This window comes from Anopheles coluzzii, chromosome 3, assembly GCF_943734685.1.
Source record: "Anopheles coluzzii chromosome 3, AcolN3, whole genome shotgun sequence".
Lineage (NCBI taxonomy): Eukaryota > Metazoa > Arthropoda > Insecta > Diptera > Culicidae > Anopheles > Anopheles coluzzii.
This window is the reverse complement of record NC_064671.1, coordinates 13,080,227-13,222,907: the sequence shown is the minus strand read 5'-3', so window position 1 is coordinate 13,222,907 and position 142,681 is coordinate 13,080,227. Positions and strand designations below refer to the sequence as shown.

Genomic DNA, 142,681 nt, shown 5'->3' with positions numbered 1-142,681 from the left:
GCTGGCTTCTTCGTCTTCCCACCGCAGAGCCCGCAGACAAAAGCCCTTCCCGGGGCATGTATATTGCGTTTCTGCCCCAAAACCATTGAAGCAACAGCAAAATCCCAGCCCGAAAACGCTTCCCAGCCACAATCATCATCGGGAAGGCGCACGGAAATGCCGCAACGGCGTCTGTCGATTGTCCGGCCCCGCACGAATTACATTTCCGGCCGCCTGCCGTCGTTGTGATTGTAAGCTGTGCTGTTTTTTTCTTCCTTTTCTGTCTCTCGCGTCCAGTGGTCCATGGCCACCGCAAAAACCATAATATGATGTGCAATTTATTGCGCTTTTGGTGAAATATAATCTTATTTTGGACCTCGCCCAGGTCGTCGGCCCCCGCGGCTCGTGTCCCCGCGCTGGTTGGTGCTGCGTGTAGCAGTCAGTGTAGTAGCGTTTTATTCCTTCCCTTCGTTGGTTTGATTTTCTTTTTACAGTTTCTTTTGTTACGTTACGCATCTTCCGTTTGCTGCCACGGTTGCATGCATTGGTAGAGATGGTATGAACCGCCCCGCGTTGACGACGCGGTGAACATGCTTTCCTGCGGTTTCGGTGTGGCGCAATCATTTTGGAGGTTGATTTTTGACCGGCATTTTGTGCCGTTGTGGCATATTTTCGTTACTTATTTATGATGCCGCTCCTTGGTTTGGATCTTTGGTTTGGGTTTGGTTTCGGTGCCGCTCCTCCCGACCGGGTAAGATGATGATGATGATGAAAAAGGCGATTCATTGCTCGGGGAATCAGTTCGTGTGTGATTCGTTCGTGCTCAGCGGTGGTGAGCGCGCAAAACTGGGAGGTGTTTGATAATATGCGTTTAATAATAACTTCTCACTGGTCACAGCATAATACGAAGGTGTGATTAGTATTCTAGTTCTTAGCACGTGTTTACGCACAAAGCTTTTAATTTACACACAGTAATTGTAAAATTATTAGAGGACCAGCATTTGGCATTGTGTTTCATTGGGCTATGGAGATTGCCTAAAGTGCTTAATTTTTAATTAATCAGGTTGTGCCTTTTACTTAAGCATCCTATAAAGAAATATTCAAATTGGTTTTGATCATTTAAATGACGATTTTAATGAAAATATTGTCTAAACTGATAACATATTGCTTGTTTGTAATATCTAATTCTAAAAAGAAAGTGATTGATATCGTAACGTATCACCTATCGAACTCAAAAGCAATGAAAGTCTGTCCAAAAAAATACAAAATGCACTAAACATTGCTTTCAAACAATAAATTTAAAGTGATTCAAACAAAACCGAAGGATATCTATGACGAATTGTATCATTTTCACCGTTCAAAATCTGGTCTAAAAAATCATAAAAATTCGACCTGAATGTATCTGAAGAATGCAAAAAAAGGATTGTATGACCAAGAGATCGGAGTTCAAAGATCGTAACACAGTTTGTCTTATTTGTTTTTTTTTATCTTTTTATTATATATCTTTTTGAGATAGAATATTTATGTGTTTATTTATTTATTGTACAACATTTTTGGTAAAGACCTGTCGTACCAAGAAAAATAGAATAAAACATACTTTTCACCTTCATTTAGATATCTATATAGATATCTTTTAATGAAGCCAGAATGATAGGATAACGAACGAGTTGGATTGCCAACAACATTGCTATAATGAAAATCTAATTTGAAACCTCAAATATCTTGCAAGTTTACTATTTACTACAACTAGCTTCACACTTATACGCCTAGTTGAGCTCTTTTTCGTCAGACAACACAGACGATATCAGTAATTCTTTCGTTTGGTTAATAAATATTCTGCCCGAGATTACTTTCCGCAAAACATTTCCATCTAACCCAGCGCACACACGCGAGCGCACGCGGGCAGCCGCATAACAAAGCACGCCGACATCATAAGCTACACCTCTTTGAAGTGTGCTTACCAAATTCCCGGAACTGAGATACTGATACACTCCCCGTACTCCTTCCTTGCGCTTCGCGGTCACCCAGCGCTACAACACTGGCACACCAGCAGCAGCAGCAGCAGCATCCGGGACCGGGCCACGGATCTATGATTTATTGCGTCCCGGGGTTGGCCAGGGCACGAGCACGAAAAGGGATATAAATTACATCTGGCAGTTGTGGTGAGGTCCTGTGTTGTAGCACCCCGGCATGCATGCACCGGACCGAGCATGATGATCATAAAGCTTCATCATCAGTCACGGCGGGCTTACGGGGCAGTAACCATCAACCGGTGCGAGCGCTTTCACACACACGCATACATACGCTCAACGGCTCGGCCAACCATTTGGGAGTTGCGTTACGGTTCAGTTCACGCGGGGCGTCTGGTATCAATTACATACTTTTTTTTGCCTCCCGCCAAACACGCCCCTTCCCCCATATCCCATCGACGAACCCCTTCGATGAAACTTGAAGCCAACTTCAATGAGTCTCCCCGTCCCGGTCACACACACACACGTGCGAAGGAAGCAGCATGTCTCCGAGCTAATCCCAGAACGGATTTTGGGCTGCTGAGTGCTAGGCTGGTGCCACCGGTCCGTTGATGAACCGGTGCCAAAATGACCGCTGGGAGATACGGACCTGCTGCTGCTGCTGCTATTGAAACGAAGGTAGCAAACGCTCACGGCACATCCACCGACGACGACAGCAGAGAGACGACGATCTGGTCCAGCTTCATGCAAAACTCATTAATCTCCGCCATCCGGACTGGAGCGTCCGGGCCGCTTCCTGTCTGTGTGCCGTTCGTTCTTCCTTCCACCGAAAACCACACCACGCCCGTGAAGAAATGTGGACTTTAGGAGCTCATATAATTTGATTACATCCCCGGGGTTGCAACCAGCCCTAGTAGTCCATGTGCTAAGGCTACTAACACACACACACACACACGGATCACAGCCCGAGGCGTACCCATCGTTCATCGGTTGGCCTTGGCACTGGTGATGAATGTGTTTAATGACGTGTTGCATCCTACCGTCTGCCACCGCTGGGCTGTTCTGCGCTGCCAGGACGAAGAACGCGCTCCACCTACACACGTGTGGCCGTGGGATTATCTGCCCTTTCGTTCCACCAGACACACGTCACGAAATTCGAGGTAAAGCATTGGGAGCAGCAGCAGGACAGAACCACGACTGACTGTTCACTACGACTCGGTGGAGAGGAGGACCGTTTACCGATCAGCTACGCTGAGTGCCAACCTTCACAGTCATTTGCTCGAATATTAATTATCCATTTGAGTGCGGCCGAGATTAAGTGGGATCGGGAAGAAGGTTCCTGGTAGCACTGGAGTGGCTGGAGTTTTTCGTCCCGTCCCGAGTGGCCCCGATGGCGGTGTCCTTTTGGTCAGTTTTATTGCTACTAAAAGCTAATAGGGATCATCGGGGGCTAATTTGAAACAGATCCATTCGCTCGATTAGTTGTTGTGTATTTTTTGTGATATTTTTGTACAAATTGAAAAGGAATCAAGAAGCTTCTAACTTCAAAAAGAGTAGGATGTCATTCGTTTACATAAGCAGTGGTACAGTTTCCAAAATGGCATACACAAATTTAAGTTTACATCGATTCCTGCGGGACTAAAGTTTGATTGCAAAAATTCTGGTCACTCGGGCCGTCTCCAAAGGGCGCATGTGTAAAGACTAGCGGCTGAAACAAAGAAGCATCAACGGGGATGTGTTTTGGTGGAACATCCTAATGACCCAAGGAAAAAGTTTTCCACTTTCATAAAAGTCTAATGCCATCGATGAATTTCAATACCTGGGTGGGGAAGATGAGAGGGTTTGGAAAGATGAATTTTGGATTAAAATGCTCGGAAAACTTTTCGTTCGATTGGGTTTTATATTTTCAATACAAAAATCATTTAAATTGGTGCTTTTGATGTTACAATATGTCTTTCTAATGATATAAATGCTGATTAAAATGTGATAAGTATTTCAGTTCTCAGCCATTCCCAATCATTTTTACTTGGGTGGCCTTAAATCAATTTCATATATTTCATAATATGAAACAGACGTTTTCAGGCTGTCACTTCAGTGAATCTTGTGTGACGGGATGTGAATGATATGACCAATTGGATTGTATGACCAATAATATTCTAACTAGAAATGTGGTTGGAAATGTAAGGATGCCATAGTATCCATATTCCTACAAACAAAATTTGGAAAGATGACAGTTTTATCACCAACGTACCAGAAGTTACTATCAGAACTCCTGAAAAAACCCTGTGTTCGACATTGTTTGGCACCAAAGCACCTTAAAAAAACAATCGCTTTTTACGACTAACACTTACCAAACCCTTTAAAAGCTGCATCTCACTCACCATTTGACATAGCATATCTTACACAAAACCAAACAAACCGAAACATTGATTCGATACAAAATACAACGTTCATATAACTATACAAAAAACTCCAACCAACATCGCGCGCACTCTCCATGTAGCCCGCGAAGGTACATGAAGCTGCGTCGATTGCAAAAAGTGCCAATTTGCTCCCGTTTGTCCTGCGCCACCGATGAATGGATGGAAGTCCTTCGCTCTGTTTCTGTTTGTACAGACAAGCTGCCATTGCCACTGGCAGCTGGGGTTTTCCGATGTCCATTTTCGAGGGTTTTTATTTGATTTGTGTCAGTCGCTCGGTGCATGTTTTTGTACATTTAAACATATTTTGCACCCACCGGGCGCAGGAGATGCCTGCCAACGACGCAACACCGACGCATGTAACTGAATCGATTGGTTTATATTTTTTTACGCCCCCCTTCCGCTGAGATAAACGGAAGTGTGTGCGTGATGCTGCTGTTGTTTACGTGTGGTGTTTTATGTGTTTTTTTTTGCTTTTGCTGTTTTAATGACACGTGCAAAATCGATGCTTTCGCACAATGCAATCGCTGTCGCTGTCCGGTACCGATGGATGCAGTTGGCGTTCGCAACAAAGTTTGACACGGCTGTTTGTTTTCACGTTCTCAGCTATGTACACGTGTTTCGTAGTTGTGATAAAGGAGGAGGTGATAATTGCAATGCTTTCGTTATTTTCCTGCTGAAATGGAGTTGTTTTATTTAAGAAATAGTTGTGAAGTTGATAAAAAAATGAGATATTATTGAAGAATTTAGTAGAATTACTGGGATGCAATCACTGAATCGCGAATATTTCTACAATAAGTATCGTTACTTCAAGAATATTGCAATAATATATGGCTTTGTTTTATAGTAGCAGATGATTTTTATACAAAGATGTGTTTAAAAACGACATTTTTAAAGCTGTTTTATGCTGCTAAGCCCCTAAAATTGATTGATATGAAGTTCAATAATGTTTATAAACACGTTTAAAAACAGGATTTAAGACCGGGTGTAGACGTATTTCAACTTATTCTTCACTACATCTAAAAGCTTCGTCTAAAAGCTCTGTGACCTAGTGCCTAAACTAGTAAGTGATATCATTACTTTCTACAACAGTAAGAATGTCAATAAAGCACCGACATTTATATTAAATATTAACGATATTCATATAAGTTTAATGAAGATCGTATGTACTAATCTCCCTTAAATCAGCTTTAAATTTCTCCAATTTAACAAACAAATATATATTGATCATAAATTAAAATTCTTCACGAACTATTCCCATTATTAGAGTTATCTCTGATTGCCTTTATGTCATAGATATTTTCCAATAAACGACTGCTGCGTGCTGATCGAAATCATTGACTTTAACTTGTCGGGCTATTAAAATTCTATTCAAGTGCTTCTATTTCATTCACGCCAAAGCTAATACAAACACACTTTCACTCACACATAAACACATACACATTTGAACATTGCCAAGAATAATCTCGCCCAAGTATGGATAGCACTTTTCCAATTGTTTACTCCCGAGTCGTGTACCTTCCTGGTGCCTTTTTGGTGACCCTTGGGTTCTCTGTATGTGTGTGTGTATATGTGCGATTTTTGTGTGGAATTTAAAATTAGATTAGTTTGACTCCTGATCCCGAACCACGAGGCACGAGGTGCTCGATTTATTTGTATGGTGGCTTTTCCTTTCTCTCTGTCTCTTTCACGCACACACACACACACCAAACGGCAAAACAAACGGTGGCCAATTTCCTTACGCCACGCGTAGGGTCACGAGAACGACCGAACGTACCGTGACCGTGTCCCTTCGCCTACCGCGTACCTTGGTTTCGGTTCGACCTCCGACACCAAAATGGATGATTCCCGTTTTTCCGGTGCACGTGATCGAATTAAACATTCGGGTGGCGTACTGTCGTTTGTGTTTTCTTGCGCCGGCAAAAGAAAGTTAGAACCGAATGGGCTGCCGGAATGGGCAGCAGTGCCCCGGGGGTTTCGGAAGCGCCTTCATCATAGGCACACATACACACACCCACACACACACACTGGTGATGTCAAACAATGTTCGAACGAGTGCCGTACCCGTATTTTCGTCCTTCCGAGTCATTGCTTCAACCTATCCTCGGGGGAAATACTCCAATGGCGATCCCAAGTCTAGGCGAACGGCGTCTAGTTTGCTTATGTCACCGCTGGAAGGCGGTCAGTAGTCTACCCGCTGGCCACCACCATCCCCACCAGCACCACACGAAAGCGAATGTACGAGTGGGTTGTCTAAGGATGTGTATGTGTATGCGCTAGTGAAGATTCATCGTCCTCACGGTAGGATCGATTTCATCACGCCTCGGGAATGAATCATTCATGCGGCTTGGTAAACAAGCTATCTTTGCAGAAGACAACAGTAAATGATGCCGGTGCCGAAATTGGGATGGTGCGAAGGAGTGGGTGGGAGGTGGGAGGGTGAAAATTTGAATATGTTTCTATGGTTTTTTTTGTTTGCCTTATTCTCTATGATGCGAAAAGGAAAAATTTGCCCCCGAGCGATAAGGGAGCGCCCAAAACTCGCCAACTACCCGGAGACGGAGGATTAGATAACAAGTGACAGGGACCCTTGTCGGTCGCTGTACGGCAAGGAAAGGACATCTAGCGTGTCATTGTGTGTGTGAGTTGGAACGGGCTGTCCCATTGGGAATAGTTATGTACAGAATAGCTGTTGAAAAGGAAAACAAATAAGAGTCACCGTCACCGTATCGGGAGATCTCTTGCACATTGAGAAGCAGCAGTAGCATACTGGGACACATTCCATCATAGGGATAGTGGGTAAAGGTGAACCCTAACTAGCGTGAAAATCTGTTTTTGTGACTTACTGCAATTGTGACAAAACGTTAGTGATCTTGGAGCACAAATGTTGTTTAGTTTGTTTGGTACTTTTTACACAACATATTTCCCCAACATATGAACTCAATACGATGTACTAATAGCATCACTTCATGCTCACTTCGTAGTGCGTCTGACACGCTATCAGACGTGTTTATTAAAATGGTGTTTTTCTTTCTCTCTTTCTCTCTCTCTCTTTCTTCCAACTCGCTTTGATTCATTTCGTCACGTATCTTCAATCGGATATTTGTTTTGTATGTGTCTGTGGCGTCACAAAACAAACATACAAACACCGTCTAACTGCAACGCCGCGTGATTTTGGTGCAATTGTCCAATCGGAATTCCATTGTATCAAATACCGTCCACTATTTCGTGCGGTGGACAAATAATTGACCCGGCTCAAACAACAACACGCCCCAAAACCCCAACACCCAACATCTCAACTGTAAACAAACTTCGGCAAACTCTCGAAATTCGACGCCAATCCCATACCGAATCGATATTAATGCGCAAAAACAAAACTGAAACAAAAACCAATCGAACCCAAAAATTATAACACTGCTACGATTCTTTCTGTTCATCTATTTTGTTCAAAAAACAAAACAAAAAACAAAAACGTATATGTATCTAACACAAAAACCAACTCACTCAGGAATGGAATGATATGAATTTAAGGTGGAACACATCGGAATATGGTGGTGTGCGAGATCTGCGGATACCACCGCATCGGATATGGAAACCAGATGTTTTGATGTACAACAGGTTGTTATTCACTCTTTAAATTCCTGCACCTTCTGAAAATGAAATCAAAACAACTAAATCAGAAAAAACGAGAAAATAAATCCATTACGATTTGCATAAAACTCAATCCAAACCTCCCACATTTCAGTTTTCAATTTATTTGTTTTTATGGTTTGATTTCCACAACACGTTTGCATGTTATGATTTAAGCTAGGTACAATAGTTGCTTCTAACAACTGCATTAATAATCAAATTGGATTAGAGCAAAAGAAATCTTACTTTTTTGTGTTATAGTTCAAAAGCATTTGTAAAACAATAATTCCTTAAACATTTTTAGTATTTTTTTTCTATTGCTTATTCATTTTGGCTGCTTTATTTTTCACATTTTTGTCATTCTTCTTTGATTCCAGTGAAATCATAGGTTTTATAAATTTTAAAAGCTAATATTAATTCAATTTTGTTTGGACTTTTATATGTTTTTTTTTTGCTTGCATTTATTGCGATCACTATATTATTAAAGTTTCCATAATTATTTATTAATTATTTGTTATTTTTCATTTCAATCGCATTTAGGTATATATCATTTCAATCATCCTTCCCTTCTCTAAACATAAAAAATGCACTAAATCTTTATTAATTAAATACATTTCTAACCAATTGTTGCGATTTCTATAAACAAATCCCACAACTTTAAACTAAACTTCTTTCATCTTCTTTCCCTTAAACAAAAAAAAAACAAACGAGAACAACCGTGCTGGCAGTGGCAATGTACTCATCATTACCGTATATTTATATTTTAGTGCTGATGAAGGCTTTGATGGCACATACCCGACAAACGTAGTCGTACGCAATAATGGTTCATGTTTGTATGTGCCACCAGGAATCTTCAAATCAACATGTAAAATAGATATAACGTGGTTTCCATTTGACGATCAAAGATGTGAAATGAAATTTGGTAGTTGGACATATGATGGTTTCCAGGTAAAGTTAAATGCTTTCAAACAACAATTTCGAAAAAAACAAAACCAAACAAACAAAACTATGTACAGAATTTCTTTAACATACATACACACACACACGCGCCACCCTTGCAGTGGCATAGCTCAAAACCAAACCTGTAACAAGCGTAACTGCTAGACTTAACTTACAATTAGGTTATGGTGTTAGAGCCAATAATACTATCGCGTTCTTGAGGAACAGTTTGGTAGCCCAGCTAGTAGAATGGTATCGGATGGTGGGAAAATCCAACTTACTGGTGCCGCTTTATTCCGATGAAATAGGAATATCTGCGTAAGTTGAATTTTCCGCTACTCTGAGCGATTCTGTTATTTTCATTTCTAGAAAGTCATTCAGTGTATTGGCTGTTATTTTTAGTTTGCAGTTTACGTTGGTAAAACACACGCGGGCAGGGTTTAGCTTACCGGCAACTGTAATCTATCAGCTGCCGAATGCTTCTAGATATTTCTTATAGATATTTTTTATAGATAAGATGTTTGATGGATTAGATAATTATTTATTTTTGCTTTTTGTTTAGCTGTTTATTGCACCCAACCTCTTCTAATCGAATAGATTATTTGCGACATTAGTGCAAACAAATTCAAACACTCACCCTGTAAAATCTTCAATTAACTTTAGATCAAATCTCCGGGCATGAAATTGCCTCATTGAAGACATTAGTCTGGTGCACTAGTTTTTATTTCCACCTTTACATTCCAGCCACTCACATGAGCTGCTTTTCTTCTGATCAATCCTCTCTCCTAACTTGTGCTCTTCTAGTGATTGTGTGTGTGCAATTCTAGCAGTCATTTCCTCGCTTTATCAAAATACCAAGACTTCCCGTTGTTGCAAACCGTAGTGGCAGCTTGATTAGCGTAACCATCTTCTATTGCTAAAGCTTTACTTCCCCTTTATTTTTGTGCCACTCCTCCCATACAGTTGTCCATCATTTGGGAGACTAGTTTTCCACCCATTTCTGTGGTTGTAATGTTAGAATATGTGTGTTTGTGTTTTACCGAGTGTTTAATTTTTTAAAGAATTGATTTCGTGTTAACAGATAAGCTGTCGGCTTACCTTATGTTTTACCTTATTTTATTAAATTTTGAAACATGGTTTGTTGCTTTGGAAAAGCGACATAAAGTAAAACAAGTTTCTGCTTTCTAAGTTCATGTCGTGAGATGGTAACATTAATTTTGTGTAAAAAGGAAACAAAAAGCATCAATTCCTAACTGCAAAAAATGTTCCATTTTATACCAAAAAATCCTCATTTAAAAATAGTCATCATGGCATGAACTTATGAGCTGTAACGCCCTCACAGGTAGGAACTAGCAGGAAAAACATAAATAAAAACATACACGCAACATTCCGGCCCACCGAGCGCCAGTGACCGTCGAAGACTTTTTTGAATATTGTTCCCGTGTTGGCGAATGGCCACCCGCAGCGTGGACAGCAATGGCTCTCCGTGCCAGTCCGTTGCGGGGGAGGGATGTAGTGTTGAGTGGGCTTCGCTATGTTGTTGATGCACCGTAGCACAGCCGTACCATCGTAATCAATGATCGTTGGCGTCATTTGACAAGCATCGGGAACAGCTTCAAAAAACTCTTCGTCGATACGGTTTCTTCAAGGGAGGAACAACACAAGAAGCAGAATTGAAGAACCAAACCAAACCATCATACGAACTATCGAATGATAATCATACCATTCCCATTCAGTAGCACTGAGATCCTGAGTTGCTTTTAATAACATATTCATAAGTAATTATGAAAAGCAGAAACAGAAGAAGAAAAACATAGCCCTTAAAAATCACATACGCATGAAGCAAAAGCTAATACAAAAATGACTCTCGGTGATGCTTTACGGTGGTAGTATAAAGGTTTAGTCGTCGAACATCAGTAAACCAACAAACAGACAACAAAGCAAAACGACAAAGATCGAGCAAAACAGGAGCAAAACACATGTGTTGTGCGTGTTGTAGTACATTAATGCCTTTCTTCTACAGCAAATCTATTAAGCTGGAAAGCTTCCGTGAGCCGATTTTAGTTCATAAACAATCAGTCGGGCACAAAGCAAAGTGCTGCGATAACAAAGTGCAACAAATCATTTAACAGTGAGCCTATACATTACAAGACGGCGATCCAGGAGAAGCCAACACAAAGCAGCGTTTCTGAAACCGTTTTCAGATTATTACCTTATTCTAAATAATAGTGTTTTACTTGCTACTGTTAAATTACACTTTTTATTTTTACTGAGCATTAGGTATAAGTTGTGTGATTGGATTGATTATAGTGACGCTTTCAGTTTTTATCAGTCTCAGTACCGCTGCATGTCACTGCTGATTTGGGCAAAAAAAACATTTAAACTAATTTTGTTAAATTTAATCATTTGAAAACTAAATTCATTTAAATATAATTCTATTTTAAATTTCCTAAAAAAACAACATTTTATGATTTCGTGTGAATTTATGTATTTACATTAGTGTTCTTTGAATTTAGTTGTTGATTAATACTCGAATTTAGTTTAATGCGCTAGAATTTTTTTTTTCCAATTTTTTCTGAGTTGTATTTTAGTTACCAGAATCTAGCGCATTATGTTTAATGATTAGAAAAGCTTTTAACTCGTTTAATGTGTGTTTTATTTTTCAAGTGAATGTTAGCTAGTACACGTGCGTGAGTGTAACCGTAGGCTTTTGTGCGTATCGGGCTTCCAACACAGATCTAGCGCTATACAATGCCTACCATGACTACCAACCACACACAGGAACAGCAAGCGTTCGACTGGCACAGCTGGCCAGCCGTGTGTGCCTCCACACAGCAGAAACACTCTTCTCTCCATTAATTAACCCCCCCCCCCCCCCCAAACCCGTCCGTAACTAATGCCAACAAACGTTGTTTTCTTTCATGACATTACAGTTAGACTTGCAGTTGCAAGATGAAGCAGGTGGAGATGTCAGTAGTTTCGTGACGAATGGTGAATGGGATCTTCTAGGTAAGGCACCGTTACTAAAACGTAGCTTAAATCGATAACAAAATTGCGAATCACTGGAATCTGGAATGTGGACTAAGGAATGTGGAATTGTACGGAATTCGGAATCGTGGAACTTGTAAACAAACATGTAAACATCCAACCACACGCTCATGCAATTTGGTTCAAACGCAAAATTGTACTTATCATTCCATCCGATCTATTTGGCCGGGTTTTGCTAAACCATTTGGACAATTCCAACAAAAAAAAAAAAACAAAAATCTTTCGACCGTTGAATGCTAATGTAGCGAATTGAATTGGTTCAATCAAAATCAGAAGAAGAAACGAAATAACAAAAAGCCAAACCCGAAAGGAAGTTCGTATCATCCATCCGTAAAAGCTCAAATGGCTTCACATCACATCATGCTTTCGCAGTACATTAGCTTGCAAGAATCTCATTAGCATTTTGGACATATCATGCCATACTATTGCACATTGATTAAACCAGTATCCATTAAAATAGTCGTACATTTGATCTTATATTTTTTTCTTAAGTCACTTATGTTTTCTGATTTGTTTTTGCTGCTGTAATCCGTTAGAAGTAACGAGAGAGAGAGATAGAAAGAGAGCATGTGATGAAGTATTTGTTGAAGATTAAACAATTTTGACACATTTTCCAACATATTTTTGGGAACTGACACTTTGGGACATTTTTGTCATCTCTCCAATATAGTCTACAACATTTCCTAACCATTGCGATTGGTATCGGCAGTCCCCTGTTATGCTCGTTGAATTGTAACGGGACCGCTCTAGCTTGTCTCTAGCAACATGCAAAGATCTGTTTTTGACAGTACAGTAAGCTCGTCCCACCCTTGCATAGACCCATCGGTGGAGATGACCAAACGAATTCTTGAGCTTATTCCGTTTCGTTTCCTGGCCGCTGTTCTGCTGATGACAGATTTCGATTTGCATCAAACTCAGAACGTTCCTTTGGGTGGGCACACTCGGGATGAACGAAACAAATAGACTTTTCCCTGTTCGATAAGGACGAGCAAGGCAGATTGTTTGGAGCATTTTTTCTTCTTGTTTTATCATTGCTAAAAGCATTTACAATTGACCTGATACTCACATCAAAGCCATAGCCTGTAAGGTGTCGTTCCGGCAAACTGTACGATACTAAGATTGGAAATTGATTTCAAAATATTAAACTAACTTAAATTCATTACACATTGAAAGCTCTTACAAGCTCAAATCAACCTTTTCTAAAACAGAAATATCTATCCATCGTCGGCACTTCACGATGGAAGAAGAAAATTTCAGTTTTCTTTTTATTGTTTGTCCTATTTTTGGAAAATCTAATATTGTCACAAAATTGGTTCAAATTAGCCAAAAAAATACAACTGCACTTTACAAACAGCGACTAAACACTGAACGAAGCATTGGAACGGATGTGATGAACGAGTACAGAAATCCCGGAAATGATAATGTAACCGCACCACGATCTAATCAGAGCCAACGTAAAAATTGCCCTAATCAGAAAACCGCATTAGAGGATCTCTTTCGTTTTGCCTATTTTTTTTTTGGAAGCCATATTAAGTTAGCCGATTCTGTTTCCAAAAAAAAAGCAACAAAACTAAACTCAAAATCGCTAAACACCCGATAACTGCACCCGCTAAAAATGCATAACGCAAATGAAACGAACAAATCAACAACAAACAAAAAAATCAGCCCTACGCATTAAAACTACGCTTATGCACAAATAGTTCGAACACCTTCGTGTACTACCCCCCTACCGAACGGGTTGAGCCACGGGCGCCGGGGCTTTCCCTCTCCTGGGGGGAAAGTATCGAAAGCGAAACCGAAAGGCCAACAATGCACGTTTTACATCGAAACTGCCCTCACCCCCTTATGCGCACGCCTCAACCCAATGTCGCGTCGCGTGCAGTTTGGTGCTGAAACGTTGCGTCCCCTCTACCCCAAAATGTTGTCGGGCGGGGCCTTGCAAGAAGGACATCGCAGTGGTGTCCTCCGGATGGGGGAAACCCCTCTGGCGGTGCTTTCCGCACACCTAGCCGAACGTGCGCGCCGGCGAACGTGATTCAACTCCGGCAGGGCTAGTCGCGACACACGAAGATTGCGCCATTCGTTTACGCGCGTTATCAATCGTCACGAAACCACTGTTGTCTTCGGAAACCCCACTCTCCTCCAAGCAAATCCTCACTGCGCCCAGAAAAGTCGTCACGGTCAGCGACTACGCAAAAGAAGATGCGGGGCGCACGGCGCTCGTTTATAGCAGAAGACTGACGGTTCGGAGACTGTCGGTAAGTAGTACTCCCAACACATACACACGAAACAGAGCAATCGTAGTAGGTCAGCTATATCGAGCTCGACCCGTACACCTCTTCCCCTCGAAACGCAAGCGAATGTCCCGGTAACAAAGCTCTGGACACGCGCGCACCAGCAGTAGTAGGTCAAGCGAAACAGTGCAGTTACGGAGGACGACGCCGGTTTGGAGGAATTTGCCCTCGATCTGTTGATAATCAGTTTAGCATATGTTCTTGTTTTCATTTCAGAATCCAATTCACATAAGTAACCCTTTGTCCCCCTTCCCACAACAAAAGCCCCGTATAGAAAGAAAAAGCTCTGAGAAACAGCTCTCCATACTCAAAATTACTATCCGCCGGTGGTTTTTTTGTGTGGTGACGGTGGTGGTAGCTCATCTGATGAAATGTTTCGTTCTCACACCATGCAAAGTGCAACTACGCTTAACATGTTATAAGTTATTTGAGATTAATAAGATAGGAAAATATTGTTTGAAGAAAGAAATTGTACTCAATTCGTTGTTTTGTAGGAACTAGAAGACTGGGAGAAATTAAGCTACCATAAAGCTTCACAAGGGTTTTTTTGACATGTCAACTACTTGCTATTAGTAGTCATAGTATGACAGTTTCCATAAATGCACTCAATTTTTAAAAAAGCTCTCTTTTGATCCACAAAATTAGCGCATTGACAGCGGTGGGATTCGAACCCACGCCATTTCTGACTGGTGCCTAAAACCAGCGCCTTAGACCGCTCGGCCACGCTGCCTCCATATCACATCAAACGTATAAACACCGTTTGGTTTGCTTTGATTTTTCTTCCAACATAAATTCCTTTCTCCCGTGCGCAAAATCCATCCAGACTTCCGCCCTGGGAGTTTCAACGATTCATTTAACAATTTGCTAACTAATTGCCATAATCGTTTAAGACAAGATAGAGGGCCTTCGCTTTTATCGATTGCCGTTAGCCTTCGCTTCGGCGAGCGCTCCCGGACGCCCCCGGACACGGACATCCATCCCGGATATCGGTGCTTTTGCTTTGCCAGACACAAGTTAGCCAGGCACTCGCTTTTGCATAACCTCAGCCAAGATGCCATTAACTATTAACCGCGCCCGAGAGTCTCGTTTCCTTCCTACCTTCTTTCCTTCTCCTGCCCGCACCGTCTCTTGGGTGGAGGGAAAGAATGCGAGATACTGTTGCTTTGGCCGGCGTGATTCGCCCGGCCATGGCTCTCCCTTTGTTTATTACGGCCCATCAGGATGGGGAATAAATTGAACCTTTGTGCAGGACATTCCACAACAAATCCTAACCTCACTTTGGTTCACAGGCGGTTATTGATCGAGGAGCCCGGCCGGATTTGTCCGGAACCAGTGGGAAAGGGCCCACCCAACGGCGAAGAGCTAATGAAGTGGCTCAAACACACACACCTAGCAGAATATGCAGCCGGATCAAGCTTTTGTGTTAGGGGATGTGTCTGTATGTGTTCCAGGGATTGTATCTGTACGGAACTGAGACGCCCTACCATCCCACCCCTTTCCCTGGTCTCAGCCCCGGTTATGAATCGTTAAAACATGCAAAGTGATTAAATTTATTACGAGAACCCTTTATCACAAATCCCACACCGGGCGCTCTTGGGCAAAGGGACAGGAAGTATGTTGTTGAATGGAAAACTTTGTCCCATAACCGTCCCCCGTGGTGGCTGGAAAGGGGGAGGAGGGCGGTCAGGGCGCGAAGGTAAGCACGCTAAGTCGGTGGTAAAGAAAACATTCAGCGCACGAAAGGACATTAAACTTAATTCCTCCAAAAGGATGCAGAGTGTGGTGGTGTACGCCGTCCCGAAGGGTTTTGCGGGTTCGTTGTCTGAAGTGCCGGGGTGCCGACGGGCACGTGCCAACCACTGAGCCACCGAGCCCAGTGGGTAGGTGTAGCACTGTGCGCTCGTATGTGAGGTGTGAGTTTTGCAGCAGCACAGGTCGGATGTGTGCGCGTCGACTCCAACCAGGACGGGCAAGATTAAATATTCAATAACCACGCCGGAAAAGGATCACAACTAATTCAATTAATAGCTGTCCAAAGGTGTAACTGTCCCATAAATGGATGAGAAAAACGGTTGCAAACATTAGCTTTTAAGATGGATGGGCTTTGCGGGGCAGATTTTGGTTTCGTTGCGAGGCGAACGAGCTAATGAGCAAAACTTATAATGGAAGCGTTACTTTTGGAAGCCAAAGCCATTACAGGATTGTGAGTTTGGCAGTGAAGATAAATGAGAGAGAGAGAGAGAGAGAGAGAGAGAGAGAGAAATAACGTACGAAAGTAGGAGAGTTTTTATTGGAGTAGCGGGTTAGGTTGTATTCTTTTATTTTCCATTTGTGTAATTAATAATCACTTAGAGATTGGTGCATCAGTAAGAAGTTGATATCATTTAAAAGTAATAGTTTACTCATTAATTTGCTTACAATTTATGAGCAGCAAAAACTGCTACAGATGAAAAACAGCTACTAAGATACTAAGACATCTGTAGCATCATTTTATAGCAAAAGAGCTTTGAGAGTAATTCTACCATTTATTTGTTGAAATGTTAGTACATTTTTCTTTCTTTTGGTCATCCATTTCATCCCTCAGTCTTCATTCCATAATCAATCATAATTCCATTAATTGACCCGTGCTACCGAAACGAAGAAAAAAAAACAACCAACATTCCAGTGGAACGGAATATGTTTTTACCAAAGGTAGTCACATGACCTGGTTTTGCCATAAAAAATAACCATAAAAAAACCACGCACACGCTTCTACCATAACTTGTCGAATGGTAATGAAATGGAATTACTTTAATGCCGTTTTTCGCTGGAAGCAGTGCGTTACATTCGCGTTTTGCTCCAATCAATCGACGATCATGTTCGTGTTGATTATCATAACCGGAATGGAAACAAATTCGAATACCTTTTGCCCTATAAATGCTGTTTAAATGAGAGAAATGCAGTGCAATTAATTTTACCATCAAATTTCAAAATCTTACCATAACCTAACAAACAAACAAAAAACCACATCATTCATCCCCTCCTTCGTGTCGATCTTCAAATTCGTCTGTGTTTGATGGGATGGGATTTTGCGCCCACGCATTTGTGCAGGCGTTCCCGGCAAGCGTAACGAAATCTACTACAACTGCTGTCCAGAGCCTTACATCGACATCACCTTCGCCATCATCATCCGAAGGCGAACGCTGTACTATTTTTTTAATTTGATCGTACCGTGTGTGCTGATTGCGTCGATGGCACTGCTAGGATTCACCCTGCCACCGGACTCCGGCGAAAAGTTATCATTAGGTAAGTGCGAGAAAGAGAGAGGGGCGCGGTATTGGATGCGATTTGGTAAGCTGGTTTGGTTGAATATCGTTTACATTACTAATACTTATACCAATCTTCTACTGACTGTTAGACAGGTAATGAAATTTTTTATGTTTAAAACTACATCTTTACATTCCAGGCGTAACAATTTTATTATCACTGACTGTATTTTTAAATATGGTTGCTGAAACAATGCCAGCCACATCGGATGCTGTTCCACTTTTAGGTATAATCTCAATGTTTAATGTTCGCTTTGCTAATGGTTTGCTTATTTTATCCCATTGCTTATCTTAGTTTTATCAAATGTGTCAAATGTTCGGTGCTAATAGCTCACTTCACTTCTTCACTTTCAGGCACATATTTTAACTGCATCATGTTTATGGTTGCATCATCCGTTGTTTCGACAATTCTAATTTTAAATTATCACCATAGAAATGCGGACACACACGAAATGTCTGATTGGGTAAGTATTGGCTACACGCCTTACCTCTATGTAGAATCGCTAGTGCCACACTCTCCTTATATGCTATGCACAGGCCAAAAAGTGTGGGTGGGTGGAAGTGCAAAATCGGAATGCCGCAAATCATACGGAGCAAAAGTCATTCTAAATGAAGTGGCATGCCGTGCATTGTCGGAATGACCCCGAACACGTTCAACGGTGCTTGCTTCCCCATTCCTGTAGAGAGGTCTGCGATGGCCAGAAAAGCACCATTTTCGGCACCTGCAAAGGGTAGTACACGGCACGGTTTAATGAGAAACGTTGTATGAGTTTTGCGAGTTCTTAACCTCCAGTGAGCGCCGTTGCGAATATCGCTTCGAGTGCAGTTTGCAAACGCAAGTAGCGGCTGAGCGGTGGTGGGGTCCTTTTTAAACCCCTTTGCGATATTCCATCCCCATTCGGTGTGCATTGTTGGGCTGACCGCATTCGAAAGCACTTGACAGCGTGATGGATTCTGTGCAAACCGTACTCACCGGTGTATGGGAACATGTGAATCGACACACTGCCTCCCCCCCGCAGAAACCGGGCGACACAATCTCTACCGACGTTGGGCCGAGATTGCGCACACTATCGTTTGGGTAAAACCGTGGGGAAACAATTGCTACGAAACGGTACCTTACGATCTGACTTCTGGCTGCAGCACTGGGACGTGTCTATCGGTACGCGTACCTGACATTGGCAGCCTTCACCGTGCGTGCGAACCGTCTCCGTAACGAACTGTCGGCTTTGAAATGAACTGCAAATTAACAACCGGCATCTTTCCGGTTCAATAAGTCACGATTGGATGAACATTCTGCCTGGGTGAAGCTGAAGGTTCAGCGAGCTTGGGTTTTAGCTTTTGAATGGTGGTTTCGATAACTGAGTTGTTATGCCAAATGTTTATGAAGTGTGTAATTAATGACTGTCGCTAACTCGCCACAAGAAATGTAATTTAAATTTTGGCTTGAAATCTTCTTTTCAGTAAGTTTCTGTCATAGCTCCTAGGGTTTATTTTCGATAACATTTTTGTAATTTTCATTGTTTTGGATTTTGACGATTGTGTACAGGTGATCTCTGAGATACGCTATTGATGTCAGGACACTCGTGATTGTTGGAATTTTTGTACGTTTGTAGAATATTGCAGTTTTCAGTCAAACTCCTATATCCTATAATTTTTAGCTTGGTGGTTAATTAATTAAATTTGGCCACTAAATTATTTGATGTGACAGCGTCTGAAGACAACTACTGGTATTCCCCAAAACATGCCATGAGACCACCTGGACTACATACACTTTGATTCTGGATTCCATCACCAGATCTCTTTAATTCACGTTAGGATAAATGTAAACAACACCGTGTTTTCGAGCAGGTACTCGAATTTAATTTAATAAATAATCTAGACTGAAAATTGCAGACTAGTTTTATGTGTGGCTTTGTATGGAGTGTTTACATGATTTCAGCCTCCAACTGTCAAACTGCATACAAAAAACTGACTAGAATCGTGAAGGGACCCATTATTAGAAATCTACTTAGTTCTTCCGGCCAAGATTGCCATTAAGTATAGATTTCAATGAGTAGAGAACATAATTTCGTACCCATTATCGCGTAAGATTTCACACTAATGTAAACAATTATGAAATTTAAGTATGGAAATATAAGAACTAACTAACTAGTAAGGTAAATCAAGGGCAAGTTTGTGTTATTAACTGAAGCATCAAGGCAGTAAAATCATAGACCATATCTTTTGCACGCTTTTGAACTTTAAAGTAAACATGAGACAGCTTGACATTGGTAACTTCATAAAATTAGAACCATTTTCGAGCAAAATTAAATGAAAAAAACTTCTCAACGCTTTATATTTGCCTATTGAAGATATATTGAGTAGTTAACGTAGTTTATTAGAATGTGATTGTGGTTGGTTGAAACGATTGACGATTGACCAAGATGAACTAGATCTTTGGAGGTTAGATGTTCATACTTATTTTGCGATGCTAGGCGCTTTGATTCTACTAATTGGCCATCGGGTGAATGGCCATTGGTAAGATACTGTGATGCAACATTCTACAAAACACTTCTTTATAGGAATGGTGTATAAAATTTTTGTTTTCCATACACAAAAGATAAACTCACAACAACTCATCTTTATATCCGTTTCATTGTAAAACAAACAAACTTTTGCCTCTAGACTCTACGCCGCAAGCCTTGAGAAAGCTTCAAGACTCTTTAAGAGACAAACATTGGAACGAGTCTATTTCACTGTTTCATTCCTGCCAACACACACACATACTCTCTTGGTGTTAGCAGATGATTTTTTAATGCCTCTCTAGCATATTATACGATCCTTCATTGCATTTACTTTCTATCTCTTAACGCTTCGCGACAATATATCCTTTGCGCCCTTTCATGTTTCATGCACCACATTTCTCGCTAACCGAACTGTTTTTATGTGCGGCTTTCGTTGTTGTTATTGTTACCAAAAGAAAGATGAGAGATTTATTTATCACTGTATACAATGTTTTTTTTTGTTTAACAGCTGCTAGGTACTGGCTATATTTTCCTTCACGAAAAAGGGAATCTTCACTCCCTATTCGCTCAGCCCGCGCAAGCCAGTCGGGACCGTCACTTCTTCGCTGCTCGTAAAAGTCAAAAATTATACCTTCCCGTGACGATACCGTCGAAAAAAAGGGATGACAACGGACAAGGGCTGCTAAAATATGCCCTTCCCCCCTTCCCAGCCTGTCCGTTGATGAAAGCAAGGATGATAACGCGATCCGTGTCATCCAGTCCGTCGCTTTCTCTCTTTTGGGCGTTTGTTTTGTTCTTCGCTGCCTTTCACCAGCAACGCACAAGCATCCGCTCGCATCCCGCAGCCCACCTAGTAAATGGGGTTTTGAAAGACAGTTTTCGTCATGGCGATCGGTTTTCCCCTTCACATCGAGCCCTTTTTTCACGTCGTCGTGTCAGTATGATAGATAAGGTACGAGATAGCTGTCAACGGTAACGTGCGATGAGTCGCTCCCGCCATCGCGCCACTTTCTCGGCAGTTTTCGGTTTCGCCCTTTCGTCACCTTTCAACCTTGCCAGGGCCAGCCCGGGCCCGGGAAGTAGATCTCATCAAGAATCGCTCTCGTTGTAGTACCGAAGGAGCAACAACAAAACGACACCAAAAAAGTTGGGGGCAAATCATAAGCAGCAGCAAACGCTACGCTGCCATCCGCCGCCTCTTCGTGCACCGAACGCAACGCATGCTTGGATTATTTAAAATCATATTAGATACACAAACAAACCGCGCGGCTTGAGCGATTATTTATTCAAAGCACATCCCCCACGTGAAGGATGATGATTTCCTCGTCCTGCTCCTCCTGCCCTGCTGCCCCAGATCCCCTTTGCACGGGCGCGGGCTAAACCGGAAGTGGAATGTGCAAAATTCCACGAGCACGTTATCTTGAGCGTGGAAAATCCTTGCCCAGAGGGAAGGATGCCCCCCCTGTCGCCGATCACCAGGCCGGGCCGTGTCGATGATGCGCCCGGCACGGGTGGAAGGCAAACGGATGGATGATTTTCGGGAAAATTCTTAAACAAACTGTCGGTGGTGAAGTTAAGGCGTTAGGCGTCGTGTGTCGGCGTGTTGTCCGGGACAACGAGCGCTTTAAGCTACGATATTGAAGCTGAAAGCTTTTGCGCAACCAAACACACGCACACACGCATGCCGTGCTTGACGCGTGTGACGAAATATTCAATCGCCTCAAACGAGATCTCGCCGTAATCTGAGTGGTGAGCGAAACTTGTCGAGTCCTTCCATTTCTTTGTACATCTTAGTTCTAGTTAGAAGAAGCAAAAACCTACAAAATTCATCTCGTTCCACGTGTTTCCACGCGGTGCAGCTTTCGCGCAATTCTTAACGTCCAATTTCTGGGGCGCGTTGCGAAGCAGCCACCGAGTGCTTCCCCATTTTCGTTTATGAGAATTTTATGAGAAAGTTTATTAAATTCATTACGCTTCCTGCTAGAGCACATTGCCGCGACATAGGCAGGTCACGTCGGGCGTGTGTTACTTGTGAAAGAAGCAACAAAAAAAAACTTGGAACCCCAACCGGGAGGCACCCATATGTTGGGAAAATCATTACGCGTACTTTTTGTACGCTCCCTTTGCTCCGTTTGTTGGCTTCCCCATCAGTCGCTTAATTTAATTTATCTGCGCCAACGAGCGATGCCAGATGCCTGTAAGTGGGTGGAAATTGGGTGGTGGGAGTGGTAGTTTTGATGCTGATGAAGAAAACACTTGCCGGAAGGTGGAGCGCACGGTTGCAACAGATCGGTTCTGGTGCGAGATACTATATTAAGTACGTTGGCAATTGGGTGGCGAACAAAGCCAGGTTGACTTTAAAGCTAGGAGGGCACACAAGTGACAATTTCGTAATTTAAAGTAATGTTGTCTACTATACTAAAATCTCCTTCATTTCCACATTTCACTTGCAGGTTAGAGTCATATTTTTATACTGGTTGCCATGTATTTTAAGAATGAGTCGACCCGGTAGAGACTTATCGATGGAATATCCACCAACGCCAACGTCGGACAGTTCCGAGCGGAAAGCGCACATACAGGACGTCGAGCTGAAGGAGCGGTAAGTGCAACCCTTCTGTGACGTTGGTCAATTTATTTCCTGCTCTAATTCTTCACTCCACTTCGTCGCCAACCAGATCATCGAAGTCCTTACTAGCGAACGTATTAGATATAGACGATGACTTTCGTCACAACTGTAGACCATTGACCCCTGGAGGTACACTGCCACATAATCCAACATATTTCAGGACTGTTTACAGGTAAGCTTTACTAACACAAAAGCAGGACGTCAACAAAAGCCTGTTCTCACTCAATTATTGCCTCTCTGGCTTTGTTTCAAGCAGCAGTGATGATGGAAGCATCGGACCGATCGGAACTAATCGAATGCCGGATGCGATAGCGCCACCACACACGTGTTTCACATCCTCTGCTGATTACGAACTAGCTTTAATATTGAAAGAGATACGTTTTATCACCGACCAGGTAGGCATGCAACCACATCCCCATCGCATCGTTCGTTCATCTGCTGTTGCTCTCCCCGTATGTTTCACCCGCAAACCCCAAATCCCCAAAAGTGAGGGGTAGAATGGAACGCACAAAAGCTGCCCTGAAACTTCAATGTCATCCTTGCGGCTGCTACAATTAAAGCAGCTCATTGTCACTTTCACCACTTTTGGTCACCGTTTTTTTGTTGTTGTTGTGCACACACACAATCCGTTTCGCTTTTCTCCTCCGTCGAACGTTTGATCATCAATAATGCCACACTTGGCTGTACCTTGCGCCCTCTCTCTCTCTCGTTATTTGGCACGAAGGTGCCTGACAAACGAGGGTCCTGTGTTGGGGTTGGAGTTCGCTTACTTGCGCCGCGCATCTTCCTGCCTTTGGCGCGCCTGATAAATGGAAGGTTGTCGGTTAAGGTTAGGAAGATTGATGTTGTTTAAAGAACTGTCCTTTGCTTCCCTTTCCCGGGGAGGAAGTGGCTCAGGCACCCCGAGTGGGTGCTTCCGGTTTTCGGTGGTTTAAAGGCGACAAAACCCGTGACCGTGGCGATGTTTGCTGCCGGGTGGGCAAACCGGTACCGATAACCATCTATCATTAATTGGTCAATCGATCAACCGGAACCTGGTCGTTCGTGCTGGTTGGTTGGTCGCCTTCGATATCGTTCGCCTGTGAGAGCGAAAGTAGAAGTTCGCCCTCGCATGATGCATCATGTGAAACGAGCTTTAAGCTTAGTTTAAAAGACGGAACGGGGAAAAAATACTTGTAATTTAAGTAGTATAACTAAAGCGGCTCGGGACAGTCCCATGATACACGTTGTCAACTCGAACGACTCAATTACATGCCCGCCATGGGTTCAAGCCTAGAGCAAACTGTCCCCCCGTAGCAAGGATTTGACTTATCCGGAAACGTGGTAAAGAATTACGTCTCGAAAGCTTGTATAGGCCTCGGGCTTGTCCTCGTAGGATAATATCCCAAATAGAACTAAAGCGGGCACATTCTGTTTTCACGCGTACCAGTAAATTAAAGAAGGAGTCTAGAATTGATAAAACATAAAACAAATATTTTTCGTTTGGTAGTTTTGCATTTTCAACCCATCCTTAGAACGTTCTAGACTTTTTTTTTTATTTGAGGTTTCTGTTCAAAATATAAATTTGACTTGGGTTGACTGACATTCCCGACAGCTTATAATAATGAAGGTATTTCTGGATGGGAGTCATTACAGGATCAGATCTCTAAGTAGTCACATTTTTGCACTATAACATTTTTACTGCACCCGTAAGACAAATCCCAACCACTTTAGCTTTCCGAGTGCGTACATCGCCGTATAAAAGTCTTGAGTCTCAATTCAAAACATTAAAAAAACCCTGAAATTTAAAAGTAAATAATGAGAAAATGGAGAAGTTGTGTTCTCAGGCCGTACTTCAGTAAATACATACTTTTTGTCACTATATCTAATACTTTTTTGTGCACTTTCCCGACACTAGGAGACATTTGTGTCGCACTTGCATGTGATGTGTATCTTCCAAGTAATGCCGTAATTCTGTACAGATTTTTTTGAAAAAATTATCAAGTGATGTAGTAAACTTATTACTAGGATATCATTCTTGTGAAAAGAATACTGTAGAACAAAAAATAAATAATAAATTGGCCTTACAAGACATACATAGCTGCTACACACTAACAGAACAGTCTCTTTTTACCTTTTTCTCCTCTTCCAGAGCTAGTTTTTCATTGTTGAACTTGTTTTTTACTACAAACTCCGACAAATTCTATCTACAATATTGCATTTGGAAAGAATCTGAAAGATTTTAAAACTAACAACGATTTAAAAACATCAGAAATCTTTATAATTTCATCATTCTCAAAATAAAAGCTTCAGTCTAGATTTTTCATTCTTTCTACCATTTTAGCATTTTTGCATTAACAATAGTGAACAAATTCTCAAAAATTATGTAGATTTTTGGCTCTTTCTTCCTCTCTGTCTTGACGATCTACCATTAGATATTTTTGAAAACTTATCTTATTTCTGATAGCGGTGTACTGCCTGCTAAATTTGTTTATCTATATGTTTTCTCTCTTACGTAGATATACTTTTTTCATAGCATTTTTTGTACTCTAGCAAAGTATGACATTATAAGCTGCTAAAAAATCCATCTCCTTTTACATGCGTTTTCTTTCCTCTCTCTTTCTCTCTTTACTTCCCAGATACGAAAAGAAGACGAAGAAAGCGATATTGCGAAGGATTGGAAGTTTGCAGCAATGGTAGTTGATAGATTGTGCCTTATAATTTTCACATTTTTCACAATAGTGGCAACCATAGCTGTCCTATTTTCGGCTCCGCACATCATCGTTTCGTAGCCATATGATAAGGGCTATTGTTATTGGTTTTTCCATAAAATCAATTTGTTACTAATTAAATTATTGTCAAGAATTTTTAAATGAATTCTTCGTTGCGCCATTGCGTCGCGCCAAAACGGTCGGGCGAAAAAACCAGCAGCGGTCAGCAGCGGTTGTGCACGTGTGAATCGCAAAACGGCAAAGCAAAGTAAAAGAAATGAAAAATCAACAAAAAAAAACAAACAAAACAAATTAAACAAAAACATTAAAATGCCAACATCACTCCATGTGAAACACGTCCGGGGAGTGCAAGAGGGATGAAAAAACGGCAATGCAACAGTAGCAGCAATCTCGGACACCGAATCCTTGCACCATCCTTGACGAAGAACGGACCGGTTGTGGCAGACAACGATGATCGCGACAGAGAGAGGGAGAAAGAGCAAGAGTGTGAATGGTGGACAAAAAACAAAAACGAGCACACAGATGATAGCTTTACCTAAATGGGGCAAACGATTCGACCAGCAATCATTTTCGACCAAACAAACAAACAAAAAAGCAACCTAGAGAGCAAAGTTAGGCAAATAGTGTAGCGTGTACTTGCCAAACGGACGAACGGGGGAGGGTCACGGAATGGCACGGCAGTAAGGTCGTAGGAAGTTGCAATAGATAAATGTTTCCACCGAGTCAGTCAGTCAGTCAGCCGACCACCATTAGCGGGCAGCGTGTTCGAGCTACGGGGGGGTTTTTGGTTGTCGAACCTTAGTTTCGGGAGTTTGTCTCCTTAGAGCAGACGAAAGCGGGGCACTCGTTTAGGTGGACGCGTGTTTGTGTGCGTGTATGCATGTATGTGTTGAAATGGAAGGGAGAGATTTTCCACGAGCGCGAAACAGCGAATTGTACACGGTGTAGCAAAATGTAAGTAAGAACGAACGTATTGCCATTGCACAATTTAGTAGGTAGGTGAGATGAGCGAGCGATGAAGGGGCAAGTTGATACATATACATAGCTGATACATAGCTGATAAAGGTCCCACGACAGAGCTGTTCGAGCAGCGTTCGAGTGGAATTCGAGTGGAATTCGAGTAAAGTTCGAGACGAGTTCGAGTAAGGTCGAGTAATACTGGTTCGGATGTGATCCGATCCTGGCGATCGAATCGATCATCCACCAGCATCCATCAAGCAACCAATCAACTGGTTGCATCCGGTTCGGTGAGGCACATACAAGGCATTAAATACAAAAGGACAAAGTCAAACCAAAAACCAGCGGAAGGACGAGCGAAGCTGTTCTCAATTGTTTTAGCCGATAAAAGAAATGAACGAACGATAGTTAAGTGGGGAAAAAAACATTTTCTCGCCATAGTTGCATCGTCAACGGTATCGTTCGCGGCAGGCCGGTTGTCCGGACGAGCTGTCCGGATGCCTGCCAATCCATCTACTACTGTTCCACCACCTTTCCCGTTTACCCATAGTATTCCAATAATGAACCGAAAGCAATAAGAACATTTAAGAAGACGAAGAATAATAGGAAGAAATCGATCGCCACCAGTCTCAACCAAGTAGATAAGCGCAAGATTAAAAAATTAAAGGTGGGAGGGCGTGCCAGTAAGAAAAAAGGGGAAAATTGTACATTTCTCATATACTCTAGAATATACTCCACACGCTCTCTATCTCACTCTCTTTCTCTCTCTCTCTCTCTCTCTCCCTCTCTGTTTATCTTTTTTTCTCTTTCTCTGTCTCTTTTACACAGTACTGTGGGGGAAGCTGTAAGCTCCACGATTTTATGCAATACTTCTTTACTTCTTTCGAGTCGCGATCGAGCAATTTGTTGCATTGAAAGTATAGTTTTTGCTAGTACAAAATTGATGAAAACAATTTCTACTATTTGTTTGGATTAAATTCCTATATTAAACTGCTTGCGCACAAGCGATCTTTGTTCGTGCGTTAAGAGTAGATCAGCGAATGTCTTCGTTGCATTGGGTTTGATCCTTTAGACACATAGAAGCACATCGACCATGCTGCCATCAGTCAGAAATACCGAGATGAGATGATGAGGAAGACAGAGAAGGAGAGAGAAAAAGAAAGAGAAAGAAAGAGAAGAATGGGAGGAAGAAAGGGGTTTGGACACAGCATAACAATCCACACCATCAAATGTGTTCTGCACATGTGTCTGCAATCCTCTGGTGGACAAGATTGTGTGCTGAAAATGTCATTTGAAAGAAGCCCACAAACAATGCTGCGTGTTGTATCTTGTCAACACTGAGAATCCTAACTCGTGATGGGCACACATACAGGGAAAGGCGTACAGACGGGCGCGAGTAGAGAGTCAAAAAAAACCCATTTTGCTTCGAGCCGCTATTTCACCGCCGCATGTCGCAAACTTGTCGGGGGAACGGATGGGTGGTGGTAGAACATTTTGAGTTGATCGTAATTAGAAGAGTAAGAACCACACCATCCCAAAGAGCCAAGCATACACACACACACTCAAACACACGCTAACGTGTAGTAGTTCGAGTGAGTGGTGTGTCCTTCTCCGCACGGGAGAAGGGAGGGATGGATGGATTTCTTTTTGCGTTTGTCGTTCATTAGTGTTGCCAGTTTGCTTCGCCCTGCAAAACCGGTGGGAAACCGATCGTTCGTGCCGTACAACCATGGTGGTACGAACGATCGGTGGCGATCGGTGTGCGGTGGGGAGAAACTTTGCGCGACCAAAACAGTAAAGTGAAATTTCTAAATTACTAATCAAAGCCGGCGGGAAAATAATAGGGGCTTGCCAGCACGCGAGATAGCGATGCACAACGATGGATGGTGTGTGGTCGTGGTTTGTAGGGTGAACATTTTCACCTTCGCAGCGCTATGGCTCAATCAGACGGGGAAAACATGGTTCGATGAGGATGCGCACCGTGTAAGAAGAAGAGTTTTAACGATTGTTTCACTCGTTTTGTTTATCTTGGTTCCGAGTTTTGGCAACATGTCATGTTTTACATGTTTATGCTTAGTTAATATTGATTTGAATGTTCTCGTTCTTTTCTCTAGTAAAGTTTTCTGTTTTTCTCATTGTTTTTCTTATTTTCTTATGCTTTTTCATGAAGTTACTGTTTTAAGTCATTTTTTAACTACTTGTTTTTGATTTTGTGTGAAAGTCTTTTTCTTCACCTCTTGCATGGTGTCATCACAGCCTCATGTATGCCACTTTTCCCATGAATATCGTGATAAAAAGGATGCATGTAGTAAAAGCCGATCGAGCAATAGCATCCTTAAACGTGTACGAGTTGTATTATCACATTATTAGCAAAGCCAAACCAAATAAGACAAACAAAACTATTAAAAAAACACACACATCCAAATCGTTCACGAGCTGGCTGCAATGGAGCCCGTTTTGTATCATATAAAGTAGAATTTAAACACACATAAGGCACAAAAATTACCTACACGAAGTTACACGAGCAGTAGAACTACACCCAAACTTCGATTTCAAACGAATTCGACTCTTCTTCCTGTGAAATCTGTGCTGGAAAATCTGAAAATCTATGAAACCATCAGATTAAATTACTTGAAAATCCTTATCAAAACTAGTAAAATGGGTGCAAAAACCGTAAAAACGAACAAAAAAACTATAAGAGCAGAACGAAATTCCCAATCTAACAACAACAACCAAAAAACTGGGGCAAAATGTGAAGCAAATGCGCATTACTATCACCAGCGGCATTGACTGTGATATATAAAGCAAAATGAAATATTATTAAAACAAAACCGTTAAACTAGCCAAAACAAATGCCACACTCTAGCATCGGGAAGCCACTCTCTGGGCTGCCAACTGAGTTCAGGAACGAATTGAAGGAAATACACAAACTCGGTTCTACCATCTGAAATGGATAAAGCTTTGCCAATAAGATCGAGAAAAATGTCAAATGAAACGACACATCAGTGAAGCAAAACTGATCATTCAAATTGTGCAAAAGTGGAATAAAATTCATTTGTGTTGGATTGAGGCATTCACTATATCTGAACCAGTTGGCACAATCAATCGAGTCGAGCACAAAAGCGTTAAAATGTCAAATAAATTGAAGAAAAGATTTTATAAAATTATTATTTGAATGGTGCTCTAGCAATCAGTAAGATTAGTTTAAATATATTGTTAATACTATAGCAAAAAATAATTCTTTCAAGTACCATTATACGTTAGTTGATCATAGAGTGTGGATAGTATAACTTGAATGTTTTTTTTTTGCATTTAATTCACTTATAAACGTTTTAAAATACATCGTTAAATAATTTCATTAAATTAATTTCTACTAATGTTCAGAATTTCAACGCGCCAGCATGATGGAAAGGAACTTAAAGTCGCATTTCTTATTAAAATGTAACGAATTCAAAGTTTGATATTCGACCGTAAGAGTAAGGAACAAACGAATGAAGGTCGGACGGCAAACGGCATACCTTTAACCCTGTTCATGCGCGAGAAGCAACTCCCGGCAGTATGTTCCAGAGCTAGGCTAAACCGTTCGCAAATTAAATGCTGAAATTAAATTGCCATCGATTTGTGCGTAACTTGCTGCATTTTATCACCGACAGGAGGAGACAAAAGATAATGTTCTAGCAGGATTGTTTAGCTTTGTTTAAATGTTCGTAGATTACAGTGACCTATAATTTCCCATACCTTCACCCATCCACGTACATACCATTCAGTCAGTAAAAGGGTGAAGTAAACTAAGGTCGAAGATTAGTTGGTTTTGTGTAACGATCACTCGATCTTGACTAGGCGTGTTTTCCACTAGTGATTTAAAGTTGTGTTACATATGCTAACCTGTTTGAGCTGAGTTCGTTTCCTATTGCCAACTCACCTATTAAGCTCATTTGATCGTTCAGAGTTTATTGTCTAGTTTGGACGTGTTAATAGTGTGGTTTTGCAGCACCGTCAACTAATTTAGTGCATTTCCCTTGTCACCTTTTACTCGTTACTCATGCCCATTTGCTACGCATTTTGTTTCGACATCACGCAAACGCAGCTCACACTTTTCCACACTGTTAATCGCACCTGTGCGCGTGCTTTCCTCCCCCACATTTCAAAGCTTCACGGAAAATAGCGCATGTAGTTCTAGCTCGTGTAAGGTAGCGTGTTTTGGGTGCAATGTGCTGCTGCGATGCTGCAGGATATCTGGACGACTAACGACTGTGCGGGACACAAGAGACACACATGACAAAACGTGATATATAGTGGAGACGCGAATGCCCCACCCCGCCCCTCATTGGGTCTCCCGTGTTAGGGCGTATATATGTTAGGGCGAATTAAATGCACGGTCGTACAGACACAAAACAAAAATAATAATAATAGTAATTATTATAATAATAACTAGGCACGCGTTCAACGATATACAAACCGCGCAATTTCCTATCCAATCCAGACCCGCCCTCGGATGCTCATATTATTTTGAGCATCGCGAGCGACAATCGGGTGTGGGCGGTGTGTACAGAGAGTAATTTCCCGAAGGCTCGTGTACGGTGTACACGAGCGGGGCCCCAAACTGGGAAGGACGGCGAAGACGCCTCCCCTTTCCCGTATATAATTTTCTGGCGGGTGCGTTTGTGTGAGTGAGAGGTAATTCCACGACACAAGAACTAGCAAACCCCCCTCGTAATGCATACACTTTCAATCAATTATGAATAAATAAGCCGATAGTTCACAGTAAATTCACAGTAAATTAAATTTACCCGGTCGAATGGGAAAGGGATGAAAGTCGGGGCAAAAGTGGAGACGTATAAAAATGGAAAAAGAAAAAGTAATAAAAGTAAATATTAAATAAAACAAGACCGAGTGGCAGAGACAAACGAGACAGCAACAGCACCTTGACTACCCGGGCAAAACAGTATAGCAAAAGAGAAGCTGGCCCGTAATAATTAATAATAAAAAAAATAAATTAATATTAAAATAAACATATAAATATACCTATAAAACTAGTTATACATTACGCATTACGCATTAACACCTAATTATAGAAAAAAAAACAATGAATTACTAAGGTATAATAAACAAAAATCGTACCATTGAGCGCTCCGTCGCACATGGTCTTACATCAACTGGCTGGTGGACGGTGGGGAATTGCGGGCGCGATCGGCAAAAGTCCTTGGTAGGTAGCTAATCCTTCAGTTTTTTTGTACGGTCCGTCGGGCAACCCCCCGTTCCAATACGAGCAAATCGAGCGTTTTTGAGCGTGAATTATAGCACCCCCCCCCCACCCCCCTCCCACTTTCGGTGGACCGACTAGGCCTCCCTCAGACCGCGCGGGCGGTGTTGGGTGCGCGTGTCCCGGAGGCAGGCCGCTTTCCGACCGCGCCAGCCCAATAATCGGCCCGCGGGTACAGGGGATACCGAAAGGTTGCTGAAATATTTAAGAAATTCTATGAATTTTTGCATAAAACAAGTAAACGTAAACGAAAATTGTAAAGTTGAGCTAGCGCGTAAGAAACATAATCAATTCTTTATAGCAGGTACGGTGGTGTGTCGGGTCGAACGATAGTAGTAAACGTTAATTGAGCAAGAAAGGAAGAGAGAGAGAGAGAAAGAGAGAGGGAGGAAGAGAGAGATAAAGATAGTTATATATATAATGCATAAGAAACCAAATCGGAATGAAAATCCTTTCACTCACTAGAATTAACTCCTAGACTAGAGAAGGAAATTGAAATACGTCAGGAAATTGAGTGCGAAACGGTGCCCTTTTTGCCAGGTGTAGCTCCCGTTGTACTATTGACAGTGAGAGAGAGAGAGAAAAAAAATGAAAACAAAAATAAATCCCAAGCAAAGAAAGTATAGCTGATAGGTGGCTGAGGTACTCTACACACACACATTTAGTAGTAGATAAGAAACGGGGTGAGATAAATGGATAAAAAACGAAGGACAACACACGATACACACAATGACGATATTGTTGAGTGAGCGAAATTTTCGAAAATTAATCGTATTACAAATTAAAAAAAACAAAACAACACTCCCCCACATAGAAGCGGTCGGCCATGATCGGTGCAAGTAAGCGATAGTTTAGTAGACCGGTAGTAGGAAAAATTCGAATGAATGACAGGGATTAAGGTCCCCCCCCAGAATGGACACAAAACAAACTGCAAGAAAACATTTCCCTTTAAAGCATAAGAGGAAGTAACCAAAAAAAAAAATAATAAAACAATTACAACAAATTCCAGGAACGAAATGATGCACGGGAATGCGAACGAAATTACACAACTTTACTGTATAAGGTTTTGCTGAGCATTGCAAGAGTTTAAAATTTAATTACCAAAACAAAAACCAAATCAACTGAGAGCATGAGAATTACCTGCGAAATTGTGTGCCAAGCTGAAAACCCGCGGCCAAACGGTACTGTTGTCTCTAGGGACCTGGGAAACAGAGAGAGAGGAGAGCTGAAGGGGGCCAAGGTTGGAATGGCATACAGTACGGTTCAGATTTGGCCAAATCGGCCCCAGCACACTGGGGCACGTGAGGGGCTTGGGATAGGCAAAATTTAAGTCAATGAATATTCAAAATTTAAAACCAGTAAGTAAACCAACTTTTCGCATCTTAAACACGTGAAAACACACACACTCACATACACACACACTTTGCATCATTTTCATAGGCAAATTTTGAAACCAAAACTTCTTCTCCCGCAATGGAAATTGCACCACAACACTGCGCCTCTTCTAATTGCAATCGTTTCATCCATTGCCAAGAATTACATTTTCCTACTTCAGCGAGTGAGTTTCGTCAACGTCACGCAGGGCAGGAGTAAGCGGTGTACAAGCAGAGATAAAGTCAAAGCAAGTTAAGTATTAAACAAAAATCCTCAAAGAAGCAAATGAAAAACAAATTGAGCAACTAAATCCCGTAATTTAATCGAATTTCTCCCTTAAGAGCCAACAAACGCACCATTTAAAAGCAAACACAAACACACAATCGGTATGCATCAACACAAACAATTCTGGAAACACACACATACATACACACACAACAGCAAATAAAACGTCTCAGTTTAAACATTTAGAGAGTCACTAACTGGCGAAAGTAACTAGTAAGACAGGATTAGAAGTGAACAGAAAGGTACTGGGGGCGGTGTAGAGATAATGTTCCTTTTCCTGAGAATTAAACACGCACCACCACAACTGCAACCCAACGGAGCGATGAATCCTTCTGCACATGATCCTTAAAAGAAACAAAAACAATGTACCATATCATTCATTGGGAATTATTACAATGTAAGTTTAATCGTGACGATTCGTACGATCGCTACCGAATGACCGATTTCTATCCCAACGAAGTGCGCGCAATGGATAGCTGTAACTGTCACCTTCCGGATAGGGCTTCCTCCGTAGGTCGGTTCACCCACAACATGCCCACCCATCTTACTAGACTAGCACAGAGCCCCTGCACCACTGAACCCACACTGCTTCCCCTTCGCGCTGATAACGCGCCAAGCAAACGATACGTTAAGACGCCGCCTTCTTTCCCCGTAGGCTAGCTTCATTTGACCACCGTTGTAAATCGTACGTAATTGAGTAACTGACTGAGGCTGAGGAATTTTCATCCCTTATCCCACCCCGCCCCAAACAGGTCGTCAAACTTTAGCACAAGGACAGAAAACAAGGCGCAGATAGTTTACCATTGCTTTTTTCCCCCACCCCAATCGGTTTGTGAGTGGCTTCCACGGTGCCAGTAAGTTTCACCGCCAGAATTGGACCGCCATTTATATGTAGTATACACCACGTTCCCCGACCTTTTTTGGGTGAGGAATCCGGTTGACGGAGAGAGAGAGAAAAAAACGGTGCGGAAATGGGAATTAGATGTCCCTCCCAACCCTGGATCAGGACAGGAGCAGATGAGGTAGGATTATGTAGAGTTTTTTAATCATTCCTTGCTGGGTGATGTTTTATTAGGTCCCAGACCATAGCCGGTAACTGGCCGAACAAATGGACGGTTTACTTTTTCATACTTCCTTTCCTTCTTTCTCTCTCTCTCTCACTGACCATTTTGGATTTAGAAGAAGTTTAGCATTTTGATTTTGTTTTCAACCGATTCCGATTTGAATAAACCACTGTCCACGTGTATACTTTGGTACAATTTTATACCATCGGTAGCATAAACCAACCCGAACATTGTCTGATTGCTCTCCCTAGCAAGCAGGCATGTTTTGAAAAACTCTTGTCAACAATCACATCTCCACTGATTAGTTCCAAACTTACAACGACTCCGGCGCACATCTTAAGACTTGCCAGCAGGAATCAGAACAGGAAGCGAACGGTACGTGAGTTAAGTGAGGGTAAATAACTTAATAAAAAAAGAAAACCAAACTCTTACTTATAAAGATATACCACATGACAAAGTTGCAACCACACACACACAAACCTACACAATACATACAAAAACGTTCACACTCGAATCCAATTTTCTATGCAGTTTACATAAATTTGATAAATGTGAATATTTTAATTAGTGAAGAAAAGAAAACCCCCATTTACCAAGAGGATAATGCAAAGAAATAAAATGTCTTACCACACTAGTAACGTACACACATGCACACATGAAAACACGTACAGAAATACAGACATCCAAACCAGCGAACCCCTTATAATGAGCGACAAAGGTAAAAACATGGAGTCTTAAAAAAATAATTAAAATCATCCAATTAAATGTAAAGAAAAGATTGCTTACCAGAGAGATAAAATGAAAAGAATGAATAGAAAAGGAAGATTCTTCTTTGTAGTATATTCGATGTTGATTTTCTTAGTTATTTAATACCATTCTGGTTTGTCTTGTATTGTCTTGTATGGTCCAATTATTGAGTTTTTTTCTTTTTAAATTATAAATTTATTATAAAATGTCTATTTTTTCTACTTACTTTGCTCAATTTGTTTGTTTATTTGTTTTATTTTATTTTACTAATATCACCTTCCTTCTTCTATTTGCATCACTCCTCTCAATTTTTCATTCTATAAAATTGATTTAATTTACTTCAAATCTTCACATTTTGCCTTATTTTAATCATTTCTCTTACACTCGACTGTAAAATGTGTACGGAAATGCATGCACACGTTCAAATGGTAACGATTTTTAAATGTTTCATCGACTCTTTGCACAACCCAATATTAGGTATGCGATTCCTGAATCACACCTCTCATTATGAATTCGGTTTCACTTCATCATGCCGTAAGATTTATCCATCTTACTAAGCAATAATTCAACGCAACAACAACAAACAAAAAGTTCTTGATAAAATTTAAACGAAGTTAAACGGTATTGGAAATATTCTCACCTATTGAATTAACGTAAACATCAGCAAACACGGAACTACTTTCCACTGGGGATGCATACGAAATAAGTAACAAAACAAAAGCACACATACATAAAACCAAGGATCATAAAGTAAGAGAATTGTGAAGAGAACTGACCATTAGGTGAACGAGCAATTGGGGGAATTTAAGTATTAAGAAAAATTGCAACAAGCAAAAAGGCAACAAAAAAAAACAAACACACACATCCACACTAGAGCGATCGTTTAATTCCTCGTTTTCGAATGCGAAGCAAGGCACCCGAAGCACGATGAGCGTACAATTTTCATCACACATTTGTAGATATGAACATTGAACAAATTAATAATCGAATTACTAATGTGACAAAACCAACGCAATTGGGACTGGATTGGGGACAAGGATAGGGGAACACAAAATCGCGATGCAAAAGAGCAAGAACGAAAACGGGAAATGGAACAAAAAAAATGCCAAAATATCATATTAGAACACAAAACTCTACTACTGGTACTGCCATTGGTGTGCAAGGGATCTGTATATCTGACACAAGGGGTAGCGCCAGACGTAAAAGGGTCGTGCGATTATATCAAGTTTTCACACACGATTCTAGCGATTTCCTTTCAGCCAAAGAACGTACGATGAAACATTGATACTTACAAGATACAGGCCACCCCAAAGGGGCAGCAGGAATACACCATCTGGCAACCAAACAAGCAGCCCAGTGAATCATGAGTGAGTCATCGGCATCTGACCCGTTCGGCGACAGTAATTGAATTGTTCTATCGTTCTGGCGGTACGTTTGAAAGAATCTCTTAGAGGCAAAGCAAACTGGGTCTCCCCCGTGAGGCGAATGTGATTTTGTACATATTAAACAAAAAATCTTAGGAACTCAGAAAAGAAATCATAAGCAGAGTATATAGTGTAGTCGTGGCAAACCAAAATTGGAAATGGAGTCGGTTCGGCCACTACGGAAACGAAGGGACAGGGGTTCGGTTAGATAAGGTGTGGCAATGGCACACATTAAAAGCAACCACCACAACAACAAAGAAAACCCCCCTTAAACAAGTACGTTACTCATACATCTACAAGATCTACAAGAAGGAGTCGCTGGGATATTTCAAAGAGGTTAAAAACTACCAATAAAATACCAGTTGAAAACGGTCGAGCGCGCATCGGATCAGGTTTGGGCATCACTCATTTCCAACCTTCGAATGTCAATCGTTTCGTACGTCAAAGAGCATTCAGGCAGCGAGTAGAAGTAAAGCAAAACAGTTTAAGCAAATTTGCAGAGTAAAGTATTTAAACTATCTTATCGACAAACAGAAAACCCGACAACAAAACAACAGGAAATATAAATATAATGCAAAAGGTTTCGTTGCAAAAAAATGAGAGAAAACGAGAAGTGAAAAATATTAATTAGGTCCCCCCGTCACACCCCACACTCCCATAAACGCCACTCGTAAACACACGGCAGATCAGCGGCATACAAAAACAGTTCCCATGCATCCGGTACATAGGCGTGTTGCGTCTCGAATAGCTAACAGAAAGTAACCGGGTTTTGTTACATTAGTGTAAAATACCAAGGAACAATATTACTTATGTAACATATGAAAACCAAACAAAAAAAAACAGACATCTGAAACTGGTTCACCATATCAGTATGAGCAGTAAGCTAAATAAAGACCACACAGGCTAGTGCAGGCCTTTTGATAGCTAATAGATATTTTTCCTACTCTCACTGTCAATAAAATAGATCACACAATCACAAGGTTGGATGCGTCAACACAACATGAAAGGAAAAGGTGGTAAACAAAACAGACAGGATAAAGAAGAAATAGTAAAAGAAGGGACAAATAGATAAAACTGGAAATATAATTATTTGCTATACAAAACACCGGTTGAGCAATAGCAAAGTACGTTAGATAATATGCAGAGAAATTAAACCGAAGTAAAAGATGATTCAAATGACAGAAGTAAAGATAAATTACAGAAACAGAGAAGAAAAAACAAACATACCTTACTTATGCAAATTAACAACCACCTGTATACAGAAAAAAAACAACAATAGTAAATAGCACCGCAGCATCAAAAACCGAACACACTAGTTAAGAGAAGTAGAACAATCCTATCAGACATCCGCAAATGATCCGGTAAAATCGTGGTGTGTTTTTCGAAAAATGAAATGAGAACAAAAACAACACTCAAACAAACAAATATAAACAACGCTGGAATTAACATACCAAAACGGACAAAATACATACAGATTATTATCAAGGATGGAGCGTCACAGTGGGAGATGACGAATGAATGGTTTGCATATTTTTGTGTAACATTACTGTAGCTTAAACATTGTGTATTCTTTACGTAAACCAGCGGGAGCATTTGCGTCAGAAACACTAGTTTTTACTGATATTTTTTACGGACTGTTACTTAAACGTTATGATATATGTAATGAATGAATTATATGGAGCGCGCGATACACGACAGTGAAGGAGTACAACCGATCTTAAATCACTAATCGCAACAGCAAGCAAATCTGAACGAGATTTATACTCGAATTCAATTCATAACTAGCCAAATTGTTACGAAAACTCCCACTCGAAGCGATTACAGTAAACACTTACTTGCGTTACGGATGCTACAGTGTAGACAGGGAATTAAGACCCTGGTGTGCAGGTAGAATGGCAATACAGAAACAGCAGTGTGTACGAACAAGAACCAATAGTAATTGCAATGTCGAAAATGGATTAAAAAAAACATTATAACAAACCACCACACGACACACGACAGGACACACCCGTTACCGCAATGGTGCAAGTTTAGTTTTGCAAATCAGTACGTTTTGTAATTCTATCAATTCACAACCAATTGAAACACATAAAGACACAGATAATGGGTTGAAATGAAAAAGAGAGTGAAAACGAATGAAAAGGCAGGAACACATACAAACAAAGGCACACAACACGGCATACATAGCATACAAACGAAAGAAGAAAAACATCTCTAGCAAGACGACGAATACGGCAGTACGTGAGAAGGCGCGAAATAGTAGTGTGTGAGACAGACAGTGGATAGTCAAATTGCGAGCGAAGGATGATTGAGCGGGTGTAAAACTCTGAAAATACGTTTCTGATAATAAATTAAAAAATTGACAAAAAATTAACCATAACTGTGTACCGTTTCTCATGCTTCTGATGTTTTGTTGCTGTTTTATGTTGCTTTGCAGTGAACGAAATGCTTCCCACTGGATAGCAACTGAGCGATCGTGCTTCGCCGTCGGTGTGCTTTGAAGTATGATTTAATGCTAGCAGCGATTTAATGAGACGATGCGACGCGCCACGACACTCATTGCTTGTTCGAATGCCCAAAGTATCAACGGGGGTATAGCTCAGTGGTAGAGCATTCGACTGCAGATCGAGAGGTCCCCGGTTCAAACCCGGGTGCCCCCTCTGAGAAGAAGGAGAATGGAAAGATTTTTATTAACGGAACTGGCGTTGTTTATGTTTACAAACATGTACTACACTCTAATATAAGACAAAAAAGCGATAAAAAACTGGAGACAAAACAGGTAAGTTAGATAATAGAGTGCTGCTGCAATGTTGAATTTGCTTTGCTGGCTGACCAAGAGGAGGGTGGCTAATCAAGAGGGGTTTGTATGAGAATGTTCTGTATGTATAAGAAATGAAATACAAATTACACACAACTTTTTCAGTGTTTAGCAATTTAGGTTTCACCTCAGCGTAAGCGAAACATCTTCCCAAAATTATCTTGAAATAACTTATTTATGAAGAAATATACAAAAAAATAATTGTAAAACAATTTTTAATTAAAAACATTTTAGTGTGACCATAAAAAGTGTCAATTTATAATGTTACGGGTTTTTTCAAGCTATTGTAGTGTTAATAAGTTATTGTATTAAACTTATCTTCAAATGATATTAGCAAAAAAAATAATTAAAAGTGCCGTTTTTAATTGAAAGTAATTTTTTAAACCACTCAGCCGCTAGCTATTGGGCACGCTTGTCTACTATCTGTTTCCGTGGTGTAGTGGTTATCACATCCGCCTAACACGCGGAAGGCCCCCGGTTCGATCCCGGGCGGAAACATGTGAAGATTTTTTTCTGTATAATTGTATTTGCTTACTGCATATTTTGTATAGAAATAAAACATTCTAATGAACCAATTTTGTTTAATAAAAAGATCAATATAAAATAATTATCAACACTTTAAAAAGATATGAAACTTTTTCGAATAACTAATTATTATTTACAATTTCATCAAAATATTCTGTATTTCCTTAAGAATTTATATTTATAAGAGAATTTTGCTTGATTAATGTGATCAATAGTTGGTCTTTTTTCATGATTCATAAATCAAACCATCAAATTTGTTGGCCAACCCTTTTGTAACCCCTTTTTTGCTTGATTCTTTCCTTTTATACTTTTGGTGCACTAATATTTGACCTTTGAATTTTTCCCTCCACAGCAATCATAGCCATAGTTCTACAACTCTACCTTCACGTCGATATCTCTAGCATCATATTCAGGTTTGTTGTGGTTTGCTTCAGTCTACAGAAGGAACGGACCAACCCACCTACAATTGCACCTTGTCTTGTTTGCCATGATTTGTAAGACCATATTTACCGCACTCGTTACGATAATCAAAAACGTACGCGTATTCACCGTAGCTACCGAAGCGTCCAGCACAACGGAGGCCCGACAGAGAGAGATAGAGAGACAGATGATTTTTCGTACAACACACGGAAATTCAGTGCAAATTTGAATGAATGTTTCTATCACTTGGTGACGGTCTGAATAGTATACGATAAACGTAACGTGAATGAAGAACTTCTTTTTCATTTCATTATGATACGAAGGTCAAACCTTAGAACATAGAATGTACATATTTAAATATCTTCGCGTTACCTTCCATGGTTCTGCGCGCTTTTGCATTCATTCGGAGGCGATTGGTTTGTTCCGTAGTCGTTGTTGTTTTGACAAAGTGTTTTCGACCGCGCTGCTCAAATATTTATCGCTCGCTTATGACAAAATAAAACAAAGTCGTTGAGAGGTGAGTTGGGGTAAAATCAACGTTACGGCCTGCTGCTGGTGATGCACACAGCCCAATCAAGCCTGGTACAAAACTTGGGTACTGTGGGTTGTACTTTTTAACAAAACGTATTTGTTTGTTAACGTTTTATTTAAATACCGTTACTAAATAGTTTCATCACTGCAATTCTGCAAAAAATATATCTTAATGATTTAATAATAATTATTTTTTTACAAGTCTCTAGCTGTGTATTTAAAGAATTTACTATATATTATTATGTCAAAACATATTGCAAATTTTTTCAATCAAAATCATTTATTTTCATTTGTTATTTATCAGCATTCGCCTCAAAAACCTTGTTATTTTCACATCCAACCAGGCTCCTAAAATATGAAGTCTTCAAGTCGATGCGTTTGCAGTTAATAAACCACAATTAAAAAATAAAACCATAAAAGCAACGCGTAGGCAATAATTGCAGCAATTAGTATGCTGCCATTGTTTCTATCTTATCTTGCAGTACAATTTAAAACCTGATCAATTCTTCATGTTTGGTGATACGTACTTGTAGTGTTCAATTTTTTTACTTCCAACAACACATGTAATAAGTATCAATAATCTTGTTGCTATTTTCTTTTGTGTTTAACTGCAAAAGTAAATAACACATTCTTCGCCCAATCTTAGGTTACTTTACGCTTTACCCTCAACACGGCTGCTACAAAGAAGATGCGCTCTATAGGTATTTCATTTTCCCACCCACTCGAAACACGGCGACACCAAAGGACTGTACGCTTGTTTTCTGGCCATCTTTCCCCTCTATTTCGTTCGCAACAAACACACCTAAACGCGCTCACTGTTCAACAGTCATCGCGGATCGTATGGAAATCATCCAACTTCCAACACATATGCACACGCAAAAGACACGTGCTCGCGAGCGCTTCCATATGTATGGGCGGTCATTTTCACACCCACCATCCGTCCCTTTTCTGTCACCCATACTGCGTGTCTGCTTTGCTATTCTTTCTGCGCGTGCTGTTTGTTTTTCTGTTTGATGATTTTCCCATTGTCTCTTCGGCTGTACTTATTTTACTACCCCTCTTCCCATTGTGTTTATTTAAACATTTTTTTCAAACGACGAAAAGGCGGGTTTACAGGATTGTTCCATTGAGCGAAAAATTTCGTATTTCGCGCAAAAAAAAAACTCTACCGGCTTATTTATCGCCTTCTCCTGTCCCACCCTTCCCCCCTAATACCAAATCAGCTGCTCGGTGCGTGCGCGAGCGAAATTGCGGGCGAAAAAAAGCATGGAGCGAAAATGGAGCGGACGCACGCTCGCGCTCCTCTCTAAGCGGTAGCCTCTAACGATTCGCGCACACACGCACACCGCCATCGTTCGCATGCGTGAACACAGGGCGCCCCCTGCACACAAACGCAGTCAACATGTAACCAGCGCACAACACACGCCTACATCAGGGTACAAACACAAACGCGTCGCCACGATGTGTCGCGCGGGCTTCCGAACTGCCGCCGGACGGCGAAAACGATACGATACACACACGGGACACCGGGGGGGCGGCCCGCGTACGAAATTACTTATCAACAACGGTTCGCACCGGTTCAGTCCACCGGAATCAGCGAAGCGAAGCGGTTCGAAGCCAAACCTCCGGCGGGCCACGGGTCGCGGATCGTTTGTCGGTTTACGTCGTTTTTTTTTTTGGTTGTTTTGTGTGATTTTTGTCGTTGTTTTGCTTTGACTGCTTTTACGTCTACTTTGTTCGTGACGGGCTCAAACGCTCAAAAAGGGGCGCGAAACTCGCGTGATTAGCACGTGCTGCTGTGGTTGTTTATTTTTACTTTTCTTTTTTTTTACAACTCGTGATTGGCTAAGATGCTGGGTGGAAGTGTTGTCTGTCCGGTGGTGCTTTCAATAATTTAAAAAAATGAACAATTCGATGAAGTTTTGTGATAAAAGTGCTTACAATCAAGTGATGTGCAAGAAATAAAGGAGCAAATTACACATACTAAATCATCGAATCAATAAAGTGAAACAAACAAAATTGTTACAGCAAAATAAGCGGGTGTATTTGGTGCCGCAGGGAGAATCTACAAAAATGTGCCATAGTCATTGCAATTATGAATAAAGAGCCCTCTCGCAACCAAATTAGTGACACAAAACAAACGCGATAACTAGCAATGTTTATGTTCATGTTTCCTGTCGTTTAATGTGTGTGAGGCGTGTGTGTGTGTGTGTGTGTGTGTGTGTGGTGTTGACCAACGTTCCAGTGGCCCAAAACTCAACGCTGTATAGTAATGTTGTTTGAAATACGATAAGCTACCTTTCATAAAACAACATTCACCAGGTCCCTAATTGATTGTCCTTACTGCTAGACTAATAAGCAGCGCTCACCGTACCAACCTTGGCATTACAATTACGTGCAATTTGAATCCATTTTAACGGAAGAAAATGTACCATAAATCATGCTACAACGTGCTGGTGCAGGCTTAAAGTACGCAGCATGCTGTAACAAAACCCGTCGCCCGTAGCTAAATGTGGATTCATATGTAGCTGTGCCCTAGATGACACAGAATGCAGCATTACTTTGCCCAGCCTAACAGCGATTAAAGTAATCCAGCAATTGCTACAAAAACAAGAAGGTAAGATGAGAATTTAAATGTATATAAAATGTAAAAATTAAATGTACAATATTGCTGGTATGATTGTTTGCGTTCTTCTTACGCACCGTGTTCCATATCTGGTTGTAACCTGCTCGGGCAATCGGGCTCCCTTATCAAGATCGTGCTGGTGGATCAAATCATTAAAAATCGATTAATTATAAGTTCATTCGGTGAGGTACTTTATTATATCAACAAGACGGAACGGTTCGTGATTTAAGCCAGGGTTGTATTTTTTTATTGTTTAGCAAATGGTAAGGAACGCGATTGTGAGTCACCCATGAAGTACCAAGCGTCTCCATCGCTGTCTTGCTTTGCGTTAGTTCCGTTTTAGTAGTTCATTCTGTCGTTATAAAATCTGGTTAATTTTGAGGGACAGTTTTATTTTTATACTCTTCATTTTCACCTTCCATCGGAACCATCCAGAAGCTACTCCCTGCTTAACAAAACCCGAAGCGTAATAAAAATATTTGCACCGTGCGAAGAGTTGTCTATTGCACGAAAGAATACAATAAAAAACACAACCCACTAACAACCCTAATACAGCGACGATAACAGAAATTGCAAGACGCAAGATTTGATGATTTCGGCAAACGGCCAGCCGGGGGTCTCGTTCGCGAGCCCTTATCGCCGACCATTAACTCCTTATCGAGCAGGTCGAGTTAAGGTGCGAGATTCTTCTAGGGTTGGGATGGGACCTTTTTTATAAGACTTCACTTTCAATTCCCGTGTATTTGTGCGTCTTCCTCGACACACACACACACACACACTTTGGAGAGGGTAATTTTTGGTGCAGCCGCCAAGGTTAGCCACGAACGAGCCAGAAACCAATTTCAAGCTGCCCGTAGATTACAACACCTCTTGTGTGTGTTTGAACGGACGAGGGCCCGTGCCTGGAAGCGATAGAAGAAAAAAACCCCGTCTGTGTGTGACCTGATTGAGCACAAAATGGGGGGAGAAGAAGTGCAAACGTTAGGCACACATCGCGCGCAGAACAAACGAAAGCATGACGTTAAGTAGCCGGTCATGCTGGTTGCGGCTGCCGCCCCACGATCATCACTTTTGTCAACAGTGGAACGCCGGCCATCCCTCCATCGCAGGAGATGATCTTTTGCGCCGTCCGCTTAAGTGGTTAATCTTGCAGCAGCAGCAGGAGAAATGAGTAGCCTCGCGCCAGAGTAGCACGTCTTGCGAAAGACTCACCACGAGAATGCATCGGAATGAGGAGGCATGAACCCGCAGCCAGGAAGTAGTCGTTATTGATATTAATGCTGTTTATTATTATCTTGCGCTTGTGTTGAAGATTTTGATGCCAGCATAGAAGGCGATCATACACACTCCCCTCTCGCAGAGTAGAGCAGCACAGCACAGCACGCGACAAGCGAACGCCGCACTCCGACAACTTCTTATTTATAGCGTCCCATTAACACAAGTACCAACAAACTAGCGAGATTAAGCTGTAGTGCCTTTCTGCAGCTACGCTTCCTTTGCGTTATGGCACGCTTCACGGGTGTGTGTGTGTGTGTGTATGTGTGTTTTTGGCGGGTGGTAAGCGCCATTACAAGATTTCATCTCGCAGCGCAGGTTAAATATAGATCAATTAATTAGTGTGCTATAAATTTGTTTCGCGGTTCGATTGAGATTTCCGAATTTTGAATCCAACATACGCCAAGAATAGCACACGGTGGCGAGTGGCGTCTTTGTGTGCGCCTCTTTCATCGCTTTCTCCGATGTCTTTAACCCAAACACCGAACAACACCGATTCCTGACCCACCTAAAGCGAGCGGGGACCGAGATGGGGTTGAAAAAATAAACATAAATTAAACGCATCTCTCTTCTACCTTGATCGTGTTTTGATGACCTTTTGCCCGCCTCCCTGCACACCTACCCTGTTTGTTAGCGTTCTGCTGGGTAGCATGAATGTAGTTTATGGCCGTTTCACCACGCCCAGCTCCGATGATCGAGCAGAGCAAGTTGTAAAACGATCGTGAATGATCAAGAACGTAATGGGGGAAGTAAAGCAATGGAAGTTAAAAACACAGTTCCACAAGCTCTGTGTTGTTGTGATGTAGAGAAAAGTGTTTGGATGCTAGATCGCTCCAATTCAGCGATCGTTGTCCGTTCGGGAACAGTCCATTTTGCGCGTGTTATTTATTTGTCTTTCCACGCCTCATTGCAAGAACCCGTTCGAGATCAATTAACAGTCTAGTCGGGAAGAATTTGGCTACTAAAATAAGCGAAGAACGGGGTTTCGTTGTATCATCTGTATCGCCCCGTTATCTGTAACTGCTTGGAGGCTGCATAAAAATACGGCTGCGGGTGTGAAGAAAATTGAACGAGATAAGCTTCCCCGTGCACGTAATGCCATTGATCTTCCTCAGATGCTGCTCTCTGGTGTGGCCGGTAGCGGAGTGTACGTGTAACCGTAGTAATCATCACACACCCACACAGTTCTATCAGGGTGGCAGCGATGGTAATGCAAACTTGCCGTTCGAATTCCAAGGCACAAAAGTCATCTCTCTACCTCACCATGGCCTTAAGACCTAGGATCGTAAAATTAACAAAAAAAATGAAAGGTCGAAGAATGTCTGGCCCGAAAGATATTGGTTTCGATGATAATGTGCAGCTGGTTTTGAAAAGTGTAAAGTTTGTTCGGGGCGGAATGTAGCCCCTCATTTCTTACGCTAGCTCCGCGGAAACATCGGCGCAAGGTGTATTGTGCACCCACACACACACACACACACACACAGCCCTTCTGTTGCTTCTTTCTAGCTCCCCTTTTGCGTCCTGCCATCGCCAGCAACACGATAAACAAAGATAAAATAAGACCGCTGCTGTAAAGAACTTCCGCGCGGAAGGTTAAGCCTGCGTGTGCATGTGTGTGCATCCGTTAGTTCCGCTAATGGCGTCGCCCGTGTTGGCAGTGCATTCCCGCCCAGAAGGTGTATCATCCGCCAACTCACGCCCGATAGTACACCTCTGTGTCAGTGGCCTTCGGTGTCTGAGGGGTACGGGAACAGTGCGTGTACTATCGGCGGCCGATAATCCGGCCGGATAATCGCGATACACCTGGAGCGTGTGTTCGGTGCCGCCCAATGTGTGTGATTTCGTGTCGAACAGCCGGTGTTCCCATAACCGATGTGTCATGTGTGAAGTAAGTGTACTGTTTCTCCATTTTTTTGTTGCTCTTAGCAAAAGAGAGGGGGGGGGAGCCGGGTTTATGATAAGCGACAGCGTATGATAAGCTTGTTGTGCGGTGGTGCGATACAGAGCTGGCCCGCGGCCGCCGCCCAGACGGGTTCGAAGTACCAATCAATCAGTATTTGAATAAGGTGCCAGTCGATACGGGCCAGCCGAGAGCCGCTTGTTCGGTAGGATTTACGTACGACCGTGGGCTGGTTTGTTGACTCTGGTAATTCCGCTAAAGGGGTTAATGCTATCGGTTTGGCTGTGAAGTACCATTTCGGGACAGATGTTGTGCTGGCTCGGTCTCATCATAAATTGAGCCGATCGGAACAGATTGTAGCGCACCGCATTGTGTTGCCTAATGTGTTTTTATCAATGTTTGGTTACAGGTTACAGATAGTGGATCATTTGAATGCAGTGGGGATCACCACACCATTTCCATAGGGTGGGGATGGGGGTAGTTTTCAAGATAGTGTTTAGTTTGTGGAGAATGGAAGTGTATGCCAACTAGTTCACAACAAGATCATTTTTATCTTCTGTGTTCGACTCTACAAAATTCCATAATTCGAAACAACATTTAGTAATGCATAAGGTCTTCTTAAGTTATAGTGTAAAACTGGCTTAACTAAGTATGTAAAACAATTCTGAACTTCCAGCCAAATGGCGTTTCATATGCTCATTTCACTTATCTTGGCCTTGATGATCAGCTGTAACTCTCTTTTGTTCAAGCATTTTTAGAAGTATTATCAATACGAGGCCGCACGGGTGGTCCCATTGTACAGTCGTCAACTCGAACGACGCTTTCATATGCCCGTCATAGGTTCAAGGCTAGAATTGACCGTCCCCCCGTAGCAAGGGTTGACTATCCGGCTGCGTGGTAATGAAATTAAGTCTTGAAAGCCTGTAAAGGCCGGTATGTCCACGTTACGCTAAATAAGAAGAATCAGTACTAATGGATCTTTTAACATTCCTAAAATAATCAGAGAAAACTGTCATATCACATCCACTGTAGTTGTCCAATGACCTTGAAGCGTCCAACGCTGTTCGTCTCAGAATGGAATGTTTAAGTCGAATTAATGCACCGGTGTGTTTGCTGGGTCTCTAATGAGTCAAAAAACAGTCAGTAATTACCTTCTTTCAGAATCAGAAGTCAAATTTGATCGAAGTTAGTCAAAATAGACACATTTCCCAATATCCAAGCGAATTAATCAAAAATTTGTAATCTATTAGGCTCATTTGAGCAGCCCAATTGATCTGGATGGATGAACTAAGAACTTGACCTACACAAACTTTTATGTTGCAACTTAAGCCTGCATTAGAGCTCCAGTAAAATTGAACCTAAAATTTGGTGTGTTTTGCTATATTTCATTAAATATTTATCAGAATCGCTTTGTTGACGGTAAAAACATAATGGCCAACATTGACTGGATTTATTTTAGCTTGTTCCGATTAAACTAAACCATTCAAATATATTATTAAACCCTTTGACAGGTTCACTATTTTTAGAAAATGCACCAACACCTAATTAAACAATGGCAATAGTTAATAAAAGAAAATAGTTTTGGTCCATTCTGCTAACCGTTGCTTTACACAAAGGATGAAGTGCAAACTGTGTCATTATTATTGTTTTATCTCACACCACCGCCTCCCAGGCGACGATTGAATCGAAACGGAGAACAAAAGCGCAGGCCGAGTCTCACCAAATATACTCTCTCTAGAAATAGTCTCACTCGGGCCAAACACTGAACGGTTTAATGATCAGTAATATTTTATAATAAACAAAAATTTCTTTATTTAGTGTTACATCATGTGGTAAGAAATTATTATGATAAGTGATAAAAAAATCATTTAAACTAGGCAATTGATCGTTCAACTTTGTTTATGCAGTGCAACGTTGTTTCATTAATATTTATTTACATATGTATACAATAACCGATTACATATTCATATCAAGGCATCCGGCCAAACGACACAATGTTGTTTTTTTATTGTATCGCCCCATCTGATCAAAATGTCACAGTGTCGCGTACGGTGTCTCGGCATTGTGTTTGCACCAAAGGGTTAATGGTACTTTAATTAGACCGGAAATATCAATCGCACGCATTGTTGATGCATCATTGCTTTTCATTCTTTTTTTTTTCTTTTTGCTCTATCGAGGTGCAACGGCACCACATGGACAATGGGCGCTGGACAATAAAACATCGTTTGATACATGCTTTGTTTGTCTCTTTTTCTGCTTGTCGCTGCCACGATTAACGCCACTATCGCTGACAATCTCATCACGTGCCAACCGTCCCAGCGTGCCAAAATACACCTAACGCTGCGAGGAAGATAACAACACATTTCTTCATATCAGTAGCTGCACATTGGCCGTGTACTAATGCTCTGGGTATAATGAATTTTTACCATACACGTCTTTATTTTTTATTTTGTTTTACTTTTGCAAGCAAATTCTCACATCCACGAATGTCAACCCATAATGGGTGGAGGGGGTTGGAACATTTTTCCTTGCCCCACCACCCTCCCTTCCACTCCCTTGCTGAGCCTTCGCAACAATGCGCCCGTAACGATCTATTTTAAGGCACTTGCCTCAAAAGTCGAAAATTAACAAATCTCGTTCCGGTGGCGTTTGTCAGGCACGACTTTCGGCGGCATCCGCTTTTGTGTTCGTTTAGCAGCTTTAATAAATTCCAGCCCCCGCTCATACATACACACCCACGGTGCACGAGGAGGCCACTCGATTTCCTCATCCACCGGCAGCGTGACTCGCTGAATGTCGCGATTTGTGGTAGAACAGACGGCGGTGGCGACGACTGCTTGCCCTTTTTCGAATGTCGACATTTACTGGTGCAAGAGTTTATGGTTGCAACCGTTTCGCTGGTGGAGGAGTTGGGAAAAAGAAACGCTAAAAAACCAGCCGCTTTGCCCAGGAACAAGGGAGTTTTATTGGGTGAATTTTGATGCTCGTTTTGCAAACCTAGAGCTACCTTTAGCATAATTTTGCTGCGGAACGAACGAACGAACCGCGTACCGATTGTCGTGGTAATAAAGTAGCATTATGTGGTTTACTAGTTCAGCTACTACTACTACAACTGCTACTACAACGACAGTCAAACTGCAACAGACCCGAAGACAGTGGAATATCAAGGTGAATAGAACTTACCTAGGGCTAGGTCATTCCTTCCTTATGGCTTGATATGGGCATTTTCTCCTTATTGTTGTTGCCGGTAGTGAGGCAGAAAAACCGGCTGTCGGAACATCCGACCAAAGAACACACAGAAACGCACGAAAAAACACATAACTCACCCAATGTTTAAGGCCAAACTAACTGTCTTCTTTTGAGCGGGTGTGTCCGTGCGTGCGTGTGTGAGTGTGTTTTCGGGTCGTAATTTTGAAAAAGTGGGACACTGATTTCGTGACCCGCTCCGTTCCTAATCGTAAGTGGAAAGAGCGGTTTTCCTCAGTGTCTGCCCCTGACGATGGCTGTGAGAAAGACTTCACCGTTCACGCTTACTCTTACGGCAGTTTGTCGATCAAGTCGAACATGCAAACATTTTACCCTAATGTTTCCTTTCCTTGTAGCTTAGCTGAAGTTTTTCTTGTGTCGCTGTATGTCCCATACATGGCATTTCGTAGCACCTCAAGCCATTTCGAGCCAAACAATGACCCACGGCAGGGACTTTCCTGTCGAATCAAGGATGCAGTTTTTTTTTGTGGAAGCTAAGAATGCTTTTTCCGCCACTTTTTGGACGGAAACAGAAACTAGAAACTGTACTTTAGAAAAGAAATTCACAACGAGAACATTACCGGCATTCTAAACCATTTCATGTCACAAGGTTGTAATGTGAAGAGAGAGCAGCTTGAAAAAAAAATGCCGACCGATTGTTTCGTGACTATTTTTAGCTACTGACGACTGACTCCGTCATTCCCGGTTCTATTCCTCCCCCCCTGCAGCTAGCTAGCTTTGTTTCATCCAGCACGTTCCGTCGTCTGACACGACGGTTTTGTCCTCGGTTGACATGTACGCGAATGTCGGTTTCATTAAGGTTATGGTTTTGAATATCAGCCAGCTCGCCGTTACTACGCGACTTTAGCGTTGGCATTGACATGGAACGGTTTAGCGTGTAGTGGGACTTCCATTCACAAATTACCTACTGCTTTCCATTTTTCACACATGTTTTTTTTTGGCAAGCGATTCAAGCTTGTTGTGATGCTCTTACTAAAATACGAAGCAAGGTGTGAATTATTTAGCTCTTTATTAACGATGACGAACAAAAACGAATTTATTAATAATTGTGTGTGTCTGTTTATTATTCTTTTGGTCCGTTTTCTGTTGCTTGTGACCTTTTTGTTCATCTTCGATTCGTTTTATAAAAAATTTGTTGAATAAATTCAAAATAGCAATCAAATAAGTAAAATAATTAAAAAGTGACAGCATATGGACGAAGCAAAACAAATTGATAACAATCATTCTGTGCTATTACATTTCGTTTCATTTAAAATGTCACCCTACCTAACCGTAGATTCTAGCTCATTCATATTAAGCGCCTGTTAGTATGCAATTTATGTTTTTAGAATTGAAAACATTGAATTAGTTGAAGTTGAACCAGGGTTAGAATATTAATGCTAGGATATAACTCACTCCAAGTAATTTAAAAACCCATTTAAGCAAGAGTGATTCAATTTGTCTTCTAAAAATAAAGGACCTCAACTAAGACAATCCTCACCAATATATTAAATGACTCTTTTATTTTATATAATTGGTTTATTTGTTATTGATGTTACTATTTAAATAATTAATTAATTACCAATGATAGGAAGCTTAACCTATTATAAAAACATCAATAGTAATAATTAGATTTGGAATCGATTAAAGATTTGGCAGTAATTACATTATTACATTATTTTAATAAATATATTTATTCTTACAATTTATCTTTATTTTTATTTTTATATTGCAAAAAGGTTTAAGGAAAATAGTACTTCAAACCAAAGTTTTTCAACTCTTATTTGTTTTTTTTTTTACAAAACATCATTCAGCTTTATTATGTTGTAAAACCAAGGATTCTTGACAAATAAAAAATTCCAGAATTTTCACGAACCCTAATCATTAATATCATATTTAATCACTATTAACTTATCTTTACCCAAAGCTGCATGTTTGACACCTTTGCCATGGTGGAGTAGCCCAAACAATTCTCTCGTTTTCGTTCCTCCCAACAAATTAGAACGTCACGAAAGTAACTGGAAGCACTGTCGTAGGACAAATAATATGAGTCACGCTGTGATTAAAGTGAACTCATTCACGACCTGCCCACGCCGAACATGCTCACTGTGATGTCAACTATAAAACAAACACACACACACAAACACAAGCTTCCTGGTGAAACCCCTGGCACTCTCTAACGTTCGGCTAATCACGGAAGCATTAGGGACTCCGAACAGACCCACGCTCAGGTTCTTTCTACGTTGCATCAAACCAAACAGTTTGGAGACGATTAAGGCACCCTCTCCACTGTCCGCTGCGATGACAAGGACACTAAGGACAAAAGTAGGGCAACTGAAATTATACTAATTTCAACGTTGTTCCTTCCACATCGTACCCCTTTCCCAAATGATTGCACGTTGTTAACGCATTTGTAGCCGGTGAGCAAACGTGCGCTTGATTAAGATACAATCACGTTAACTGGTAAACGATGTATATTAGACAAATAAATATTACTAAACCGTTACGAAAAAGCATCCACCTACGGGAAGCGTGTGTTTCGCTTAATCATCGGACGTTACATTTATTGACAAATTCATTGGGATGATTTTGGTCCGCTGTCCCCTCGCCGCGGATGGAACCCGGGGGCACTGAGCTGGGTTTTGCTTACCGTTCATTAGCACCTTGCTGATATGGCAAACGCCATAGCTGGCCAGTGCGTTGTTTACCTTTTAGCAGACGCTGCTGGCTTCCCCCCCGAGTACGCTCAGAGCGCCTACAGTTAGCGAGCCGGTTATCTGTATTAGCGTGCATGTGAATTTGAGGCGTGAATAGGTGAAGCCACCAAGACATTTGCAAACTATTCACAACAATCCGGATATCGGTGTTAGTTATTAAAGCACAACGACAACAATGATAAAAAAGCGTGCTAAGCAAACATGCTTGATATATTCGGTTTCCTCTCAGCTACTAACGACCATCTTCTAATCTTGTCATCTTTTTTTTCGGCGAGCCGGTTCTGTAATGCAAATTCTATTCTAATCTCTTGCTAACCGATGTGTCAATAGAGGAAGCTGTATCTGAAAGATGCTCGACACAACAAAAGCATTCAAAGTCATCGTCACGAAATAACCTTTTTCACTAGTTTGGCTAGTCTCGAGCGGTTACACGAGGCAACTAGAGAGATCATGCCCCCGTTCAGTGATCGTCAACACCTCCTCCAAGAAGATCAGCAAACAGCAGATACCAAACAAGACCAGACAGTATTGGTAGAATGCATTCTTTGTTGCCATTCACCTTTCTTGACCTTTCCAAGAATGACTATCCCCACCGATGCATTCATAATCGGTCTGTTTACTATTTTGCATACCTTTAATATTCCGAAGAAACCACGAACTGGGTACGCAGTCAACTATATTTCTCATATGCAGCCAGTATCACAGCGCGTGGTGAAATATGACCACCAAACAAACACTCAATTAGTCCGTTACAGGGAAATATCATTAACTCCCGCCAGTCGGAAACGGCGGTACGCTCACACCGGGATAGGTGTTTGCAGGCATGATGGTAAATATTAAATTAACGCCTCTCGATATCGCAACCACTCGCTCGAGTGCCCTGACTCACATCAACGCGGGTCCTTCAGTTTTTTTTTTGTTTTGCACAGCAGATAGTATCTCTCCCGGGAGGATACAACCGCGTCCACCGAAAGTGAAATTCCGCTCAATCATCATTTTGTACTAATTAAATATAATTTTGTAATTTCGTTTGCTTTCTGCTTTCAGGTCTCGGGTCCGAGGTTTGTTTCAAAGTGTTTGACCCACAGCGAGCGTGACCCTAACATCCAGTAACCCATTAACCCTGAGGTTGCGTCCACCTCCGCGTGCCCCTTCGCTGTTGGCACAAGGTGGGAAGGCAAGGTCGCCCGATTAAAGTAGCACAATCGGGCAGCACCGCGAAACGCAATAGGCGAGAGTAGTGGTCGTAGTAAGTTCGGCCGCGGGGTGTGATGGAAACGATTAAGAGGGAAAATATACAGCTAGGTGATAATAGAAAACTGGTGGCCACGATGGGCGGCCCACTACCACCATCAGCAATCGGCGCTACGGCCAGCAGCGGTACGGTGGTCGTCCGGTCGTCACCAACACAGCCAACACCGCCCCAGTCGGTCGCCGAAGCGAGCGTCGTCAATCCGGTCACGTCACTGTGCGAGGTGGTCGACCAGCGCCAGGCACCGGGCGAGAAATCAGTTCATCCGCAGTCGCCGACGTCGCACCGTGCGTGGTTTCGGAAGTCCAACACTTGTGGCAGCCTGTACGTACAGTGTGGCTGCACCGTAGAGCCCGGTGACGGCACGCAACCGAACGACCAGCAACGTCACAGTGATCCTGCCTGGAGTTCCAGCCCACCCCGTCCGCCAGTGCCGACGCGACCTATTTCGCTGTCCGATAAGGACATTCGAAGGATTCGCCCCCGGACCGATAAGCCCCCGTTCATACACCCGGACAGCCCGACGACGGTGTACAGCGGTGCGGCCGTTCCCCACGATGCCTCGGTGAGGAAGTCCCACCCCAACCGTGCCCTTGTCCCGACGGCACAAACCGCCAACGGGGACTACGAAATTCTGCACACGGCAACGGCACATTCCAAGCGCTACTCGACACCGACCATCGGCACCGGGTACGCCTTCCATCCGGAGTTTGTCCTGCAAAAGCTTGGCCCGATCGGTGACGAGACTGGCGGTGCGGCTCAAATCCAGTCCCCTTCGCCCCAGTCGGAACCGGTGCGTGGCGGTGCAGCGAAAGTTGTGTTCAAGCAAAGAAGCTGCACAAGCTACCCGGGACTAGCGGAAGGCAGTGAACCGTTTGGGGCGTCCTTTTCGAACGCGTCCAGCGTCGAGGAAGTTGGGTCTGGAGTAGCGCGGCGCCAGGACACTGAAATCGGTGCTCTGCCTACGCTTGGGTCGTTCGAGGATCTTGAGCGACGGCAAAGTGTGAGTTCGCCGCCACCGCCACAGCAACAGCAACACCAACCAGCCGTCACCGTGAACGACACTGGTGGTACCCTTGACACGACCGGACATTGCCGCGGCGTGCTAATTGAATCAAACAGCAACAGTGCGGGCAAAGTGAGCAGCGCGTGCGCCATCCCGGCACGGAAGGGCAGGCAGCTGTTTGTGGACAGTGGCAGCGATCAACTTAGCGTCTCGCTCGACACTGGGCGCGAGGCACACCGGCGGAGCGAGGCAGCCCACCATCAGCCCGGTGCCGTTGCGAGCTGCATCAGCGCAGAGAACAGCCCGCCGAGCCCACCGTCCCTGCTGCTCAGCCCGGTCATACCGTCAAAGTTCGACTGCTCCGCGAAGGAGTACCTGATACAGTCCGGCATACTCGGTCCGATGGGTAATGGGTCGTCGCTGCTCATGCGCAAAACCTCCAAGATTGTGCCGAACATTGATACGCCGGTGAAGGAGCGGGTAAGCAGCGTCTGGTAGCATAGCTTGTGCATCCGGCTTGTTAGTTAACGGGCTCTTGGTTGTTTGGGTAGGTGCTAACTAGCACCAACTGTTGCCGTACGCCAGAACCTGTTTGTGCGTCGTAGTTGGTCGTTTAATCCTCCACATCATCATTTCTTCCCCACAGATACGCAAAAATTCGGTAAAGTTTTGGGGCAAAGTGCTTACCGAAGATCGGCGAAAATCGCTCACCGGTCAGTGTGACAGTTTGCAGTCGTACGGCAGCTCAATGACGATCAGCGGTACCGAACCGAACAGCCTGGAGGAGGAGCTCGTTGGTCTGCGCAGGCTGCTGAGGGCGCGCGATGACGAGATCGACAAGCTGCGGCGTGAGATCGACAAGCTGAAGGTAATGAAGTACACGATCATCTTCTCCGCGATCTTATATTTAACCGTATCTTTTCACCCTGTAATTCAGAGTGTACTGCAGCAGAAGGCAATCAACAGTCTCGAGCAAACGAGCATACCATCGGGACAGCAGCGGCTAACGCTGACCAGCCCGGCGGGCACACCGTCGCACAAGGGCCAGCATGTGGCCGAGGGTGAGCTGCTGTCCAGCATACAGGCCAACTACGCGATGGCCGGTCAGCCGCTGTCCGAACTGTTCGGCATATCCGGCAACAGCTTCAAGCTGCACCAGATGAAGTCGGTCAAGGGCATCACGCTGCAGGCGATGAAGAAGCAGGGCGTGTCGGGCGAAAGCTGCGACCTGATGGGTAGCCAGTCGAGCGACATTAAGATACCAAAGTACAAGAAAGATTTCAGGTATGTGTTGGGAACCATCCGGAGGACGAGGGAATGCCTAATCTTATCTCCTTACGGTGTCGATGTTTCTCCCACTCGTCACAGTGCAAAGCAGCTGATCAAAGACGCAATCATGGAGAACGATTTCTTTAAAAATATCGACTCGCTGCAGATAAGAGAGATCGTCGATTCGATGTACAGCCGAGAGTTTCGCAAGGGTGAGTACGTCATCCACGAGGGTGAGGCCGGATCGCATCTGTACGTGTCAGCGGCCGGTGAGTTTGAAGTCATCAAGGATAGCAAGGTGCTAGGGGTGATGGGACCGGGCAGGGCATTCGGTGAGCTCGCCATACTGTACAACTGCACGCGAACGGCATCGATACGAGGTAGGTGATCTTGAAGATGTTATAGAAGTTTGGGAATTCAATTTTAATGTCCCTGTTCTTCTACTCAGTGCTATGTGATTCCCGCGTCTGGGTGCTGGACCGTCGAGTGTTCCAGCAGATAATGATGCGCACCGGAATGCAGCGGATTGAGGAGAACGTGAACTTTTTGAAGTCGGTACCGCTGCTAAAGCACCTCAGCAACGATGTCCTTACAAAAATTGCTGACGTTTTGGAGGTGGTAAGTGCGCAAAGGAATGGAATTGTCTCCAAAAGTCAAATCCAACATGTTCTTACGATATTTGTCATTTATAATTGTCTTTGTTGTTGTGGTGATAAAACCGAGAGAGCCCACTCCAAACTAATGATACGACCGTGTTTCCCCGTTCTCGGTAGGAATTCTATCCGGCTGGAGCATTCATCATACGGCAAGGTGCCGCTGGAGATACGTTCTTTTTAATTAGCCAAGGAACGGTAAAAGTAACTCAGCGGCTTCCCGGTACGTACTGTCTAAGTAGCCTTTGGCCCCTTCGCACCATAAAGTTGGAGGTTATTTTTATGTTCACACCTTCCCCTCGCAGGACGCTCGGTGGAGGAAGAGATACGCATCCTCGTCCGTGGAGAGTACTTTGGCGAGCAGGCGCTCATTAGGGAGGACAAGCGCACGGCCAACATTATTGCCATGTCGCCCGGTGTCGAGTGTCTGACGCTGGATCGCGAATCGTTCACCAAGCACATCGGCGACCTGTGCGAACTGCAGGAGAAAAACTACGGCGACGAGGAGCGAGTGCTTGCGTTCCGCAATCTCGAGAACACTCACCCATCGCTCGGATCGTGTCAACCGGGTGAGAATTTATTTTAAAAAAACCCCCCACCGCCGGTTGGTTGGTACTACAAAGTAGTGAGTGGGTTATTATAATGTTGCGACATTGCTGAATTTCTTTCCTTCATCCCGACAGAGCTAATGGATGTGAATCTATCCGACCTGGAGGTGGTGGGAACGCTCGGTGTCGGTGGGTTCGGTCGGGTCGAGCTGGTAAAGCTCGAGCGGAACGGTGATACGAAGGTGTACGCGCTGAAGTGCATGAAGAAGCGGCACATCGTGGACACGCGACAGCAGGAGCACATGTACAGCGAGCGGAAGATTATGCTGGCCTGCCAGAGCCCGTTCATCTGCCGGCTGTACCGCACGTACAAGGATGCGAAGTTCGTGTACATGCTGCTGGAGGCTTGCATGGGCGGTGAGGTGTGGACGATCCTGCGCGATCGCGTGACGTTCGAGGACTCGACGGCTAAGTTTATCGTGGCGTGCGTCCTGCAGGCGTTTGACTTTCTGCACGCCCGGGGCATCGTGTATCGGGATTTGAAGCCGGAGAATCTGCTGCTGGATGCGCGGGGATATGCAAAATTGGTAATGTTCATAGCACGCCATTCGTTGCTCTATATTAAAGAGGTCTTGTTGTTTTAGGTTGACTTTGGATTCTCCAAATTCATTGGCTATAGCAGCAAAACGTGGACATTCTGTGGTACGCCCGAGTACGTGGCGCCGGAAATAATTCTCAACAAAGGGCACGACCGATCCGTCGACTACTGGGCATTGGGCATACTGATACACGAGTTGCTGACTGGCATGTAAGAAACTGTTTGAAGTTTTAAAATCAACCTCCAAATTAACATTCCATAATTCCATTCCAGCCCACCCTTTACTGCAGCAGATCCCATGAAAACGTACAATATCATACTGAAGGGCATCGACATGGTAAACTTCCCCAAGCACATGTCCCGTGCCGCCGTCAGCCTTATCAAACGACTCTGCCGAGATGTCCCATCGGAGCGGTTGGGTTACCAGCGCGGTGGCGTACAGGACATCAAAAAGCACAAGTAAACTATCATTCTGTTGGATACAATTTATCTTCAGACCACCTTCAATTGATGGACAAATCCGCTTTCCCCTCCACAGATGGTTCCAGGGTTTCGACTGGGATGGTTTGATCGCGCTCACACTTAAATCCCCACTGCAGCCGAACCTGCTGGGACCGCTGGACATGTCCAACTTCGATATCTTCCCCAAAGACTTAGACATTCCGCCGGACGAGCTGTCCGGGTGGGATGCCGATTTCTGAGAGCTTCTTGGGCGCTAACGCCACCATATCAGCAACCGTTCGGGTAGTAGTGATACGAATAATCTGCAATAATACATGCCTAGCAATAAGTTGGTTAAACGTTGTTTTTATAGCGTTAAGATGCATTAAAGTAAAAAAAAAAACACACAGAACGCACACAACAAACACACTGATTCAACGGTATAATGCGTTTTATTTATACTACTCTAAATTAAAACGAAAGTCTTTGCACACTACTAGCTACCTATGGCTTGTACTCTAGCTGAAACACGAACGTACGGATCTCCATCGGTTTGAGCATAATTTCGAACCCATCGTCCGCCACGTTGTGGGACAGTTCGTCCATCAGCGGTGACCTTCCCGCGACTACGTTCGGTGGCGAAGGGGAAGGAAGTGGCGTCGACACGTCCCGCTTAATGGAGCTGTACATGATGTACGATGGGTCGGGTTTGAACTTCAGTCTTGTTGAATCCTCCCGCAGCTGATTAGCGGCAAGTGTCATCTCGCGCACCTCCTCAATCGAAAACTGGCGGAACACATCCTGAATGTTGAACCGTACCGGTTTGGAGTACATTGGGTCCTCACCCTTCTCCAGCAGATGCTCGAAGCGCACAAGGATGCTGTTCTCCTTCCACGGTTCGAACGTTAGCAGATGTACATTCAGGGGTAGCGAAAGCGATAGAGCAGAGTACTGGAGAAAAGGAAAATAATGTTAAAATATGACTCCTGGCAGTTGACAGAGAATATGAGACTTAAATACGTACAATATTGGTGTACTGCTTCTGCCAGTCCTCGTACTTAACCTCCCCGACGTCGCTGAAAAATAGCCAGTTCGGTAGCAGCACCCGGTTCTGCAGGAAGCGCTCCCTCGCCTCCGGTGTCGGGCTGGTCGGTTTCTTCGCCCCAAAAACGACCCAATGCTTCCCGCGGGCAACCAGTCCCTGCCCGAACGCCTTCTCGTTCAGCGCTTCCTCCACACCGAACGCATCGTCATGCAGCAGCCGCCGGTGTACCATCAGCTCGAGCGATCCATCCTCCAGGCTCGATCCACCCTGGGCACGGTCGTTCAACACCGCCAGCCGGAGGTTCTCATCTTCCAGCGCAATCTTCGCCGTCACCGGGTAATAGTTGCCGGATATCTTCTCCTCCAAATCCACATTCCACGTGTCCCGGTGGTTGCGCACACGCCGCATCATCTCGCGACCGTTTGCATCCGTCCAGAACACGCCGCTCGATTGGGCCGCGGTGTAAAAGCGTGAAACAATCTCCTTACCCATACCGTCCTCGACCGGAATGGGACCTACCATCCACTCGAACTCAACGTGGCTCTCGTCGGCGTACACCCGCACGACCTGGCTGATCCACTCGTTAAACACTTGGTGTACTTCCTGCACCGTTCCGCCCTTAACCACCTTAAGTTGCACATTTTCTGTGACCGTTTTCTCGGTTCCATTCGGCCGGAAGATGTACGCACCGGACGAACGGTTGCGGAACTCCTCATTGTTACCGAGAGCACCCTCGTAGTAGACGAACGTCTGGCGCAACCGATTCGTAACGCCATCGATCGTGATCGTGCTGAGGAAGCCGTTACTATCGAACGAAACGTTCAGATACTTGTTGCCGATGGTAACTTCCTGCGAATGCCACTGGGCTGTTTCCTGTTGCTTTACCAGCATTTGGTCTGCAGCCGGTGGGATTGCTGGTGCAGGCGCTTCATGGAGAAAATCATCCAACGAATCAATGGCACGCGTAACAAAATACGATTTAAATCCGAGCGGTGGCAGCTCGTTCGCCAAAAACACCAGCTCCGACGTTGCATTGCTGAAGCGATAGCTTAGATTAAGCACCGACTGTGGAATTGGCACGATTTGCGAGGAAACTTCTACATTGCGATAGTCCCGCACGATGTATCTACCGCCGGTGACGGGCAGCCGGACGTATTCGTGTCCCGCGTGGGCCAGCGGATTGTACAGCGTGACCGTGAAGCTATCCTTCGTCTCCGTAAGCTCACACTTGCTCACATTCAGCAGATGGCACGACTCGAACGCAAACGTGTACTGCGGATAGTCCGTGGTAGGATGCTCGAACGGCAATCCACCAGACCGTGCCGATCGTTTGTACTTCGGATCAACGATCTGGTTGAGGGCGGCTTTCGTATTCGCACCGCACGCTCTTACCGCACGGTTCAGCATTCGGGCGTAATCATTCGCGACGTGCTGCTTCTCGGTTCCAGTAATAGCATCATGATGCTGCATCACACCCATCGCTTCTCGCAGCATGTTCAGGTGCGGTTCCATGTGGGTCTGTCGGAATGGTGCCAGGGCGGTTAGCTGTTTGCACACCTGCAGGAAATGATTGCCGACGCGCTCGAACCGTTTGCTCGTGGGCCGGGAGGTGTAGTATCCGGTCCAGAAGGAGTGCGGATCGGAGGCATACGGGAAGAAATCGTCCGACTTAGTGGGCCAGGTAATGCCGACGTCGTGCAGGGCCTTCAGGTAGCAGGAGGGCGTCGAGTAGAATACGTTCACGTTCGATCCGTTCGATTGCAGTGCGTTGGTGTATCTGGGAATGAAGAGGACAGAAGAAGTTAATAAAGAGATGTTTCAATCAAATTCCTTATACACTTACTTGATCAATTTGTCCATATTTTTGAAGTACACGTTCGCATCCATGTACGTAAAGTCACCGCCCATCGTCAGCAGGATATTGTTCGTCCGATAACTCTCGGCCTGAAGATTCACGTAGTATAGGAACTTTTCAACCTACAAAGCAATGTACATTAAGAAAATAAAGATGGGTTACTCTATTGCAGAGTTATGAATCAGAATGAATCATTGAAGTGAATCAATGAACCTAAACTTTAAGATTTAAGAACTGTATAAATCATTCTTTAGAGATAGATAAGTCTTTAGAATTGCATTAATCTTTTAATATTACCAAAATCCTGAAGATGCACTTCAAGTACTATTATTTCATAAATTTTTGAAAAATCATATGATTTTTCAGAAATTTAAGAGTTCCTAGAGATTTACAAATTTATTCATAGAGGTTCGATACCTGATACAAATCACTGAAGACCCATATGAATGCAGGTTTATGAGAGATTAGTATCTTATCGTAATGAACCGAAAGAACCGCCCTGAACTCTATCTCACCTTTGCCTTCACATTGTTCTCCGCCGAGTAGGGGCTGTCCATGAACGGTTCGTCCGAGCAGAGTATGTCGAAGCAGAAGCCGGGCGGCGCTTGGTACAGGTTGTACAGCACGCCCGTAAACAGGTCCCCATCGGCCAGGTTATCGCTCGTCTTCCAGATCATTTCCGCCCGCTTGTGCGTCATCCGTTCGCGCTTGTCCTGATAGTCGAGCCGCCCAAAGAACAGCCCATCGTACCCCATCTGGGCGAACAGGGACGCCTGCTCGCGCGAATGGCCGAACGGATCGATCTGCCAACCGATGCGTGGCCGACCGCACTCCCCGAACGTATCGTTCAGCTTGGCCAAACCCCAGGTAAACTGATCCACAATGCTGTGGTAGTGTGCGGCCGCCTCATCGTTCATGCTCCAGGCGCCACCGATAAACTCCAGCCGCCCCTCGTTCACCAGCATGCGCACTTGCTGCTGCAGTTCCGCCGTCTGTTCATCGTACCACTTGAAGAAGAAGGCCGACTCGACGTAGATGAACTTGCGCTCCGGATCGCTCAGCAGCGATTGGATGACCGAGTCGAGAATGTACTGTACGCCCGCCTTCTGGATCGTGGTCTTGCCTAGCGTTGGTATACAATGAACCGCGCGCGCGCGAGCCGGGTTAAATTGTGTTGTTTTGCAGCACCGAGGAAAACACTTACTGCCATAATAGTACTGGTCGACCGTCTTTAGCCACCCGACGTCATCGTGCGTGTGGGGCACCAAATGCACATTAAGCATATTTTTCTTCGGTTTCGGGCATGACTGGAAGTAGGGAATGAGTTAGGTAGGGAAAGCAAGTAAATAAATAATGTGCCTTCGTCTACAAAGCACTGTTTATTGTTCCACAGTTCAGGAAGGAAGTGAAAAGCGGGCGAAAACTGTTCAAAAACAGCGTTACAAATCAAAGCGATTTCTCCCCCTTGGCTAACGCTCGTACGATTTGAGTCGTCAACAATTCATCGGTTAAAATGTGTTACCTTATCGTCTGAAAGCTAAACATAAACAAAACAGCGCTGAGAGAGCACTCACACAACGTGCTGTTCGCTTTTTATTACAACCATTACATTAAAATTGTATTTTACAGTTTCCTAGACATGGGCAACTTGTTGTTTGAAACAAAAATGTCGTAAAAGAGACAAAACCATACTAAACTTTATCAAATAAGATTTTGAATAATATTAAGTGTTATTAAGGTAACTGGTTTAAAACACAAAATACATAGAAAAGTTCAAAATTGGTAAAACAGTTACTAGAGTTTGAAAAACTATATTTTCAACAAATATTTCCTATATTTTTCCCACAGTCATTTTTAGTATATGAGAACTATTCAACAACATCTCAGCTATATATGAGCTTGAAAGCTTGCTTTAAATATTCATTAATATATGACCATAGAAGTGACTTTTGGCCAGTTTTGCTTTTTAACCATAAAATATCAAATAATTTTTCATTAAATGCCGTTCATCAACTCATTTGTTGTTATACATTTAAACACCTTGTTTCAATATATCCATGCGTATTTTCGCGCTTTGTTGCCCTACAAAAATCAAACTGACTGATGATGGACTGATTTGCCTGCGAAGTAATACAGAAATCCAATGTTGCTATTTTTACGAAAATTACAAACACTGATAAGAAAGTTCAACTCCGCAGCAAACACTCAACCAATTCAGTAGTTTGTAGGGAATCAAATCAGTGGTTTACATTCCCCCAACCATCAGTTCACTCACCTCATATCCGCACGATTGCTTTAGCTTGCGGCCAAATTCTAAATACTCATCACTTTCCGCCACTCGCCGGGGCAGCGCGTTACCATTCCGCCGCCAGGGGCCGGCCGACACTGGCTGCAGGTTAAACGTTACACCAACCAACACCACCAGCACGACCACGACCGACGCCAACGGTACGGACACTCGACCGACGACAAGCATAATGATCACCCGCGGATGCAACCAAACGGTGGAACAATTGTGAGCACACGCAGTCCTCAATCCGATACCGGAATTATGCAGAGCTTTGCATTGGGAAAAATCACTCGTTTGCTTGCTGTTGTGTGTGCGCCCGATTACACTTGCTACCGGATTTGGTGCACCGTGCGCCGTCTGCATACACAACAAAACCGGGAACACTCGATTTATGCCGCTGGCCCGAGATCAGGTTAGGCTGGGGAGGAAACCTGTTTTCACTCTTCACGGTTTACGATCGCGCACACTGATCGACACACCACCACACGTCCGTTCGAGGCTGTTACTCGCGGCCGAATGACCATTCGCGTCCGTGGATGCTGGCCTGGAGGTCTGGAGTGAATTGCGATAGCCGCGCCGGGCACACTCACTCACTTTTCTGTTGAGCCGAATGAACTAAAAGTCAGTGAGAGGAGAGTGGCGCAGCTCAAACGCTCAAGAGTTGGGATTTTGTTTTGAGAATGATTTAGTATGTTGTGTACATTTATTAATTAAACCTTTTATTTTAACTTTTAAAGCGCAATTATTATCAGAGTAGCAAAACACTTTTCTTAATCTCTGCGAAGTGCGTACCTTAAGCTCAGTTACGAGAAATTAGCCTGAGTTCCAACTCCATAACGAATGAACTCTCCCCATTTCTCCCGCATCTGATCACCCCAAAGGTTTCCCCCTGGGGAGGGTTGAAACGCCAACCCCTCACCCCGCACAGACTGACACTGACACTGAATCTCAATGATGACCTGCTCCGCTTCTTGATCATATGTTGAGAACCCGGGCACACACACAAAAACAACCTTCTTCCGTCTTACTTTCGACCGACTCTCCTACGATCCGCCGAATCCGCGCTGCATTTAATACGCGTACAGCATTAATCTTTTCCTTTTCGTTTGGTTTTTTGGGCCGCCCGTTGCTTTAGTTTCGTTTCATTTCCTTTTCACCCCCTCGAGGGTGGAACGGACCACCTCTGATGGCCGTAATTGCCCGAGAGCAGATGAAAGCGAAATTGATACCAAGCGTATGTGAGTGTGTGTTGTGTGCCTGCTTCCCCACCGGTACATGCTACAACGTATGCTGTTTTGTGGTTTTTCGATTTTTGCTTTCTGGGCCTTTGTACCGGGGGCCGAGAAAAGTGAAGGTGACCACCGCTGGCCAACGCATGCCGTGGTGGGAAATTTCGATCCGGCCACCAAAATTGATCCCCAAATCATCGCTTAGAGAGCAGAAGCGGCCGATCGTAGGCGATCGGAATTGGGTTTGCACCTTTCTTTTCGCTACATCAAATACATACCGCACAACAGCATAACTGTGCCACACACCAGAGCGCTCGAAAATTGTTGCAGAAAGTACAGTGTGTGTATTTTTTAATTTAAGTTCGTTTAATTTCTTTTTGCAACAATTTCACCTTTGAAACAATCAACGTGTATTAACGCTCGGCTTTCATGGAGTGATAGGGCGAGAGGGACAAGAAAATGATCCAGTAGAGAGCGATTAAATAATAGAAATTAAATAGGGCAAAAGTAGCCACTCGAAGTGAACAAGCTAAAAACATCTAACGACCACTTGTAACCTAACGCCAATGAGCGATAAGACACACCACAGAAGTAGTGGCACCTACTTTACTTACCGATTCAATTTCCCACTTAGATAACTTAAAGCCACTCTTTACAACAAAACAACCACTTGGTTTAGTTCCTTTTAAGGGCGGTTCCGTAAATTAATTACAAGGAGTAATGATACTCTTATCGATAATCTGCATCGCAACACAAACACAACTATTCACTCCATTTTGATACTTTGGTAGAAGAGGTATGGTACTTATAAAAAAAGGCTTTCTCCTTCCACAGTGGTGTGGTCCCACTGTTTCCAGTGCAGGGGGTGGGCTCGTCCGGGATTTGAACCCGGGACCTCTCGCACCCTAAGCGAAAATCATACCCCTAGACCAACGAGCCCGTTGTATGATGCCGTGATTGGTAAAAATCGTGTTCGCCATTTACTTGCGCACGGCAACAGCTTGCTGGACGCGCCTACTCAGATTTTCTTATCGCGCTCGCTTCACTTGGCACGCAATCGAAAGTGATATCTTGATGGAACTATATTTGTTTTTATTATTATTATTATTATTATTATTATTATTATTGAGTGCCCCAATTAGATCGCAAGTTCGCGGGGGATGATTTTTGAAGCGTGGGCTTAACTTGTCAACAGTGTGAAGTAATCAAACGTCATAAATACTTCTTAGATAGTACACCGTATTGCATAACAGCAGAAGTTATTAATGGAGAATATCTTCCATGGGAACTATTTTGTACTACTGACCTGAATTTAGTGACAGGTTCATGACAATAGGACGAGATTGGGTAGAACGCAGGTAGGGATTAATATGGTAATGTGTGATCGTTATCTTAAATTATTTATCATTCAGTTTGATGGAGCTTCCATTGCGCAAAGAATAACATTGAATTCGAATTTTAGAAACAGTTGATAGACGGTTAAATAGAGTTGAAATTGATATTTTTGTGCTTTGCACTGAATTTTTTACTTATCTTGTTTTTTGTATTGCGTACTGAAGTAGAAGTACATTGGGGTTAAACACATTAATCGCTTTATATGTTTAACACAAACGGACGATTTAACGACGCGATTGTTACAAGACAATAAATAATAATGAATACTAATAAACTACGTTACTACAAATGTTTAACTATTTCTATAGACTTATTATTGTGTTAACACTACTTTGCTTGTACAATAAAAAACACACATTGCATATTCTTATATATTCGACTGGTAAATCCTGATTTTTAATATTAATATTCAAAATGTAACGCACGCCTAATTTGCCCTTTTTATGGAATATATCAAACCAGACGAATACTTTTCGGATCAATTGTAGGTCATTGTTATACATTTTTTGATCACACATGACTTTTATCTATGAACTTGTTCAATAAAAAGTGGAATAAAGGATAAATCAATGATTGAATTGGTTAGCAATATTGTCTATTTCATCAATAACAGCATTCTTCTCGAAACAAGTTAAAATACTTAATGCTTTTACAAACTGATAAATAACTTAAATGTATTCTATCCTAAAGTCATCTAAAAAATATATACTCACCAATAGAACGAAATAAAATAATAATAACAGTAGTGTGAATCAATAAATATGCCTTGTTTTTAATCTTAATTTGTATCACAAAATTCATGCTCATAAAAAAAAACTAAACAATTAAATATCTTTTGGAATTTTTATTAACTCTTATATCATTTTCACAACTCTTACTCCATTTACTATCCATTTACATATCATGATTATCGTCGTTTTACTATAAATGTTCGGATCTCCATTGGCTGCAGCTCGATATCAAAGTCCGTGCTGTCCTGCGCCACTCGTTCAACCTGATCCTTCGGTGAGGCTTCATTTGCCGTCGACTCCGTGTTGAACTGCAATCGTTTCGAGTCTGCTTTCCACTGATTCGCAGCAAGCGTAGTTTCGTGAATGCTTTCAATATTCAGCGCAAACAATACGCTTCGCACGTTGATGCGCACCGCTTGAGAATAGACGGGATCTTCATTCCTTTCAAACAAGTGTTCCAAACGCACGAGCACCGTACCATCCTTCCAAGGTTCAAGCGTGAGCAAATTTACGTTCGGTGGTAGCTGCTGGGCGATAGCCGAGTAGATGTTGCGGAAGTTCGAAAGGTAATCGTCATAGGTCAGCACATTATCAACGGCACTGACGAATGGCCAGCTTGGCAGCAGCACTTTGTTCTGCAGGAATCGTTCCTTTGCCTGCAGTGTAGGGCTGACTGCTTTTTGGGACGAGCCAAAGAAGAGCCAATGCTTGCCGCGTGCCACTATTCCTGCACCGTACTGTGTTTCATTGAGGGCTTCGCCCACACCGAATGCGTCATCGCGAAGCAGTCGGCGATGAACCATCAGTTCGAGCTGACCATCTACCAGACTGGAGCCACCCTGTGCACGGTCGTTCAGCACTGCCATACGTGAATGATCATCTTCTACGGCAATCTTGGCAGTAATTGGATAGTAATTGCCAGCCACTGGTTCCACCAGATCCAGCTCCCATGTTTCACGATAGTTTCGCACACGGCGAAGCATTTCTCGTCCGTTCGAGTCCGTCCAGAACGTCCCTTCACTCTTGATGTCCGACTCAAAGCGAGAGATTATTTCCTTACCCTTGCTATCGTCGATCGGGATCGGACCCACCAGCCATTCTAGCTCCACATGTTCCTGTCCGGCATACACTCGAATCACCTGGCTGATCCACTCGTTGAATATTTGATGCACCTCCTGCACCAGATCACTCTTCACCACCTGAATCTCCACAACATCGGTCACGGCCTTCTCGGTTCCGTTCGGACGGAAGATGTACGCCCCAGAAGAGCGGTTACGGAACTCCTCGTTATTTCCATACGCTCCTTCATAATACAAGAAGTTCTGCTTCAGCGGATGAGTTTCTCCATCAATCGTGATCTGGCTCATGAAGCCGTTCTCGTCGAAATGAACCGTCAAATGATCGTTCCCTATGCTCACATTATCCTCCTGACGCATTACTGCAGCGGACGACGAGCTCTTCGACTCTTCCTTCGACACGTAGTACGACTTGTAGCCGACGGGAGCGACCTGTTCTCCTTGGAACACAAGCTCATGGGTGGCCTCGCTCTCTCGGAACGGGAGATCTATAACCGAGCCCGGAATCGGAATCAACGTCGATCGTACCGTTTGGCCACGATCGTTCCGTACCAGATAGTTGCCTTCCTTTACCGGTAGTCGCACGAAATCATTCGAGCTGTGACCCAGTGGGTTGTACAGTAGAACCACCAGGTTATCCGAGCTTTCGGTCATTGCACAAGCGCTCACGTTCGCTTGCTTACAGTATCCCCAGTCAAACTTGAAGCTATCTCGTTCACCAGTCAGTTGGTTCAGTGCAGAGCGAGTGTTGGCACTGCAGGCCTCAAAAGCTTCGTACAGCATGCGAGCATAGTCGTCCGCGACGTGTTGCTTCTCAGTGCCAGTGATCGCATCATGATGCTGCATCACTCCCATCACCTCGCGAAGTGCAGTCAGATGGGACTCGTAGAACGATTCTTTCATTGGAGCTATAGCGGAAAGTTGTTTGCAAACTTGCAGGAAATGGTTTCCTTCACGTTCGTAGCGCTTCTGGGTAGGTCGGGAGGTGAAGTAACCCGTCCAGAATGAATGATAATCAGATTCGTAGGGGAAGAAGTCATCCGACTTGGTAGGCCACTCGATATCTGCACCATGGACAGCCTTTACATAGCAAGAAGGTGTCGAGTAGAACGCATTGATCTTGGATCCCTCAGATTGCCGTTCGTTTGTGTACCTAAAAACATGACATGTTTAGACACTATACAATTAACGTCCTTCTCAAACGTCTTACTTGATGAGTTTGTCCATATTTTTAAAGTTCATTACGGCATTCATGTAGTTGAAATCATCACCCATGGTAAGGATCAAGTTGTTCGTACGATAGGATCCTGCCATCTTCTCTAGCCAAGCGATAAACGTATCAATCTGAAATGGAACAAGATAAGCATGCAATTTTCCAGCAAAGCCTCTAAAACACAATAGCATTCGATATATCTTACCCTTGCTTTCACATTGTAATCAGTACTCTCCTGATCATCAATCATCGGGTCGTCGTTACACAACACATCAAAACAGTAGCCCGGTGGAGCGGAGTAATGGTTGTACAGTACGCTGGTAAATAGCTCGTTCTCCTCCAAGCTGCTGCTAGTATGCCAGATCATTTCCGGCGTGCGCGTCTGCATGCGATTGTTCTTATCCTGGTAGTCGAGCCGAGCAAAGAACAGCCCATCGTACCCCATCTGGGCGAACAGGGACGCCTGCTCGCGCGAATGTCCGAACGGATCGATCTGCCAACCGATGCGTGGACGTCCACACTCACCGAACGTATCGTTCAAGAACCGCAAACCCCACGTAAACTGATCAACGACACTCTGATAATGAACGGCGGCTTCGTCGTTCATGCTCCACGCGCCACCGATAAACTCCAAGCGTCCCTCCTCCACAAGCATATGGACCTGCTGCTGCATCTCCGGTGTTTGCTCCAGGTACCATTTCTGGAAGAATGCCGACTCAACGTAAATGAAGCGACGGCTAGGATCTTTCAGCAGCTCATGCACAACCGAATCGAGAATGTACTGTACTCCCGCTTTCTGAATATTGTTGCGACCTGGAACACAAAAGAATATATAAAATCTTTTCTTTTCACCCGATGGTTTCACCAAAGCACGAGATACTAACTGCCATAGTAATACTGATCGACTGTCTTGAGCCAGCCAACATCGTCGTGACTGTGCGGCACCAGATGAACATTGATCATACCCTCCTTTGGTTCGGGACAAGCCTATCATAGAATGAAAGAAGTTTATTAGAACTTTAACCATTTTCAAGGCATTTCTCTTTATCACTTTATGTACCTCATAGCCACAGCCATGGTGCTTGCGATGACCACTCTTATGCCAGGCCGGGTTTGCACTGGCAGCAAAAATAACAGCAAACACAATCAACAAAGGTAACAGCAAACACCGGCTAGCCATCGTGCCGCTCTTTACTGACTCATGTGGTTAGAGAATGTAGAACTTGCTACTAACAAAGTAGAAAGCTGAAACCGATGGTTAGAACACAAACACTTGAGTGCTAAATTTCAACGGCGAGCACACCTCCTGAACGTTCACTTGCCGTTTGCGGTCGGCTTTGGTGAGGTTTTTAATTTATAAAGCTCAGCACAGGGGAGGTCCGAGTCGTTATCGCTCGCGCGTTATGGTTCTGGAATAACGTAAACAAAGCTGCCAACGAACACATACACCCAAGCATGGTACAGCAAGCATCAATTCATTTAGAATCCCAGTGATTGTTGCCGTTCGCAGTATCACGATTGGGGAGATAGTAATTGACAACGACACCCCACCGAGCGCTGTAAGCCACGGTACCGGACCCTGGGAGCGTATGTAGATAATGGGAAGCTGCCGAGTTTTACCCGCTGATTTTGGGGAGTTGTTGATTGATTGGCATTAGCATACAGCTGTCACCAGTGTTGGATATATTTTCGGACAAGAGATGATGTTTGCATCTGCATATTGAAACCAACGAAAAGGGTACAATCATTGTGTATGTTTGGATGGGAATGATTTTGCATCTATTACGCCAGATAAGTTATATCATCGTTATCAGTAGTTAGGAACTGGTAGGTATTTTTTATCATCTTTGTTTTGATGGTGAAACTTTAATAAACTGATAGATAGCACAAAATGTAATGAGCATATTGATCTCCTTTATACCATTTTAAATAGATAAGAAGCATTTTACCAGTAGCATTTGTACCATTTTAAATAGAAAAAAAACATCAATACGGTCTTTTTGGACCGTTCTTTATGAATAAAAAAATAAAATTAATAAATTTAAGCCTGAATCGAAAACTTACAATAAAAAGTCATAAAAATAGTAGCGCAATTCAATGAAGGTGTTATATTTTTGACTTTATTTAAAACAATCCATTTTCTGAACAATTTTCCGAAACTTTCTTTTTATTTTTTCTTCTCTAGCCGAATAACAAAAGTTCTAATCTCCATCGGTTTCAGTTCGACAATGAATTTGTTTTCAATAACAGTTCTATTGGTATTCTTGTTTTGCTTCTGTCCATAATCTAAACGTATTGAATCTTCCTTCCATTTGTAGCATGCACATGCACATGCTATACTGTCTATAATCAATTCACACGCAATTCTCATCACACTTAATAAACACAAATTGTCAACACCACACAACACACAAAAAAAGGATAAAATAACCACTCAAGAAATTAACACAACCCAAACCACATAAATAACCTTACGCCAGGAATTGTAAGTCAGCAGAAAAACCCTTGTCCAAAAACACTTAAAACACACAACCCGCACACAGCCCCGTAGGTGCGAAAACAGCAGAAAAACATTACCCAGCACAAAAACGTTTCAAGTGCGTAAAGCGTAAAAACAATAACATTGCATAATAGCAACCAACGGAGACACCGTACCTCGTGTGTACAAACAGAACCGTAAGCGTAGGAAACAAAACACCGCGTAAGCGTCAGAACCCAGAACTGACCTTACATAATAAGCACAACCATATGTAAACTCAAAACTTGACATTCAGCATAACTGACACAAAATAGAGAGTATAAATAAAACCAACTCCGATCATGGCAGGTCAGATTCGTTCGGACTGTCAGGATAGGACTATGCCCATCCTACATCTATCGAGTTCTCATTTAAAGAGTTTAGATATGTCCCCCTGCCCAAGGTAAGGCCTCTAAACTCCAACGTTTCCAGTAAGGGAAACCTCCTAAAGGTTTCTATGATCGCCTGGACGATCAAGTGTCGAACGTCCGCTTCGAAACAGTATCCACTTCAGTTCTACTTAATTCGGCAAACGATGACGAAGGCCACCCTGACCAACGCGAGTTCAAAACATACCACATGGCAACCGTAACAGTCATCAAACACATTACATGGCGACCGTGACTTTTAAACTGTAATCTTCGGATGTGCAAAAAAAAAGTGACGAATGAAACCTCAAACACGGACAAAAAGTGCAAAGTGGAAACGTTTTATAAAAATCGCAAGTGCTTCTGAAATGACTTGGAAAGTGATTAATTACCAACAATAGTGAACTACGAGTGAAAACCAATCATTTTCAAAATGGGAGGCAAGGCTGCAAAACCTGAAACAAATATAAAAGGAGTCCATGATCTCACAATAGTTCAAACTCAGAATATTCATACAGAATATCATCTGACTCAGGATTTAAAACTAAACATTATTTTAGGGCTGCTAATCACCCTGTGCATTGTTAAAATAGCGAAAACTTGTTACAAACACCTTCGTAACCAAGCGCAAAAACACGCTTTAAAAGTGCTTACGCTACCAAAGTAGCAACGTAAACATTGAATCGAGAACAGTGAATGAATGATATACGAAAAAGGTGATATGCTATTTGACCCACAAAAATAGGTAAAGGCTGTGGGAAAGTACCGTAAGTTCACCAATGCAGCTATGGACCGCGATTATGAAAAACAATTATGCGCGTATGAGAACCTACCTCAACGTGTAAAAACACTGTGACCAGCGGTATGGTTTGGAACAGCCGTTCCCAACGCGGAAGACGAGAAGAATAAGGCAAGAATGGACGGTTGCTCACTGTCGGACAGACAGGTGAAAGAAGAGATCCCTGGGCCAACGGACAGCAGTTCACCGAGCACCGGGAACAACGTAGCACCGTGAGCAGCAACAACAACAAATGTATTTAAAAAGGTACCGTACACATGCAATTTTTACGGACGAAGCTGCATAAATATGCAAAAGCTGTTAGAAAAAATAGAAATACTAGATAGAACGTATGATCAGGTTAGACAGCTAAACAAATGCTATAGGCTCTGCGCGTTAACCACACTAAGAAATAACACTAAGGAATTATATGACGAAATACAAGAGCTTCTACGAAAGCACGAATCATCCATTAAAGACGAAATATTAACAACCTTAGTTAAAAAAAGTAGACACCTATATTACGAAATAAATAAGTGCATTAAAATACATTTCGAAAGACATCCAGATTCGTTAAATACAACATTATCAGAAAACCAGTTCGACATAACGATAGAAACTAAATCTGAAAAAATGGCTGACATTATAGAACTAATTAAAATCACCACTTCTCTCATATCAAAGTATGATGGTAATGAGAAAGATTTAAAAGGTGTGGTGTCAAATTTAAATGTATTAAAGAAAATAGTGAAGCCGGAGAATAGGGAAACAATAATAGAGCTAGTATTAGGACGTCTGACAGGTAAAGCGCGAATTGTTGTAGGAGAAGCCCCAAAATCAATAGAAGATATAGTTAACAAACTACAAGACAGATGCAGCATAAAGGTAACACCAGAAATAGTAGTATCCAAAATGGATAATACGAAACAGACAGGAACAATAGAAGATTTCGGAAGCATTATAGAAAAACTAACGCAGCAACTTGAAGAAGCATACATAGCGGAAGAAATAACACCAGAAGTAGCCAGGAAAAAAGCAACTAAGTCTGGAATTAGCGCATTGAGTTATGGACTTAAGGATGGCGAAACCAAAATAATAATGAGATCAAGCAAATTCGAAACCCTGCATGAAGCAATAGAACAAGCAGTAAAATTGGAACTAGAAGACAGAACGAAAAAAGGAAAGAATGAACAGACAAAAATTTTATATTCAAACGCTACTAGGAACAATAGAGGGTATGGTAACAACTACCAGGGAAGGAACAATTACAATAGATTCTCAAATAATAATAATAATAGGTATCAGACACAAAACCCACCCAGGTTCCCACCCGCAAGATATGGACATAACAATAACCGAAACAATAATAACTACAGAAATAACAACTTTAACAACACTAGAAATCAGCACGCAAATCGACAAAATAATTCCAACAGAAATCAGTACGTACAATCCAATCAGAGAAATAATAGCAATTTGCAAAATAATCGAGCGCCTATTCATAACACAGTAACAGCCGAAGAACAGAATAATTTTTTAGGGCAACCTCAAGCATCGGAAAATACCCAATACTAACCATAAATCCTGATGCAGATAATTTTGTTAAAGTAAAAATAGAAATTACAAAGGAAATCTATAGCACACTCATCATAGATACCGGAGCAACCGTATCCGTACTTAAAGCTAGTAAATTAAAACCAGGTTGTAAAATCAATACATCAAAAAAATTAACCTTGATAAGCTCTAGTGATCATGAATCAGAGACTCTAGGAACTGCTATGACAACAATTCACTTTGGCGATTATTCCATTATGCACGAATTTCATATAATAGAAGATGTAGAATCCATTTTTTCCGACGGACTATTAGGAAAAGACTTTATAAAGCACAGATGTATTGTTGATTATGTTAATTGGATGATATACTTCTCATCTGAAAACGGATTGATTTCACACCCAATAGAAGACAATGTAAACGGAAATTATATTTTACCAAAACGAAGTGAAGTAGTACGAAAAATAAGTATACCAAACTTGACAGAAGATTCAATCATCTTATCACAAGAAATCCAACCAGGGGTATTTTGCGGAAACACAATAGTCTCAAAACGTAATCAGTATATCAAATTCATTAATACCACAGATAAAGATGTTTCTTTTAACATAAAATCTTATACACCAGAAGTTGAACCATTAAGAGAGTATGAGCAATTACAGAAGAAACTGGACACATCTAAGGAACGAATTCAGAAAATTCATAACAAAATCCATATAGAAAATATTCCACAAATAGCAAGAGAAGAGTTAGAAAACCTTATCACAAAATTCTCGGATATATTTTGTTTAGAAGATGAACCGGTCTCTACTAACAATTTTTATACCCAGGAAATTTCATTAAAAGATAATATTCCTTCTTATATACCAAATTATAAACAAATACATTCACAAACAGAGGAAATGCAATCACAGGTAGAAAAGATGTTGAAAAATAACATTATAGAACATTCTGTTTCATCATATAATTCACCGATACTATTAGTACCGAAGAAGTCAGGTGAAGGAAAAAAGAAATGGCGTTTAGTAGTGGATTTTCGGCAGTTAAACAAGAAAATTTTACCAGACAAATTCCCTTTACCTCGCATAGACACGATACTAGATCAGCTAGGAAGAGCCAAATATTTCAGCACATTGGATTTGATGTCAGGGTTTCATCAAATCAAACTTGATAAAAATTCGAGAAAATACACAGCTTTTTCGACACCTACAGGCCACTATCAGTTTACAAGAATGCCATTTGGACTCAACATTAGCCCAAACAGCTTCCAAAGAATGATGGCTATCGCTATGGCTGGTTTAACACCAGAGCTAGCATTTGTATATATAGATGATATTATAGTTACTGGATGCAGTGCACGGCATCATATCAGTAATTTAGGTAAAGTTTTTGATAGGCTAAGAAAATATAACCTTAAACTAAATGCAGAAAAATGTTGTTTCTTCAAAACAGAAGTAACGTACTTAGGACATAAAATAACAGATAAAGGAATTTATCCAGACGACGCGAAGTTTGACACAATTAAAAACTTCCCGATTCCTACTAATGTTGATGAAGCAAGACGTTTTGTCGCATTTTGTAATTATTATCGTAAATTTGTACAGAATTTTGCTAAGATAGCTAAACCAATTAATAATTTGATTAAGAAAAATGTTAAGTTTGCATGGACTTCAGAATGTCAAGCAGCTTTTGATACATTGAAACAAAGCTTACTCTCACCCACAATTTTACAATATCCAGATTTTAAAAAGCAATTCATAATTACGACAGACGCATCGGATATGGCATGTGGTGCAGTGTTATCACAAATAACAGATGGAAACGATTTGCCAGTCGCATTTGCGAGTAAAAGTTTTACACCAGGGGAAAAGAATAAGCCAATTATCGAGAAAGAGCTTACAGCTATACATTGGGCAATTAATTATTTTAAACCTTATGTATATGGACAAAAATTTATAGTTAGAACAGATCATAGACCACTAGCTTACTTATTTGGTATGAAAAATCCTACTTCTAAGCTTACTAGAATGAGACTAGATTTAGAAGAATTTGACTTTGAAATAGAATATTTAGCAGGTAAAGCTAATGTTGCGGCAGACGCACTATCAAGAATAATCCTTAACTCAGATGACCTAAAAGCATCAATACCAAAATCCAAAACGATTTTAATGGTTAATACAAGAGCCATGGTTAAGAAAAATAACGAGAAAACTGATATAAACAAAGACGAACCAATCGCAACAACAGGGACTGATCACCCCGCGATGTGGAAAACAGATAGACCTTTAGAAGTGAGAAAGGTACTAAAAATAGGTACGCAGAGAATTAAAAACAACGTTGAATTCATAATATACAACCATTCATATAGTAAAGCACTAGGAAAATTTCTTTTGAGAAATGATGTAAATGGAAGTCAAGCATTAGAGTTTGCTCTTCTAGAAATGTGCAAAATCGCGAAACAATATGGAAGAAATAAGCTAGCATGGTCAGAAGAAGACCACTTATTCAAAGAATATTCCCAACAAACTATTAAGGAAATCGCCAACAGAGCTATTACCAAGTTTGAAATAATCCTGTTTACTCCAACTAGATGGATAACAACAGAAAAAGATAGGCTGAGAATAATTTCAGATTATCATATGACCCCTTCGGGAGGACATATAGGCCAGTACAGACTGTACCAGAAAATAAGGGAAAAATATAAATGGAAAAATATGAAAGATGATATCAAGAAATACGTACGAAATTGTAAAGCATGCATAGTTAATAAGACGACTAGACATACTAAAGAAAAAACAGTTGTAACTACAACACCGACAAAACCATTTAACATAATTTCAATCGACACAGTAGGACCTCTAACAAAAACTAACAAAAACAACAGGTATGCAATAACCATACAATGTGACTTAACGAAATATATCGTAGTAATACCTATCCATAACAAAGAAGCAAACACTATAGCCAAGGCATTGGTAGAAAACTTCATCCTTACATTCGGAACATTTATAGAATTAAAATCAGATCAAGGACTAGAATATAACAATGAAATATTACACAAAATCTCAGAAATTTTAAAAATCAAACAAACTTTTAGCACAGCTTACCACCCACAGACAATAGGATCATTAGAGAGAAATCATAGATGTCTAAACGAATACCTAAGAAGCTATACAAACGAACATCATGATGACTGGGACGATTGGACAAAATTTTACGAATTTGTTTACAATACAACAGAACACTCAGACACAAACTACACACCATACGAACTAGTATTTGGTAGAAAAGCGAATTTACCACAAGATATATTTAAAACAAAAATTGAACCAGTTTATAATATTGACCAATATTATTTCGAAATGAAATATAAACTCCAAAAATCAAACGAAATTGCCAGAGAAAATTTGATAAAAGCAAAAATTAAAAGACAGCAAACCTTAAATAAAGATACAGTACCACTTATTATAAACTTAGGAGATCAGGTAAATTTGGAAAATGAAAATAGGAAAAAATTAGATCCAGTCTACATTGGACCTTTCACAGTAGTAAGTGACCAAGGGCCTAATTGCGTAATACAAAATAATACAACAAAGAAAATCTCTACAGTACACAAAAATAGATTAATTAAGTACACAGGAGAATAACTTCAATCATTGTAATTCATTACGTTATTCTATTAAAGGGGGGAGGTGTAGCATGCACATGCACATGCTATACTGTCTATAATCAATTCACACGCAATTCTCATCACACTTAATAAACACAAATTGTCAACACCACACAACACACAAAAAAAGGATAAAATAACCACTCAAGAAATTAACACAACCCAAACCACATAAATAACCTTACGCCAGGAATTGTAAGTCAGCAGAAAAACCCTTGTCCAAAAACACTTAAAACACACAACCCGCACACAGCCCCGTAGGTGCGAAAACAGCAGAAAAACATTACCCAGCACAAAAACGTTTCAAGTGCGTAAAGCGTAAAAACAATAACATTGCATAATAGCAACCAACGGAGACACCGTACCTCGTGTGTACAAACAGAACCGTAAGCGTAGGAAACAAAACACCGCGTAAGCGTCAGAACCCAGAACTGACCTTACATAATAAGCACAACCATATGTAAACTCAAAACTTGACATTCAGCATAACTGACACAAAATAGAGAGTATAAATAAAACCAACTCCGATCATGGCAGGTCAGATTCGTTCGGACTGTCAGGATAGGACTATGCCCATCCTACATCTATCGAGTTCTCATTTAAAGAGTTTAGATATGTCCCCCTGCCCAAGGTAAGGCCTCTAAACTCCAACGTTTCCAGTAAGGGAAACCTCCTAAAGGTTTCTATGATCGCCTGGACGATCAAGTGTCGAACGTCCGCTTCGAAACAGTATCCACTTCAGTTCTACTTAATTCGGCAAACGATGACGAAGGCCACCCTGACCAACGCGAGTTCAAAACATACCACATGGCAACCGTAACAGTCATCAAACACATTACACATTGATTACCGGCCAACGTAGTTTCGCGAAGACTAACCACATTCACGTTCACAAACAAATCCTGAACGTTTATCTGAATTGGCAGTGAATATTGGCTATCTTCGCCCTTTTCGAACAAATGCTCAAATCTTAACAACATCGTATCATCCTTCCAAGGTTCCACGGTTAGAAGATGCACATTCGGTGGCAAAGATTCCGAAAGGAAGGTAAAATTGTGCACAAGTTCGGTAAGATACTGATCGAAGGTAAAGTCCGTCGAAGGTGCCACAAACACCCACGACGGCAGATGAACCTTATTTTGCAGGAACCGTTCCTTTGCAGCTTGCGTTGGAGTGCCTGCGTTGGTAATTGGAGAACAACCGAACATAAGCCAGTGCTTACCGCGAGCAACCAGACCGTTGTTGAACTGTGTTTCGTTTAGTGCTTCCCCCACACCGAATCGATCATCACGAAGCAATCGACGGTGGACCATCAGCTCAAGCTGACCGTCAACCAAGCTGGAACCACCCTGTGCACGATCGTTCAGCACGCTCAGCCGGTGTCGTTCATCTTCAATGGTAATTTTAGCTGTCACTGGGAAATAGTTTCCTGGAACCGGTTCTGATAACTCCAGTTCCCATGTATCGCGATGGTTTCGCACACGGCGAAGCATTTCTCGTCCGTTCGAGTCCGTCCAGAACGTCCCTTCACTCTTGATGTCCGACTCAAAGCGAGAGATTATTTCCTTACCCTTGCTATCGTCGATCGGGATCGGACCCACCAGCCATTCTAGCTCCACATGTTCCTGTCCGGCATACACTCGAATCACCTGGCTGATCCACTCGTTGAATATTTGATGCACCTCCTGCACCAGATCACTCTTCACCACCTGAATCTCCACAACATCAGTCACGGCCTTCTCGGTTCCGTTCGGTCGGAAGATGTACGCCCCAGAAGAGCGGTTACGGAACTCCTCGTTGTTTCCATACGCTCCTTCATAATACAAGAAGTTCTGCTTCATCGGATGAGTTTCTCCATCAATCGTGATCTGGCTCATGAAGCCGTTCTCATCGAAATGAACCGTCAAATGATCGTTCCCTATGCTCACATTATCCTCCTGACGCATTACTGCAGCGGACGACGAGCTCTTCGACTCTTCCTTCGACACGTAGTACGACTTGTAGCCGACGGGAGCGACCTGTTCTCCTTGGAACACAAGCTCATGGGTGGCCTCGCTCTCTCGGAACGGAAGATCTATCACCGAGCCCGGAATCGGAATCAACGTCGATCGTACCGTTTGGCCACGATCGTTTCGTACCAGATAGTTGCCTTCCTTTACCGGTAGTCGCACGAAATCATTCGTGCTGTGCCCGAGTGCGTTGTACAGTAGAACCACCAGGTTATCCGAACTCTCGGTCATTGCACAAGCGCTCACGTTCGCTTGCTTACAGTATCCCCAGTCAAACTTGAAGCTATCTCGTTCACCAGTCAGCTGGTTCAGTGCCGAGCGAGTGTTGGCACTGCAAGCCTCAAAGGCTTCGTACAGCATGCGAGCATAGTCGTCAGCGACGTGTTGCTTCTCAGTGCCAGTGATCGCATCATGATGCTGCATCACTCCCATCACCTCGCGAAGTGCAGTCAGATGGGACTCGTAGAACGATTCTTTCATTGGAGCAATAGCGGACAATTGTTTACAAACCTGCAGGAAATGGTTTCCTTCACGTTCATACCGCTTCTGGGTGGGTCGAGAAGTGAAGTAACCCGTCCAAAAGGCGGTAGGATCCGATGCGTAGGGGAAGAAATCATCTGACTTGGTGGGCCAATACACATTTGCTTCATTAACCGCTTTCAGATAGCAGGAAGGCGAGGAGTAGAACACATTCACCATGGATCCTTCCGATTGACGTTGATTTGTGTATCTGTTAGTGAATATAAGATAGAATGTAATTTAACGTTGTAAAAAGTTAAAGTTTCTATACCTTATGAGTTTATCCAAATTTTTGAACCACATATTTGCATCCTGATAATGGAAGTCTTCACCCATTGTAAGAATGATGTTGTTCGTTAAAAATGTTTTGGACATGTTGTGCACTGTGTCCAGGAACAGATCCACCTAGTTCAAACAAACAAAAAATCATATATCCTAAACCCTCGGCTTACCATTGCGAGTCTTACCTTCTCTTTGACATTGTTATCCGCCGAATACGGCCCATCAATGATCGGATCATCGTTACACAGCACATCAAAACAAAAGCCAGGCGGTGGTGCATAGATGTAGTAAAGACCGCTGGTAAACAGTTCACTCTGCTCCAGACTGTCGCTCGTCTTCCACATCATCTCCATCGTTCTGTTTGCGATCCGATTGCTCTTATCCTGAAAGTCCAACCGTCCCTGGAATAACCCATCGTACCCCATCTGCACGAACAGTGACCCTTGCTCCCGCGAGTGCCCAAACGGATCAATCTGCCAGCCCGCCCTCGGCCGTCCACACTCACCGAACGTATCGTTCAAGAACCTCAAACCCCACGTAAACTGATCGATGACACTCTGATAGTGAACAGCAGCCTCATCATTCATGCTCCACGCGCCACCGATGAACTCTAGCCGTCCTTCCGAAACCAGATCCCTCACCGTTTGGCGCATCTCTTCACTCTGCTCGGTGTACCATTTATGCATGAACGCAGACTCCACAAATATGAACCTTCGCGCGGCATCCTTCAACAGCTCCTGGATGACCGAGTCAAGAATGTACTGAACGCCCGCCTTTTGGATGGTGCTTCTACCTGAGGAGTAGGTAACACAGTTTGAGTCTTGTACTGTATTTATTTCATCCGGCTACCATTCCCACTCACTTCCATAGTAGTATTGATCCACCGTTTTAAGCCATCCAACATCATCGTGCGTATGAGCGACCAGATGCACATTCAGCATGCCTTCCTTCACTGCCGGACAACCCTATGGCAAAAATAAAACGCGAAGCGGAGGTGGCAAACCAAACCCCAACCGACAGTAAATCCATCGATCACACTTTCGCCAGTTCGGTTCGCTTGATTCTCACCTCATAGCCACAATGGCGGTTCACCGCGTCCGGTGAGATGAGGAATGGCTTAGAACCGGTTGGCGTTGTCCGGATGCCGACCAGAAAGCATTGCAACACCAGCAGCACTAGCGGGAAAATGTTGTCCCCGTTTACCATCGCGAAATGGTTAATGACAGCCCACCCAGCCAAACTTGTTGTAGCTCTTCTTGCGGCGACTCACAATCGACTGACAAATGGTTGCGGGTATGATGATGGTTTGATTTCAACGAGCCGCTCGCTTCACGGTGGGCAGAGATTTATGTAGTGCCCGTGTTATGCTTCTTATCACGGGTGGTGACCGGGAGTGTGGAGAAAGGGCGATAGAAAGAATAATCGCAAACCAGACGGTGCGCGGTGTGTATTTCTATCAGTACCGAATGATAGGAATAGGGAGAAGGGAAGCTAAAAATAAGGGGAAAATGTTGAGGTGAGACAAATCAAATAGCAACGTCACATACTGCTGATAAGAAGTCTGAAGTTGTTTACAAGCATACAATAGAAAAATCAATTGTTTCCTGTGAAACATTGGCACTCCCGGTTTGAAATTAACGTATCATCCGACACATGTTTCCGTGGTGTAGTGGTTATCACATCCGCCTAACACGCGGAAGGCCCCCGGTTCGATCCCGGGCGGAAACAGACGAAACTTTTTTTCATTTATTATATTTCTATATATGCAGGTATTTGTATGTACAAAGACTAAAAAAAGAATTGTTTATTACTGACTAGCTTGTTTAATGGTATAATACAAACCAAGCGTTTAAAGCACTAATATCGATACTACCATTAGAAATGTCTAGATTAATCGTATGGAATCTCTGAACAAATTTCACTCTATCGTTCCCTATATTTTGACACAATTCCTCCATTCTTGTTCGTACTCACCTTACCGCCTGTACAAACATAGCGCCCCACAATTGGAACGCACTCGAAAAAGGGCTCTCCCATTGGGGAAAGTACACGTAAAGCTGCACCCGGGCGGCAATGCACACAGTCTGCTAGCTGACCAAACCGGTGGAAGGAGCCGAAGAAAGAGCATAAAACGTGACGCGGGCAATTATTGGCGTCTTGCGGAGAAATAATGCTGCGTCCGCCTTTGCGCCCTCTCTCCACGGACACCGCGTGACATTCGATTGTCGGAAACGGTTGGCCCAGCCAGATCTCGTCACGACGCCGGCAAAGGTGAAGGTGACGTAGGTGATGCCGGTATGGCCGGTGCTCTAAGTTTGATGAAAGTGAAAATGCTGTCTGCGTGCTGTGGTCATTTCTCTATTCTGCGCTCCTTTCGATCTACTTACGGAGCCGCTCCGAGCGTCAGTCAGTCAGTCAGTTGGTCGGTAGGTCGTGCTTGTGGCCCATTCACTTACATGTAGCTCTTGAGTTGGCTTTGCTAAGCGATTGAATTTCTTCGTGAACATAATGAGCATTGGTTTGCAGCTTCGTTTGATAGTGATAGCCTTTATTGACATTTGCTCGTTGATGTGTAAACATTTATTTGATTGTATTTTACCCTATCGTTTTTTCAGACTTTCTAACACCATGAAAATGGCTTTACATTTATTTATATAAAATACAATCAAACTTTTGTCTGCATTATATTTGCTAATTTTGATTTGGCAGAAAATTTGCTTTTTGGCGACGTATACGGCCAACACGTAGTAGTAAATTCCTACTTAGTATTTAGTTTTTTTTGTATCTCTTGTAACGGACGATTAACAGTGTGGATGGTATTGAAGGTTGATTTTTGTACAGTATTTTGATTAATAGCACTGTATCTAATTTCTTCGTTTTGTAAATATCATTGATTTACAAGGTCTTATGTTATGTTGCGACTTTTTTTTTAGATTTAAATATGTTCTTTAAATGTAACACATGCATGCTATTTTTCTAAGAAATTTGTAATGCTTCCCGTTTTGTTTGCTTCCTTTTTTTATTTATCCGTCTCACGAGTTTTTGCAGTTTCTTAACTTTTATTGAATTATTTGTTTCATATAAATGGTAGGAAAACAAGTTGAGCAAAAGACAATCAATCGTAAGACGTGGCTGTGGATTTTGCCATAAACCACAGTTTGGTTTGTGGAAACCAACATTATACCGTGATACAAATCCTAAAAATATAGATTAAAAAAATCGATAAAAATACTCATGCAAACCCTATCTTCCCTGGCATGCAAGAATAGTCGTGAAATATTTCCTGTGTGCAATAAAATTGCATGCAACAGAAACGGAAATGAATTTTGTTGTTATGAACCAACGCAAGATGATTCTCATGAGAACTGGATTTAGTAATGAAAACACAGAACGAAATTTTATAGCAAATAGAGAGAATTATATTGTCAAAATTAGGAATAAAGAAAACCCTCTTCCGTTACTGCATCCAACCAAACAAGACGTGTTTTCTCTCAGCTCCGAACATAACCCTAGTAATTTACAACAGGTTATGGGCCCAGACCCAATCCAAAATTAAGTAATTAATATTCTATCGAAGATAAAAGTGCCACACTTCACATCACCCGAACAAAGAGTGAAATTTTGTGTACGAGAGAAATGAGCACGGAGGAAGCGAATTCCGCAGGACCGAGCAGAGAGAGCAGCGCAGGAGCAGCAGCACTAAGCGGCCACGCGGTCGGGAGCAACAACCTCGCAATGAACGTAGGTATCGAAAAGTTGAAAGGACGGGAGAACTACGTTTCGTGGGCCTTCGCGATGAAGATGATGTTGTGTAGAGAACGGTGCTGGGATATTGTAACGGCTAGAGACGATAAGGCGGTAGACAAAGACATGGACATGCGGGCATTGTCCACTATCGCGCTTAGCTTAGAAAAGCACAATTACAGCCTTGTGATGGACGCTAATACAGCAAAGGAAGCTTGGGAAAAGCTTAAAGCTGCGTTCACTGATGATGGTGTGTTTAGACGTATCTCTTTATTGCAAGAGCTTGTTTCGTTCAAATTAAATAATTTTTCTTCGACCGAAGCATATGTTGATGCAATAATGTCTACGTGCCACAAGCTTAGAGAAATAGGCTTCGAAGTGAGTGATATTTGGGTTTCGTCAATCCTGCTGATGGGATTACCTAAATATTACGCGCCCATGGTTATGGGATTGGAAGCATCGGGAATGGCCATGAAGGCAGATGCGATAAAGTTAAAAATTTTGCAAGAAGTGAAAACCACGTGCCACAAAGATGATGAAGCGCTCTTTAGTAGAGGTAATCCTAACCTGCGTAAAGGGGGAGGAGCAAAGAAGAGAAGCACAAAAGAGGTTACATGCTGCAATTGCCAAAAGCTAGGGCATTTTGCGATTAATTGTCCTGAAAAGCAGAAGCACAAGAAAAATAATAAAACACGTGCAATGAGTTCTGTGTTGGCAATGGGTGATGTGAGTGAATGTGAATGGTACTTTGATTCAGGAGCAAGTTCGCACATGGCAAAATCAGGTGTAGATTTCTCGGAAAGACAACACATATGTCACGAGGTTAGTACGGCAAACAATGCTAGCATGAAAGCTATTACGAAGGGCACAGTTTCCGTAAATTGCCAAGAAGGTGCGGTAAATTTATTAAATGTGTTAGAAGTACCAGACTTAGCTACAAATTTACTATCAGTTAGTAAAATATGTAAAAATGGCTTCAAAGTGGTATTTACAGAACGTAAATGCGAAGTGTTTGATGAAAATGGAGAAGTGTTCGCATCGGGTATTGCTGAGAATGGATTATACCGATTGAATGAAAATAGAGTGAGAACATTTTTATCCTATGAAATATGGCACAGGCGACTAGGACATTTGAATTTCCAAAGTATTCAAAGATTAAAAGGCATGGCCGAAGGCATTCAAACTAAACAAACTAACACGTACAATTGTGTAGCGTGCATTGAAGGCAAACATGCAAGAGAGTCGTTTCCTACAAGCCAAGAAAGATGCAAAGAAAAATTAGAACTGATTCATTCAGATCTATGTGGACCATTTGAAGTTGAATCAATTGGTGGGTCAAAATACTTCATGACTTTCATAGATGATGCAACACGTAAAGTATTTGTGTATATGCTCAAGTCTAAAGATGAAGCAAAGACAGTATACGAGAAGTTTAAATCGATGGTACAAAGGCAAAGTGGTCGACAAATAAAATTATTTAGAAGTGACAACGGTCGTGAATATGTAAATGCCAGTATGAAAGCGAGTATGGAACGTGATGGAATATGTCATCAAACGACATGCACGTACACTCCAGAACAAAATGGAGTAGCGGAGCGGATGAACCGCACTATTGTTGAAAAGGTTCGGAGCATGCTAAACGATGCGCAGTTACCAAAGCGATTTTGGGCGGAAGCAGTTAACACTGCTGTATATTTAATTAATCGGAGTCCTACGAGAGCGTTAAATGACATTACTCCAGAGGAGGCATGGTCAGGCAAAAGACCACATTTGGGACATCTCAAAATATTTGGCTCTACAGTTATGGTACACAGGCCTAAGCAGAAACGAGTAAAACTCGATCCAAAATCCGAACGGTGCATTTTCCTTGGTTATGCACACAACACAAAAGGATTTAGAGTTTTTAACGTTGCCACCAACGAAATAATTATCAGTCGTGATATTATTGTCGTTGATGAAGGTCAATGTGAAGGTTTTGGCAAGGAACAAACAACTCCTGTTGAGTTTCTGGAACTGCTTTTTGCTGAAGGAAAGGATGAGTCAAATAGTACACGTAATAATCCGATTAATATTTCACCAACAGAAGAAGCATCGGATGGTCAGACAGAAGAAACCCCAACAAGGTTTGATCAGAGCAATGAAACTCCAAGGCGCAGTCAACGACAACACAAACTTCCAAGCAAGTACAAAGATTATGTCATTAATCGCAAATTTGTTCCTTCATCAACATTAGCTAACGAAGCAGAAAACGTATCGAGTGACTCGGACTATACGACACCAGAGAGCGAGTCTGATGAAGCGTTAGTTGTTTTCTCGCAGCGAGAAGATCCCAGAAACTATGCTGAAGCTATGAAGTCTGAAGATGCTAAACAGTGGATGGATGCTATCCAAGAAGAGCTTCAGTCTATTGAGGCTAACAATACATGGTCACTGGTAGACCTACCACCGGGACGGAAGGCGATAGGCAGCAAGTGGGTCTTCAAGACTAAGAGAGATGTGGATGGAAATTTGTTGCGTTACAAAGCTCGTGTTGTTGCGCAAGGGTTTAGTCAGCAGTTTGGAACTGACTATGATGAGGTATTTGCACCAGTTGTTAAGCAGACGACTTTCCGTGTGCTAATGGGGATTGCGGCAAAAAGGGGAATGGCGGTAAAGCAGTACGATATTAAGACCGCGTTTCTGTACGGCGATTTAGAAGAAGAAATCTTTATGAAAGTTCCACAAGGTGTGAAAGTGGAAGATAACAAGGTTTGTAGATTGAAGAAAGGGCTATACGGCTTAAAACAATCAGCAAGATCGTGGAATCAGAGACTTGATCAAGAACTAAAGCGCCAGGGATATACGAATTGCTTAGCAGACAGTTGCTTGTACAGGAAAAGATGCGGAAAGGAATGGTGCTACGTCTTAGTATATGTAGACGATTTGAAAGTTGCGGGAGATAATCTTGACATGATTGAATCATTGCTTGCTGAATTGAAAAAGTCGTTTGAGGTTAACATTTTGGGCGACATAAGATTCTTTCTTGGAATAGAAGTAGAGAAAAATAAGCAAGGAGATTATTTTGTTAATCAGCGCAACTACATCAAAGATGTAATTATCTCTAGTGGATTAACAGATGCAAAGCCTTCTAGTATTCCTCTTGATCCAGGGTACATAAAGATCGAAGCAGAAGAAATCGAACTTTCTGATAATAAGGAGTATCAGCAGTTAATAGGCAAATTGCTTTATATTGCGATTAACACGAGACCAGATATATCGGCAGCCGTATCAATACTTAGCCAAAAGATAAGTAAACCCACACAACGCGATTGGTGTGAGTTAAAGAGAGTTGTGAGATATTTAAAGGGAACCATTAACTATCGTCTACGATTGAGCGAAAAAGGATGCGATAATGGTATAATTGGCTATTGTGACTCAGATTGGGCCGAGAACAGAATAGATAGAAAATCCAACAGTGGATATGTTTTTAAAGTAAACGGCGGTACGGTTAGTTGGACTTGTAGAAAGCAATCATGCGTAACGTTATCAACAGCCGAAGCAGAATTTGTCGCAATATCAGAAGGGATACAGGAAGCGCTGTGGTTGAAATTACTTCTTGAGGAATTAAACGATGTACAGGAAGTTATTATTCACGAAGACAACCAGAGCTGTTTGAAAATCTTATCAGGCGAAAAGTTGAGTAATAGAACTAAGCATATTGCAACGCGCTATCATTTTACTAAGGATCTAATTAAGAAAGGACAGATCAGCTGCGTCTATTGTTCAACAGAAGAAATGATCGCGGATCTATTAACTAAACCATTAGCCAGGATTAGAATACAGAAGTTAGTAAGCTTGATAGGGTTAAGTGTTTCACTGTGAGATATACAACGACAGCGTAAGGGAACTTGCGTTGAGGAGGAGTGTTGTTATGAACCAACGCAAGATGATTCTCATGAGAACTGGATTTAGTAATGAAAACACAGAACGAAATTTTATAGCAAATAGAGAGAATTATATTGTCAAAATTAGGAATAAAGAAAACCCTCTTCCGTTACTGCATCCAACCAAACAAGACGTGTTTTCTCTCAGCTCCGAACATAACCCTAGTAATTTACAACAAATTTAAATTCAAACTTTACAAATGAACATACTCCACTTCTACATTTTTAATATATTCGAACAATAACCGAAGGGAGAATCACGCAATCAGTATCACACGAAATATGACGGATGGGATGATTCTTAGACAGACTAGCACGTATTTGGGGCAAAAAGAACTATTATTTTTGTAAATCTAGTGAGATTCTCCTCGTGCGTGTTAGATGTGTCTAGGACCCTAGGGTTTAAATTAGGCCGTAGACCGTTTATTGAAGTGCTTTTGTGTGCTTCTCTGCAAACAAATGTGGAAGTGATTGTACTTGTCTGTGCACAATATGCCTAGTGTTACAGTGGAGCGCCGTTAATCCGGGTACCTTTTATCCGGCTGTCCGTTAATCCGTGCTGTTGAAAATGACAGTTCAATACAAAGGTGACATTGCGTTATGAGGAGGTTATTTGAAAAAGCGGTTATAAGAGCACATTTTCATCACAAAAAACGCTATAATTCATGGAAAATTTCTAATATTCTCATTGGGAAAACATGAAGTTAATAAAATCTGGGTTATTTTTTATCAAAAAATAAGATAATGTTTCAATAAATAATCTGGAATTCATGATGAAATATATCATTTGACTCATTATCCGTGTTATTCGCATATCCGGGCGAGGTCAAGTCCCGAGAAGCCCGGATAAACGGCGCTCCACTGTATTTCGATTTGTGGAATGTTTCAAATCCATTATCATTCTCCTTTCTTGAGTTGTCCGTCCGTGTGTTGCTTATCATCCTTTTTTTAAAGGTGATTGTTACAGATTTTCTTCTTCGATTAAAATCACGTATTATTACCACTTTACATTAAATTAACACTCAACATATTATCACAGACCATGTGTATTTTTGGGAATTGTTCCTTTTATTACGTTGCACTGATTCTGTATGACACAGCATAACTGATTCTGTGCTGTTCTCACGTAGGTGTTATTAGCACATTCACGAATGTTGTTTAATGGAGCATGTCAAATGAATTAAAAAAGAATGGATTAGTCTGTTTTCTTTTTTTTTAACCCTAACTTCTCCAAGATACAAGCATAAGGTATCTAGGAATATGTTAATGTGATACAAATGAACAAAAAATACAAGTTACATTGTCGACGCAGTTCCAACAGCTGCACTAAAATGACTCCTTTGTCTCCATCTTTCTCTGACTGGTTCCAAATGAGGATATACCTACACAATTGGTGAACTATTTATGTTTTTATTGCAGAATTGTTGTTTAAACTTAACACTAACGCAACCTGTTGAACCTAGGCACTTTTAATTGAATCTAATACGGCTCGGGAGTGGTATACAAGACAATGTGCGTTTTTACGTTGATATCTCAGAGTTTTTTCAAAAGCGATGTCTACCAAATAAATATTCCATGTATTCCATAGATGCAAAAGTTAATTATTTATTAGTAGATAAAATTTTAAGACAAAATTGCTCAAACAATAGCTCTGTGGAAATCAGTTTTATCTTTGGCACAGCTGTGAACATATTTCTTTATTTCGTTGAATGAAGCTACTACAAACCTTTTTGCATAAATAAGAACATGTTATTTTATTTCAACGATGTACCACATGTATGTATTCAAGATGATTAAATTGTATGTCGAGTATAAGTATATTATCCCGAATGCCCACTATCACGACAGAAAAAGACTGTTAAATTGCACTAACACCACCACTGCAACTTAAGGTTCAACATTCACAATTGAACCTAGGCAAGTGCTGGTTAGCTGATTCTTCGAAACATCGTATGCCATCTTCAGAACCGATTCGTTCACATTCAGACACCTTTGATAGCTGTTTCGCAAATCCCATAACTTCGAGGAGAACTGTTCCACTACTTTGAATACTCCCGACATGTAATCACTAGCGAATGCATCAATTTCTGCTGCCTTCTTCTGCAGCTTCGCAGCGATCGCGTCCGGACCGGCGATTACATTTTCACCCTCGAACACGTCCAACAAACTTTGGTAGAATATTTCCGATTCGTCCACGTTGAGCTGCTTCTGTGCTTGATGTAGCTCGCTCTCTACGCCACGTTCAACGTCATTGATGCAGTTGGAAAATCCAACGCCCGCCACGTTAATGTTACTATCGACGATCGATTTCAGGAAGTCCAGACAGCTGCTATCCACTGCCTGGGTCTGATGGTTGAGCTGATAAAGCAGCTCATCTTCGAGGGCGATCGAATTGGCGAGAGATCCTTCCTTTGCGCTGATCACTTGTTTGTAGAACTCGTCCGTCTTTTGCACCAAGCTGTATTTGACCGAGTACACGAAGTTAATTATGCGATGCTTAATTTCGGTATGCTTCGGTTCGAGCTCCTTCAGGCGCTGGACCACGTCCATCGATGCCAAACGGCCGGCGTCAACTGTGAGAATCTGCAAAATAGGTGAATCGGGGTATTAATTTGTGAGATATTGTTTCCCTTGCAACAACACGTACATTACTGAAACAGTAACAGAAGGCTGAGAGTAAAATGAATTTTGACCACTTCATTGTGCTTCCTGGAACAACCCAATAGAAATTCACACACTTTGCACACACTTTGTATGTAAGATTGATCTTCGTTAAACCAACGTGTATTGATTTTATACCTTACCCCAAATCCGGGTGATGATAAATCGAACAAAAGGCTATAAAGCTTATCGCACATTTTACAGCAATCAGGATAGGTGATAACGTTATGATCATGTTGATTACGCATGTGATGAGGGATGTGAGGTTTAGCCGGTACCTTGTTCTCTGTGGAATAAAATTGAAAGCACGCGTGCGACGACGTCAATATATATTATTGATATGGTTGCGGCGGAAGCAACGAACCGGAACTCACTAAATTAAGCCAATGGCTCAGTGATAGCGGTGTGCTTTTGCTAAATTAAGGATTTTTTTTTTGAATGCATATAGTGTATAGTGATTATTGATTTAAGTCTTTAGACACGAAAGTATGGGACCTGAGATGGCCATTCTTTCGTAATACTCTTTTTTCTATCTTATCGAAACAATGAAATAGCATTGTTAAGCTATTTTAAGCATGAACGTGTCTAATGTACAAACGATCATGCTTAAACTAGGGCTCACGGCCTTCGATACCCATCTGATAAATATCACTTACTAACTGCTATGGCATGCAAAAATGCAAATAAGGGTATTAAACACGATTGAGACGTCATATTTTTAATTTAATTGTAAACTATATATGTATGAATATCATTCTAATATAAATTAATGGCAGATTCAGCTGCAGTTGTATAAGTTGACAAACACTAAGTAAAAAAGGGCCACTTCTCGTCACTTTGACTATTGGATTAGACGACTCGCAGGAGTTCAGGGTGTCATCATGTCTAGACATCAACATGGTATGCATTCTCCACATCCTCCATAAACCAGATCTTGAGACGAACATCAAATAGAATCCCACAAGTTGATTGCATTACATTGCTAGTCATCGGGTTTATAGCAGCTCACTCATCACACACGGATATCCTGCTCCTCAGTCATATCAATCATAAATTCCTCATTCGCGAGATTAATTACGGCTGTTTGTCAGTCCACCCCCATCCTATTGCCAAACAGATAATCCTTCGTTCGAAGCTAGCACATACACTGATTGTGATAAGTCCTACTCGTTGGGAGATTGGGAGATTGGGAGATAAAGCTTTTTAAAAAAGACCTGCCATACCGGATTAACTGTATTGGCCTATCATGACAATCGCCAATTATTCAAGATAAGAAAGCGATATGATAGCTGGCTGTGAGTGATCAAGTAACATTTGAGCGATCACCAGTGCGCGACATGATGAATTGTAGAAAAAAAAAGTGTTGCTAGGGAACACTACAGAACCTAAAGAACTTCTCTCTGTGCATGCTTGCAGTAGAGGAAGTGTACTAATTGTGCCTATAGCATGAATTACGGCTATAATGAACGATATTTTCGCTCTAAAGTACCCCACGAATGAATTTTTTTAATCAAAGTAGAATATTTTGAAAATTTTGAGCTTCAAATATCAAGTTTCCACAGGTTTTGGGCTACATCCACGATTGGTACAGCTAGCTATAGCCATAGTGTTCGTATCTTAAGGTGCAAATTAATATTAAAATTTTATATGATTTCGAAACACTGAATCAATAAAAAAAAACACTTTTGAGTTCTATAGTTTTAAGGCTTCAAAAAACATATAGCTTTTGACATTTTACTTCATTTTTAACAAATATCGCTCACATTATTTTTTGGTGTAGTTTTTTTAAGAACGCAAACACTTAAAACATAAATAAGGACATGCATAGAATAGTAAAAAAGGTTGGGATTACAGGAAGGTATAAAGATATACCAGATTCTTAAGATTATCAAAACATTCAAAGTCCTGTTAGACTAAAACAAGAATAAGGCCAGACTGTTTTCTGCTGCATTTATCATTGATCCTTTTATTTGTGTTCTAAACCACACGCAAACCTTTGCTTCTTACACAATTGCGCCCAAGCAAGTTTGCACCAGCTGGTTCTTGGTGCTTTCGAACGAACCCTTCAGCACCGACTCGTTACCGAGCAGACAGGTTTTGTACTCGTTCTGCATATCGCCCAGCCGGGACGAGTACGCATTAACGGCCGCATTAATGTCCGCCACAAAGCTTAGGGAGATGCCATCAATCTCCGATCGCTTCTCGGTAAGCTTGGCAATGATCTTCGCCGGATTGGAAATGATGTTCTCGCCCTTGAACACATCTAGCAGACTGATGTCGAACAGTTCCGATTCGTCCACCTGCAGCAGCTGATAGACGCGGGCCAGCTCAGCTTTCACTCCCGCCTCCACGTTATTCACACAGTTCGTATAGCCAAAGCCGGCCACGTTCATGTTCATGTCCACGATACTGCGGAGCATCTGCAGGCAGGACGCATCGACGGACGACGCCTGTCCATTGAACTGGTAAGTCATGTCATCCTCCAGCTGGATCGAACGGGTCAGCGATGTTTCCTTATCGGCAATGACGCCCTTGTAGAATGTATCCGTAGCGGTGGCAGTGGCCAACTTGGCTCCGGCCACCTCGGAGATCACCTTATCTTGCAGCTGCTTGTACACCGGCTCCAGCTCCTTCAGCTTCTGCACCACTTCCGTTGAGACGGGACGGGCCGCTTCGGTGAGCTATGGAAAGGGAGTTTACTATTAGTCATTTTGGCCTTTGAACTATCTAATATTGCTAAACCTGAAACCTACCGTCACCACACCCAAGCACAGCACAACCAGCACGATCAAAAGCTTCATTGTTTCCGGACACTTTGAATTTGTTTAAGTATTTCCAATGGAAAATCGCTACAAGTCTAGCTATGCGCTGCTATGGGAGTCGCTTCACCGTCTGATACAAACGCCTTCCGATGAACGACATTTTATACCGTTTCAAATCGAGCCAACGGACTACTGAGGAGATGATAATCCCTTATCGTCGGGACCGCGCAGTTATAAAAAAATATTGGTACAACTTTACCAACCTGTATCCGGTAAGCAAAAGAGCAACTTATGGCCGCGTCAGTTTACAACACTTATTATCTAGCAGTAAGACTGATATGACAGTTTCCACCATTAGGCGAAAACGAAACTGAGCGCTAATAATAAGCGAACAGAAGGATTTGAAAATAGGCTCATGAATCATGATCCTGTTTCTTTATGATTTTTTTATGATCGCCATGCCAGATATATATCGTTTAAAGGGCAAAAATGTGATGCTTATGCCTTACGGCAATAGTATATGACCTATTTTATGCTATACTGCTTTACCTCAAAAAAACTCAAAGGAACTTACGAAACTACATACATTTTACAACATACAACGCTTAGCTAGACGGCTTATGCTGTTACTAATACGATAATTATTACATGGCTTCAGATGCCGTAGGGCTTAAAGTTGTTATGCACATCGGAGATCGGCGTGAATTTGAAATATAAATTGATTCGAAACGAAAAGTAAGTATGTAAGTACGTAAATAATAAACTTATAATTTAAGTGATTAATAGAGGAAACTAGTCAATTAGCAAGAAAGGGACTAACTAATGAATTAAGCATTAAAGTGTGTGCATATGTTAGCAAAAAAGTAAGTAACTCGTAAGAATGTTAGTAAGTAAGTAAGTAAGTAAGTAAGTAAGTAAGTAAGTAAGTAAGTAAGTAAGTAAGTAAGTAAGTAAGTAAGTAAGTAAGTAAGTAAGTAAGTAAGTAAGTAAGTAAGTAAGTAAGTAAGTAAGTAAGTAAGTACAGGGTTTCGAATCATATAAGGGAATAGTTCAACCACTTTAGGGAATGTTGCAAATCGGTAGGGGAATGTTGCAAGCAAGCTGTGGATGTTTGCAATCACTTAGGGGAGTTTTGCAATCGATTAGGGGAATTTTGCAAGCGTACTGTGGAGCTGTCATCAGACGGTGGGTGCCGGTGTAAAAAGCTTCGAATTGATACCAAGGATGTTTTTTTTTAAAAACATCGTTTGTAGATGTTTTCGTCTGGGATTTTGTTGTGCTCATGAGATAATGAAGAAGGTTAGTAAGATTGATGAAAATATTTTGAGGTATTTACAGCGGCACCCACAGTCTGATGACAGCTCCACAGTGCGCTTGCAAAATTCCCCTAATCGATTGCAACTCTCCCCTATATGATTGCAAACATCCACAGCTTGCATGCAATATTTCCCTACCGATTTGCAACATTCCTCTAAGTGATAAAACTATTCCCTTATATGATTCGAAACCCTGTAAGTAAGTAAGTAAATAAGTAAGTAAGTAAGTAAGTAGATAAAGAAGTACAGTCTGTTCCCGAGTTACGCGGTTTATGCGTTCCCGAGGAATCCGCGAAACTCGAATATCCGCGTATGTCGAATTTCACGTTTTTTTACTAAAATACTATTAATTACTCGGATTTTTTTATTTTATTTAGTACTTTTATACACTTTATCATTTATTTAATATATTTTGTGTAGAAAATTCTAATATTTCAGGCTTTTAAACGGTTTCAATTTGTTAGCAAAAAGGCAATTTCTACCGAACTTGAAGCAAATTGTACTGATTTGACATTTAATCTGTCAAATTTACAAAACCGCGTATCTCCGAATCCGCTTAAGTCGAGAACCGTGTAACTCGGGAACAGACTGTATGTAAGTGTACTCAGTAAGTAAGCACGTCAGTAAATGAATGAGAACGTAACTAGTTGCTAGTGAGTGAATCAGTAAGCGTTGCTAGTAAGCGAATAAGGGTAAATAACTTAATAAGTAAATACAAAAATACACTAAATGCGCTCAAGCACAAACAAAAAATTAATTCACCAACCAGATCCCGGAATCAGTTTCGTCAGCAACAGCCAGCTGATCGATAAGGCGTAAATCATTCGAATTATATGACATTTTATGATCATCATCCGTTCGCATTCCTGAATAAACAAAAAAGGTCCGGATTTGATACAGTCTTTTATCAGTCTATGGCCATTTATCGTGCTAATCATTCGCCCGAGATAAGCCCACAAACTACCACCATCCCTTATAAGAAGGTACCGTCAACGATCTATCACCAACAGTAGTGTTGCTGCTAGCTTCCAGGAAAGAAACCACCATCGTCGTTCATTCTCATAGCCCTGCAGATAATGAGAGCCCTTTCGGACCTTACGTGGCCAGTGTTGCTGGTGTGTGCATGTCTCGCATTCGACACCATCGAAGGTAGCCGTCGTAAGGATGCGCTGCAGACTTTCCAACCGCTGAAGGCGTCCACTGCTCGTGGAGCTAAGCAGCAACGAAAGCTGATCGGTGGTGGATCCGAGCTGTTTCTATCCCTCCAGTCGGAGCTCGTCCTTACCCAAGAGCCATACGTCGAACATACGATCGACGAGGAGTCCAACGTGCAGGCAAGACTCTCCGCACCGACCATTAATGCGGAATGTGCGCAGCTCGTGAATAGCCGAACGGACCTGCTGGTGCAGCTGGCTGGCCTAACGCTTCGGAACTGTGTCGCTAAAATCGATGACGAAATGTTCGCTCGGATCTACGGCGCCAGCAGTGATGCTGGCTCGCGCGAGCAGTACGCCAAGGTGAGTCTGTTGAGCAGTTTTCGGACTGTGAACATCTTCGTCGAGCCGGACGCGATTCGGGCCGAAATCGAGGAGAAGCTAAACAATGGGGCCAGTGCAGAGGGAATGGTTGTAACTGCTGAGCATGCGGCGGCACTAAAGTCAGCCTTCCAGGAGTGTTTGGAACAAGCGCGCACGCTCATGCGGGAATCGCTGCAGATCGGTGTATCGCAGGCTGATGTGTCTTGCGTCAATTAGTTACCGAATGACCCTACAATTATAGAAAACTAGACATGAGAGCAATAAAAGAATATGTGGCCATTAACAGCAGTTTTTTTTTAAACGATGTATCAACCATCTAACATGCATATTTTACAATTTTCAGGAAAATAATCAAGCTCTAATATTGTACTAAAGAAACATATAGATGTAGTAATAATACTATAGATATAGAAATTTCAAATATTCTCCTTTTTGGAATAGATAGACGGTTATGGTGGCCTATACTGGCTTTCGGGATTTACTGAGTTTAAGTCGCCAGTTGCAAGGGGACGGTCCAAGTGAGGTAAGAACCCTCGACGGGCATGTCGTCAAGTCTAGCAGTATGACGTTTGTACCATGGTACCGCTCCGTAAATTGAATATGTTATTAGTATTTTCTTAGCCAAACGAGACATAAACGATAAGCCACTAGATAAAGGATACATCAAGATGGTCCTCTTAGCAACGTGGTTGCGGCCCGCGGGCTGATAAAGTTTGAAGACCCCTGAACGAGATATGTTGACGTTGAACGGTCTTCGTGCAGTTACGCTCAATTCGTCGTTATCTTTTTTGAAACCTGGGTTAGTCGAAGTACTTTGTACAACTACCTTCACTTGTGTATTTTATCCTGGAATGGACCTAAAGGTGAAGTATTGTTAGAATACTTCAGTTCTAGAGTATACAAGTGCGAAAAATCACCATTCAGCACATTACGTTAGATGATGAAAGACACTCGGTGCAAGCTTTCACGAATTATAGAATAAAAGTGCAAGTTCTTATGTTTTCAAAGTTTTCACCAACGTTTTATTAACGAACAATTCTTTACTGTGTGTCATGCTTCTTCTGTGTGTTTTACATCGTTACGTCAGTAAATGAAAGAATAATCATGCATGTCACAAAAGCAAGGAAAGGAGTTTGACTCCTCGTTTCGTTCGAGGAAACTTCTCTTCCGAAGTTTCGTTGTAAGTGTTAACAATAGAAAAAAAATAAGGAAATGTCGAGAGAGATCCACTCTCGTTCGCAACACATAACAACCCCACCCCAAGTTACTCCCACTCTTCCTCCGGCTCGAGGGCAACCGGCTGGGCATCGACACGCGAACCGTACGAGTCGCGGATATCCTTGCCACCGAACTGGGACGATCCCATGTACGAGCCGGAGCCGCCAGCATCCTTCAAAAAGTCCGGCACCGACTGCCCGGCCTGGGTGAGAATCTTCACCAGATCGCTCGCCATAGCCCGGTCCGCCTCCGGGTCGTAGAAGCTAGTCGCTCGGCCCTTGTTACCGACGCGCCCGGTTCGCCCGATACGGTGCACGTAATCATCGATGCTCTTCGGCAGATCGTAGTTCACCACGTGGTTCACATTTTTAATGTCCAGCCCGCGGGCCGCTACCGACGTCGCGATCAGCACGTCCATCCGCCCGGACTTGAAATCGTACAGCGCCATCTCGCGCTCCCGCTGCAACCGATCGCCATGAATGGAGGTGGTCGGGAACTGCGTCTCGGACATCAGCGATGCCAGATAGTCCGCATTGCGCTTCGTCTCCACGAACACGAGCGTACCCTTGGGATTGCCGCCGTTCAGGATCTCCTCCAGCTTCTTGCGCTTCTTGAACTTTTCCACCAGATGGATCGTCTGCTCCACATCGGCACACGCTCCGCCGACGATGCCCACAAACACGCAGATGTAGTTGTGCAGGAACTTGCCCGCCAGCTCCTGGATTTCGGCCGGGAACGTAGCCGAAAACATGAGCGTCTGCCGCTGCTGCTTTTCCGGCATCGTCGCGTGTCCCATCACCTTCTCGATCGAGGGCAGAAAGCCCATGTCCAGCATCCGATCGGCTTCGTCGAGCACCACGAAGTTCACGTTCTCAAACGTCACGTACCCCCGGTCGATGAAGTCCAGCAGCCGACCGGGCGTTGCCACCAGCACGTGGCAGCCACCGCGCATCAGCTGCAGCTGGTGCTGTACGGCTGTGCCGCCGTACGATACGCAGACCTTCAGCTTGGTGCCGTGCGCGAACTTGCGCCCCTCGTCGTGGATTTGAATCGCGAGCTCACGGGTCGGGGCTACGATCACGATGTACGGGTTGCGCGTGCGCAGCTCCAGCGAGTCCTCCTTGTCCAGCAGATGGTGGATCATCGGCAGCATGAAGGCGGCCGTCTTGCCCGAACCGGTCTGGGCGCAGGCCATCAGGTCGCGCCCGTTCAGGATGATCGGGATGGCGTACCGCTGGATGGGCGTCGGTTTCGTGTAGCTCGACTTGCGCACGTTCGTCATCACCTCCTCGCGCAAACCGGAGCGCTCGAAGCTCTCCACGTGATCCGGTGGATTTTCGCCCGACACGCGCACCTGGATTTCCTCGAACTTGTCAAAATTGATCCCGGAGCTGATGCCGGACCCGAAGATCAGCGATTCGTCCTCGGTCGGAAGTGGCGGAATGTACAGCTCCCTCGGCTTGTCCGTCTTCACCTGGTCCATGCTTGGATCGCTGTTGCCAGAATAGGCAGGTCGGCCGCCATCGCCGTTTCGATCACCGTAGCCACCGCCACCGAAGCCACCGCCACCATCGCGCCCGCCACGGCCCCGACCACGACCTCGTCCGCCACCTCGGCCTCCACGGCCTCCACGACCACCGCCGCCGTATCCATCGTCACCGCCGCCATATCCACCGTTGTCGTTGCTTTGATACTCGTCTGCACGAAGGAAAGGCTATAAATTAGGGACATTGCGCTTCAAGATAAAATTTTTGAAAATAAAAACTTACCACCGAAACCATTGTTGGACTGATAGTTGTCGAACCCGTTAGTATCGTTGTCCTGAACACTATTTTCGGTAGCATCGTACTTGGGCTGATCGAAGCTACGTCCCTCGTCACACTGAGAGCGAAGAAAAAAAACAAAAACATGAGAAATTCACGCACCATCGATCACGGGAAGAAAGAAACAAGGGAAAACTAAAATCCACCAAAATACTTACATCGTCCCATTCACCGTCTCCGCTCATATTTCCTTTCTTTATTCACCGGAAGATGACAATTCTCCTTTGGGAATGTACGATTCGAGATCTGTGTGTCTCCCGAAGATGAAAAAAGCTGTTGGTTTCAACCAAAAAACGTGTCCGTCGCTCGAAGCGCGACTAACGGCGACTCTCTTTCGACTAGCAATGGCGTCCGTAGGCACAAACCGAGAGGAATAGTGGAACATGCAATGCAGCAGTAGCAGCACGTGGAGAGAGAGAAAGAAAGATGGTCGAAATATTATAAAAAATAATTGCCGTTGCACACACACACACACTACACCACCACTATCGACGACCACCGCTCTACCCGCACCCATTGCAACCTAAAGAGACGATGGTATTTTCCAGCGAAATTTTCATTGTCCATTGCAAGCGACCTCACACACCGCGACCGAAGTAGCCTTTGAAGCACGCGCGCGTGTGAAGGCGTGTGCCTCTGTGTGTGTGTGGGTGAATATCACTGTGTACACTGCGCTAAGCCAGTGGCGCGCGCTTTTCGCATCAATTATTGCCGGATGAACGACAACGAGATGCTCTTCGCGGGGCCCGCTGTCCCGGAACGTGCACGAAAGCACCATTTCTCCTCTCGGAAACTCAACATCTCGGAAAGGCTTCCCAACTATGCCCCAACGACTCTCTTATCTATTGCATATCGAAGACTTTTGAATCCGCTCCAGTGCCAACTGCGGTTCATGAAACACAAAACTGTTTTTCTCCCCTGATTCGAGCAATCAAGAGCACCATGGTAGGCTGTGGATATAGCGCCATCCTTCTGGATATCTTGTAACGAAAAAGGCCAAGGACTGTGATTCTACTAACCTCACTATGGAACTGATATGAGAGCACACAGAGCTACACAACCACTCCACGACGGGACACGCTTGGATTAAAACTAAACCTCTTCCGTACGTCGACACCAACTAGCCCCTACACCGCTTCTCAAATAACGACGATCTCAGCTAAAATGCCCCCCACACACATGCATGCGCAGCACACTTGTTCACTTCCACTTCCTTGCCTGCTCTGTGTACGGTGGTGGATACGTGCTGTGCTGTAAGAACACTTCACACAGAAAGGAAGCGACAGAGTAATCCAACACACTGCCACCGCTCTTCTCGTGCCATTTCCTTAGAAACTTAATCCAAAAACTCAACTACGCCACACACCACGGCAGCCACGGCAGCCTGCTATCAAAAGGGGGGAGTCGCGCAACATGCACAACACACGATACACACAACGGAATGTTTACGAACAGCGTGCGAACAGGCAATTTCGGTATCGGCGGCAACAGCCGATTTTGACAGAGCGCTCAACACACACACGCACACAATCTAATACCAGCAACGCGTGCGAAGGCTTTTGTTTCGCACTGCCAGTGTGTTAGTGGGAGCAGGTACAAAATGAAACAGAGGGCGAATGGCGCGTGCTACTGAACAATACAAGCGAATTCGAGAAAAATGAAATAAGCGAAGAGATTATTTTAAGAGTAAATGAAATGAAACTCAATTTAACTGTATTTTATACATAATAAATAAAATACTAATTGACTGGATGAAATGAAATAACATAACATCACAAAACATTAATTAAATTTGAAATCAGTTACGTTAGTTTTGCCGAAATGAGAGATTTTTTTCACAAAAACTTCACTAACTTCTAACAAACAAACATTTGTTCTATAAAACTAGTTAACTTACCAGAGTTTTGAAGTACTATTTGGCTGGTTATTTCACTTGCAAAAGCAATTGGCTAATTTAGCGCTAAGCACCTCAGCAGAAACCTCCGACTCGCCGCGAGTACTCCGAGCAAAAGACTGCAAAGAGCTGGAATTTGCACCAACACGGCCTACTCGTCTGTCGTACTGTGCAACTAATATGGAAAATTTCGACGCGGGACGCTACAGCGAGGGTTTATATGTGTTCTTTAATGCTGCATTTCTGTTTTTATGTATAAAGTACGCAAAAAAATATGTCTTTTTGGTTTATTATAATAAATAAAATAAAATACAAATTATAAAAATTAAATTTCCCAACGATTTTGTTTCTAACGATTTATGATTTGCTTGAAAACAAAGCGCACGCTGTAATTTTCCCGCCCAGTTCGGCATGTCAAACACGTCTGACGTTCGGCTTCCCACTGTGGCTGCTGCTGTCATGGAAGGAAAAGAATTTGCTCGCGTTCTACATGCATTTTTCTGTGCTCAGTCTGCAATCATTAAATTTATTGTTCACAAAACCTAATTTTGGCATGCGTGACAATGTTTAAGCAGTAATCTAACTTCCCCAGTGTCTGTGCCGTGTATCGGCGAGTGAAAAAAGTTGGTGCAAAAATCCGAAACAAAGAGAACAACAAAGGTGGACGAACCACACGTCCTCAAGGCGAACGAAATGGACTGTAAGTCTGCCATCTTTGAATGCGTAGTATTCTTTTGGTTTTGGTTTTGCGATTTCGTGCCAATCGTTCGAACGAACATGGGTGGGAAAGCCAATGGGCCACCGCCCCCGGTGCACCAGGGTAGTTGGGAGTCGTTTTCTTTTAAATCTGTATCTCCTCTTCACTCTCTTCGTTTTTCTTTTTTGTTTTACCGATCTGTCTATCTCCATAAGCATAATTCCTAAGTTCAATGTCAATTACACACACTTGTCCTATCACCGGGTGTGTGTGTGTGTGCTCCTTTCTCTCGACCGAACTGCCCATTTGGGGCAGGATGGCGATTAGCGACAAAAAATGTCCCAAAAATGAATCTTTTCCAAACAAGACGACGCTCTAGCTAGACGTCTCCTCCGTAGACGAAAGTTGCAAGATATGGCACACTTTTCGCCCTAGTTTGGTGGTTCCGCGGCATTGCCACGGGCCCCCTTCGTTCGTTTTCTCTACTCCTGTGCGCTGTGTGTATTATATACTGCCGACCGATCAATAATTTGCTTTGAAATGTGATTGTTTATAGTCTCACCGAGCCCAGACAGTGATACTTCTGGCTACTATAGAAATCGCTGCCGACGTGATGAGCGTGACCGGGGCAATCGAGGAAGATCGAAGTAAGCGCCTTTGACCGTGTAGCAACCGGAGTGAGGCAGGCCTCCCTTCAGCGACCCGCCGTCGCGCACAAAACACAAACACAGTCTGTCCGTCCGTCCGTCCGTCTCCGAGTTGGTCTTGGACGATCGGGCGAACCCCAAAACAAAAAAGCCTCGTAGTGTGTGGTCGCGCCTGTGGCCGTGTTCCGTGGGCTGTACGCCTCCGGGTGGTTTGCCGCCGGAACAGCCATAGCGCGCGCGCCGTACCGTGAAAATAATGCACGCTTTTTTAACCTTTTAGGGAGCGGTATCGCAATGCCGGTCGGTACAGCCGCAGCCGGTCGCGTTCGTACAGCAGGGAGCGTTACTCGTACCCACGGCAACGGAGCAACGAACGGGAGGCTTACCGGGATGTGAACGAACAGCCGGGGTACGATGAAGGCGGCTGGGACAGGTACGCGCCCCAAAAGACAAATGGCATTGATTGAAAATGTATAGCAGTTCTGTTAACATCGTCCCTTTTGCTTTTAGCCGTGATCGGTACCGCGGGCGCAGTCGCGAGCGGGACCGTGATCGTAGGTCCCGCGAGCGAGATCGCTACCGTGATCGCAGGTAATGTGCACTTGCCTCTAATAGTGTAACATAACTGTTAGCTAATGTAATATTCATTAATTTAAACACAGAGATCGCGACAGAAGTGGTGGCCGTCGGGGTGGATACTCACCCAGCTCCATGGATGATGGGGAAAACTTTGACAGCGAGAATGAATTTTTCTATCAACAAAAGCCCAACAATAACATCATCATCCGCGGACTGGCTCCACAAGTCACTGAAGCCGATGTAAGTACATGCGGGGAAATTTGTTGACCAACCTTGCCATATTAAATTAATTATTCCCTCTCCTCATCTCTCTGCTCACAGATAAACAGCGATCTGATCCAATGTGGTCTGCAGGCATTGCACGTGCGTTTGATCCGGAAGAGAAAGACAGGTAAACACAAACCACTTGTGTGGCATATATTGCTAGGTTTAAGGAATGGAAAGGAACAATAGATATAAGTGAAACGTTTAGCAAGGGTTTCGGTATGGTAAGTGATTGTTTTACCCCGCGGCACGATTTTTCTACGGTGGCCACAAATTGTGTGCATACAAATGAGAGGACAATTACCAAGCTTGTTTGGGAGTTCCAAGACCCGTCAAATCGAGCAGTCTCGAGTGGAAAACGAATAACTGGACGACATCTGCTTCTGCTGCTACTGCTGCATTGCCGGAGTGAGCTGACAGCACCGGAGCTGGAGCATGGTCAACAAACACTCTAAATTCGAGCAATTATGATTCAACTGCTGCGGCACAGAGCTGGCTTTTATGATTGATATCGTGTTTGTGTTTGCTTTTTTTTCTATTCCCGACCGTCTTTTACTTCTAGGTGAATCGAGGGGTTTCGCATTTGTCGAGTTTCGCACAGAAGAGGAAGCAACTCGGTGGATATGTTACAAACAGGTACCAAACGTAAAACAACAAAATAAAACAAAACAAAAAGACAAGCATATTAGCGACAAAAGCGTGTTGTAAGCTGTGCGACTGTAGAGTGCAGTTGCCGAATATTTACAAACGATTAGTATTTCTAATGCTCGGAACGAAGAGATGGACTGAAAGATCGCAGATCAATTACTTGATTGGCATTAGAGCTGCATTTTAACTAGTAGCGATGATTAAAACGGATCCTGTTGGTCGACTTGCTCAAATTTTCCTAATAATCATTGAAGAGGGCGTTTAAAATTTAGATTATTCAAATCGTTACAAAAACGTCTCTTGCCAAAACGATTGAACTCAACAATAGTACGACAATCGCAAACGCAGTTGCTTTGCCCCCGGTGCATTCGCTGTGGTACGAAATGTCCTCGAAAGTACCGCCTCGTACCGTACCTCGTCAAGCCTAGGTGTATGCGTCTGTTCGTACGGCGCAAAAAAGGAGGAACCGCATTGCTGACCCCGAAAACCTTCCGTCTCCCCGCGTGCCCCATCTCGGCTGTGCAGTGCAACGCATCAAACACACCGCGCCAAATGAGAAAGTGTATCTCCCGGAATAGTCGGACTCTGTGTGTGTAGGGTATATTGCTCAGCGTAAAAGACTAATTCGTTCTTGTTGTTTCTCTTTCTCTTCCCGTTCTTTTTCTTTTCTTTTCATTGTTTCCTTGTTTGCTGCAGGGCGTGTTGGTATTCAATGGGCAGCATGCCATCATGCAGTACACCTTTTCCATGCCGTCCAAGTTCCAAACCGATTGGTACTGTGCTAAGGTAAGTCCTTGGAGTAATTTTCGCTGAAATAAATTGTATAATGTTATTAACACCTTCTTGTGCTTTCATTGTAATTACTAGTGCTACGCGTTCAACTTTAAGCGCAGGGAAAACTGCTTCAAATGTCACGCATCGCGCGAGGACAGCGAAATCGGGGGCGATGGCAGCGACGAGATGAGCAACATACTGACGAAGAAAATCATGCTGCGCAATCTGGACGTGCTGACGAACGAGGAAAGCGTGCTGGGCGTGATGCAGAAGAAGCTGCCGCCCGAGCTGGTGCCCAAGATCGGCAAGGTGGTCATCTGCCGCGATCCGCTGACGTCGATTTCGCGCGGCATGTGCTATCTGCACTTTGACAATTTGGTCGACTCGATGAACACGCACAACGCGCTGAAGGAGCTGGATCCACCGCTACGGATCGACAACCGCGAGGTGATCGTTTCCTACTGCATGGATACGGAAAACCGGAATCTGATGAAGCCCCAGCAACAGTCAGCTCAACACCAGCAGCACCAGGGCAGGGAAGGCAACCATCGGCAGGGAGCGGGCAATCAAAACCACCACCACCACCATCAAGGAGGAGATGGAAGGAATGGAAATGGAGGTGGTGGTGGTGGGAACGGAAACTTCCAAAGTGGAAACAATTCGGGCTACCGTGGTGATGGTGGCGGAAACGGCTACGATCGCAGCAGCAGCAACAGCTACGGCCATCATCACAATTCCCACGGCATGCACAAGGGCTCCGGTCGGGGTGGTTCAGGCTATCAGGACGGTGGGGCACCGCCGGCGGGTCCGTCGGCTGGCGCCGCCGGTATGACGGGCATACCGGAGAACTATACGCTCGCCGACGTGCCCCGTTTGGCCGAGTACAGTGCGTCGATGTATGCGTCGAATGCGGCCGAACACGAGCACTATCTGCAATACTACACCGAGTACTACACGAACCAGCTGGCGAGTATGGGCGGCGGACAGGCGGCGGCGGCGGCGTCGGCAGCGGCAGGACCGCGCGGTACGGGCAGCGAAACAACGGCCAACAGTGGGGCCGCCGTCGCACAGTCGGCGATGGCACGAAAGCAGCAAAGCACCGGTCCCGGCCACAATGCCCGGGCGGACAAATCCGATACGTACGGCACGACCGCGCCAGTCCAGTCCGGACCGCAGCTTCCCGTCCCTAATGGTACGGACGGAAGAAAGTATCGTAAGTATTGGCAATTAGGTTTTGGGGGCAATCTTTCAGAAACAGTTACTTAAGTCGCCTTGTAACTACTACTTTATGTAGCCACTCCGGATACGTCACTGTATCAGTACGACGAAACGTCCGGCTTTTACTACGATCCCACCACCGGGCTGTACTACGACGCCAACTCCCAGTACTATTACAACAGCGAAACCAGCTCGTACCTCTACTGGGATCCGGAAAAGCAAACGTACGTGGCCGCACCGGCATCCTCCTCGACAGCCAGCGGTGGAGGAACGTCCCTCCCGGCCAGTGGTTCGGAAAACAGCACCACCCAGCAGCAGCAGCAGCATGCAACGCTCGCCGAAAGTGCGGAAAGGATGGAAAAATCGAAAGCGAAAGAGCAAGCCCCACCCCAGGACAAGGTGAAGGTGGCCAAAAAGATCGTCAAAGACATGGAGAAGTGGGCGAAGCAGTTGAACCAAAAGAAAGACTACAGTGTGATACAACCGCCGGCCAGGATCGAGGAGGCAACGCTCTACTCCTCGCTCGGACCGTCGAAACCACTGCCCGAACCGCTCGGTGGGCTCGGCAGCGGCGGGTACGCCGACGTCGGCTTTTCGTTGCTGGAAAAGAAGGAACGGGCAGCGGCGGCTGGCAGTAGCATGATGGGTGGAACCGCCACTACAAACTCCTCCTCTACCTATCCGGCAGCCAGTGGTGGTAGTGTGGCAAAATCAATCACCAGCGCCACGTCCGCTTACGGTGGTTCCGATTCGGACAACGACTACGGTGACGGTGGTGATGGGCCGGCCGAGCGGGAACTGGTCGATTTCGACCGGCTAACCTGTTTGCTCTGCAAGCGCGCATTCCAGTCGCAGGAAATTCTGATGAAGCACGTCAAAATGTCCTCGCTGCACAAGGAGAACCTGCAAAAGCTCAACGCCAACTTCCGCGCCGCAGGTGGTGGTTCGAGGGGAGCAGGAGGAGGAGGAGGAGGAGGAGGCGGTGGCAGCAGTGACGGTGGTTCCGGTGGTCCGTACAGTGGGCTGCAGTACCGCGATCGGGCCAAGGAGCGGCGGGCCAAGTATGGCGAGGACGAGGCGCCTCCGGTCAATCGTAGCAAGGAGCGGTTCCAGCGCGAAATCGAAAAGCAAACCCAATCCCAATCGGGCGCATACCCGCAGGGTACGGCTTCGGCGGTGCCGATCGGGCAGAACAACATCGGCAACAAGCTGCTGCAAAAGATGGGCTGGTCGGAGGGGCAGGGCCTGGGCCGAGCCAACCAGGGCCGGGTGAACATCATCGAGGTATGTGTGTTTGTGTGCTATGGGTGGAAAACCATCCTAATATTGACTATTTCGACTTTTGCACAGGCGGAGGCACGCGTGGCAAACGTTGGACTGGGCATCAAAGCGAGCGCGGCGGCACAGTTCGGCCGCACCACGGACGATTACAAAACGTACATCAAGAAAATGATGAAATCGCGCTACGAGCAGGTGGATGTGAAGGACTGAACTGGAACTTCTTCACAAGCGCAGACTGTGTTTTTTTGTATCTCTCTCTCTCTGTTTATCCTGCTCTTCGCCAATTTAATGTTAGTTTTATGGTAAGAAAGCTGTATGTCGCTTTTATTCATATACAATGTGGTTGCAATGGTAAAGCCGGCGAGCGTGCGTTGGTTCGTGACGGGTGCGATTACATTCACAACCGGTACATCCTTGTTTGTACAAATCTTCCTTAATAAGTTAAAAAAAGTAACTTCAATTGCCGTTGCTTTTCTACTGTTAGACGTGTTTTTTAAATATTATTTTACTTTATTTTTCGATGAAAATATCGGTAGAAGATGTTCCGTTTGTGGAGTTTGAAATCCATAATCCATTTTTTATCGAAAACTAGAAACAAGCTAGACTAGCATGTAGTGTATTCCAAATTTGGCAATAAAATAGCAATATTTGAAGAAAGTAGGATGTTTTTTTTGCAAAAACGTGTCATAACATTTTAATTAAAAATAACTAATTCAAAGTATGATTTAAAATGAATAATTTGCTATTGGTGAATACCGCCTATAACATATTCTCCTTGATCCTTCAGGATCGTCTTGTTCCGCACTTGGAAGAGATCGAACTATCAAATAGGATTCCGAACCGGAAAATCCACCACAGACCAGATCTTCACCATGCGGCAGATCTTGGAGAAGATTTTTTTTCTTTATTTTTATACAGACTTTGAACCGATTGGCCTCATTCCCCTCTTCGTTGGAGAAGATGGCACAATATACAGAGACACGTACCATCTCTTCATTGACTTCAAAGCTGCATATAATAGCAAAGCCAGGGTAAAATTATACGACGCTATGAGCTCTTTTGGAATCCCGAACAAAACTGATAAGGCTAGTTAGGATAACTATGACCAACGTCACTTGCCAGGTGTAGGTGGATGGAAAACTCAGAGCCTTTTGCTACCACCAAAGGTCTACGCCTGTCTCCTATTCAACTTGGCGTTAGAGAGGGCCGTCCGTGACTCGAGGGTGGAGACTTCGGGAATCATTTTCTATAAGTCAACCCAGATCCTGGCATACGCTGATGATATAGACATCATTGGTCTTCGGCTCTCCTATGTAGCAGAAGTCTGCCAAGGGATCAAGCAGGCGGCAGAGAACCTTGGATTGCAGATAAACGAGGCAAATACCAAACTGATGGTGGGAACGTAGGCGTGACGTACAGATAGGTGAACGCACTTTTGAAGTCGTCCCAGAATTCACCTATCTCGGGTCAAAGGTCAGCAATGACAACAGCATGGTAGCTGAGTTGAGCGCAAGGATGCTGGCTGCCAACCGGTCATTCTACAGCCTGAGGACTATATAGCTGCTATATTGTACCAGTACTCACGTATGCCTCTGAGACATGGACACTGTCTAAATCTGACGAAACCCTCTTAGCCGCGTTCTTGAGGAAGATGCTCAGGAGGATACTTGGCCCCGTATGTGTGGAAGGACAATGGAGCAACCGCTATAACGACGTGCTATACGAGATATGCGCGCGACCTCACTGTTGTGCAGCGTATTAAGCCAAGCTCGCCAGGCTCCGGTGGGCTGGCCATGTTGTACGCATGGAAACGGACGAACCATCCCATTTGGCCTAAAGTAACGGACTGGCAGTCGAAGGCGCGAGACCGTGAGCGGTTTCGGACACTCCTGAGGCAGGCCAAGACCGTGCAGCGCCGGATAAGTAAGTAACAGGGCCATCTATCGGGCATCCCAAGACACAAACCAAACGCGCGTGACAGTCGAACGAGAAAAAACACCCGACGGACGCGATGTTATGCGACCGTTTGAAGTTCGATGAGTTTCCCGCCGTCCGGCGTTTGACAGAACGAACGAAGAAGAGAAGCAAGCAGTGTGGCCAGATTTTTTGGCGGTTTTCGGTAGGAACGTCAACATGTTATCGGTAGTTTTCGGTAGGAGTTTCAATTTGTATTACCAGCTCGTCCAATTTCATCGCATCTCATGAAGTACAGACACGGGCCTTAGTTGTCAGTGTTGAACTTCTAGTCATTCGACAGTGTGACACTGAAGAGTAAAGACGGTTTTTTCGAAGCAGCGGTTGACCAACAACAAGCATAGCGAGAAGAGAGTGAAGAAGGAAAATCAATTATAAAGTTTCTTGCCAAGACAAGGGTATTTTCAAAAAAAAAGGATAAGAAAGGAGGAGTGGAAGTAGAGTGCGTAAGTGACTAGTGGAAAATGGGGGTCCAGGACCCAGGGGGGGGCATTCCCCTCGGGAACTACTACGACATTTTAGAGTTCCAAAGCGAACCTAAAAGGAAAATGGGGAAAAAGAATAAAATCCTAGGATTTGAGAAAGAAATCATGGAGGATGAGGTATTCATGGTGATGGAATCCACAACCCGAGACAGAGATCTAAGCCGAGTTAGCCCGTTTTTGATCTCAAAGGTAATTGAAAATGCGATCTCCGGAAAGCCAATGCTGGTCAGTCGCTTGAAAGACGGGAAGCTACTGATCAAGGTGGCCAACCAGAAACAAGCAGAGAAGATTAAAAAAATAAAATCGATCCCCGATCACAGAGGAGAGATCCAGGTTCAAACGCTAGAACACCCCACCTTAAATTGTAGCAAAGGAGTGATTCGATGCCCCGATATCGAATTCCTTACGGAAGGGGAAATATTGGACGGACTTCAAGCACAGAAGGCAACAGAGGTGATTATCTTAAAAAGAAAGATAAACAATGTGTTAACCAATACTCGCACAGCAATCGTCACCTTCAAAACAGGAAGAATCCCACGTACAGTCGATTTTGGACTGTATCCACTGAAAGTGGAACTCTACATTCCGAGACCCATGCGGTGCACCACCTGCATGAGACTCGGTCATACAAAAAAATCTTGCCAGCGCGATAAAATATGTGCAAACTGCAGTGAACTGGAGCACAAAGAGTCATGCGTAAGAACAAAATGCGTGTCATGTGGAGATGCCCACAACACGCTAGACAGGAACTGCCCTGTTTTTTGTGACGAAATGGAGATCAGTAAAATACGCACAGTGAACAAAATAACATACGGAGAAGCAAAACGTATACGTAGACGACAGTGTCCCGAAATCCCTAAAATCTACACATCAGACATATCCTATGCACAAAGAACAAAATCAGCAACAAAAAGCGTAAGTACAAACTCGACAGAAGAAACAAATTCACGAAATACCACCAATGATATAAACAACACAAACACCACAGAAAATAACAAAACACACACAGCCGAACCCACCACTCCAAGAGAAACACATAAACAGACAACCGTAGTCGATCAACCGATTACACCCAACGAACAAACAAACACACCCACAAGAAGCGACACACTAACGATCAGTTCACCTGAATCACCAGATTCTATATACATAGAAGTTACTAATGAAACACCTAAAACCCCCACTATGATGGTGGAGGAATACATAATTACTAATACACAAGAAGATAACACATCAGAATACGATAAATTCAAAATTCTATACTAAATACCACTCACAAGGCATCCACAACCACACTTAAACATTTGGTCTCATGTTCTCGTTATTACAAGCTAACATACAGGGACTAAGAGCCAACAAAGAAGAAATTAGAGAATTGCTAATAAAAAGAAAGATCGATGTAGCCTGCCTGCAGGAGACATGGTTGGATGATAAAGCCATAGGGAAAATAAACATCCCACACTATGAACTAATATCGGACAATAGAGAAGATGGTTACGGAGGAGCGGCAATATTAATACGCACAGAGCTAAACACAGAAAAACTCAAAGTGATTCCCCCTAACCCATACATACAGATAGTAGCCGCTCGTATAAAGCAAGCAGGCTTAGTAATCGCTTCGGTGTACGTTAAACCCAACACACCAATCGCAACATTCCGCAGCTTACTAACCCTTAGCATCACAAGCTTGGCGAAATATAACAAATTAATAATTATGGGTGATTTTAACTCTCATCACTCTGAATGGGGAAATCAGACGTGTGACGGAAAAGGAAACATCCTTTTACATGAGATTAACGAAAACAATCTAACTGTGATAAATAACTGTGAACAGACTTTCATTAACCCAGACCCAAACAAAAGTAACTCAGCAATAGATTTGACAATCACCTCTCTAGCTATAACCCCATATATTCAAAGGAACGTTTCAGACATTCACATCGGCAATAGTGGACATCGGGTTATATTCACCAATTTTAACCTATTCAAACCTCCCCCACAAAAAATCACAGTTTATAATAAGAAAAAAATAGACGAAGAAATATCTAGCCTACCATACAATAACAATTCTGACATCAACTCAATTACCAAAGATATCAATAAAATTATTTTAAGAAACAAAATCAAGACCCCGTTCACCCCAAAATCATGGTGGAATGATATCGTTCAAAAAGCATGGGAAGAGAAATGCAGAGCTAGAACAGACTATAACCAAAATCGGACGATCGAAAACCAAATCAAGTACAAGAAAGAATCAGCCAAATTTCGATTCGCAAAACAAAAATCAAAAACCAAACGAATCGAGGAAAAACTTGACTTGATTGATTCTCAATCCTCTATGGATGACCTTTGGACTCTTTTGGGAATGTTCAAAGATAAACCTGCCAGAACAAACAAGATTGCCACAGATGAATCCCTAGCAAAAGAGTTCTTAAAAATTCATTTCGGTTCATCAAACAAAAAAAAAAATGAAACAAGACCCCGATTCATAAGCGATAAAAATCTAATTGACTACAACAGATGGCAAAATATCCTAAACTCAAAAAAAAATTCTGCTCCTGGTATTGACAAAATATCGTACAAAACATTGAAACTACTAAGCAGCGAAAACACCAAAGCCATAATCGGAAACATCAATGACATGTACAAAAGAGGAGTCGTGGAAAAAAAGCTTAGAAGAATAAAAATCGTAGCAATTGGAAAACCCGGCAAGGATCTCAGTCTAGCAGCAAATCACAGACCCATAGCTTTGCTTCCTACTATAACGAAAGTGGCAAACACGGCCATCTTACACAACATTAACCACATCGTAGATAAGTTTGACATCCTCCCCAGCACATCCTTCGGATTTAGGAAAAACCGTCCCACAACCTCCGCAGTTGATTCACTCTCCAACATTTTAAAAAATAACGTAAGAAAAAACAAACACACTACAGTAGTTTTTATTGACATTAAAAACGCCTACAATAGTGTGAATGTTGGCCTTTTAACAAAAATCCTCTCCGGAAAAATGATACCACACGAAGATATCAGATGGATAGAAGGATTCCTCTCAAACCGACTGGTAGAGATCGCTGCTGAAGGTAAATCGATTAAGAGAAGGATAACTAACGGGTTGCCCCAAGGGGACGTACTTTCACCACTGCTTTTCAACCTGTATACAAGTGGATGTCACGAACTAAACCGATATAATGTAAAAATAATCCAATATGCAGACGATTTCGCATTAATTGGAAGTGCAATCACCTCTCCAGCAGCTCAAACAAAAACACAACGGGCCCTGAACCAATTGGCAAACACACTATCTTCCCTTCAACTTGAAATAAACGTAGCAAAAACAAAACTCATGACATTTTCCAAAAACTACACTCACACAACAATAGCACTAAACGGAACTCCCCTTGAACAAGTCAACTCCCACCACTTCCTAGGCATAGAAATTGACAACAGATTAAAATTCCACTCCCATATTAACAACCAAATCAACAAAGCCCAGAAAAAAATGAATTTCATTAAAGCAGTATGCAACAAATCCAACCACATAAATCCAGAAAAAGCTAAACAACTACACCAAGCTCTTGTGAGGGGTACCCTGGAATACGGGATAACTCTAAGTAGCAACGCCAACAAGAACAAACTCAACACCATGAGCACAATAATTAACCAGTCACTCAGGAAAATTACAGGCTGCACAAAAACTACTCCGATCAACACACTCCACGCCATAGCAGCAGAAATGCCCTTCCACATACGATCTAAACTTCTTATGCAAAAACAACTATGCAAAGCAATAGCACATTCCTTTTTCACTACAACATCTCAGCCACTCCCAATCACATCAAGAAATCTAACCGCTCAAGAAAAAACATACATAACTGACAAACTCATCTTCAACAACATAACTAAGTATGATTTCAACCACTCAAAATCCACTTCCGAAAACATCAATATTAACACGATCATCCCAGGCATTGACACCAACAAACACAATTTAAACATAACAGTCCTTTACCAAACAAGCATGCAAATCATCAACTCACATCAGGGCATAAAAATATATACAGACGGCAGCAAAAAAGATGAAAATTGTGGCATAGGAATTTATGTAAAAACTCAGATTGAAGAACTCAAAATATCAAAGAAACTCCAACACCCAACATCCATAAGCACTACAGAACTCTACGCAATAGACCTGGCACTCGAGATGTCGACGAAAAAACGATGGAATAATATTGCCATTTACACAGACAGTCTATCAGCATGCCAAACACTAAATACAGCCAAAGAAGAAAACCGAATAGACGAACTCCTCGGGAGAATACTACATAACTGTGAAGTCACTCGAGCAATAATCCAATGGATCCCAAGCCATGTCGGAATAGCTGGAAATGAAATTGCCGACCAATTAGCCAAAGATAGTCTTAGTAAACAAACTGTGATAAATAACAAAATAAGATTAAAAGATGCTATTAATTTATTCCAACAGAGAGCTAACCACGAGACCAATACATGGTACAATGAACTATGCCGAAGCAAAGGGAAAAAATTTGCCAGATACCAAAGCTCAATAGTAAACAAAATGTGGCACCATAGACTAAAAATCCCAGCAAAAGACATCAAAACACTTAATAGATTAATAGCGGGCCATGATTATGGTAATTTCTGGCTACACAAAATGAAGCTCATAGACAGAGGAACATGTGCAATTTGTAACGTAGAGGACACAGCGAGTCACAGAGTCTTCTATTGCCACAAATTCGACATGGAACGAGAAGACCAGTTAAAAATAAATGAACAAAACTTCATCAAGGCCTGGAAGACGAAAGATAAAAAGAAAATGAAAATGGTGATAAAATTTATAAAAACTAACCGAATATCCTTCTGAAACGTCTCGCTTAAACTACATGACATAATAAACCGACGAAGTACTTAACCTAACAACATAAACTGACAACACACACAAAACTTCAGAAAACAAATCACATATAGAAAGAGGACATATGGCCTTTGATGCCGTCCAAAAACAACAGAGGTTGTGTTTAACACAATAGCGGACTAGTACTGAAGGGCCCAGGAAGCTGGATTTCAGTTCCGAACCGTCAAACGACCTCGACAAACTGAAGAAGAAGAAGAAGAAGAACTTCTAGTTCTGATCGCTGATGATTTCCATATTTCATATGGAGTTTACTGCATTAAATCGTTAGGGAAATGGTTTTATGACCTTTCGGTCATTATTATGAGAAAATTTGTTCTTTTCGGTAGGATAAATGGAAAATCGGTCGTTTTAGGGTGGTTATCTGTGAATCGGTAGGCATATAAAAAATCGTTACGAATACAGATAAGTCGGTACTTCTGGTCACTCTGGAAGGAAGCGACCACCGTGTGTGTATGTGTGTGTCAATAAGACAACCGTCGACAGAATGTGCGCTCAGTGAGGTCGCTTCTACAAAAACACCCGATCACCAAAAAAGGATAAATAAGCAGCAAGGGGAAGGAAAATGTCGGCGATCGATTTTTCCACCCGGTGGTAGTGCCAAAACATTAGCGCGCGCGTGTGTGTGTCTCTCTCTGTGCCGAGAGCGTCGAAGCCTGCTCGAAGCAATTTCGATCGTTCTGGGCAAAACGAAAACACCACCAACCAGAGGAGCAGTGTGAGCAGTGTGAGAATGCGATTAGTATTGCGATTTTGCTCACAACAACAATTCAGGGAGCGTGAAAATTCTAATTAATTGCGCGATATGGTAGCAGGGAAGCTGTGAGCATTTCTTTCCGTAAACAACGGGTTTCGACACTGGCCGGGGTGTCCACCTTTAGGGTTCGGGTCGGAGCCAAACAAAACCCCATTGTTGATACGCAGGCTCGCGGCCGTACGGAAACCGATTATTGCCAAAAAAGGACTCGCCACTGACAACGGCGTGCATTGCGGAGTGTTTTCGCTTTAGAGTGTGTGCGTGTGTGTGTGTGGAAGGAGAGGGGCGGCGGTGTGGTGTGGTAAGATGGATGTCGACTCGCCCAATGCCCTTAAACGTTGCTCCAGTGCACCACAGATAAACAATCTGCTCTCTAGCACCGCCGCCATCGTCGGGGTGCAGCCGATGGAAGAAGGACAATCGCAACCCGTACCAAGCACTAGCGGAAACAACAACAGCAACAACAACGACAGCAATAACAGCACCATCATCAGCACCATTGGCCGGATCAACAGCACCGGTCACAGCGGCCCAGCACAACAGCAGCACCTGCAGCAGGTAGGACTGCTGGCGGAAGGACACATGATGGAACCACTGCACGCAGGTAGCGGTGGCAGCAGTGGCACAGTCACTGGTGGCAGCCTGCTGAACGCAGCCAGCTTTCACGCGGGACCGTCGGGATCCAGGTACGGCCGAGCGGGCCCAACCACAAAGCGCACCCTAATCCTGGCGGGAAGGAAAAGCTTAATCTCGACCCTTTTCTTCTACTTTCTTCTTTCATCACAGGGAATCGCTTCCGACGTCGTTTTCGAACATCTTCACGCCCCGGGTGCGACGGTTCTCCGCCAGCTTCAGCCCGCTGGCCGTCATTTCGAACGGCAGCGCAAGCCCGGGCCGTAGTGGAAGTGGGGGCGGCGCCGGTACGCCCGGCCCTCGCCTAACGCCCCGGATATCGCAGCTGCGGCAGGAGGAGTGCGCCGACGTCAGCAACAGCCGGGAGGTGAACCATGAGCGGGAGATACACAACGCGATGCAGATGTCGCAAAGCTGCGAAGACCTGACGCTGGTGGCGGAGAATTGGTCCTTTTCGTCGGGCACCGCGCCCGGCAAGATGGTGATCGATGATCTGCAGAATCCGCTGCACGTGGCACTGCCCACGATCGGGTCGACGTGCTGCTCCAGCCCATCGCCAACGAGGTACGTTTGGCTGGCCGGAGGTGCAAAGTCCCAGTCGGTGTGCTAATTTGATCTGTTTTTCCCCCGGTTTTTCGTTTGCAGCCGTGGCGGGATTGGGCTGCAGTATCCGACGACGTCACCGTCGCCGACGCGCAAGTTCGTCACCCGGCGGTCCATGTCACCGTGCCCGCTGCGGCCCAGCCCGCTCAGCTCGTCGGTGAAGCGGAAGTTCGATCTGGAGGACAACTATGGCAACTGTTACTCACCGCCGTCGAAGAAAATTTTCCCCTCGGAAAGGTAATGTTTTGGATTGTTGAATAAATTGTCTGAGCAATTCCCTATTAACTCCCTATTGATGCTGGATTCTGCTATTTCCAAAAACAATAGAGGCTCGTCGCCCGTCTGTCAAACGCCATCATCGCCCTCACCGATCTGCCCCAGCCCGGACTCGTCGACCACCTCGTTCGAGAGCGGTAGCAATAACAACAACAACAACGGTGGCGGCATCAACATTCCACTGTGCGGTCCCTTTCCCCTCGCAGCCGCCAGCGGCAGTGCGGCGACCGGCTCGAGCGCGAGTGGCCGAATAACGCCAAAGTTTTTCCTTGCCCGGCTGTCCGGCAGTGTGCCGAGCCCGGGCGGTGGCGTTGGCTCAACCGTACCGTTCGGCGGTGGCATGAGTTTCGGGGGAAGCAGCGGCTCGAACAGTGGATGTTCTACCCCAACCGGCATCACCAATCCGATCGGGGGGACGCTTGGGGGTGGAGGCACTGGTGGCAATGTAATGATGGACTGTGGCGTTAGTAGCAGTACCGGTGGCGGGGCCAGTGCCGGCACGATGGAAGTCGTCAGTAGCCATGAAGACAGATGCAGAATGGGGGAAGAAGAGGAGGAGGAGGAGGAACGGCGCTCGAAGGACGCGAATACCGATAGCATTAAGATGGTCTGTGATGAAACGAACGAAATGGGTGGCAGTGATAACCAACACCACCACCTCCACCAGCAGCAGCAGCAGCGTCCACGCCGGCTGATTGGCATTGGTGGGGCGACCGGGGGACCGATCAGCAGTGCCGCTTCGCCCCGGGAGTTGAGGGAGCAGCTGCTGAAGTCGGCCCTCGATCCGGACGCGGCCGGAAGCTGCAACAGCAACAGTAGCAGCAGCAGCAGCAGCAGCACTAGCAGTAGTAGTAATAGCAGCAGCAGCTCCACCACCACTAGCGATAGTAACAACAGTGCCAACGCAATTAACAGTAGCCGCACTACGGGCAGTCACGCAGCAATCACCAGTGGCAATGCTCTGGACAGTAGCAGCAGCAGCAGCAGCTCCAGTAGCAGTGGCACCAACACCAGCAGCATTGATAATGCCGGTGCAGCCGCGGTCGCGAACGCTGGTGGTACGGCGACCGGTGCCCTTTGTCCACCGCTGACGTCCTTTCCCATGATGGCCATACCGAGCAATCTGGCGGAGATTGCAGAATCGTGAAGATATTGCCCGTACAAAGATCACACAAACACGTACACACACACACATAAGCACACATATTACTGATTAATACTGATCTTTGCGGTTACTAGCAATAAGGGAAACGGGGAAGGTGAGCCGCTGCGGGGACAATAATCAATAATCGTTTGCACGAATGAACAGAGATAAAGAGAAGGAGAGAGAGAGGGTAAATAAGAAGTAATTTCCAGTAGAAGTTGCACTAATGTAGAGCCAAGGTTATCTTACAATCCGTAGCTCGAACAGCGGTAGAATTTGCTCTTACAAAAGGCTGCATTCACGTTACAACCACTACAAGGGGGGTAAACGAGGGTAAACGATCCTACACCGGGGAGCGAACATATTGAAAAAAGCACCCCATACTTTACCCCGCCACTAATTACCAGTTACGTTGCTGTTAGCTTTAACTATTCGGTTCTATAGGTTGTCCATCCGGTTGGCACCTAAACTTAAACAGACACACACACACACAGGGTTTAAACGATGACGCTTTCGCGCTTGCTTACTCTTTTGCGTTCGCGAGTTCATTCGTATTGCACTTTTCTTTTTGGGGGTGACAGGGGAGCGTGACAGTTGTTGAGTTAAATGCAAGTTCCTCTTAAGCAGTTTAGTTGGTAGTGGTAGTGTAGCGCAGTAGGCTTGGCAGTAGGGTTTGATTCGCAGGGTGCATACGAAGTTAGTAAGGACGAACCTACGAAGGGTTCGGGGAAGCAAAATGGCGAACGTTTGCCTTTGAAGTTACTGGAAATAGCTCCGGTACCGGAAGTAGTAGTACGCAAAGGTACGTAATTTAGTGTTGGTTTGTGCTTTTCAATGCAAAAGCAGTTTGGTAAGCGGCGTTTGGAACGTTCCAATTTCCATTTCCATTTGTACGGAATGTCACGAGTGAGCGAATTGGCATTTAAAAAGGTGGAAATCCGCGCAAAGCATCGATTGAAAACATATCCTGATTAGTTTGTCCACAACACTGTCGAGCAGAGAGTGAGAGACTTGTTGGGGGGAGGTAATAATACGCGATTCGTAGTATGTTCGGGGAACCAAATTGGGGTAGGATACTGCTGCTGTGGCACAGATACGTTTGCCTCGTCGCTGTAATAGAACGTAATAGGCTTGTAATTAATTAAGGCTTCTTTGTAGCTGTGCTTTAGCAGTCAGCCAGCACCAACCAACATGCCTGTCCTGGGTCGATCCGGCGGGGGGGATATTAGTTGCAGGACTGGGAGGAGCAGCTTAACAAAAAGGATATGTAGAAGGGATAGGACATTTACGTCAGCGAAAACAAAAAAAAACCCACACACTGAACAGGAAACGAATACTATTGCATTAAGGAAGTAAATATTAATGATAATGAATAAATTCGATTACCTTAGCTTTCTCTGGTAGTGTATTGTACATGTGTGTATTGTCACTCGCTTTCGGTTTTGTGAAACAGTGTCCACAATAGGTATCGGTTGCATTTCGTTGTACCGAGGTGTACCGAGCCCGCAAAATAGTATGATCAATTCAGTACCAAAGAGATACAACTACCATGGCACCAGTGCTACAAAATGCCATGAGCATCACGAGATATTCACCAAAGAAAACAATGAACATATCCGTGGTAGCTTGATGCTCATTGGTGATACTCAATGAAAGTGCGTCATGACATGTCATGACATGACATGACATGACAAGAGTTGGTTGCACAGAATGTCACCAAGCATGTGATGGTCGCAACAACTGTTTGAGTCTCACCTCTGATCATCACAGTAGAGCTCTTGACGCTGAAATTATTTTGTTTCTGCCGGAATTTGTCATGACTATGTCAGTGACTTTTTGCAGAACTGATCACAGTGAAAAAAAGTCATGACATAGTGACTGACCAAGCGATGATCCTAAAAATGTCATTAATCATGTATTGGTCCACCCACCGTTCTGAGTATTACATCTGATCATCACAATTGAGTGCGTGACGCTGATATGGATTTTGTTTCAGTCAGCTTGTTTTAAGACATTGACAGTGACATTTTGCGGCACTGATAGTGCTTTGAATAATGCTATTTTTCTTTTTGATTTTCTTCTTCAGAACGATATTGAACCGAACCCATAAAATAGTATGATCAATGCAACACCAAAGAGATACAACCAACATGGCACCATAAATCCTGTTCGATGTTATACATTTCACCGACATGTGCAACGTCATGCAATAGTGCGTTTTGGGGGGTGTGATATACCTTTTTCAATTGTCCCCACAAAAGCACCTACACACACATACACCCACACGCTCATTCAAATGAGAACTATTTCGCGCATTTATAGCTATGCATTGAAACGAACCTCCCGGACTCACTCGCGCCACCGACCTACGGTTTGCCAGCCCAAAAGCACTCGACCGTGCCAGCCCTCTCTTGTGGAAATGGATGGCTTTTCACCATTTTTTTCTTTCGATGCTGTATTTGTTATTGTTTTTGTCGCCATGCTACCACTAGACGGTGGTGGAATTAATCGCAATATTCATGATAAATGGTGGTGCAAAGTCTGGCCTCCCGATATCCGGTCTGATAGCGGATTACTATTATTATTATTATACGGCCATGTGCCACGGCTGGCGGATTTTTGGTCCCAGCTGAATGGAGCATGTATGTATGTGTGTGAATGTGTTTGTGTGCTGTATGTATGTCGGTACACATACAATCGACAGATTGCAGCAAGACTCTACAATTGCCACCAACCAACGGTGTCTCGTTGATCATTTATTATTGAAACAAATGCACGCACACACATCGCACGTATGCGTAAATGCGTTTTCGGGTATTGTCCGAGCCATAGATGAAACGGGGGTGGGGTGGTTCGAGTGCAGCATTGCTCGGTGTTCGATAAATTGCACAGACCCTTCAGTTTTTGGTAGGTGTTGGTAATAAATTAGAGATATTGAATAGTGTAGCTGGTGATGCAGCTTTGCGTTGAAAGTTTTGATATTATCTTTGGAGTGCAATTTTGAGCACCATTTGAGGTCCTGTTTTTTTTAGATGAAAATAGTTTCCAGATGGTTTGAGTGAGTTTGAAATATATCATCCAATTGTATTCTTAATTTAAAACAAAAACACCTAATCGACGATTTTAGGGAATTATACTTTTCTATTTATTCATTTATTTAATGATCCTAATTAGTGATGGGTAAAGTTGGTAACAATCCGGAGTCGACTCCGATCCGACTCCGATAAATTCGGAATCGACTCCAGAAGGTAGGTCCGCGCTGCAATATCCGGAGTCGTTCGGAATCGTCCGAAATGGTCCGGAGTCGTCTGGAGTTGTCCAGAGTCGGAGTCTTTGGGAATCGTCCGGAGTCGTCCAAAGTCGTCTGGAGTCGTCCGGAGTCGTTCGGAATCGTCCGGAGTCGACAGGAGTCATCCAGAATCGGCTGCAGACGGAGTTATCTGAAGTCGGCCGAGGTCGGCTTGTATAGAAAGTGCACGCGCAAAGTGTAAGACAAAACAACACAACGAAAGGAAATGTCTGATCATAAGCACATTAAACCACGCGGCTCCTGTTGACTCCGACCAACTCCGATTCTGAACGACTCCGGACGACTCGGGACGACTCCGACGACTCCGGACGACTCCGGACGACTCGGACTCCGGGCGACTCTGGACGACTCTGGACGACTCCGAAAGACTCCGGACGACTCCGAATCCGGGCGGATCTAGTGGTTCCATTTTGCCGGAGTCGGCATCGGACTAACAATAGTCGGAGTCGGATCGGAGTCGTGGGTGCGCTCCGTACAGCACATCACTAATTCTAATTACATACAGGCTTTAGATTACAGCAGACTTTTCACAAATGCTAAGCTGTTTGGGTCTCATTTTAATGATAATGGTAGTTACGCTGGGTAGCTATGGCGCCATGCTTCCATTGCTATCGTCATGCGTTGTACTTTTACTCAATATGTTCGCTATTTTTACTATTCAGGGACGTTTTGTTGATAGCTAGGATCGTGGAATATACATTTAACCTACGGTTTAAAAACTTATACAGAACTTATCTTCTTCTGTTGTATGCGGATGTGCCGGCCAATTGCGACTTAATGAGTACCACCCAGCCGAATAGTTAATCTTTGTCCATTCCAGACATGAACTCATGACGGGCATGTGTTAGTTGACGACTGTACACTAGGCTCCGCCCCTTCAACGATCCTTGAACTGATCCCAACTCATTACCGGTCCTGGAAGTGCTATAGAACCCATACCGATCCTGGAACATATATAGAACACATACCGGCTCTGGAACTCTTCTCTTGCACAGTTCTGGAATCGATTCTGATTACTATGGGTTCGCACCTAAAAGTTACTAAAAAATGTAGAAATTTTGATACAGAACTCATAATGGTCCTGAAATCGATTCCCAACCCATACCACTAATTGAAAATTAATCTTATTCTTTGAAGTGATCCCAAGCCCACACCCATTCTGGAATTGATCCTGAACGAACTATCCTGAACATAAAGTATCAAATTTAATACGCCTTACTCCTTACTAGAAGGTTCGAAACTGAATTCTTTTCCATTTCCCGTATTGTTTCACTTTTAATTTCAACCCTGTTCTTTAACTCACTGATTTATTAGCTGTACGTTTGCCGGAAGCTCGTAACCTTCCACTACTCCCGTTGGAGAACCAGAGTCATCCTGATCTCCCCGTACACCACCAATGCACTAGACACGGAATTTTTTGTTACGTAGAATTCATCCTAACATTCTCCCTGTTCATGGCATCGCTTTTTTACGTTCCCGAACAGTGGAAGCACCACAGCATATGGTGTCCCTTTCACATTATTATACCAATCTACAATACTGGCGGTAAGGTGTGGTAAAAATTCAATTTATCTTTACTACTCCAGTTTGGCTTTTCTTTCTTTAACACGAAACAAAAAAAAAACTGAAGCTTTCCTTCCTTGATGAACTTCATAGGCAGTGCTGTTCGGGACGGGTTTGTTCAACAATCGTCTCCTCTGGGGCATATGCTGGGGCAGCTTTCGCCGTTGCGCAAGTACTACAAACTCTCGTTGTTGAACTTAAACTCGTGTTGAAAATTTTCGAACCACAACTCATCTTACCTCCTTTCGGTCTATCTCTCTTCGTCAGCGAAAGAAGCACGCTTTTTCCACCCTTCAGCAACTCCTGCTGTTGCTAGTTGCGCCATCCTGTACGCGAAGCCATCGTCAAAGTCCTCCTGTTACAATCCGTTTGTGAAGATTGTAAAGTTTTACTTACCCTTACCCGATGGGTTTGTCTTTTGCTGCAAGTTCTTCTAGTGCCTGATTTTTATTACACAACTTCCTCGCGGGGTTGCATTTTTAACCTTCCGGTTTGAAGTTTGATAGCGCGTTCCTACCGGAAGTGAAGCGATTGAAATATTTCAACTTTTTAGACATTTCTTGTACACTTTTTGACGTTTTTTTTTGGTTTCCTGAATAGTTAGTTTTAGAGCAGTGTCCAACATGCCAAAAGATGAGTGACGATTTCGTATGCAAAATAAGTACTCATCCCGGGCAAAGGTTTCGCATTTTTACCATGTTCTCTTTGAACGTAACCTGCAATGGGGTTTCCCCCCCTTTGCAGTCTCCAATCGGTGTACTTTACGTTCGTGGTTCGTGCTTTTCTTTCGCCTAGGAAATGAATGTTCATTTCTCTCAGTCACTTTGTCAGCAAGTGTCTTTTAGCTTTTTTTTTCTTACCCGATTTGTCGTACACGGTACGATGGGAAAAGCATCACGTGGCGATTGGCGGTGAATGTGGTAGAGCTTTAGCTCGTGACAGTGCCACGATGGTACGGAATTAATTTATTATCAGCTTTTTGTGCAAGAATTGGAAGCAGGAAGTTTGCATTGGATGCACTTTTTTTGCAGGAATGGTGCAAAGAACGGGATACACTTTTCCTGATTCAACCGGGCATACCGTCCCGGGGCACGTCGTCAATCCGTTTTCTCCAAAGGGCCCAAGCAGCAGGATGTTAAAAGGAATTCCATAATTTATCATTGATTGAGTCTGTAAAATGAACCACCTCCGCTTGGGGGGAACCCTATCAGATAAAGGAATGACAGTTCATTACGGTGTGGAAACGCTGTAATGAATAAAGATAAAAAAGCACCTTGAATGTTGTGGACCTCGGTTGCATATACCTTGTACTGTAAAAAAAATAAAGATCTTCAGAGCCTGCGTGGTGAACGAAATTGAATTTCGTATGTTTCATTCATTCTTTCGCTTCTTCATCGCGTTCACGTTCCCGTGTGATCCCGCTGGCAGGGAAACGGGGTAAACCAATTTCCAAGGAATGATTCTAATTATCGGCCAAATGCTTTGCTCGAATAATTAGATATATAAACCGTGGGTGAATTAATTATCTTTCAGCTTTTGGTTCTTGCCCCTCGCAGAATGTTCTTAGTGGTGGGTAACCTTTTTTCGGGTGGTTTTATGAAATGAAAATTCAATGGTTGATTTGTGATTTGCCACAGATATAAATTGACAAAAGGAGAAGCATTAAACTAATACATCCGTATATCTTAGAACTTTGATTATGCTAGCTTATGCTGCTAGTTGGAATTGAAAGATTAATCAACAAAAGTTGGACTAGTAATATGAGAGATCCTCATTAATATTTGGTCAAATAAACAATAGAAACAAAGCGTTGGTCTATGCGAATAATTAGTTACATTATGTACCAATTTCTCTTTTTTATTTGTATCAAGCATTTTAGCATATGTATCAAGTATTTTCTCTTGGGCCGGTCTGGTGATACAGTCGTCAACTCGAACGACTTAACATCATGCCCGTCATGGGTTCAAGCCCCGAATAGACCGTGCCCCCATACGTAGGACTGACTATCCTGCTATGGTAACAGAAAGCCAAGCTCACTTCACTAGTGGGTACAAAGGCAGACCTTGACCGACAACGGTTGTTGTGCCAAAGAAGAAGAAGAAGATCAAGTATTTTAGACATCTTTCAACAAATACCCGGCTCTAGACCATAGGTTCTAAGGGTAGGGGGATAACCATAGGCATTAATTTCTCATGGATAATTTCAACAATAGGACGTCTAATTGAGTATATAATGTATAAAATCTTTTATCACTTATACATATTGTGTTGCCATATTGTTCAGTTAAGGGAAAAAAAACCAGTCAAATCAATGTTATAAAATAATATTATTTCCCACATGCGCTTGCCAAGGGGAAGCAAGTTTCTTTTCATTGAGTGTCTGTCAAAGATCATTCACTTTTATTATGTGTTTGTTTATGTGAAATCAGAAACAACCTGAAATCAAATCAGCTAAAGTTATGTTGTATTGGCGATCTCCTTCATCTGTGACGTTGTCCGGTGGCCACATTTCGTTGCCTTCTGGCTGTGATATGCTTACCGTTATGCTTCAAATTACGGAAAGCTTCAAACTCCGGACACTCACCATATTTTTACTGATTTTCTTCGTATCCTGCCCCTGACCATACCGCAGTTTTGCTAAAAACCGCCGCCAATGTCATTTCTTCGACAACTTCTAGTAATCTGGCTCAGATGCATGGAAGAGCATCGAAATTCTTTGTTGAAGAAGTTATCAACTTGATAGAAACAGTATTTCAACATATTGTCTTAATAAAGTTAAGTTACTTTTTTATCTCAAACTTAGAAGGTTTGCTTCAGTAAAGTGAGATACACAGAGGTATGGCCGACTACATTTTAATCAGTATGAAAATATTACATGCTAAAAAGGCTTTAAATGTTCATAATTCGAAGCAATAACATACATTTCGTAGAATTCTGGCGATCAGGTCTGGCTGGTCATAACGCTTGAGGAAGGATACTGATAAGTTTGATTCGGGAGCGTAACTGTATTTTACGCGATGTAGAAATAGTTAGTAGGATTATGAGAAATACATGTTAGTTCCAACTTCTATAGAAGCGTAAAATGCGAAATTATCGAAGTATCGAAATTATGTTTAGTTATCTAAAACCATGCTTTTCATCACACTACAGTCACCACGGGATGACTAAAATTTTACTAGATGTGTTTCACTAGATGTGGGTCATTAAAAACAAAGCTAACAACACAATCATTGCCGTTTCTTAACGATAATATATCTGTCAATTGTTTGCTGCTTAATCATGATTAGTGTCTGTTGCATGTTCCAACACCGAGAAACAGAATCTGAGAGACATCGAATGTTCTTCGATTGGTGCACAGGGCGAACCACCAAGTCTACATGCAGTATAATCGGTGTATTTATTAGTGCTACAGTGAGCTTGAACACCAATAACCGGCCATAGGAAGCGAGGCAGATAGGAAACAAACGTGTACATGTCGGTTCCCCGGGGTGGTTCGGTAGCAACACTTGCCATTCGAATGAGATTACAGTCGACCTGGGGATGGAGCCGTTACGGTGGGCGACATCTACTTGGAAGGGAATCATACACACACACGAACACATAAGCGCGTACGGGAAGAAACTTGTGGTCCAGAACATAACAATTGCTTTTTATATTCTTGTTTCTAGATGGAGAGAGAGAGAGAGAGAGGGAAGGAACACAATCCCACAAAATATGTATGAAGTCATCGACTAGACGAAAGCTGGTTAAACTAACTGCAAAGCAGTTGCTATTGTGGTCATCATCATCATCATCATCAACCAGCATTCTCCATCTGCATCAGCATCATTGCAGTTGCTGCTGCTGCTGCTTTCGTCCTTGCAATGGATTACGCTAGAACAATCGAGAGCAAATCGAGAGTAGCAAGCGGTGAAAAAATAATGAACAGGAAGCCTCGAAACGGATGGCAAGCCCACTGTGTGCCACACTAGACGGGGTGATGTGGTGGAACCGTTCGAACGTTGGGTAATAGTGCCCGATGCGCAGTAGAGTGCAGCAGCAGTGTAGATACAGTTGCGGTCGAATAAACAAAAGCATTGGAAGCAAAAATAATTATCATCAATTAATCTCTGCTTCGCTTTCGGTCGACAGAGGGAAGATGCTGCTCGGCTGGGTGCTAGTGCACATTTGACACCGTTGTTCAGGTATGTTTCATAATGCTCGCCGCAGTACGATGACAATCGATGGGCTTTGGTCCCGTCTCCTGACGCACTGAGGTACATCTTCTTGAACCCATCCTTCGCTCTGGCCCCAGCCAAGCGCAGTGGGAATTGGTACACTCGGTGTCAACGTGTCCAGCGGTTGGTGACCGGTCGTCTCGAACGATAGTAATTAATCTCGCTCGGGCACTTGCACACCAACCAACATGCATCGACACATGCCGGATTGAAGTCTTACCTTTTGGAGACGGTTGTCCCGATTTTGCATCGTTGCTTGTACCGGGTTGGGCTGGTTGGATGGTGTACAAACATACCAGGGCTTTCCCTGTGCCGGCACGGGTGCATTATTGAACGCCAAAAGGCAACGGAGTAGAGTCACACGGAACGCACGATATGCCAGCGGTGTCAAACTCAATTGGCGTGGTGAGCTAAATCTCGTGTTAAATTAGTAATGCTGGCGAATAAGGAATTTTAAAGTGGTATAATTACAACAATTGGTTGGTTTAAGAGTTATTTGCATGTAAGAGGCTTATGGTGAATGCTGGAGTTATATTTATTTATATTGGAGTTACAGTCTACCACTCCAAAGGATTTTACTTCCTGAAAGGATATTTTGATCAATAGCATGAGATTTATAAATGCTTGTTTGGACTCTCTAATTGTTTGTTCTAACCTGTTTTGTTAAAGCTAGCTCGAAACGATCAGTAGCTAATGCTCAACTACATCCCACGTTTATCTTTTAGATCATTTCAGTGTGATTTTTATGTGTTTTCTTGAGTTTTCTTTTTTTGTTGCAATATTTCATACTTTCTAAATTAAATCAGGATTATTTTTTTTAATAATAATTTTCTGAGACAGTTTAACTAAAAGTGTTTAAAAAGATTATTTTTAATCTGTAAGGAGGTTTTTAAACTAAAAACTTGTTGACTGAACGAGTTGTTTTGCTTATGCACCACATAGGTTGATAATTTTTATGGCATTTTTTGTACAATTTGTTACCCATTGTTACACAAGCAAATTCAATGGAGTGTAAGTTAAATGCTCCCCAGGATTTCATGTTTGACATCTCTGCCCTATACCTTCCTGCTTTACTGCACAAACACACACAGCCCGGTCAGATCATGTAAACGCAGAAACATCGATTGTTTGGCACTTTATGAGTTGCTGTGCGGTGTTACAGAAAGTGCCTGATATGAACAAGACCTGTAGTGGGAAGTGTGCAAGGAGGTGTGACTCCTTGGGGCACATTTACCAAACAAGCTAGCCGGAATGTAATGTTCCGTTGTTGTACAGATTAGAATTAAAACCACCTTCTTGTAGCACCCGAGCCCATAATAGTGTAGAATCTAATAAATTTGTACAGACAAAACACGAACTACGACACTGCACTATGGATCGTGCTGTGCTCCGGAAACACGTCCGTCGGTGCAGGGAAACCGGCTCGACTGTACAACAGCAGTGACAGTTCGTTCGATACGATTCCTTCGAAACTTTGCAACCGAAAGCTTTCGGCAACCATTTCGGTCAACGCATGTCCGGTAAGTGGGAAGGTGGGCAGAGTGAAGTGGTGAAGTGGTTAGGTTCCAATTTGCCTAATGGTACTTGATTCGGTTGCCGAGTCACCGGTTCAACTTCTTCAATAAATTTTAAGGCGCTGTAGAACGGGTAAGGGAGGCCAAGTAGCTCGTAGATCATCATACCGAGCAGTAAACTTTTGCAGGTGTTCGAAAAGTCACAAATAAGGTTATCTAGTTGAAATGATCGACGCTTTTAGGGATGGAGGGGTGATAACTTTCACCGGTAAGTGTAACGAAATTTTGCCGCAGAGAATGAATTTTGATACATTCGGTGGTGTTCGAGATGGGAGAAAAGTCTTTCCAACATTCAAACGTGTCGTCTGGAGGGTTAAACTTGTTTTTGCGTTCAATTTTGAACACGTTTCGGTTTCAAAATTTGTGGAAATGTTTGTTTGAAAAGATTCAGGTTTAGTTCAGCGGTGCTAATCTAGTCCAATGTGTATTGTTTCATCTTGTACTTTCAGTGTGATATTGACCAAATTATTAAATTTGTTTAATTTTATTTGATTTTATCTTTTCAACTAATTTAAAATGCGAATGTGCTACATCTGACGTTTATTCAATTGAAGTTCACAATTATTTAAATTCACGTATTTACAAGTGGTAGACAATTATGTTTATCAAATCAGGAATTGTTTTACACATGTTAATAATTGTTTATTAGACTGTAAACCCCTGTAAGTCATTTAAACTACAAAGTACCTGATATTACTTCCTACCACCTCACCATTGATCTTCACTAATGGATTGGTCCTCTCTGTGGGATATTCCTGTTCATCTGCCAAAAGGGAATCCTGCTTATGGTGTAATAATTCTACCACTTTGCTCTTTTTTCTAATGGAAGTGAAACCATCTTCGGGCAATTGAGCACAAACGCTCCAGAAGAGCTCCAGTGCGATGGAATGTGGAGGTCCATTTCATGATTTATACAGATTAATTACTTTTTGTTCAATGGTGAAGACCCATTACGGCTAGAGCAGCTTGATATGATCATAGCTGATGTACGTTTGGCTGAAAGCACATGGTGATGGTGTGGCTTTCAAAATTTTCTCTGCAGTTAGTTTTCGCTATGTTACTACTCTTGTGGAGGATAGTTACTCTTGTGGGACTATTACAAAGTTTTCATCCGGAGCAGGAAGGACCAGCCCGTCAGAAAACACATTTTACGCTGATGGAAGTGGAAAATTTCGTTAATACCAATGCTTTTAGTGCTGTCTGCAAAAAGCATGCAGTGCCGAAAGCGATGCTCATTTCCCGACGGCATAGACGGGGTACAAAAGGTTCGTAGGCTGCAAGTGCAGTAATAAAACAAATAAGTGGGTAAAGTGTGATATATGTGCGATTTGTTTGCAAAATGTACACACATACGTATGGGCTTTTGCGTGTAGCTCGCCAAAGGATCAATCCACTGTTCGGTCTGCGGGACAGATCAACAGACGTGAGCTGCAAAGGAAACATGCCGTCCCATCCATCCATCCATCCGTTCGTTGTAATTAATGCCCATCCATTCCAATTGTTACATTTCATCTTCAACTCTGTGCCGGGAACGATTCATATGTGTGTCGAAATGCAACGAAAATGTGCTTGCAATCCCTCCCCGAGCTATCGGATTACGACACATTCTGGCAGGGTAATCCCCAAACCCAGCGGGGAATTGACTTTGGAACCCCGTTTAGCTTCTTTTTTCCCTACCAAACACAGACGCTGGGTTGGAGTCTGCACAAGTGCCCAAGTGCCTTACGTAAATGACAAACCCCGGAAAAGCGGGAACATCATGGCGGCAAAGGCAACGTGCTGCTGCAGCACTCTGCTGTCTGTCTTCACAGACAAGCATTTGCTCCATCGGGAGCTGGTTTGTGCAAGCGGCGTCCATGCTTGCCCTACGGCTATTACGACGCTCGCATGTACGCAGTTTTTGGGCGATTGGGTCAGCTGCAGACACAGCTACATCAGCTCCGGCAGCACCGGCTTGAAATAATGTTTGCAGTCCACCATATGACTGTACATGACGCGTTAGGATAAGGATTACTCAGACACTTCCGGTGCAGCTTGTACCAAGAATGTAAGCGTTGGGGGAAGTGTTTTCGTTTCGGTGTTTGTAAAATGTGTGCATTGGAGATGCATCTCGCTTGGTTTGAGATGCACCTTAGGGGAATGTATTGAGAGCGTACTATACGCAGCGACATATTAAAGTGAGGATGTAATATGAAATGATATTACACACTTTCAAAATTACACTTAAATTGTTAATGAATACTTACAATTTTAATTATGGTTGATATCTCATTGATGAAAAACGAAGCTCAATAAATAGTTCTTATTATCATTAATAGTGATAATATATAAAAAAATTAAAACAGATCAAAAACCTGGATCTGGATGTAAATATACTAGTGCACTAGAAACATTACAAATTTTTCAACTAGTTCAATTAGTCAAAATAAAGTCTTCTAGCTTAGCTGAAACATACCTCTGAAATTGGTTGATTATGTACGAGTGAAATCAGGATGATTTTATAGATATTACAAAAATCTAAAAAGTGGTCACCTGGAAATCTATTTTTAAATAGATTTGAATCTTTATAGATGTGAATATTTTAAATTCACATCTGTTTTTAAATAGATTGTCTAGGATTGTCGCAAACACTTTTGCGATTGTCGCAAAAAGTTCTGCGATTGTCGAAAAAATTTCTGCGATTGTCGCAAAAACTTCTGCGATTGTCGCAAAAATTTCAGCGATTGTCGCAAAAATTTCAGCGATTGTCGCAAATACATTTGCGACTGTCGCAAAAAGTTTGTCTATTTTTAATTTCCACTAGAATAGAGTGGACAAAACGACAATCTATTTAAAAATAAAACCCCATCCATGCCATCAAATACACAGCAATATGCAATTAAATCATTTTTGTATACTCCGACTTCCACACATCGATTACAAATAAATATAAAAACCATTAAATTAATATCGTTTATGACAGTGCTCTTCAACCTGTTTAGCATTGCGGACGACTTGGCTTTAAAAATAGGCAGTTAACTAACGAAGTAACAAAAGCTAAATCGATTTTAATTTACTGTTTAATAAAGTGTAGGAACTCCAATGGCAGGCTTACATTACATACATAAACTATCAGAGATATGTATATATACACTAAATACGGTGGTAAGTAACACACTACCATAGTTTGAATTGATTTGCAATATTATTATATTTTTTTTACTAAAAGGGTACGTTTATCTAATATTCAACCATCCGTTTGATAATTATTTTGAACGTCTGAAGTTTAAAATTATCTTTCATGATTATATGGTAGTTATACTATCATTGAAATGAAAAATACATATTAAACTGCACTTATTCGCTCAGAATAGTTGTAGCGTTACGTATCCACATGATTCTTTCTTATTCACTTTATTCACACGGGTTTATTCACTTTAATAAAGATAGCTTTGTTGTAAACTAGAACTTAACGCAAAAAAACAGTTCATTCGTTTTAAATTCGGAATGAAAACAAACCCGAACTGTGAGAAATGTGGAAATATCGAAGATCTCGAGCATAAATTTAAAGATTGTAAAAATATTAAAAACATATGGATATTGTTTACACAAATAGTGAAGGACGAGTTGCATATAAAACCAAATTTTCATGAACTTATTAAACCAGATATGAATAATATAAAAAAAGAAAAAAGAGCTAAAATTATGTCATTATTTATCAATTATTTAATATTTATTTACAAAGAGAATTTCACCAATAGCATAGGCAAAAATCAATTGAAAAACATAATATGTTAAACAAGAATTATTATAGATTTAAGCTAGCGAATAAGGATTTTTTGTTATAAGTGTGAATAAACTATTCTTTGTTTTATAAAAAAAAAAAAATAGATATCATGCTCATGACGTGTTCCGACAAACGATGGTACAGCCCAACTAAAATGCGCTTCAGAATGCTCTGTTTCCGTTTGATAATATCATGCAAATACATTCCAAAAGTGGACTACAAATAGTCGATGATTGAAATTTAACACACTACCAAGCAGTCGAAATGGAATTGCATTATCGAGAAGGGTGCGTGAAGCTGACGCCTGGTACAACATTCTCCTTGTACTAGCCTGTTTCTTTCGAAATTAAAATCGCATTTACACTATCAAGATTCAGCGAAACACCACACCATCACGCGCTGTCTACTGCGGGACGATGTGCTTCTGCGTTGAAACCAGAGAACCAGCGAGAACGGACAGCGGAATGTTGGTGCCATTTTCTTCGTGTTTTTTGTAGTATGTTTGCTAAAAGTCGTGCTATTTCCTGGTGCAAAATTTAATTAAACAAACAATTTCCTACGGTTTGCAAAAGGGCCCCACCGTCCCGCTTACGGCGGCTGGAACGGCGGCTTCCGTGCCCGTTGAGGCCAATCTCCGGCACACGGTTGGACGTTGTTACTTTCTCTCTTTTTTTTTTAGTCTGGCCCCTTCTGTTGTGTCGTGCGTCACCAGCAACGCGACTCTCGCCGACCGGAACCAGGCTCTTACGGGACGGCAATTCCGTTCATCTACCACTCTACAACACTGCCCGTGGAACGGGAGGAACCGATCTGCGCGATATAGACGAGGCGTTCTTAAATTCTGCCCAGCGTTCTTCGTGTGCTCGTTTCTTTTCCGCTGTTTCGCCCTGCCCTGGACAGTGTCGGTACCGTTCGAGTGTGCCTCGGAGTGTTGTGGTACATGATTGGTTCTATGCAAATTTCACACCAATACTGACCGGTTTCTTCTGACTGACCTGGGATAATGTGCACACGCGGGGTTCGGTCGGTCATCTACAGAGCCCTGTCTACACCAACGGGGGAGTTACTCGAGTGTAGTGCAGTTTCTGTGCTCGTTTTGTACCCGGGATCGATTTGGAGGGGTGCACTGCGAGGACTGTTCGATGTTTTCACTAATTTGAATTATGCATCGGGCAGAGCTGACGGTCGCTTTGCCGCCGGTCGAAGGCGTTTGTTTTCACGCGACTGTTTGCGAAATCAATAATTCAGGCCAGATGTGTTTGCGTTCTGGACAGAGGATTAGCGATTGCTGTGGGTAAACGGGGTAGGGAATGGACAGACAAATTAGCATCATGTCATGTTTATTTGTCACGCCCTTTGTTACGATGGTTCGACGTCTGTAAGAATGGCTTGAGCGTGTTTATGTTTATAAGAAATGGAATTGAAATAAAAAATGCATCACAAGCGTCGGTCACTGGAAACATTTGGTTAAACGGTGAAGTCTATCATGATGATATCTTACCTTGCTTATTTTGCCTCATCATTATGCCCATCATAGAGTTCGAAAATAGTAGTAAACAGTATTAAAACAGTAAAAATATGATAGGCACACTGGTAGTTTACACCTTGGCTAAAGTATGCCTCGATTGAAAAACGGTTGTTGCACCAAAATAAAAGAAAGTATGTAAAAGCTCATTTATTTTAAAGAACAAAACAACAAGCGTGATATACGGCCTGCTCACCGTGTTCGAATGGCAAGTCGAACGGCAGATGACGATACGGAAAATTGAACGAACTTTTGACCAAAAAGATTAGATTTTTAAGATTTTTAGGTGTGTTGCAAAACGCTGTCGATCAGGCCGATATTCTCCGTCTCCGGAGACAGACCTCCGTCTGCTCTGCTCGCATGTTCATTGCTGTATAAAATTCAGCATTTTTTAAAATACTTTAACGCGACACTTAGGCCATTCAAAGACCGTTGATATTAAAGACTATTGTGAAGTAAATACAATTAAGTCTTAAATAAAGTAGTAGTAGTAGTAGTAGTAGTAGTAATGTATTTCTGAGATAATTATCTGAGTTTTACAATGACGATTCGAAATTCGGTAAATAGTGGGTTCAATTTCATTTTTCCTCGCTAACTGAAACTGTTCTTGGCTTAGCTGACTGTAACATAATATTTATCCATCATGGGGTTTTAAACTTGAGTAGGAAAACTGTTTTCATCAAAAACCTACCTCACATTCAAAAGTAAAAAAAAAATAATTTTTACTTAACTTACTTACAGTCTAATTCTTAACGTTATGGATTTCCTATACAGTTCAATTTTAAGTTCTTATACTTGATTTAACGTTTTCAATGCAATAGGAGTACTGGGATTTTGGGATTGTGGATTTTAGGTGGTATTGTAGGATTAGACAGGATTTCTAATTATTTCTAATTGTGCCCGTCTAAGTTACTGTTTATGAATCTTGTATTGAATTTTTGAACTATTTTTGCCGTGAATTTTTCGATTGAGGGAACCTGGCAAATTGAATGAAGAGTTCTTGTTCTGAACCATGGTGGTACATTAAGTATTGTTTTCAGAAACTTATTTTGTGTTCTTTGTAGTTTCATTTTATGTGTTTTAGCACAACTGTTCCAAACAGGCGAAGCATATGTGATGATAGGTCTTATTATGGATGTATATAATAATATTTTATTGCCTATATTCAACTTAGATTTTCTATTAATTAAACTATACAAGCTACGAAATACTTTTTCACATTTAATTACAGTATTTTCGATATGTGATTTGAACGTTAATCTCTTGTCAAAAATCAGGCCAAGATATCTTAAGGCTAATTTCCACGGTATATCTGTATTTGAAATTTTGAGCTGTCTTCTAGGATTTTTTCTAGTACTTGTAAAACGCGTGAAAAACATAGCTTCGGACTTGTCACCGTTAATCTTAAGTTTCCATTTTAGGCAATACTTGGAATATACATCAAGCACTGAATTAAGATTTTTAATAATTGTGTTTGGTCTTTTTCCGGAGGCAGTAATAGCAACATCATCAGCAAATAGGTATTGTACACAATTCTTCATTTTTGGGAAATCAGAAATGTATATATTGAACAGTAGTGGTGAAAGAATGCTTCCTTGCGGCACGCCTGCTCCTGGTGTATAAGCTTCAGAATAGGTGGAATTTATTGTCACTTTATTTTTCCTATCAGTAATAAAACTTCGTGCAATATGAATCAAATAGTTTGGGAATTTGAGTTTGATCAGTTTTGCAAGTAACCCATTGTGCCATATAGTGTCAAAAGCTTTTTCTGTATCTAGCAATACGATCCCGGTAGATTTTTTAAGAGCTCTATTAAATGTTATATTTGATTTTAGTCTTTTTAGTTGGTGAGTAGTTGATAAATTTGGTTGAAATCCAAATTGTGCTTTAGGAATGATATTTGAGTTTTCTACATAAGTTCTTAATTTTTTAACGATAAGTTTTTCAAATAATTTTCCCAGACAACTTAGTAAACTTATCGGTCTATAATTTGATGCCAAACTGAGATCTTTTCCAACTTTAGGAATGGGAACAACTTTTGCTATTTTCCAACTCGATGGAAAATAACCTAGCTTTAGGGAACTATTCATTATAAGGTTTAGGTATATTATAACATTTCTTGGAAGGTTTTTTATTAATGTATTATTAATTTTGTCTAGTCCGGCTGATTTTTTGCTTTTGATTTGTTTTATTGTTTTAATAATGTCCGAAGGTTTGATGAAATTTGCAGGGGTGAAATTAGCATCAGGGTTAGTACGGAAAAAGTTATTTACGATCCTATTAACTTTATTTTCTACAGGGCTCGTATACTGGCTAGTTATACAGTGTGCATTTTCAAAATGCTTCTTGATGGCTTCACATTTTTCTGTGGGTGTTAATAATATATTTTCATGGTTTCTGAGAGGCTGGATTGTTGATGGTTCGTTTTTTAATGATCTTACTAGTTTCCATAATTTACTGTTATTCGTATTGTCATTATTATTGATCGCAATCAGGTTGTTAGACCAAGCCGAATTACGAACAATATTTAGTTTGTTTTCGATGGTTGTTTTAAGGAATAGATATGTAGATTTAAAAGTGCTATTGTTTCTGTGCCTTTGCCATTTTTTCCTATATTTGTTACGGATTTTAATAAGAGTCAAAATATCGTCTGGTAATACGATGTTAAATTTACCGGGAGTTGCTTGTGGAACTGCAATATTTTGTGCCGAAATTATGGCCTCCGTAACATTAGTAATGAGTTCATCAATCTGTTCTGGTTGATCTATCCTACCTATGTTGAGTTCGGCTGTATTGATATCATTTTTTAAAATGTTTTTAAAAAGATTCCAATTTGCTTTAGAGTAGTTATGTATCTTTCTGTGCTGATTTTTAATTAATGTTTTGTTCTTGATGTGGAAAATTACCGGTAGGTGGTCCGAAGCTAGTTCAGTTAGCGTAACGGGGTTGGAGATATCGAGATTTGTATTTGTAAGTACTATATCTATTGTTGAAGGGCAGCGATTGGGGTTGGATGGAAAATAAGTAGGAGAGTCAGGATGATACAAGGAAAATTGTCCTATTTGCATTTCATCAAATAGGCATTTACCTGCTTGATTGGCAGAGGCACAATTCCACAATCTGTGTCGTGCGTTAAGGTCTCCACAAATAAAGTACGTATTGTTTCGGTTCGTTAACTTTTTTATGTCTTTTTTGAATTTTTGTGTATTAGTGTTGCCACCAGGATGATATGCTGAAACAATTGATATGGTTGTACTGTCTGTAATTATTTTTACTCCTATAGCCTCTATAACGTCTAAATTGAATGCAGGCAATAATTCATGCTTTACATTATTATTTACAAGTAATAGAACTCCACCTTTTGGTCCTTCTAGTCTATCTAACCTATATGTGTGGTAATTTGGCAAGCTAAAGCGCTGCCTAGGTTTTAAGAATGTTTCTGTTATTGCCATAATATCTATTTCATTTGAGTTGAGAAAATTAATTAGGTCTAGTTTTTTCTTTGAAATGCTATTTGCATTCCAGTAGGAAACTGTCACACTTGCTATATTGTCCATTTTACGGGAAGCAAAACTTTTGAACGATTTTAAAAACGACCATAATTTGATCTTCTTTGGATGAACAGCTTCGAAGGCTAGCGAATGTTTCTGTTATTATTATTGCCAGTTCATCTGAGCTGAACAGATTATTTGTGTTTGTATTTGTGACATCTGCGTACGATGTCGACGAGGGCATACGGGTGTTAGAACGTGAACTATCAGGTCTATGGGCTTGCGCTTGGGATAAGGATGGGGGCGGTAGGACGGGGAAACTATTGCTTGAAAACGTTACCTGTCTTTGGTTGTGTTGCGTTTTTTGACTTTCGCCTTTTGCTGCCTCAAACTGTTTACGATTTGGACAACCGGTGTAATTGGCTGTGTGATTTGCTCCACAATTTGCACATTTTAGCTTGTGCGCTGGTAATATTCCATCGGTACATGTTTTAGCCAACGGGCAAGTTGAAGACGTGTGGTTATCGCCACACTTGATACATTTAGGGGGCCTGTAGCAATTGTCTCCTCCATGTCCAAAACTCTGACAATTTTTGCATTGCATTATTCCGCCCTTGTTGTTGTAATATTTCCATACTACTCGCTGATGCTCCAGCGCCGTTATTGTACGTAGTACTTTTAGATCGACCGTGCCTTTAGAAAAGTGCAGAAGATAAGCAGCTTGCTCATCATACCGTTTGTTTTTCATTGCTAGTTTTTTAATCGCAATTGGGATTAAATTCTCCTCTTTTAACACTTGTTGCAGGTGTTCAATCGGCATTTCGATGAGTCCTAGCAGGACGATTTTAGTAGTTTTGTTTTCATCCAATTGGTATGAGTGAAAACTGACGTTGATCTTTTGGAAGTAGGTCAAGAGCTTTTTATAGTCTTCCACTGTAGTCGTTCGTACTACGGTGCCTTTGAGTGTAACAGTGGTTGTGTATCGTATGACACCCGAGGCAATTATTTTTCTGTGTATGTCAGAGACATTTGTACTTGCCACTGTTATCGGTGGTGGTGGTTTAACTGTCTGAGCAGCTCTCGTGTGCGTAATGGGATTAACGTCTATTTCACTGTCTGCAATTGATTCTAGAATCCCAAAAGGATTTGTATCTGCGTTTTTAAACGCCTTCGAAGGATAACTTTCCTTCGGTTTGAGAAAGGAGCTAAGAGGTACTGAGGCAAGCCTCTTATTTTTAGATCCTTTAGGCCGGCCCATGACGGGAAACCGGGGGACGCCTTTTTTCTTATTAGTCACTTTGTGGGTGTGTGTTTGTCGGTTCTCTGTAGATACTGCTAACACGTCTGTTCGCTATCGAGTGTGAATGCGGACTGAGTCTTAAATAAAAAAAAACATTCATAGGGACTGTAACTGATCTTTGAATAAATACAAAGCAAAAAGATATATAATCGTTTTTTAAAATATAAGGTAAACGTACCTATAGTGGTGGTAGTACCAATAGTGGTGGTATTGGACTAAAATGCGTTGCATATGATAAATTAAAAGTAATTAAGTATTTATGTTAGTGTGAAATGTTCTCTGGCCATTATAGGTACGCAAAATAAGCGTGTTCCTATAGTTGTCTTAGTTATAAATTCAATAAAAACATAACATTTAAGATTTTATTCGACGATATTTTTGGCAAGTCGCACTGTTTTCATTAAAATAAGCAACAGAAATTAGTTTTCTGTAAGTAATTTTCCAAACAAAGGCCAAAATTCGCTTATCTAGCTGAGTGAAAAATCGTCCTTAAATCAAGCTTTATCTTCCGGGTATGGGTTGACGACAGGTGTGATGCAGTACTTTAGTCAATATTTTGCAATGGTTGTAATTGCAAAGATAAATCATATTCCAAATGCTATGTGTTAAAATATTCATGAATTTACCTTCCTGACACTTTAAATCCATTAAAACACATTTGTACCACAGCAAAATGCATCACTACTGGTACATTTACCCTATTTAAAAAGAGAGATAATTTAAAAAAGTATGAAACGAATATAAAATAATAGAATGTTTGACATTGGCTTAAGTTTTTTTACTTTAATGTTGCCAATAAAATTATTTATATGAAATAGACTTCAAAAAGCGTTTTAGAAACACTTGTAACTGGGGTCCTTCACGATTCTAGTCTGTTTTTGTATGGAGTTTGACAGTTGGAGGTTGACAGAATGTAAACACTCCATACAAAACCACACATAAAACTAGCCTGCAATTTTTAGTCTAGATAATTATAGCCTCGAGCTAGAATTAGATTCGAGTACCTGCTCGAAAACACGATGTTGTTTACATTTACCCCAAGGTGCATTAAAGAGAACAGGTGATGGAATCCAGAATCAAAGTGTATATAGTCCAGGTGGTCTCATAGCATTTTTTATAACCAATTTTGAACATCATTTTTTGACAGGATGGGTGAAAGCTTTTGCTCGAACAAGCTTTCAGGAGGATTGATCAATTGTCAAAACACTCTTAAAATCTTCATTCAAAAAAGAAACGATAACAATCAGCCTTCTAAATTCATACACCTTGGGATAAGCCCACCTGTATATTATTTTTACTTAGATACCTGCTCGAAATCTGCTATACAATGCAAACAGCTGACAGGCTGAAATTTCAACCTACGAACTTAAAACGGAAAGGGCCCCACTTTTAGTATTTTTACTAAGGTGTAATAGAAATGACAGTTTTTTTGTACTCTAAAAAATATATTTAATAATTAAGGCAATTTCAAAAGGATACTAAACAAATTTAAAAGACATTTACCCTTAACCAACAAGTCTTAAATGTTCAAAATAAATCCCATTACCCATTCCCTGCGTGTGTGCAGGTGTGCTCAATGAAGTGTTCAATAGAACCGAACCGAACTTGAACCGCTGTTACCATGGTATAAAGCATTCCAAGGTCTCGCAAGCGTGTCTAACGACAGAGAATCCACCCGGCTTAAATCCGATACTATCCTACACACCCGATACAGCCGCCTTATTTCCACTTCGATGAGCCGAACAATTTGGCTTCATTAATGGGAAAAGCTTGCGCTGGCTGTACAGGCAAGCAAGACCAGCGCACACGTGCAGCGTACTTGTGCAGTAGAAACTTTGTACCCCCTACACACATATAAACCCATCGAACCGCGGAATCACTCAACACAGCAGCGTCTTCGAAGGGTGAGGATTCGGCGAAAGAAAATTCCACTGCGGTGATAGTAAATTGAAGTTTAACTAAATTTTCATCATTCTCCGGTGCCGCGCACTGTCAGCCCGTTGGCATGTGAAAGCACAAACCGAGCACATACAGACACACATTCGAGCTTTATCATGTTGCTTATCGATCAACCCACGCACACATACACACACTCAGACTGTGGCTCGTGGGTTGTGATGATGGTGGCAAATATCGAGCACAAACCCCGTACGTTCGTGGCACCAGTGTGGCGAAAGTGTGGGAAGATTGGGAAGAGTTTATCATAAGTGTCTTGTGTGAAGCGAACGTAGGTATTGGAATTGTCTGCGTGAACGTGCAGGTTGAACGGTGGGGCTTCACGATTATCTGGTTGTAAGAAAGTGGGTGGTTAAACTGATGCGAAGGGTGGCAGGGATCGGGGTCCGGGGCCGGTTGGCCCATTTTCGCAGTGGCTTGATTTCACTTCAAAAACTTCACGGTTTGATTGAGTTTCAAGAGGGGGTGGAAAAGAACGAAGTAGAGGTGCAAAACACACACACGCTCACACACACACATGCCCACACACATACATATGCCCACGGTGATAGGATTTTCCTTCCGATGTGTCGATCGGTCCTTGCCGCCAGCTTCGAGCACAGCTTCTTGTAGGTGAATGGCGAATGGAATGATGGAGGTGGCAGGAGATGAGAGTTATGCGTCGTTTCTTACCGAAGGGCTTCTGCTACGGGTGCTACAAATTGTGCTTCAGCCAGAAGGAAACAGCCCCTTGAGTGTCGTTTACGGAGAAATAGAAGAAGCGCTACCGGCTCTGCTACCGTTCGCCCGGGGCAAGAAAAGATCCTTGGCGATATGTGCAAGTTTGACGTTCGTAGTCAAAATCAATTTGCCATCCAACAAAACCCTTGTGGAAGAATGAGTGTGTGTGTGTGTGTGTGTGTGAGTTTGTTAGCTATAAAGCTGCGTGCGTGGAAAACATATACTACGCCCGTGAGCGTGTGTTTGTTCAGTGGCAAAGATTCCCCCATTTGCTTTACGCTGATGATAAAAGCTTCATCCCACCAACGCCCGCCACCATGCGTGCGTTAGTAGGGTGATCAAAAAATAACTCAATCCACAAAGCTGCCCAAGAAAGCTCCCTCCCCTGGCCAAATGACAATTTTGACACACTCACGACGATGATTCCGTAGCGTAGCCCTACTTTGAGGAAAACACTCTTTTTTGTTCCTTTTCTGAAGCAACAAGGTGCTGCTAGACGGCTGTGGCTGTTTTGTGCATTGAAACAGCGCAACAGCAAGCTACATTATGAAAGAGTTTTGCGCTGTAACTG

General features: G+C 42.7%; 10 protein-coding genes, 1 long non-coding RNA gene and 5 other non-coding genes across 20 annotated transcripts in view; 7 read left to right on the top strand and 9 right to left on the bottom strand.

Moving 5' to 3' along the window:
• The window catches only part of LOC120955230 (neuronal acetylcholine receptor subunit alpha-7-like), an 83,940-nt gene extending 58,172 nt beyond the window's left edge, over positions 1–25,768 (top strand). Inside the window, exons 6-15 of the mRNA XM_040375910.2 lie at positions 7,878–7,987; positions 8,767–8,947; positions 11,872–11,947; positions 17,371–17,565; positions 17,726–17,812; positions 17,940–18,049; positions 22,543–22,688; positions 22,765–22,887; positions 22,972–23,110; positions 25,334–25,768. Coding sequence (XP_040231844.1) covers positions 7,878–7,987; positions 8,767–8,947; positions 11,872–11,947; positions 17,371–17,565; positions 17,726–17,812; positions 17,940–18,049; positions 22,543–22,688; positions 22,765–22,887; positions 22,972–23,110; positions 25,334–25,486 — 1,320 coding nt within the window. The 3' untranslated portion in view covers positions 25,487–25,768. The remainder of the gene's footprint in view (positions 1–7,877; positions 7,988–8,766; positions 8,948–11,871; positions 11,948–17,370; positions 17,566–17,725; positions 17,813–17,939; positions 18,050–22,542; positions 22,689–22,764; positions 22,888–22,971; positions 23,111–25,333) is intronic.
• The window catches only part of LOC125907550 (uncharacterized), a 275,982-nt gene extending 237,074 nt beyond the window's left edge, over positions 1–38,908 (bottom strand). Inside the window, exon 1 of one of the 2 annotated variants that reach the window (XR_007452767.1) lies at positions 33,443–38,908. This is a non-coding gene — a long non-coding RNA (uncharacterized LOC125907550). Of the gene's footprint in view, positions 1–9,027; positions 9,046–33,442 lie in introns of those variants that run through there. The other variant, XR_007452768.1, reaches the window with a different exon arrangement.
• On the bottom strand, positions 14,931–15,010 carry Trnal-uag (transfer RNA leucine (anticodon UAG)). Its single transcript has one exon. It is a non-coding gene; the product is annotated as a tRNA-Leu (tRNA).
• Positions 38,909–39,128: 220 nt separating the features above from the next.
• Positions 39,129–39,200, top strand: Trnac-gca (transfer RNA cysteine (anticodon GCA)). Its single transcript has one exon. It is a non-coding gene; the product is annotated as a tRNA-Cys (tRNA).
• A 583-nt stretch (positions 39,201–39,783) lies between these two features.
• Positions 39,784–39,856, top strand: Trnav-aac (transfer RNA valine (anticodon AAC)). The gene has a single exon. It is a non-coding gene; the product is annotated as a tRNA-Val (tRNA).
• A 13,789-nt stretch (positions 39,857–53,645) lies between these two features.
• Positions 53,646–58,786, top strand: LOC120955578 (cGMP-dependent protein kinase, isozyme 1). The gene is made up of 11 exons (XM_049610599.1): positions 53,646–55,336; positions 55,503–55,724; positions 55,794–56,140; positions 56,225–56,505; positions 56,574–56,743; positions 56,899–57,001; positions 57,084–57,347; positions 57,462–57,913; positions 57,971–58,134; positions 58,198–58,383; positions 58,463–58,786. Exons 1-11 carry the CDS (start codon positions 53,870–53,872, stop codon positions 58,623–58,625), a joined length of 3,819 nt encoding a protein of 1,272 aa, XP_049466556.1. The 5' UTR covers positions 53,646–53,869; the 3' UTR covers positions 58,626–58,786.
• A 12-nt stretch (positions 58,787–58,798) lies between these two features.
• LOC120955579 (lysosomal alpha-mannosidase-like) lies at positions 58,799–64,094 on the bottom strand. Its single transcript, XM_040376579.2, has 6 exons — positions 63,541–64,094; positions 62,470–62,572; positions 61,781–62,388; positions 61,254–61,387; positions 59,390–61,187; positions 58,799–59,316 (listed from the first exon to the last, which is right to left on the bottom strand). Exons 1-6 carry the CDS (start codon positions 63,916–63,918, stop codon positions 58,870–58,872), a joined length of 3,468 nt encoding a protein of 1,155 aa, XP_040232513.2. The 5' UTR covers positions 63,919–64,094; the 3' UTR covers positions 58,799–58,869.
• A 1,557-nt stretch (positions 64,095–65,651) lies between these two features.
• On the bottom strand, positions 65,652–65,723 carry Trnap-agg (transfer RNA proline (anticodon AGG)). Its single transcript has one exon. It is a non-coding gene; the product is annotated as a tRNA-Pro (tRNA).
• Positions 65,724–67,008: 1,285 nt separating this feature from the next.
• Positions 67,009–70,550, bottom strand: LOC120958010 (lysosomal alpha-mannosidase-like). Its single transcript, XM_040380533.2, has 5 exons — positions 70,260–70,550; positions 70,084–70,186; positions 69,405–70,012; positions 69,197–69,330; positions 67,009–69,139 (listed from the first exon to the last, which is right to left on the bottom strand). Exons 1-5 carry the CDS (start codon positions 70,377–70,379, stop codon positions 67,087–67,089), a joined length of 3,018 nt encoding a protein of 1,005 aa, XP_040236467.2. The 5' UTR covers positions 70,380–70,550; the 3' UTR covers positions 67,009–67,086.
• Positions 70,551–76,702: 6,152 nt separating this feature from the next.
• LOC120958713 (lysosomal alpha-mannosidase-like) lies at positions 76,703–82,205 on the bottom strand. Its single transcript, XM_049610754.1, has 6 exons — positions 81,966–82,205; positions 81,760–81,862; positions 81,083–81,690; positions 80,887–81,020; positions 78,927–80,826; positions 76,703–76,720 (listed from the first exon to the last, which is right to left on the bottom strand). Exons 1-6 carry the CDS (start codon positions 82,101–82,103, stop codon positions 76,703–76,705), a joined length of 2,901 nt encoding a protein of 966 aa, XP_049466711.1. The 5' UTR covers positions 82,104–82,205.
• Positions 82,206–82,552: 347 nt separating this feature from the next.
• Positions 82,553–82,625, top strand: Trnav-aac (transfer RNA valine (anticodon AAC)). Its single transcript has one exon. It is a non-coding gene; the product is annotated as a tRNA-Val (tRNA).
• A 7,686-nt stretch (positions 82,626–90,311) lies between these two features.
• LOC120957348 (uncharacterized) lies at positions 90,312–91,352 on the bottom strand. Its single transcript, XM_040379511.2, has 2 exons — positions 91,212–91,352; positions 90,312–91,147 (listed from the first exon to the last, which is right to left on the bottom strand). Exons 1-2 carry the CDS (start codon positions 91,263–91,265, stop codon positions 90,452–90,454), a joined length of 750 nt encoding a protein of 249 aa, XP_040235445.2. The 5' UTR covers positions 91,266–91,352; the 3' UTR covers positions 90,312–90,451.
• Positions 91,353–93,171: 1,819 nt separating this feature from the next.
• LOC120956561 (uncharacterized) lies at positions 93,172–94,142 on the bottom strand. The gene is made up of 2 exons (XM_040378110.2): positions 93,979–94,142; positions 93,172–93,906 (listed from the first exon to the last, which is right to left on the bottom strand). The coding sequence occupies exons 1-2, from the start codon at positions 94,024–94,026 to the stop codon at positions 93,229–93,231; spliced, it is 726 nt and encodes a 241-aa protein (XP_040234044.1). The 5' UTR covers positions 94,027–94,142; the 3' UTR covers positions 93,172–93,228.
• Positions 94,143–97,571: 3,429 nt separating this feature from the next.
• Positions 97,572–101,911, bottom strand: LOC120957520 (ATP-dependent RNA helicase vasa). Of its 3 annotated transcripts, none has more exons than XM_040379768.2 (4): positions 101,780–101,911; positions 100,041–100,220; positions 99,829–99,940; positions 97,572–99,757 (listed from the first exon to the last, which is right to left on the bottom strand). In XM_040379768.2, the coding sequence occupies exons 2-4, from the start codon at positions 100,065–100,067 to the stop codon at positions 98,106–98,108; spliced, it is 1,791 nt and encodes a 596-aa protein (XP_040235702.1). In that variant the 5' UTR covers positions 100,068–100,220; positions 101,780–101,911; the 3' UTR covers positions 97,572–98,105. The 3 variants fall into 3 exon arrangements, with proteins under 3 accessions (XP_040235702.1, XP_049466558.1, XP_040235701.1); XM_049610601.1 differs by lacking the exon at positions 101,780–101,911 and adding an exon at positions 101,318–101,342; XM_040379767.2 differs by lacking the exon at positions 101,780–101,911 and adding an exon at positions 100,902–101,311.
• Positions 101,912–102,213: 302 nt separating this feature from the next.
• On the top strand, positions 102,214–108,542 carry LOC120955966 (RNA-binding protein 5-B-like). 2 transcript variants are annotated; one of them, XM_040377251.2, is made up of 11 exons: positions 102,214–102,476; positions 103,030–103,120; positions 103,401–103,553; positions 103,631–103,711; positions 103,783–103,939; positions 104,021–104,090; positions 104,526–104,599; positions 105,308–105,397; positions 105,479–106,598; positions 106,680–107,887; positions 107,954–108,542. In XM_040377251.2, the coding sequence occupies exons 1-11, from the start codon at positions 102,470–102,472 to the stop codon at positions 108,092–108,094; spliced, it is 3,192 nt and encodes a 1,063-aa protein (XP_040233185.2). In that variant the 5' UTR covers positions 102,214–102,469; the 3' UTR covers positions 108,095–108,542. The 2 variants fall into 2 exon arrangements, with proteins under 2 accessions (XP_040233185.2, XP_040233186.2); XM_040377252.2 differs by lacking the exon at positions 103,030–103,120 and having other exon boundaries at positions 102,359–102,476.
• A 7,099-nt stretch (positions 108,543–115,641) lies between these two features.
• On the top strand, positions 115,642–120,102 carry LOC120957849 (serine-rich adhesin for platelets). Its single transcript, XM_040380261.2, has 4 exons — positions 115,642–116,719; positions 116,820–117,230; positions 117,312–117,506; positions 117,597–120,102. Exons 1-4 carry the CDS (start codon positions 116,340–116,342, stop codon positions 118,690–118,692), a joined length of 2,082 nt encoding a protein of 693 aa, XP_040236195.2. The 5' UTR covers positions 115,642–116,339; the 3' UTR covers positions 118,693–120,102.
• Positions 120,103–142,681: the final 22,579 nt, after the last annotated feature.

Coding starts and splice junctions, on each gene's coding strand:
- LOC120955578 (XM_049610599.1), top strand. CDS start 53,870: ATGGAAACGATTAAGAGGGAAAATATACAGCTAGGTGATAATAGAAAA. Junction 55,337..55,502: donor ATACGCCGGTGAAGGAGCGG/GTAAGCAGCGTC, acceptor TCTTCCCCACAG/ATACGCAAAAATTCGGTAAA. Junction 56,141..56,224: donor AAGTACAAGAAAGATTTCAG/GTATGTGTTGGG, acceptor CACTCGTCACAG/TGCAAAGCAGCTGATCAAAG.
- LOC120955579 (XM_040376579.2), bottom strand. CDS start 63,918: ATGCAGACGGCGCACGGTGCACCAAATCCGGTAGCAAGTGTAATCGGG. Junction 62,573..63,540: donor AGCAATCGTGCGGATATGAG/GTGAGTGAACTG, acceptor CCCTACTTCCAG/TCATGCCCGAAACCGAAGAA. Junction 61,188..61,253: donor AATATGGACAAATTGATCAA/GTAAGTGTATAA, acceptor CTTCATTCCCAG/ATACACCAACGCACTGCAAT.
- LOC120958010 (XM_040380533.2), bottom strand. CDS start 70,379: ATGGCTAGCCGGTGTTTGCTGTTACCTTTGTTGATTGTGTTTGCTGTT. Junction 70,013..70,083: donor CGATCAGTATTACTATGGCA/GTTAGTATCTCG, acceptor TTTGTGTTCCAG/GTCGCAACAATATTCAGAAA. Junction 69,140..69,196: donor AATATGGACAAACTCATCAA/GTAAGACGTTTG, acceptor TCATGTTTTTAG/GTACACAAACGAACGGCAAT.
- LOC120958713 (XM_049610754.1), bottom strand. CDS start 82,103: ATGGTAAACGGGGACAACATTTTCCCGCTAGTGCTGCTGGTGTTGCAA. Junction 81,021..81,082: donor ATAACAATGTCAAAGAGAAG/GTAAGACTCGCA, acceptor TGTTTGAACTAG/GTGGATCTGTTCCTGGACAC. Junction 80,827..80,886: donor AATTTGGATAAACTCATAAG/GTATAGAAACTT, acceptor ATTCACTAACAG/ATACACAAATCAACGTCAAT.
- LOC120957348 (XM_040379511.2), bottom strand. CDS start 91,265: ATGAAGTGGTCAAAATTCATTTTACTCTCAGCCTTCTGTTACTGTTTC. Junction 91,148..91,211: donor TCTGTTACTGTTTCAGTAAT/GTACGTGTTGTT, acceptor CCTATTTTGCAG/ATTCTCACAGTTGACGCCGG.
- LOC120956561 (XM_040378110.2), bottom strand. CDS start 94,026: ATGAAGCTTTTGATCGTGCTGGTTGTGCTGTGCTTGGGTGTGGTGACG. Junction 93,907..93,978: donor TGTGCTTGGGTGTGGTGACG/GTAGGTTTCAGG, acceptor CCCTTTCCATAG/CTCACCGAAGCGGCCCGTCC.
- LOC120957520 (XM_040379768.2), bottom strand. CDS start 100,067: ATGAGCGGAGACGGTGAATGGGACGAT. Junction 99,941..100,040: donor GAGACGGTGAATGGGACGAT/GTAAGTATTTTG, acceptor CTTCGCTCTCAG/TGTGACGAGGGACGTAGCTT. Junction 99,758..99,828: donor GTCCAACAATGGTTTCGGTG/GTAAGTTTTTAT, acceptor TCCTTCGTGCAG/ACGAGTATCAAAGCAACGAC.
- LOC120955966 (XM_040377251.2), top strand. Junction 104,600..105,307: donor GGTGGATATGTTACAAACAG/GTACCAAACGTA, acceptor TGTTTGCTGCAG/GGCGTGTTGGTATTCAATGG. Junction 106,599..106,679: donor TACGGACGGAAGAAAGTATC/GTAAGTATTGGC, acceptor TACTTTATGTAG/CCACTCCGGATACGTCACTG.
- LOC120957849 (XM_040380261.2), top strand. CDS start 116,340: ATGGATGTCGACTCGCCCAATGCCCTTAAACGTTGCTCCAGTGCACCA. Junction 116,720..116,819: donor GCGGGACCGTCGGGATCCAG/GTACGGCCGAGC, acceptor CTTTCATCACAG/GGAATCGCTTCCGACGTCGT. Junction 117,231..117,311: donor TCCAGCCCATCGCCAACGAG/GTACGTTTGGCT, acceptor TTTCGTTTGCAG/CCGTGGCGGGATTGGGCTGC.